The following is a 144,179-nucleotide window of genomic DNA, read 5'->3' on the forward strand; positions in this document are numbered from 1 at the left end:
AAATCCCACATCTAATAAAACACCATTGCCATGCATTCACGGTTTTTTACTTTTCCATATCCACAAAAGCAAAATAAATAAATAAATGTTTGTTTTATTTCACCATTTCCCTTTTAATGCTGGTTAATTATACCAATGTCTCAGACAATATGAACTGCTATTTTATCAAAAGACAAATTTAAATGAGCGTTGTAACATTTGTGGATCGTGGTTGTCTTTCTTCCCCTTTTGTCCTTTGGGCTTGCTGACTCTCAAGCTTAATTACCAGAGGTAATGGAAGATGAAGCTAAATGGCACTGATGGGGTCCAACAGAAGGTCATTAGGTGTCCTCATTAGCGTCCAACTGATGTGAAAAAAGTTTAAGTTGTTACTCCAATCCCGATGGATAATGTTAATTTCAGTTTGTCTTTGCAGGGAAAGATTTTACAGTGCAGACGGCTTGTAGAGGGACAAGTAGGGAGAAACCTAAGCTAAAAACCACATGTGCATGTATGATGGTGGCTTACAATTTTACACATCATGTTAATTATGTTGCATGAGTAAGCTACATTAACATTAGTACACCATTTAATGTTAACATCAAAACTTAATCTCCTGAAAGATTGAAATTTTGACATTTATAGAGTTATTTATCTCTCACGAATCAAAAGAAAGGAGTTTTATGGACTGCCTCTGTGCTTGGATTTCTAACACCTGTCTGAGTGAATTACACAAAGGTTTGGAAACACTTTTGATTCAGCAACTCACAGCCCCAGAGTGATAAAAACAGAGGAAAACTGCAAGTTCTACTTTTATAGAACTACCTTTAAACAGGCAGGGTATCCTGTTCTCTTTTAACATTGGCTTTTGGAGGACTGAAGCTTACTGATTCCAGATAAGATCCTCAAATAAAATTACTAAGTGACATGAGTTTCAGGGTGTTCTAAAAAAAGAAAAGAAAATCTAAGTCTTGCACAAAATTTGACAAATGTCACAAAACATACCAAAAATCCAAATAGAAAATTAGTTCTGTCTGACTCATGCATGCACAGGAGGAACATGCCAACTCCATGCAGAAAGAGCTCAGGTTAGGTCTAGAACCCATAGGCTGTTTTGCTGGAAGGCAACAGTTTTACTAACTGTGTTACTGTGCAGTCCAAAGTGCATTTAATACCACAAAGATTAATTTGTCACCTTCGCTTTATGAAACCTTTTGTTCAATACATTCCTTTGATAATTGGGAAGCGCTATGAAAATTAGTTTTTCAAATGTGACTGAGAAAATGTTAACAAAATCCAGTGTCATAGTCAAGACCACCTAACCTGAGACTGAGACAAAACCAAGTGACTCTTTTTTTCATTGCAAATGCTTACCTTTCTTTGAGCTTCTTTTCTAAGTAACGAAAAAAGTTATAGTCCCCACCGTTTGTGAAAGCAAAGCGCTGATGAAGTGGCTGTCGCCATTGGATTTCTTGTGACTTATGCAGCGCAATTCTATTACTGACAATTAGACAGACATCTTCTGCCACTCAAAGAAAACCACTGCGCATGTCTTGGAGTGGGAGTGAAAGGTGGGGGGAGGGTGGAGAGAGTAACAGAGACACGTAATTGTCAAGTCACCTTATTGCTTGAATTTTAATCTGTGGGTTTTGCATCCATTGAAAACAAACATATTAACAATAAACTGGACAGTAACATAATTTCTGCTTTATTGTACAACTTATGTGCAACCTTAAAGGTGGAAAAATTTCTGAAATTATTTACCTTGGCCTTATTTTCATATCACAAAGTCTGCTATTGTAACTGTGTTTTGTGTGTATAATTTTGTATTCACTGTAAACTGGCTGTAGATTAATTGCAGTCAAACCCTAACCCTAAAAAAATCTTAATCATGTTGTTTATGCTTTTGATTAAAAAAAAAAAAAAACAACTAAAAAATATAACACCCTAAATTTTGCACAGAAAATAAAACTTGGGACAGTGTTACAATCATCAAAGCAATGTTTTATTGTAGTATTCATAGTTGCTCAGACACGTGTATATACAAATACAGATCATTTTCCTGTCAAATTTTCTTTCATTTTATATACTGTAAAAGAGCAGTTTGGAAACAGTCCCCACTTATGGAAAAGCCAGAGTGGGGTTGAAAGGTGAGGGAGAAAGGACAGCAGGTGGAAGTTATACAAGCACAAGAAGAACGGAGGCAGGACATAAAACGAACAAGTGTTTTCATCAGCAAGAGGAGAGCTGAGAAGCTTTACCCTGCGCACAGAGCATAAATCGATGATAGGGTTCACCCTCTAACAATCTAGTTCAGGATTTGTTAGGTGGGGTGCTCTAATCCTTGAACTGTTCCTAAGACCACCATCTACAGTAAGAAAAAGTGATTTAGAGATTGTTAAAAAGACAGAGACAATTGAAGGGCCCCATTGTACTCTCTTCGAAGCCAGCAGCTGCTCTGTGTACAAGCACAATGGCAAAAAGTGTCTTGAACACAGATGGGTTAGAGGCTGAGGGGCTAAGGCATGGGAAACGCTCTTCATTGCCAAACAAAGTTGCTGCTTCGCTTTAACTGTGGCGACAAAAAGAGACACAAAAAACTCAAAAGTGTCACACTGGAAAATGTCTACACAGACGTATCCACTCATAAACCCTCCAACTGGGAGTGAAGGGAAAAAAGGGAACGAGTCGAGGATGAACACCATGGATGCTTACAGAATTAAGTTTAGAAAAATAAAAGTAAGAATTGCTTTTGATCTACAAAATGAAGCACCTCACAAAACCCAATTTTAAATCTCCCAACAATGGCTTGTGGTATGTACATTTGTCACGTGTGAGTACACAATCTGACATCACTCGAATGGGGGATGCAAAAACACAGAACATGGAAATGACCAATTAAATCTAAAACATCAGCATGAAAAAGAAAACAGCAAAAAAACATAGTCTTGAAAACTTCAGATTTTTTTTTTTTTATACATGTTATCAAGTTCATGCGCATGCCACATAATGAAACTGGTGAGATCCTTCCATTAAAAAGCCAACTTTCCACTCAAAAAATGCTTCCAAATCCTGAAGGCAAGAAAAAGTACAAATAGCCATCGATCAAGTCCCAAATGCTTCTTTTCGTAGTAAGGATCTTTCCATGAAGAGATGGTGACTGGTTTAAAACATGTAAGAGGTAAGCCTCTAGTTGGCTAATGTTCCAGCCAACTGCACAGTGTGTGCAGCTCCCACAGGTTTCCCCTTTTTGTTTGAACTCAAGAGTCTCTTTAGGCATTGAGGAATAAAGCACACACAATGCATTGTTTGAGAACAGTACACACTCCGCAAAACCCAGAGATAATACGGTATCTGATTGTTTTTTAGAAAAGACATAAGAACCAAATTAATACTTTAATATCAAACACTATATACATCGAGAAGTTTTCCTAATAATAATAATGATAATAGTCATAATCATTATCATCATAACAATAATAATAATTATACAGTTTTAACAATGGTTTATCTCATTTTGTTTATTTGTCCTCCAGAAAGGTACAAAACAGATACTAACCTAACACTACTATGTTGTATGGTTGTCTACCTCAGGATACACAGTATCCAATATATAAGTTGATTCTCATTTCCCAGGTTTGGGTTATGTGCAGAACAAAAAATCATGGTATTGATAGCAAAAGAAAAAAAAGACAATTAGTGTTGATAATCATAAAACTGAAGCTGGTTTCTGATTATAGCCTGCAGACAAGCGTCCATGTTGAATCTTCTGCAGTGCTCATATCCCCGTGGTGATACTCTGAAAATTAGTACCTCATTAAATGGCCTCGTCTCATATTACCTCTTGTAGCTGAGCTGCTATTCTGCTATAATAGCATTGTTACTGCAGTATATAAAAGGAACAAATGGCTGAAGGCAAACGTTGTTTATCAGAAATGAAATGAAAAATAGATATATGTATATATTATATAAAAAAACGCAGAAAAAAAAAACAGTCACAAAATAAAAACAAAGCAAACCCAAAACAGTGCATGCCTCTGAGGCTGAATGGTGCTAGACAGCATGTTTGTCATTGAATTGAATAGGTTTTTTGGCCTGTAGTGTTGAATGAGTTTTTAGGTTCTTTTGTCTAAGTGTTTTGTTAGGCACTAATCACATTTTTATCGACTATCTTTTCAAACCTGCATGTATTTGAATGTGTAAGCCTCTCCTCATATAATTCTTCTCTGTCTCCTTCACTTGCCAGCTCTCTTGAACTGCAAGGTCATTGGTGCTTTAAAACCCCCCACAGTAAAAATCTACACTTCCGAGACTCCCCCACTAAGCCTTCCATCATCTATTTTTAATACCAGAAAAACTTCCCCCGCGACAACATGGGGTCTGCGTGCCTGTCATTTTGAACCTCATTAAGGGGTCGCTTTAAACAAGTAACAGTAGGAGCAGAAGGTGGGTGCGCAATTGCTCCTGTGTTCCTTTTTTTGCTGTATTTCTCTTATTCTGTCCATCTTTCCAAGCCTTTTACTAACTTGCTGCTTTTATATGATGCTAGATTCAGTAGAGTTAAAGACATAGCTAAAGATTTTTGAAGTGAGGTTCTATTAAAAGGTCATAAGTACTCATAATGTCTTAATTTAGCATAAATACATATAAACTCATTCCAGAGACTAATGGTTTGTCAAAGAAGGGCCAAGATCTTTAAGCCACTGTAACTTTTGCATCTGGCAGTTTTCCACACAGACGACAACAATTATTTACAACTAAAAATGGAGGAGCATTGCAACTGATCATCTTGTGTGAAAAGTATTTCTGGTCAGAGTAACTGATATAAAAACGCATCAGTGGAAAAACATCCAAATTATTATAGCATTAATTCACACTATTTTTATAGATTTTTAACAATGTATTACTACTCTATAAGGTACTTGCTCTGACTGTAAATGGTTGGCAAGTTCCATGTTGTTTCACAAAGAAAGGGGATTGTCTATTATGTCAATTTCGTTTATCATTAGCTGCTATTGTCCAATGCAAAAATAAAGACAATTTAGGCATTCATGAAACACTATACAGATAAACTGCCAAGGACTTGATGTCACTTTAAGAAATTTTATTTAAGTTTAAGGGGTTTTACCCTAAATAGGCTTCAAGGTTACACTAACACTAGTGTGTCTTCCTCAGAGTTTGTCACTGTCTCCTTTGCTGCACGTTCTGGGCCTGGCACAGATAAAATTGTTATTAAACTTTGAACTGAACCACAGGAAAGATCTGCTTTCACCTAGAGCTCTGGCCGTGCCACTAAAAGCTTGTGACCAATAAAAACTTAAAAATAATTTCAAACTGCACAGTTAGTTTCATGTCCAATCTGTTTAATTCAAAACACAGAGCCTCAAAATTACCAAAAAGTTGGAATAGCAGTAGAAAGACGGATGCACTCTACTTTTTAAAACAGCATCAATAAATTAAGATGGTGATATTAGGTAATCTATTTGCAGAAAAATGTAGATGAATAATATTTGTGTAGTTAAATTGTTTCTGTTAACATGGCAGAACCAGACATTCACAGTGTTGCAATGATGTAGCTCTGAGTTGACTCACTGCTTGTGAAAAAAAAAAAAAACAGAACTGGTTGTTATATCAGCTGCTTTTGAGCTACAAAAATCATTTGTGACGAGCCAGATTCTGAAGGCATCTCTTCAGATTCTGGGTTTGATTGATGGGGATTTTTAATCAAATGAAGACACCAAAGAGTTCTCTACTGTGGGAAAAATATTAACCACTTATGATCTTTTAACAGAAAAGTCCTGAGCTATCCCTTTGGGTAAAAGGTTACTTCTTTCAAGGAAGCAAAAACCTTTCTTTAAATCAAACACTGCCAATAAGCAAACTGCCCTTGTGTTTCTGTGGAAGTAAATTACTTTGAATCGAAGTGGTAACATAAACAAACTGAACAGAGCTACCTTACTTTTAATGGATATATATATTTTTCTCTTTACATTCCTCTAATTGGAGCTATGCATTTGTCTTTATAATGCTTCACCAGCTGCATTTAATAAGTATTTAACTGATCTATGATCATGTTGAAGAATAAAAAAAGCGTGGTACTGTAAGGTGTAGAGTATTAAGCATTTTTTATTGTTTTAACAGGATCTAAAAAAAGTTTAAACTATCTGTATAGTTTAAAAGAATGTTTGATGAGTCAAATAACTTGATAGTTTAGCAAAATAAAAAAGAAAAAGAAAACACCACCCAGTTTAAACTGTGAACCTTTTTGAACAATCAATAGCGAGGGAATAAATAGCTTTGGATGCAAATGTTTATGGGAGTGTTAATATTGACTAATGCTCAACTGGAACAGAGAAAACAATTGCGGCCCAGCTCAGTAAACATTGCACAAATGGCTGTGACTGCTGCCGTGAAATTGTGTTATCAAGTTTCAAAAGGTATTGATTCTCGATTTTAACAACGGTTAACGAAGTGTCTGGAGAGAAAGTTTCAATTTAGTTTTGGCTTTGTGAACAGAATGCTTTTTTTAGAAATGTTTTATTGGCCATTTTTATTAGGTTTGTCAGAAAGAAAGAGTTTCTTGGTGATTTGAAAAGGATTTGCTCATCCAGAACATTCAACAACTCATCAGAGTATGGAGAAAGAGGATACCGTGTTTAAAAAACGAGCGATTGTAAGTCACTTTGCTCCATGTCAGATATTTTACATATTTCTAAATTCTGTCTTAGTTAAAAACTGAACTACATCTATCTCTGGTTTAAGCTAAGCTTTAGAAGGCTTCTTGAGAGGTCTCAGGGAAACTATTCATTTCTGTCTGTTGTATATACAATAATTTCTAACACTTAGAATCTACAATGCTCCACTGTGTATACGCCGACTCTCTAAAACTGTAAAACTCTACTGCTGCAATTGGCTTCTGTTTTTGAATGTGCTTTTGCATTGTTGCAATGGTGTGCCGCCTGTGTGTATGCACAATAAACTGCATGAACTTAGTTTTCATAGGTAAACATCAGTGCTGCAATGACATAAATACAATGTTGCGTGATGGTAAATGTCACGGGAAAATAAGAATCACTAAGTGTCAAAAAAATGGGATTTGGCATCTTAGTTGAAGGTATAAGAGGGGGCACTTTCTCTCCCACTTTTAACATCAACTTTTTTAACTCACAGAAGGAGAAAGACCACTTAATTTTTCTTCTGAAAAAAATAGAGTTTTTTCTTTGTTTTGTTTTTTCTTGAGAAGCCTGCTTTTTATGCCCAATCAAGCAAATGCAATCCACCCAAATCCCACCCACTACCCTGCAGCCTAGGGTAGATTCAGGCCACGCTAGGTGTAAATGACCTCCGGCACAGAGGGAGGCGCTATAAAGTAAAGAGTCCCACGAGGGAGACCAGCAGCAAAGCAAGTAGAGAACTTGTCTTCTGCAGACGTTGCGCAGCGTTCGTTTCACTCCGCGAAGGGGCAGCCGTTTCATGGCTGGTTTCATCTAAAGGATAGAGAAAAAAAAAAAATACAGCATGAATTATTAGGGGTCTCTGTTATAATGATGAAACATATATAAAATATGAAATAGTATAACATTAAGCCTTTATTTACATACAGGCACGTCTCAGTAATTCAATATTAATATATTTTACTGATTCAATAAAAAAAAACATAAATAAATAACATAAACACAACATAACATAAATGATATATTTCAAGCATTCATTCATATCGGTTGTGCTGATTATGACTTACAATAAATTAAATCAGTTTTAAGTAAAATTAGTGTAAAAACAGAAAAAACAAAATGGTACATTTTTGTGTACCTTTTTGTAGATAGGCCTCCTCTACTCAAGAGTATTCCCATGTACTGTACACTATTATGAACAGAATAGTATCTGCAGCAAAGTGGTGCTGCAAGGAGGGGATGAGGCTATGGCAATGAGGTCAATAGGTTTCCCGTCAAAATCCTCCCAAGTTATTACTTTTGCTTGGGCAGATTTTACTATCCCACTTTTATGTGCTTCAATAGGTGGAAGCCCGAGTGGCTTTGGTTTGCGAGCAAAGCCAGGTTTGGACATTAGCTTTTCTGCATTGCCGTCCCTGTAATTTATGATGTTTCTCCTGACAATACCCTGCTGACTATCTGAAGGGTTTAAGTCAGGTGAGTTTCTTGGCTTATCAAGAACAACAATATTGTAGCAATTAAACTGGGTAGCGTGGGTGAATACTGTTAAAATTATAATCAGCACATTTTTAAAGTATGTCAAGACAGTGCTTCAAAATTGTTGTGTTTATGTTGTTTTGTGCACGACATTTTTACCACATTTTTTTCCATCCACACAACTTTCCATTAATATAGTCTATAATTAAGATAGTCTTTTTAGTAAAGACCTTTTTGTGGCTTGTGGAGTGTACAACAGCACAATACTCTACAATCATGTAGGTTAATAACATAACTGAATTTTAGATGGTCCTTGTGTATAAGCCATAATCCTCAAAATCAACATAAATAAATAACTTTAAATAACTTTTTGTATAATCTATATAATGTGTGATATATAAATATATATGTTTTGTAATTATGCAATTACAAAACACAATTATTTTATGAGATTCTAATATGCAATGAACATTTACTCAAAAAGCATTTGTTTGTTTCACTAACAATAGTATTTGCAACAATTTTCAGATTCATGTAATGAAGTCTGAGTTGCCATTTGAACTTCAGTTGCTGTATAATGTTTCATCTCCTAGGTGAGCGGCCGCCTGTGTCTGTCTGGCAGTACCATCAGTATCTGTGCGCAGCCATGTGCCCGCTTCACCGTGGGAAAGTAGCTGAACCATGCACAGCACAAGAACAGATCGACAGACCAGACGATCAGACGTTTACAACAACAACGTAACAACAACCGAGGGGTTGAATGTTTAAGTTCAATGGCTTTGGAAATGATGAAAGAGAATTCAGCCAAACGTAAGCTAGATTCTGTTGATTAGCGACAGCCTTTAAAGGATGCAAACAGCCTTTAAAGGATGCAAACAGCACAGCAAAATTAACAAGCAAGCACAAATCAAAGAGGCAAGCATCAGACCTGCATAAGCATTTAGAACTTGTAACATCCTGTATTCAAATATGTATTTTGCTAGCTGCAATTATTTCACACTGTAAAAAGTTTGACTTTAAGCATTTGAAAATTCAATCTGTCACACACTACATCACATCAAATTCCATAAGAGATCACAAATTAGGCATCTTTTAGACCTTTTAATATTACCTAAAAGTTTACATGGGTGGTAATGCCCTATGTAAACACCATGTAAAACTATTGGAAAAAAAAGTTTTTAAAAAGCTACAATACCTTAAGTTAAGTTAGTGGAAATGTTGCCAAGTTTTTTTATATTGAGTTTAGACTTTCCTCTACTTTTCTTCTAAGCCTATTCTTTGTATCATACTTTTATAGTGAGCTCTCTTTATGTTGGCACAGGCCTTAGAGTAAACTTGCGCTGGGAACGAAACAGCAGCATGTGGCTGATGGGGTGTGTTCCTCCCTGGTGACTGACTTGGTCTCATGTAAAACACATAAAATGTTGTGCATTCAGAGCACAACAAATAATCAATGCTGAGCTGCAGAGCCAAACAGTAAGTCAATGAAGACTTAAGCAGACTGTTAGAATGTATACCTATACTCTGCACATAGAGATAAGATAATGATTTTTTTTCTTGTGGTTTTTACAGCTGACATATTAATTACAATGCCGAATTGATATTTCATCAAACATCAGCAGTTTTATGTTCACAAGAAGAAAATATTTTTCATTTACAAATGCATCTAAAAATATTGATAATCAACAACTTCAACAGTTCTTTGTTACTCATTTCAGAAAATAAAACTATACAGATTAGAGCCTTACTTTCTTGCAATTTTGATGATTATGGCTTATTGGTGATGAAAACCCCAAATTCAGTGTTTCAGATGACTATGATCATACTTGTGTAAATTTAATACAAAAAGTGTGCAAACAGCTTATTTGACTACAACCTTTTATGATTTAATCATCTTTTGGACGGTGTCAGTATTGATGTTTCACACATATTTTAGGGCCAGACTCTTCCTGTGATTGTGTAACCTACTGAAGCAGACTGGTCAACCACTTACAACCTTAGGAAACTTTTTCAGGTGTTTTGAGTTAATTCACTGATTAGGTTGTGAAACAGTGAATTTCCAGTAATTGCCTTTTTTATGATATTTATGTTTTTGGAGACTCTGAATTTTGGGTTTCCATTATCTGTAAACAATAATCATAAACATTTCAAGAAATTATAGTTTTCAATTGTGTATGATTTTAGCATATATGATCTCAAATCCATAATCATTTCTTTTTTCAAATAAATCGCAAAGAAATGAAATAATTTGGAATATTTCTAAGTATGATTTAATTGTGGTCTATGTAAAAAAAAAAGATAAGTCTTTAGAAACTTGTGGCATAGAAACTTGTCTAGTCAAAAAGTAATTCTAAATTGGAATCTTGGAAAAACATTTAAATTAAATGAAACAAGCTTGATAAACATGCACTGTAGAGCAACAAAAAAGGATAACATACAAGAGACACATGCAAAAGGTCACAGTGAATAAGACCAAAAGCCATACTAACCTCTTGGTAACGTACTTTCTACTCTGTCATCTATATCAAAAACACGATCTGTTTTCAGACAGCTGTCTACAACAGAAAATAGGGAGAATGGAAAATCATTACAAGTATGCAACAAATATGTTAGTGACATTTGTACCCCCACCTCCACTTTAGCCCAAACACTCAGAGCAACAAAGCTAATGGCAACATTCAGAGGATTTCAGTTGATTTGATAATCTAGCATCTTTTTTCAGGTTTCAAAAAGAATACAATTATTTTCTCAGAAGGCAGGTCTGAGACTAAACAGTAAAACAGGGAAGTGAGGAAACCATACATCCCTAATTTGTTTTGATCTTCAGGCCAAGAGTGTACCTCAGTAAGCTATATTATAAAGCCCTGTGTTGCATGCAAACACGTACTTGATGGTCGGACGAAAACTTTAAGCTTGAGGCATGTTTTCTTCCCATTTGGAGCAACAGTGGAGGCTGAAAGAAATCACAACAGATACAGGTAAACATGGCTGATATTCTTAGTACAACATGCACATTCATCAGCCTGTTACACAGCATTTTTGGACTTGTACTCCACAGTTAAAGATTCCCTGAATAGAAAAGGTCTGGTAAGACATATCAGGTTTAATACAGCAGTTAGCTCTGAAATAATGTAATTCGGGCAACATTAATATTTTAAGATAGTTAATGTGGACTGGTAAAGGAATTAAACAGGGTTAGTCATGGGTTTTTGTGGAAGTGTAGCTTGAAAGTATTTACAGTTTGTCGGAAGACTCCACAGAAAAAAACCATAGAGCTTTTCTTATAGCCGAATTCCCCTAATTTAGATGTAGCAGCAGCTCATCAAGGACCAGGATATTTACATATCAGCATGTACAAAAACAGAAAAAGCTTTGTGCAATTTATAGTTAAAACTACACAGCCTAGCAAAAACATTCAAACCCCTCAACAGTGAAACATTTTGTTATGATACAACTAATTCATTGTGTTTTACTGCAATTTTACATGACAGTCCATAACAAAGTAGCACACAATTGTGAACGAGAGAGGATCTTAAAAGTGTGAAAGTGTATTCTGCACTCCTGCAGAATATATTTTGTAGAACCACCTTTCAAAGCAATTACAGTTTTGTGTCTCTTTCTGTTCAACTCTGATTTAAACTTCTCCACAGCTTTCTCCATGTTGTGTTCTTTTGTCTTCATGAAATTGTTTTCTAACAAATCTCTGAGGCTGTCATATAACTAAGATGGACTCAGTATAAAAAGGGGACTTCAGAAGATATTAGTTTAAACTAAATATGGTTTAGAGGTAGAAACCCGAAAGAGGTTGAACACAGATACATGTGACAGATTTTATGAATCTGTAAATGTAACATTTTCTTTAAACTTGAAAATTTTGTACCATTTTATGTTGGTTTAACACATAGAATCCTGCTAATATAAAGGCTTGTGTTTCTATAATAGGAACAAATTTGAAAACTTCTATACTTTTGCAAGGCAATGTACAAAGAAGGTGCAATGTACAACGGTGTATTTCCTTCCATGAGAACCTCTACATGGTTTCACGCTACCCAGAGTGAGGAAGGATAAACTGTGTGTAGTGCATATGTGGATGGTTTGTGGTTGATGTCGGGAAATAGAACCCTTCCTGCCAGGTCCATGGGGTGTGAATCTCCAGAACGTTAGTTACCGTGGGGGCCGTGTCAAATCCACAAAAAAATATCTCAAGTGTTACAGATGTGGGAGTATGAGTGGTTGACCACTAATAGTGTTGTGGTAGAGCAGCAGGTGCTGTCTCCTGCAGACCAGGACAGGGGTCAAACATATGTCAGTGTAGAACATGGGGGATGACTGCAGCAGTGTACACCATCTTGAAATTATAGGCTGCTGCGTTTGGGTTCAGGATTTCATATCAAGCTGAGAAAAGTGTAGACTCTTTCAGCTGTTGTGATGAATTAATTTTATCTGGCAGCTCCAACTTCCACCCTCTGCTGCTCCCCCAGTTTCACCATGGACCTTTTAGCTGCTTTGCTGATTAATACTTTACTTTGGTAGGTTTGGGGTTGTGTCATACTCTTTACAGATAAATTAAACCATTCACATTTTTATTTATGAGTCAATTTGAAAATCTACCTTCAACTTTACAAATATGTATTGCATTGTTTGAATACAAACTCTCCATGTCAAAGCTATTTAGATTTTAAACTCTGTTAAATCAGCATGGTGAAGGACATTTGCATCATATTAAGGATGCCTCACAGCAGTTTGTCTTTTTAGCTGATCCAATTTAGCATCAGCAGGTGCTTATTCGATTTGCAAATTTGTTAAAAGAATGCCAACACTAACAAATAGCACTTTTGCAATGGGCACTTGCCATATGCCATAGTATATCAGAGAAAAATTCTCTTCTTGTCTAAAGATCTTTGACAAGCAGAGTATAGTGAGAAACTGAGAATATATCGAACTAAAAATGACCATCAATGTATGTTTGTGATACATGTCTAATTGTTTTTTCATCTTACTAACAAAATGTTTGATATTTTCATTTAAATCAATTATTTAACGCTTAGATTTGAGGCAAGACATTATGAAAAAAACAAATGTTCTCTGTAACCAACTATTAAATGTTTGCATTGAGAAAATTATTGATTAGCAAACATGGAAATGGTCAGATGTGTTCCTCAGTTTTAGCAAGACCAGATTGTGCATCCAACTATCTATATTTTATGAAATCCGTCTCTGCCCCATGTTGTCATTTAATTTTTTCACTTCCTCAATTGGTATCTTTCCCTTCCTGACATGTCACCGTACAAGAGAAGTCACCTGAGAACAGACGCTGCTTGTCATGCCTCTGTTTGTCTTTAAAAGATGCGAGAGGGGAGGCCAGGGCCAACAGAAGGGACAGAGGAAAAGTGATCCATATTATTCCTATGGAGGCTGCTGGTGACATGCTAATGAACGTTGGTGACCGTCGCTCACCCAATGAGTCAAACACCCCAACACCTATGCAATTTATGTCACTTTTCGTAGTGCTCCACTTCTTTACTCTTTTCTTTTCAGTGAGTGCCCATAAAGTGCCTAACAGACACACACACACACACACACCCCCACACACACCCCCACACACACACACGCACACACACACACACACACACACACACACACACACACACCCACACACACACACACACACACACACACACCCACACACACACACACACACACACACACACACACAGACCTCGTCTCCACATGTTATATCTTCATCATCGTGGGCTGAGTTGAGTAACAGCCATCGACACCAGCCACTTAGCAAAGGCTGCTGATCATGAAAGAAGTATGGGTGTGATGACAATAGGCAGAGAGCATGTGGGAGTCCCTCCCCTAGCCAGCAAATTGCTGAAGCTGTTGTGATGTTTATAGATTTAGCTATGACACCCTAACTCCAACATAAGAGAAACGCACAGATCTAAGTGAGCAGAGCAACTGCCCATGTTTCTAGAATTTCATCCTAACCACATATCTTTCTTACCTATGAAAAAGCATTCTTAGTTTTTGAAGCCTTTATTTTTCAAAGATCCATAAGAAATCTGCTGACGACTGAAGTAAGCCAATTTATATAATAATTTGGAATATTTGCTAAGGAACTGTGTATATTAATTAACATGAGTAAACATTTTCCCAGCTTCTGGCTTTTTTGAGGTAATATTAACAAATAATTTAGTTTCAGTAATTCTTTGTTTGACTATAGTACAGCTTTGTTTTTCAGCTACTGTGAGATGTTGCCTCTGTTCCTAAATTTTGTAGCAAATGCACTAAATCTTGCAGAATTACTTGGAATGCTGTTTCTATATTTTGTTTTTGCACTACAAATTATTGTTCTCTTAGGTATAAATTTCAACACCTGCTGTTCACTCTACCTTGAGGCTCCACAGCCTTTGAATTTCTGGCCATAGCATGGATGAGTGGTTGTTTTGAAGGACAAATGGCATGAGAAGACGTCCCGAAATGAAAGTTGGATGTGTATGGGGGGTTGGTCTGGCTACTCCTCCGTGCCTTGTCCACTGATTAGTAGTGGCTGCTTCCTTCGGTCCACTGCATTATGCATTAGCATTAAGGCAAATGGAATGAAGCAGAATCCAATTACGGGAGAACAAACAGGTGGGCTCAGTGCAGCTTAGGCAGAGGACTGTTTCAATCACAGCCCAAGCCAAGCTTTATTGCAACTGAAATTTCATGCAGAAAACACATGCTAAAATCCTAGACACAAAACAAGGTATGCGTGAAAAGAATTAAAAATTAAAGTTGGGGCCTGCTACAATCAGAAATTGACAACCAGAGAATAATTTCTGTATTTCTGATGCATGATTTAAGAAACATGGCTCCAAAATTGTGCAAGCCATATATTCAGCAAGACATGATCATCATTGGCAGTCTAGTCAATTTTCAATATTCCACACTGTTCAAATTCCTCATCATATATCATAGGACTAGACTGATGTAACTGGTTGTAGATGATCATAAATCAATTGGAATGAAGATATCAATATCGGTTCAGCCTTTTGAAAAGAAAAAGAGCTCTGATGTTCGCATCTAGAAGTTATTTTTTTTGCACATACCTGGGCATTATTCAAGTAAAAAAACACACATTCTTAAAGAATTATAAGCCTGGAAAAATTATTGAAAAATGGGCATAATTTAGCAAAAATAGAATCCATCTACAATTTTCTGCTTTTTAATCTGTGATTCCAGAAGTGAGACCAAATGAAATGGATTTCCCTTTTATTACTTCTTTATGAAGTTAATCAGTTTCATGTTTGATAAACCTGACCTTCTTTTCAAAATAGCCAGGACAGCAATGAGTTTGAATTTTCTGACTTGCTTTGTTAGACACATTTTGAATTGAACTTGTCCAACAATTAGCTGAGCATTGTATATCCACTTTAACAAATTTTTCAAGACTTCCTTCTTCACAACATGCAAGAAAAAATATTAAGTGAAATAAGATTTTAGTCGTTATAATATTTCTCTTTTGTCTTTGGTAAAAGATCACAAGCACTAGACGTACACTTTTGGTTTAGATGTGTTTGCCCAGAATTCCCTCCTCTACAGAACGGTTTCTGGTCCGCTTATCATTCACTTCAAATGACCCAAGACCAGGGTTTCGTAGGTGGAACACAGTTTGCTTTTTTGGTCCACGTCAGAATTCGATTGTGCATTCCCACCTCCCAAAATGAACCAGTCTTTGTGTGCAAACAAACAACAGTTCAACTAGAGTATACTAACACGGACTGGTGAGAATACAGCTTGAGTCTCAATATGGAAGAAGACTCCAAGTAAGCTATTTTAAGAATAAACTGATACATAAAAACTGAAATTAGATAAAGTATAAAAGGTGTAAGAAGCTATTTATAAAAGAATGGATTTCTGGACATGTCTGTAATTCATTCAACACTGTGGCAAAGCGAGGCTTGATCAGCAGATAACAAAAAGGCTAACCAGAATGCAGCAAAGATCTTTTTTTTTATCCTTTTGATCTTTTGATTTCTGTCTGTCCACCATGGGATATGCTGGATAAGAAAATGTCTGCCTTTTTGAAAACTTAAGGAAAAATTAACAAGAGAAAAGTCTGCCAAAGTCGGTGTGTATAGTGCATCATATTTATGTGCTCATATGACTCACCAATCTGCTAAGATTTGATGACAAAATATTTTAAACCACACTATTTAAGCTAATGTTGAACTTTTCAATCAGATCCAGTTTAAAATGTTCAAGCCTTACTGGGAGTTGCATGCTGTCATGTGAGAATATAATATTAACATCATCATATTATAATGCCTGTAGAGTAAGATCACCCTGATGGTCAGATGGCCTTAATTTTGGGGTTCTAATCCTTATTTCCATTCTTGGGTAATGGAAGAAACCAGTTTAACTGAATATGAAGCAGTGCTGTGTCCAGTACTACTGCATTCTGGGTAAGCCAATCCTGTCAGCTAACAAAAGAAACAGCCCGCTGGCCTTGTCCTTTATTTACCAGCATTACTCATGTGGCTTACACCGAACAAACCAAGTTAGAATGTAGGTCCAGAACTCTGAGCAAACAGAGAACTGTTTCCAAGAACGTTAAAGCCAATACACACAGTGTTTCTTCTCCAAAACTTTATGCCATCTTCATCACACATTTCCATTTGCCCATTTGTGCAGCCTGTGGAAATGTTTTTTCTTTACTTTTGGGCAGGAGCTGAACAGAAACCAAATCCAACTTTCAACCAATTACAGCAATTTTTATAGAGATATAATATTTACAGGATAATATCAAAATAATTAATAAGTATATATATTAGTTAATCAAATAAAAAAAGTAAAACTCACATAGATTTTTATTTCTGTAATTTTGATGATCATGGCTTAGCCAATAAAAACCAGGGATTCAGTTTCTCAGAAAACCAATAGAAAATGACAATGTATAAATACATAAATTTGGTATTATGACCATGTGATGATCTACATAAGCATGGACAACTTTACAGTTCTCCAGGCACTGACAACATCCAGAGGAACAGTAAGCCACAAGCTATCATCACTAAAGAAACTGGCTGTTCACAAAGTCCCAAATCTAATTACATCATTAAAAAATTACGTGGAAGGAAAAAAAATTGCAAAAATGAACAGGCAAAAACTTTGATTCACAAGTATGGTAGAAACCCGTAGCAGACCTGCAGACAATCAGTGCTTCAAAAGTATTCACACACATAAGTATACAGGACATAGATTACATCTAATTGTCACAATGAATGTGTCATATCTCAGCTGAGGAAAAGAAAAATTGTGCTTGTCACTGCCTGTAATCTGTGAAATATTTTCCAGAGAAAGATGAGACACCAGCCCCAACCATTCTGATTTGAAGCAGCTGTTGGTTACTTTAAAATATCAGTAAAGTCACAGACTTGAGGCATCCGTGACATGCTGCACTGATGGAGTAACTTATGCAAGGGAAACTCAGATCAAGTATTGAGAGTATGTACATTAAATACATAGACATACTTTACAGGGGGCTGACACTCCTGAATTAATATCCTTTTCATTAGCTGAAAGCTAGAATCATCCAAAGTAAAAAAAATGATTAGTTGAAATATATTACTGTGTACCTGCAACTACTTGATATGAGTGTTATGAATAATTAGCAAAACATCTTTCAAAGACATTAACTTCACTCTTAAAGAAAATGCATGGTATGTCATAAATGTTTGCATCTGTGTAGAAGAAGATCAGAGAGACATTATCTGTGACCTCCACTCCACTTCTATCCCCTCTGCTGTTGCACACCTTCTGCTCTTTCCTTGCATTTCACAATCCCTGGTAGAAAATGACCGACTCATTTCTTACATCTCCTACGTGGGGGTGAGAAGGTCACAGGCAGTGACAAAGAAAGCGATTACGACTAAGCTGAGAAGCGGGACTGAGTTGCATTAGATAATGGCTTATTATACAATAATTGGACTGGTTTTCTAACACCATTATTTCGTACATGAGTGCAATGGTGAGGAGATATCATTTTTAAATTTTCGGTTTTCTGCCACAGTAGTTAAAGAATCATAATTTTCTCAAAAACTTCATAATGGGACTGTTAGAAATTTCTCTTTGTCTTGTCATTCTTAAGTTGAAAAGGGAGTGATTGAAAGCTCAAGAACTCTTAAAGTCATCATCGCACTCTTGTTCATACACTCAAATTGCATGTGCTCCTTTGTTAATCCATGGGAAAGTTTTTTTTTTTAAACTACCACACAATAATATATAATTGTAAATAATAATGTTTTATTGCTGAATTGAGGGCTTCAAACAGAATCAAAGTACAACTAAATATCCACTCACAAAATAAATGAGAAAAACTGTTCTGTAATAAAAGAGAAAATACGAAGTAAAAAACCCCGCAACAAATTAAATATAAGTAGATAACAAATAAAACTTGCGCAAGTCTGTGATGCATTTTAAATGTGAAAAATTATAACCATAAAGAAAAACAATAAAAAGAATTTCAAAATGAAAAAAAAGATTTACAAAAAAATATGTTTTCACCCTCACAGAGTCCTGATCTCAGAGCAATCATGTCAGAATGAAATGGAAGGATACTCTCCCCATCTTTGTAGTAAAATGTTTACATAAATTGTGTCAAATGTTTAATCAAAAAAGAACATATACACTGCGTTCATATATTTTTTATGCAGAAGTTAATGATAATCAGCTGTACGTTATAAATCTTAACAGCATGAGAGGAGCCTTGGCCTCAGCAGCCCCCGGTTTTCTTCTGATCTGTTGGTTTTTCATAGCTCTTTGGTTCTTTGGCAGGCAGAGTTATTACTACTATGTTGGCAATGAACTTGATTAGAGAGTTTTCTCTTTTGCCTGCCTACAACAGTGCTGTCAACAAGTGCGCCATAACTTATTTTACGGTCTTTTATTGGATTAACCAGCAAAAAACTGTTTTCAATTTATTTTTCAAATAAGATACTTTTAAAACTCCAATTAACTTGTACTGGTCTCAGCTTACTGTTGATTCTTTTCTAGAAGGAATTATTTTAGATCCTCTTGGACTTGAATTCTTAATATATTAACACAATATGCATAAACAGTCTGACATATTTAAGATGGTTTTTGCATAATGCATAAAAGAGCCATAATGATATTTAGTCTTAGCAAACATGAATATAATGACATACTTTTGAAAGTTTACTTTTAATTATGTATTTTTAAGTTGTTTGGCTAAAAAGTCTTCTTAATGTGTTAATTTGGTTTGATTATGGTGTTTGTTCATGTTCAAGGGTGTTAGATATAAGTTTTCTGCCACATATAACATTTTGAATATACATATTTCGAAAGCCAAAGCGTTTAGTTTTGGTCTTTTTTGACCAGAGAACCTTCCTTTGCATGTTTATCATCCTTTTTTCTTGTCACCCTGCAATAAACACCAGGTTTATGCTCAAAATCAATTTACAACTAATAGTAACCCTCACAACATATGTTTTCTCTGAATCTGTGGATCTCTGCAGCTCCTCCAGAGTTTCTCCATGTTACTAGTAAATGGATAACTTGTGAACGCAGTTGGTGGTATTCATTGTATTTAGCTGTATGAGAATAAAATGGGGTAAATATGAATGCATGCCACACTTTTCAGAGTTTTATTGGTAAACATGTTTGAAAAGCAGATATCAAGTTTAAAGGGACAATGCTTTTTTGATGTTTGGTGTAAAGGGAGAATTCAACTTCGGAAGTCTGTAGTACCAATTCTTTCTCAAAAACTCATGATAGTCCCTGGTGGAAATCCATGCTGTTTTGTAAAAGTGCTGGGTATTGTGGAAGCTATTCCTAGATTAATAACATTTGACAGCTTTCAAAAGGTCCTGATGGGCTCTGTGTTGTTGCTAATTCACAATCAACAGTCACCTGCTGCTTTCTGTGCAAAACCAGTTTAGACTTTTAAGGCTTCTGTTTAATGCCTGCTGACTTTTCTCCACCCAAATAAGTTCTGTTTTCTGCACGTATTAAGAGATGAAATATTTAAATTAGTGTTTTGTTGGTTTAATTTATCCATTAATTCACTGCAATGCTCTATTTTCCCAGGACACTGAACGTTATTAGCAAACATTGGTTTCCAAAGTACTAAATGCAACAGTTTAGATTTATTATTTAGAATGTCCTCTCTTCATTCTGTATGCTTCAGTTTGATGTCAAATGTTGTTATATGTTCAGTTCTATTTACAGTCCTTACAGTTGTAAAAGCTGTCCTAACATTCAAAGCGAGATGAGATGAATACACAGGACAAGTAATGGTGTTGTAACCAGCGGCAACAAAGGTGATGGAGAGCCTATCCATCTATTGGGAATAAAACAAGGCTTTCGAGGCAGCCGTGTGCTGATTCCATGTGCCTGCCTAAAATAAAAGGAGTGCATGTGTACCCGTCTGAGTGTGTCCATGTAGTCAGATCATCTCTGAGTGCTGATGACAGGGTAGATTTTTCATCTGAACGGATGAAAGGCCTGAGTTATGATGGTGTCCATATGCAGGTTCCCTCCTCGGACCACAAATGGAGCAGCTCTGACTCTTTATCATTATTAGCTAGCCTCCCAGAGCTCCGACAAAACACAGGGCTGCATACACCATCCCCCCTTGCCTCTATTTCATTTGTCCATTAATGCCATTTTCCTTCTGCTGCTCCCTGCTCCATCCTCTACGTGTTTCTTCCCTTGAGAGCAGCTTCAAGGGGCAAAGAACATTTTAGGATTTATGATCAACAACAGCTTTAGTCTCTGTTTTGAAGAATACATTGAGCTTTATTGTGGAAGCTGAATAAGAGCTTATGAAAAAGTATTAAGATGAAGGTTTTCCAAGATTATAAAAAGTTACAATTTTAGCACTGCCAGAATTATATATCATAACTTCCCTAAAATAAAAAGCGTGACATGAGCATAAATGTGTTCAAAAGAATCTGCTCAAGAGTAGAACTGAAATGTTTACACAATTTAATTAAAACAATCTGTCTGTGCAACTAACAAACACAAAAATATGGCTCTGATACTAAGAAACTTTTAAAGTTTTCAGGGTTGTTATTTTTGTCTGCTTCTCTCTATGACCTCTGTCAGGTAACCATACCTGAGTTTCATCAACATCTTCAGATACTGTTGCATCCGTATCACCCTTAACAACCTCAGCTCATCAATCATTACCTCTAGAATAGACCAGTCCTTCAGTTTTTTACACATCGACGTACACTGTCACTGGTATCAAACTCAGACTCAGATATTAGCTCCAGTTTCCTGCAGAATTTTTTGTCATGTTTTGCAAATTAGCATTCCACAATCCACAATCAAGAAAAACTTACTACAATGTTAAAACAGGCAGATATTTGTGTCTATTTAAATAATTACTGCACTTGAAGCATTTCTTCAGAACAGTGGACTACTATGTCCACTGTTTCAAAAAAAAAATAAGAACAGCCAGTGATGCATGATGGCCACTCAGACAAGGCTAAAATAAAAGCCTTGTCAAACATGTCATACATTTTAGTTTCACATTTTTATTTAAATACTGTAATACAGTGAAACTGTGGTATTTTCCTCAAGGTTATACCATCAGATTCCTGGCATATGCCTCTTCAACAGGGATATTGGCCCACAGTCATCTCCAGAGTGATTTAAACCTCACTGAATGTTTTTTCATTTTATAATCTAAGGTGGGCAGATTCATCACCGCCCTCTGGGTTTTGATGAGCGTTTAGAAGGAGATCATTTGGTATCAGCCTCAGACTATCCCTGGGACTTCATAGGTACACAGAGGTGTTATTGATTGTTCCAGAAGCACCTCCAGTCCACGCGGGCAGGCGAATCAGTCAGTGAGAAAACACGCTTTCAGCTGGCAATCTGCCACCGGAGGATCACAGCAAGTCGTTTCCTGCTTTCCACAAATCTTATATGCCTAAAGACGCCATAACTCCTCTCACTCATCCCTCGCAGTGAGCTGCCACTGATATTGGATTTCTGCCCTTTTCAGATTAAAATCGTTCAAATACAATCTTGTGGATTCTGGCCGTATTAGAAAAATGTGCTCCCGTCAGCGTTCTGCAAGGCGGATTTCACTTAAACCGAGAATGCACTGTGAACTATGACCCAAGTTTTCACACCGTCCTCACATATCACGTCTGTGACTGATATGGACAGACTCTTCAGAGCTGTAACTCACCCACGACTAATGCTGTGATTTGCTGAATTAGTTGCATATGGAACCAGATTACTTTCATCTTTGGATATCCTCAAATCTGTCAAATTTTACCTTCTTTTTGTACTTTTCTGTTAAGTCTTTCCCTTTTGCATTGATCTAATGGGAAGCCAGTGTTGTCCACAAGAAATCCAGGCTCCTATCCAATTCTACTGCTCTTATTATCTCCAATTAGCTGCCTCAGACAAAGACGAAAAGCTGACACATACAAAAAAATATAAAAAATGACCTCCATTTGTGTGAATTTCCTGAGTCCTGCACTCTTTGATTAAGCCATTTTTGTTGTTGCAGCAGATAACAACAAAGCAGCATTAGTGGATATTTTTTTCTGCTGGAAATTGTTTTGACATCTTAATTTCTTGGGGAGGACAAAGTTTTCACTTTTCAGTTTCCCCCTAGTCATTTGGCTACAGAAAGTTAATATAGATGAGGAAAAGATTAATGTCCTAACAGTAAAAATCAGCTCTGGTTTTAAATAATAATTTTGTCCCATTTGTCTCGACAGAATGGGTGTAACGGAGTACTGATTGTTTTCTTTTTTCCTTAGTGGGTTTATCTTTGAATCTTTGGTACCAGGCTTGTTTCATTATTGATGATGACAATGTCTTACAGATTTAAGTTAATGGTCTTTTGTTCTGGGGTAGAAATACACATTTTGCAACAAAACACGTCATCTGGAATAGAGAATCTATCTAATAGCTGAACTACATAATGAATAGACATTCCCATGGTGTTTCTAGTGCATATAATTGTTTGAACAGATTAATATTGCACATTCTGGAAATTATACCCATGATGAAGTAGACTTGTGGATGACCACAATTCTATTTCCGATATGCTGGCTGATTTGTTTTCCTTTTTCCATGACATCCACAATGAAGAAGTGTGCATCCACTTAGTACATCCATAAATGTGACTATAATTGATGTAATATAAATTAATTTAGTAACTTTCTAAACCATCACATTATCTTCACTTTTAAAAGCAACAGAAATTGTCGTTAACAAAAATTTCTGATTTTAAAAAAGAAATAATAAAAAAGAAAAAATGACATCCTCACTTTTGTAGGATTAGTGACAAAAGATAATTGAGTCTGAGTCAGTGTTTTCAGCTTGGTTCTTTGTGTTCTCTAGAACCCTATTATAGTAATACCATGCCAAATATGTAATCCCTGAAAAGATTAGACAGATTAATATTATGCAGTAATCAGGTATTTCCCTTTTGAAAAAAAGTGTTGTAATTGAATTTTGATCATTTTTTGTAATTTAATAATTTGATTTAATTTATCAAAACAATAACAATTTTTTGAGAGAAGCCTGTGGAAAGATACCCAATATGTCTGAGCTCATTCATTCAGTTTAAAAAGCAAGTCTACCAAATACGATGTACTATATGGAAATTCCTAACTTTTAAAACTTTCTGTCTCTGGTTATTCTTGCTTTTAGCAAATAGAAATAATTGCATTTACTTATTACTGGCAGAGCTAAAACAGGAAACCTGTAGCTTGATATATTGACAGCCATTGTATGCAAATATTGGGTTTCGGGTTTATGTAAGGTGATGAAACATTCTCATAAACTACAAGAGTAGGCCTGACAATGAAGGTGGTGGATGATGAAGATAAAACCTGCAGATGAATTGGCGGATACTGTAATGTCATTTCCTTCCAATATTCCTCCTTCAGCTTTACATTTTGTCCTCTAAAGTGATTGTCCAATCCATCAGATTTATCTCCTTAGCTTTTCATGAGGAACCAAGTCTGACAAAAAGGCAGGTGGAATATCACGTCAGATGGCTTCATGGTGGATGACTTTAATATCCGCAACAGTAGCCAGCAAGGCTATACACTAGAATCATTCAATAGCCAATGAAGCCGCAGGCCACTAAACCAATATGGCAGACTATGGCAAAATGGAATGGATGCATTCCATGGAAACCCTGTCGGTCGCAGTGTAATTTAATCTAGCCCTTAGGACAAGCATCTCTCAACAGAAATGGAAAAAAAAATGTTGGAGACTTTGGGGAGGAGAGGAAAAATTTTATAACTGTACACTAACACCTATCCATGCTCCCAAATTGCGAGACTTTCATTTCAACCCCCATCTCATTTGGTGGATTGCAAATTGCCTGTAAAAGCCGAAGAAAATCTGGTTACCTTATAACAGACAAATGGAGCAAACATCAGGTTCTTGAAAGGACAGAGAGGAAAGATACAGACTGGTTTGTAGCCATACACAGGAGACACACCACTGAGAGAGCTGTGGGATTTGATGTACTTAGCACACCTCATCTCGCAACTATGAATTACAGCAGAGTATGGTCAAAGAGCAAAACATGAAATAAATACAGCGCAGAGCTCTTGGCTGGCTGTCAGGTTAACTGCTTCATAAAGAAAGGTGCCAATTTATAAAGCAGATCAGAGTTTTGGCTCAGTTTTCAAAAATAACGAGGGAAAAATGTGAAGGAAGCAGGCAAGGTAATTGAGCTACAGTGCCTTGCAAAAGTCACCATACATCCTGAATGTTTTCACATTGTGTGAAATTGCAACCACAAACGTTAACATACTTGATAGGGATTTAATGTGATAGACCTAGAGAAAGTAGTGCACTGCTGTGAAGCGAAAGTAAAATGATACATGGGTTTCCCTTAGTGTTTTTGTAGAATAAAAATCTGAAAATATTTCTTGCATCTGTATTGTGTTGTATTTACTATGATACTCCTAAATAACCTTTTCCTTTCCTTGTCACTTTCTCCATGTCAGGGCTGTGAAACTAATTTTTATTGAGGTTACATTAAGATCATTAATGTCCTCTTGGGGCCAGTTGTGGTAGAATGTATTTATAAAACTACTGGTACTGATAAACTGTTAAAGTATCAAAGTTTCACTGCTTCTCAAAGTTTAAATAACTATAGGGGCTGGATTTGACCTGTGGGCCTTGAGTTTGACACGTGCGCTCTAAAATCAAGCATTACATCTATTTTGCAATAATCAAGATATTCTTGAGACCAATGTGTTGTAAAGACACAGCAGCAAACACATCACCTGACAGTGGTTCCTCTGGCTAACCGTGGGTGTAGTCTGTGGTGGGGGAAAACAGCTCCATTCCATTCTACTCCATTACCCTGGCTTTGATAAAACCTAATTTCCCAGGAGTTTTAACTTTAGATGAACTCAGTTTGGCTCAGTTCCACTGTCAAAGAAGCAGACGACGTAACATATACCACAGAGCAGAACAGGAGGCAGAGAATGAATGCAGAATATAGACGGACGGACAGGCCCTCCTCTTTGAGATGTGGTTTTGTGCAGCTGGAGAAAGTGAGCTGTAACTTTCAAACTGTCTCAGTTTGGACTCCCCTATGAATTCCACATCCATTTTAGGGAAGAAAAAGAGTTTTCTATGAGCAACAGGAATGGTGTGAAAAGCTTGGCTGAAGCATTTGCTAGGATCGCTGCCATGCCACTTTCAATGCTCTGCATTGAGCACACAGAAATTCGGGCTGAGGAATAGTATGCCTTTGAGAAACCTTAAGTCTGGGAAGAGTGGTGCAACTTTGACAGTCAGGTCAAGTTACGTTATGTCAATTCATATTTTTCACTTCTATAAATGTATGTGAGGGTTGAAATGTTGTTTGTTCATGATGCTGTTTGTTCAAAAAGGCCTTGAAAACAAATGCACACCCCATTTTTCATGATTATTTGTTGTTGCCAAATTAAAGACCATGTATTCTTGTGCTTCAAAGTCAAATTAATGCTCTACTTAGAGTTTCTCTACCAAAGAAATTAAACAAAAAATTAATTATACATCAAAGGTTAATGTGACAAAATGTTATAATTCCTTTGTCAAAGCTCTGTGAGTAAGGATGGCAGGTACTCACAGATGTAATAATATTCTCTGCCTGGTCGAAACTCGAAGCCCAAAGAAAAGGGAGTGAAGAGCTGGAACTTCTCTGAAAACTTTAGCGGCCCGTTGGGGGAGTGCGGCCTGTTGCACTCCCAGCGCTTGAAGCCCTTGGCGGTGTGGTCGCATGTGCTGTAGCCATCATAGTTCACCATGTAGAGAACATAGCGCTCTGTCCGCTCCTCAGGCACGGAGTCCTCATAATGAGGACAGTAGACATCCAGGTAGTCATTTATGCACACATCGATGTGATAATCACCACGGTGGAACCTGGATGAGAAGAAGAACAGAAAGGGTTCATATGTGCTTTAAAAGTTGCCTGAACATTTTCAAACTGCATTTGAATTCAGAATAAACTCAAACTCCTTTTATATCCTTTTGTACGTGAAACATTTATAAGCACATGCACACTCATTCTTGTGGTCCAATAGCTTTAGATGAGTTGGTTTATCTATAAATCTTTGTCCTGCAATACGTATTTACTCACACATACCACCGCATTCCATCTAAATCATAGCAAACGAGGATCTGGCCCAGAGAAAATATCCTAGCAAGTAAACAGATTTTTAGATCTCTGAAGAAAATGAAAACGTTTACTTGAGGTTGCTACTGAAAAAAAAAAGTGAGTGTAAAATAGACCTGGTCAGAAGGATACAGGATTGCAGAATGGTAAGTCCGTAAATGTCACGATAGGAAAAATACGGAGCCAAGCTGTCTCTGAGGGCTGCGCAGTGAAGCATCTTTACAGCAGCAATGATCTAGAACAGGCTGTGCAGGGTTACAGGGTTGCAATATGTACAGGGAGTTTCATCAAAGGCCACACGCTGTCACCGTCAGCACACACACAGAGACTATTTCTTCTCTGTCCCCCATCAAACTGACATCTCATCTGTGGACCGAATTAGAGCTGTTTCAGTGTTGATCATATTCCTGTTTATCAAGGAGGGATTTTCATTTTTTCATGTATTGGTCATTTATTGGTTACTGAGCAAAAATGTTTCACATCTTCCTCATTTCACATTCCTCAGACTGTAATGTTGAAACACGCTATGACTGGTATGTACAGAGTTGTCAAGTGTACAGGTTCATGGCAGTAAATTAAAAGTTCAGATACTATAAAGATTAAGTAACACCATTATGAACATATTGCATCTATTTTTATTCTTGAGGTCATTGCTAATTAAACTGGTGGTTTACACAGTGCTGCATTCTAGCATGTTAATGGAATATTTAGTGGAAGGAAAAATATACAGTAGAAAATTAGCAAAAATAACAAAAACAGCCACAGCCTCACTCCATTGATGCAATAATTTTTCTAAAAGGAACAAAATATTAGAGAAGAAGTACTTAGTGCATATTCTGTTCAGTGTATGGACATACTGTTTTTTATATTAAAAATCTAATTTGAATCAATCTCAAGCAACATTCTTATTTGTTGAAAAATAAATAAGAATTGGAGAGTTTCAATAGCTAATCATGAAAAAAAAACTGAAATATTTTAGATATATAATAATATGTGATGAATATATGGGTTTCACAAAAAAAAAAGCTTTTCCGTCCTATTCTGATCTCAAGAGACATACTAAATATATCTGTTATCTGAGGCTAACTGAAAGCAAGGCAGGAGACATGACTTAATATTTCAGAGCCACCCTTTGACGTTATAAGACAATAAGGTTACAAGAAGTTTAAAAAACTCTGAAGAAACTCTACAAGTGCTCTAATTACATGCAGAGCAAGCAAGAAACATAAATAATTTTATCCTATAAACTCCAAAGCTTCAAGATTTATGGTGTAAAGAACTAAGGCATGCTAATGAGTCCTCACAAGATAGTGAAAATTACACCAGAAGGGAAAATATTTATTGATTTTTCAATAAATATTTCAAACATCCTCAGATGCAGTTGATAAACATATACATTATAATGTCATAATTTCCTTCATCTTTCACTTATTTGCTTTCTGTTTGATTCGACAAATTACTCTTAAAAATGCTGTGGGAGTTTATCCAAAAAAGAAATACGAGATTGGAAAAGTATTTGTATATCAAGATTTTACTTATGATTCTTTTGTGTTATAGTTGCAAACTAAGTCCTTCCTTCCTTGATGAAAGAGGTTCTTGGCAAACTCTGACCCTGAACATGCAGCAGACATGGGAACTCATCGGACCCGTCAATGTCTTTCTATCTGTGATTGTTCAGTTTTGTGGAGCCTAAACTGTAGCTTCAGGTTTCATGTTCTAAGCTTACAGGAGTGGAGTCCTGTGTGGTCTCCTTCTGCTGTCGTCTATCTGCATCAAAGTTTGGCATGTGGTGCACCCAGAAACAGTACCCTGCAAACTTGGCTATAGCAAATAGTTATTTGAGGAAATATTCCCTTTCTATCACATTGAAATAGTCAGTCAATTCTATTCTGATGTCAACAAGGAATTGGATGAGCAACCATGAATGTGGTTTGCACATTCAGAACAACATAAATACCCTTTCGCCCTCATTCTGATGCTCCGCCAGTTGCCTTCACCACATTGAGATGCCTCAATGCTCTGAATTGCTGCCATATGACTGGGTGATTTGTAAATTTTACCTAATTAAGAAGTTGGTGAGTGTACAGAATGTCCTCTTGGTATTCTAAATAAACATTAAGTTCTGCAAAACCACTCTGGATGCAGGCTGCAGATCGGCGGGAGCGTATCCCAGTGCAGAGATCCAGCACGACCCGAATTCACTTGTTCTGAGGATCAAATAGCAATTTGAGCAGAATATGGGCCGGTTGTGCTCACTTGTCACTTCATCTGAATGTTTGTATAATGGAATGCTTAATGCAACAATCAATCTACAAATTGAGCCAAGCCATCTCTCATTATTGTCATTATGCAAGTTCCTCAGGCCCTGCTCTGTATATTAATACACATTTGTGTATATATGAGCATGAGCCATGTTAAGTTTTTTTTGTTCCCCTCTTTCAGTTTACCCGTGTAGGGTAAATACAAGGGTAAGGGTGTTTACAGCCGAGGCAGTGAGGAACTCATCTGTAACATTTCATTTAAAACATGTCTATGGAGGTCCAGGCAGAGCCATGCATCTCTCTTACTGCCTCAAAATGTCACCGACTTGATGTTCACATCCTCCCATCCGCTTGGCCCAGCTTCTGTGTTAGTGCACACACTGTTTGCGTGGATGTGCGTGTGTGAGCAAGAGACAGCATGAGAATTACAGCGAGAATGCATGCATGTATGTTTGTGTGATGTTTTAGCTGGCCTTCTCTGTGTGCCTCAGCAGTCAGAATAATAGCTGGTGGCCCTGACTGCAAATGAGCCAGAGGATGTTTGGGTGAGTGAGCTCATAAAAAGGGACAGGACAGGCATTTGTAACATGCCTCACAAACACACACACAAAGTGACACCTCTGCGGCAAACACACCCACCTTACACCTGATGAGCATTCACAAGCGTGTATCGGGTTTGTGTTATCAGTTGAATGAACTGCCAGGAAAATAAATAAATAAAATTGGCAAAGGAGCAGCAGTGAGACAGCCAAAAGCTGCTAATGGCATAAAGTAAGAAAAAGAGTGAGAGTGGGAAAGTGACATGAGGTGGGGAGAAGTGAAAGAATCTGGTTCCAAAAGACAAGGCAGGTCACAAAGAGGAGACAGCAATACTGCTGATTCTACTGCCAGTCTCTCTGTGAATATGTGTCCAGGATTTCTCTAACCTTACATCCATCTTTTTGGGAGATTCTCCCTAAAACTGCATGTTCATGTCCTGGTAGTGTGAGCGGTCAAGTCCACTTAGAGAAAATCTTGCATGTTATGGATTTGTTTTGTTCATTGTTCCCATAAACATCTTATTATGGTGGTTCTAATGTGGCAGTTTCAGATGCAGCCCATGTCTCATCTGTAGCAATTTGAGACTTAATCGGCTGCTGCAGTTGTACAAACACTCCCCGCTTTTTCAGCAGAGAGAAGAAACAGATTTTCACTCAAAAACAGACAAGTTCCTCAAACATACAACAGCCACTGTGCTGCACATACAAACCACTAAAACTTGGCCTGTTTAATAATCTTCATCTGAAATTTATAAACTTGATACAACTTTATACATTTTCTAATTTATGTGATTTTAAATTTATAAATAACTTACTCAGGTTATACAGAAACCTGAGGAAACCCTATAAAATGTAAATCCAGGAATATAACAAGCATATTTTAGCTGCTTAATCAGTCCCACTACATGGTGATATAACCTGGAGAGGGTCTGTTACTCAGCAGACATGCTCCATGTAGCATTTCAAATATACTTTTACAAAATCAGTTATTTTAAGATTGCAGTGAAATAAAGCCCCAGGAGTCTGACTTTTCACATACATTCACTGGCCTTGACTATGACTCTTTATTGAGCTAAAACAATCTATTATTTTCCACATTATCTCCGTAAGCACTCCAGAACATGCAAGGTTTAAGACCCAAAAGTGTTATGATCAAAAAACTGTTTTGCCAGATGAGACAGCATGGTCGCAAAAAAGGTTTTACGAGTTGTGTTGACTTTCTCTCCCTGAGACTTCAACAAGTGTTTGAAAGATTAGAATAATTCATTTGTGGTTTGAACGAATGAAGTGCCATTAGCATAGTGTATTTTTTTCTGAAAGAGTGAATGAAATGTGAAAATAAAACAAAAAAAGTGGCATTTGGGAGGAAAAAAATGGATTTCATCGGACAAAATTATCATGATGCCCAAATTCATTTTTAGTCCATAAAAGTGTTCAGTTTGATTTATTCTTGTATTCCCTTTTTTTCCAAAAGCAGCTCCTCTGAGTATTGTAAAAGAAAAAAAATCCTTAGACTCAGTCCAGGGAAAAAAAGAGCTTTCCAAATTAGAGACAGGACTAAAGTACGTTCAAGGAGAGAAAAAAAAAAAAAATCCATGTGGAGTTTTTTGCGAAGTTACCCAATTCCCTCCCCCTGAACGCCACACACATGTACACACTCCACCCAAACCACAGTCAGATCTCTGGAGTTTACGGCATACTTCTGGCAGCAATTGTTCGCATTCTTGTGAGAAACTGTAGCAACAAAGATTGACAGCGGACACCCTCAAGCAGTTAAATAGGTAATTAGGGGCAGAACTTGGATGAGAGGCTAATTGTCAAATGGTGATAATTACATGTTTTCGTTATGCCACAGTTGGCCCAATAAGCTGTAGGTCACAACACAAAGATGGAAAAATCAGCCAGACGCAGCGTGTGTGTTTGTCAGTGAGGGGGACATCATTTCTATCGACCAATGGTGGCATTTTCACACCACCGCCAACTCTACAGGGCTTTTTGGGTGAAAACTTAGGAGCTAAGTACTGTCAGCTCCCACACATAAACTTGCTCAGAGTTACAAACAGAGTGAGTCTGGCAGAGCTGGAACAGTGGAGTGAATGCAGCGAAAGGTGGCACACCACTGCAGTCACTGATTGGCTCATTTCCATTTCAATTACACAGCCCAGTGACATTGCAGTGCGTGCACCAGGGGCACACACACTAACCGAGACAAACACACACCGGGGCCTCTGCATTTCACACGCGGTCCCATCAGCTACTTCTCTGAGCCGAGCATCAGTGGCTGGAGACAGAGAGCGAGGGGGACGGGAAAAGACAGATAACCTGAGTGAAAGAGAAAGACTGGGGAGCTCTGTGGCAGGCAGAGCCGTGGAGCAATTCCAGCCTTCTAACCAGCTGAATAAGTGAGATTCAACGGAGGTGAGGAAGAGGAACTTCACAATGTGTTGCCAAGGCACAGTATCACTGTAAATACCACCACTTGATGGAGTCACTCACATATAGACCACCTTCTAACACCAACCATTGATACATTAATCCGATAAATTCTTCTCTTTTTATTTAGCAAAAACATCTCACTGCAAACACATTCAGGGAGTTGGCAAGAAAAGGCTTAAAAGCGGTAAATGAAAATATATTTTTAATGCATGAACATATATTGTTGGGCTGACAAAGTATCTTAAAAGGTCAGTCAATATGAAGGGAGGCTATTTTTAACTTAAAAACTCAAAGCTTTTGAGTAGCTTGGTTTTCAGTGTAGGTATCTCATTGCTTCATAGCAAAAAATAGCAACTCAGTGCATATCTACATTATGATAATGATTGTGGTTCAATACATTTATCGTGCAGCTCAACGACATTGAAGCAGATGAGATGCGGCAGAAGACACTGGATTCTACTCCTGTCAGATACAAACAGAAACTGAACCAAGACAGTTTGGAAATATGTTAACTTACAGTCAGCTTGTCAGAATTTGGCACAAATAGCATAAAATCATGGATCCATCCAGCTTTGCATGAACAAATTAGGCTGCTGCTGTGGTATAATGGTGTGGGGTACATTTTATTTCTAGACTTTCGATCCCTAAAATCAGCTGATCATTGTTTAAATCCTACAATATACCTGACTATTTCTGCTGACCATTTTTATTCCTATCTAGCTACTTCAAGTAGGATAATCCTCTGTGTGACAAAGCTCAAATTATATCAAACTGCCTTCTTGAACAAGACAATGAGTTCTCTGTTCTCCAATGTCATGGCCTTTGCAGTCAACAGATCTCAATATAATAGAGGATCATTGGGATCTGGTGGGATGGAAAATTATCAACATGGAATACCACTTCTCAGACAAATTTGACAAAAACTGTGTGATGCCAAAATTTTTATGGAATCCTTTTGGCATCGTCGCAATTCTCTGCAATAACAAATTTGGGCATTTTTGGAGGCAAATCCAACCAGGTTTGGAATCCAAACTAAATATGAATGATCAGATTATTTTTTCAATGTTGCAAAAGCAAGTTTAATTTAAAAAGACTAAAATATTAGCCTAATGAAGTTGGAACCACTTTTAAAAAGTCCATGTAAACATTTACCTCAATTTCTTTTTTAAGCTGAGCCATATATTTTTCTGTGTTGCAGCAAACGGTTGATGACGTCATATTTAGTCAAAGTGGGCAAATAATGCAGGCACTATGACAAAACTCCTTCATGCTCTTAAGAGATTTTGACAAGAACAAGAGCAAGACATGAGCACTTAAGCACTGCTGACAGATATTTACATTACAAACTCTGCAATGAGTGCTTAAGAAAAGGAGATTGTTTCTGTGAATGCAACTGTTTTTCCTGTTTTCTGTGATGTTTTAGCCCCTGCCCTTTTCTGTTCTATTCTGTATTTTCTTGTTCACTTGTTAATTCAATTCATGACCCCAAATAAGATCCATTACAGAATTTTGTCGTCCTTGTTGAAATTCATACATCCTCAGGCATCGTTTGCTGGCCGATACATAAAATCTCAGTAACCTCAAACTAGAAAATCATTGGAACTTAATTGCGGAAAATTGCTGTTTCACTCCCAGTTTTTGAGTCGGCTTCCCATGCAAGTGTACATGCCGCTAAAATAAAGACTCATTTGTTGATTTTGATCCAGAGGGGAACACAAGATTAGCCGAGGGGAGATGAACTTCAACTGAACCCAAGTCATGCATGCACATGCAAAAGTCTTTTCATTACCCTTCAACACATACGCTACAAACACACATCGCAAACACTTCTCTATATAGTTTGCACAGTTGTCTAATTACAGATGATTGGTCTGGGTCTGAGGATAAAAAAGAGGGGGAGCTGAAAGAAAGAATGCACTGACAGATGGAAAGTGGCAGAGGGAGAGAAGAGAGAACCTGTTGCTCTTTGTCAATCTTTATTTTCCTGATTTCATTACCGAAAAAGGGTCTTAACCTCCCTAACAGATATTTATCTTTTGATTACTGATGCTAAAGGAATGTCTTGGTGAAAAGAGAAGAAAAGTAGAAAAAAAAGAACTGACAACTGCGCCATAAAATTTCCATTCCGCAATCATCCTGATTGCGAAATTACATTTCCACTATCCATCAATTTCAGAATTTTTTGACTGTAGAAAACATTTTCACTGTTTCAGCAGAAAATGCCAGGGAACAGGACAAAACCACTTTCCTGGGATGTGCATAGCATGATAATTACAATAGTTAACTGAATGACGCTTAACACGTTTAGAGGTCTAAACATGTTATTGAATGTGAATCATTTGTAAATAAATACTTGAGAACTTTTGAGGCAACCTTGAATAGTACATTTAGAAATAAAATTTGCAAAATATCTGCAAAAGAAAACAAGAGAAGTTTTTTTTTTCTAGAGTTCTCTAAAAGTTCTAGATCAACAAAAAAACATGTAGATAAGACATACATGAATTCTGAAAATTAACTAAACAATTTACCTATCTAAAAATCTAAGCATGAAAATAGTATGCTTAGATTTTAACTTGTGTTTTTGCAGGTCTGACATCAGACTTGTTTTTCCACCGGGATTGCTTAACATTAACAACTTCCCACAATTTGTTTCATAAAAGTTAAAAACATGTTTTAGCTAAATAAATTTTTATTTTCATCCAAATATCAAATAGCAATTTTTAATCTAATGGAGTAAGAAGGAATTAAAATATTGCCTATATTTATGCATTAATGCGTTGGCTGTGACCCTGAATGAGTCCTTAGCCTTGATGTGTTTGATGTATCAAACTAGACTTGTATTCGTTGCTTGGAGCTGATTATAAAAAAGACCAATTGGTCAACTCAAAGGACTTCTGCAGCTCAAATAATTCAGTTTGTCATTCTATCACAGCTTAATAGTGGCTGACTTTCTTAAAAATAATAGTGTTAGCTCACTTATTTAAAATGATGAATACACAAAGAAATGGAGTAAGCAGTAAATGGAATAACAGGTATATTTATGACAAGTAATTTGCGACTTCTTGTTTCGATTGTGTGAAAATAATATGTGATACAGAGGCCCCTTTTCTCTAACTCTTCAAAACATGTAAATCCATTAAAAATGACAATCAAGTAAAAGAAACACTTATTTTACATCCAAAATAGCTACAGGAAAATAGTTACTAGCCAAAACTTGACTTTTTTGGGAAAACTTTCTAGGAAATTAACAAAATATATTTATGTCAGAAACTATAACTATGAGAACTGGATATGCGGCATAAATTTTGACAAGTACATCATGGAGACAGAGAGAGACAGCTACTGGGAGAAAGAGATCAGACAGGGGAGGAACATGTGAGAATGTCACTGCGTTGTATTAGTTGACAGCTGCATTCCTGACTGGCTAAATGGCCGATAGGCTTACAACGTCAGGAGGAGACTGCGGACAGGACACGGTAACATCAGGGCTATTGAGTATCATGCATCTAACAGCCTGTATGTAAGATGCATATAGGGCATATTTTCACATTTATATGGCTTGTCTGGTGTAATGCACAAACACGGCCACATCTGCCGGTCACGGTCCATTTTATTGTGTCCATCTGTTGTAGCTTTATGGATGGTGTACCTCAAGGCTTAAAACAGGTGGTCACCCTGGTATAATATAGTGTCTGTAGGGAGGAAAATTCTTTCTCAAATCTGTTTCATTCTCCCTCCCATCAAGAGCCTTTCCATCTTTTCAACATCCCCTCCACCCTCTATCCTATCACCATCACCATTGACTCTAAGATCTAACAATATTCATTTCTACCATTTCTGTCTGTCAATGCTCATTTTGCCCCAGGGAGACACTGAATTAAGATCAGTGACAGACAAGTTCTTGTTCTGCTTTTGGTGCTGAATGAAGTGCAGAAATGTAAGTGTTTGATGTAGTGGGCTTCGGCATACTGAAACTTAAGTTCAAAACAGGAGGGGGAGGGGAAAAAAGGGCAGACGGATACTTCCTCTGAGCTCATGAACTCGCTGGTCTGCCAAACACTGATGTGCACTCACTCTGGGAGTGTGAACCACTGCATGTGTGTACATGGTGTATATTTGTGTGTAAAAGGATTTCTTTATGTGTTCCCCTCATCACTAAGGGAGTCGGGGGAAAAATGACACACACACACACCCAACATCCTGTCAGGCCCTGGGGCCATTCCTGTGAATCATGGCTGCCCCAAACCCGCTTCAATCCCTCAGTAAATACCGTTCACTTTGACATGTTTACTGGGACCTGAGTGGAGGCCCACTTTCCTCTGGAAGCATGTGAGTTCTCCATGGTCATACACAGGCAGCAAGCATCAATTAATAGTCATGTATCACTGAGTGGTGAGATGGGACGACCATTAATCATAACTCATTGTTTTATGGTGACAGGGTGTTTGGCAGCTTGGACAGAACAGCAGCAATGAAACAACTCTGAATCGTGTAACATGTCCTCTCAATGTTTCTGGGAAAGAGAGAGAGAATAGGGAGAGAAAATGAGAGAGAAAGAAAAAGAAATAGAAAGAGAAAACAGAAGAGGGCAATATCCCATGTATAGTAATGGAGCTGAAGTTTTGGTCCGAGACATGAATTGGAAGTAGATCATCTTGAACAGATTACAGGAGCTTGGACAAACACACACAAAAATCACAGATCTACTTGATCTTGCCACTGTGATGCAGTCATTAGAGCTGATGTGGTGCGCTGCATGTGTGGAAGCACAAAACAAAACATTCTCAGGTTGAGGTTGTTTGCTTCTCTGAACAGTGAGTGACGTTGCATAAAGTCCTTGGTGCAAAAGCTAAAACAAAATTTTAAAAAAGCAGTGACTGCACCGAAAGAAAAACACAGCAATTGTGATACACACTATGATTACTTCACAGAAATGTAAAACATTTTCAAATGTAGAGTACATACTAAATAAAAAAAAAGGAATAAATCAACTAAAGTAGGTACTTTTCATAAAAATATGTTATTTACATATTTGTTAAAACTGTCACTATATCCTGTTAGTATAAGACAAATAATTTGTGAAAAGATCCAGCTCCTCTGCCTCCTCCCTGTGGTTGAATTGGCAACGGCCTGATTTCAGTACTTCAGTAGAATATACGCTCACATTCCCAATCAGTTCTAAAAAGAGTCTATATATCAAACATGATTAAAATAATAATAATAATAATAATAATAATAATAATAATAATAATAATAATAATAATAATAATAATAATAATATGGTGCCATAAAATTGGGCCTCTATTTCTTTAAGAAGCTCCTTTTCTTTCCAACACTCCACATTTCGGACGTCATCACAGCAATACTCCTCACTATATCCTCAACAATTGCTCTTAGAAGCATTGGACTGAGAAATAAAACGTTCTGAAAACGCATAGGGATGCTCTGCGAGGCAGAAGCTCGACCAGAGACAGCAGCTTCATGGAGGAGCTTTGTAGAAACAGGCAGCACCTTGTGAGAGCAAGTGTTTAAACACCCCAGAAAGACTGTTACAAGAGAGCCAAGGATTCCCCAAAAAGCCATGAAATAATCAAAGCTACTCTCCAGGTATGTTTTTGATGAGCGAATAACATTACAACATGATGTAAAAGTTAAAGAAGTCAATTTTACAAAACACCTCTTTGTTAAGGTAAATGTGCAGAAAACAAGATAAGAGGATGAGCTAGTCTAGAGTCTTCCTTGTTTTATCAAAACCACTGCACATATCTAAAATGTCTTTTTCACTTAATATGTGTACCATAAATACATAAAGGAGTACATAACCTGCACACATTCTGGCCTTCACAGAGGGTTGCCATGGAACTGTAACAAGATGTTATAAAAGCGGTACATTTTTGAAATCCTTGCCCTCTTTTCATAGTTCTCAACCCTTAAGAGTTGTATAATCTACACTACTGTAAATGTGAGCTTCTGCAGAAAGTGTGAGGCCTCCAGTGGATGCAGAAGCTTTAAAAAGAGGTATTTAAGCAGCGCTTTGCAAAGGAACAGTAGGAAGTCAAAAAATCTGTTTTTATCTCACCATCTCTTTATTGTAGAAATTCAGCAAGAAATTGACTGCTGATTGAAAAAAAAAAAAAAAAAAACAATGTTCAAACTTTTTTATTTTAGATTAGCAAGCAAGTAAGCACTGTTAGGCCATAATGTCAAATCCCAATCTGTTTTGTCATTGTGTGAAGAATAGTCAAGCCATTGTCTTCCTATGAAGTTTGCTCAATTCTTTTCTCCCTTCAGTCCTCTTTCTGGGATTTGCATTTCATCCTGAGAAAGCCCTTTAAGACTTTAATCTCTTATTGCAAGGAAACATGTTGGATTTGGAAATGATGGTAATAGTTGGCATAAAAGTTCAATCACTGGTCCTAACGTAAGTCATCGACGACAAATTGAGGAGAGGTATGTGAACTGTAAATATATCACTCTGTTGAAAATGAATTTGCAAAAAATTCATATGCATGTATATTAGAGAAAATTTATTGTCTTGAAATATTGCAATCTTCACTTATTTTGTCACTTTGAACAAAATGGGACTCCTTTAATTGCCTATGGGAGGAATTAAGGCTTATCATAAAGAAAAGCAACAAACAACCTGATGACTGATGGCCTTACCTTCTACAGTAACCAATAAATATTTTTATTATGAACAATAACCTGATTCTTTTTTGAACTTGTGCATTGTCGAAATGCATGCCAAACAAACACATATCATGATTAATGATAATTTGGCTCTGGATACACTCACTGAAGAAAGATGAAAACAGCACAAGACCAAAAGTCCTCAGAAACTCACTTTCAGATCAGCAACGTCATTCTCGTCCATTTATGTGAATCTAAAATGGCAACACATCTTTTTTATGTAGATGCCTCCTCATTTGTAAACCCCATCTTTGTATTTCGCCCTTCACCGGATGCTTTTAGTTCCAGGGACATTGCTTGATCTCTGACTCTATTCCCCTTGAAATTTTCAAATTAGCTTTAAGAGAGTAGTTTGAGAAAATAATGTTTGTAAATGTTTAGCTAGGAACTGAGAACCCTTCACATTAAGTTAAAACTATTTAGGAAAGCTTCCTGGGACTTTTACTACAAACATTTTCTCTAGGTCACTTAATTCACTTAATGAGAGGATACATGAAACATTCATTTTGCAGCAGATGCTGTCTTTAGGCATTACAAGAGTGGAGTAAAGTGCAACATTGAAGGTTGTACATTTGCTAAACAGACAGAAAGATGTTTGAACCCTCCCATGGTTCCTTGATTCTGTTTGTCCCCAAGCATTCTCAAAATAAAAGTGTATTACTCATCTTCACTGAGCAATGTCGTAATTATATATGCTTGTGCAAACGGCCGATTGATATGTGACAGCAAGTTTTCTCATAAAATTTAATCTTGATAATTTTGTCAATAAAGTTTTAAAAAGAAAATTATTCTGTGATAAATATCATATTGGCAAGTACCCAAATAAAACTTTGCAATTACAGTGTAAGGCTTGCTACTGTTGCCAAATAGCATATTAGTGAAAAGAAAAAATATGTCAATGACCCAAATCACATTATCTGGACCACCTCAGCTAATTTTCAGACAGATAAAAGTTAAGGATGACATAAGATGTTTCAAGTTTTCAGATTTTGTAAAGCTTTCACCCTGCAATGCTGATTTTAGCCTACTTTAGCTTCAAGAACTACATACTCTATATGCCCTTCTAGCCATTATCCACCACCTATCCCCTTTGTTAGAGTAGACGAGACATCACATCGCTGATTGAGAAAGCAGTTGCAATGCAAATGTAAAACCAAGACCAATGCAATTAAAGTAGACATTTTGAACTGTTTTTATTATTTTATATTAGGATGATTAATATGACCCGATTGAGGGTCGCATGTATCAAGTACTGGAGTTTGGTACCCCTGTTCTAGAAAAGTACGATTTTAGCATTACCTCTAACGTTTCCAAATGACTAAAAACATTTCCCAACCCACTATGTTTCTCAGCAAAAGGAAATCAGAAACTAAAATGAATAAAACAGAGCAATCCTTTTTTTTCCAGATTCCTCTGTCTTGGTCTCTCACGGCCTTGGGATTTAAATACAATGCAGCTTCCATTTAAATAATTCCTCTTATTTTTGTATTTCTTCTGCAATTCAAGCATATCTTAGTGTTTTTTCCATTTGTTTGTCGAGTCACAGATGCAGCTTCTTCTTTCAAGAGAATACTTTTGCCAGCAGAAAGAAGTCACATGGGCCTCTCATGGCTGGTTAAAGGTTACAAGGTGCTTTAGCTGCTACACAGTGTACACATGCATGCACAGCCACGTCTGCATTTATGCAGCAAGTTGTGTGTGTTTGTAGTTTTAGCATGAACAAAGCAGTTCCAGGACCTTCAGGGTCAGTCTCCCATTGAGAAGCTGTCAAGGTCCCATGCAGGGGGTTAAGTGGTGTGTCGGGCACTTGGACTCTGTTTCTTAAAGTGGGCCATGCTGGCGTTATATATATGGCCAAAAGGTCACTGTGTAATAAAGACATGAGCTTGCACAGAATTCAGTATAAACAGAAACACACATATGGCTGCACATGAAAATACGCACATAAATCTTTAAAAGTAAACTCTGGTTTGCTGACATACTTACACTGCTCTCAAAGCGTATCTTTCTATGGCCTTGGTCTCTGTCTACATATCTTTCAGTTCACTATACTTATGTTAATATGAAGCACTGTACACACTACTGTGAATTATGACTTTTTGTATATTAATCTATTCAAGAAAAATAAAATAAGTGAAGGACGTTTTTGAAAACTGTTTGTAACTTGTAGATTTATATGGGAATTTGTATAGTCACTGTTTATTTTGAGTTTTACCATAAAATTATGTGCAGTACTAAATAATTATTTTATAACAATTCTAAATGTCAGCAGTGAGAGTGAGTTTTTAAGTATTTGGAAAGGGTACTTTCCAAACTAAATAGATTAAAATAAGAAGTGCCAGTACCAGTCCATGTCTATTTTTTGTGAATTGTGGAACTTTTTCCTCAGAAAAAGAAGCAAGCTGCTTTTTTTTTTTCTTTTACAGCTTGCAGGATCAAACAATCCGTAGTGGGAGCAGTCAGTGCTGTCCTTGCCTTTGATCCCAATTCAGCCCTGTTTAAAAAGCCATTTTGACGAAGCAAGAACTCTTTCTGTTTAACAAGCTGAAATATATTTGACATGCCTTTGTTCTGGGCCACAGGCGATAAGTGCTACAAGCACACTGTAAATGTAGGGGGTGACCTTACTGTATGGCACAATGTTTATTCGTATGTAGATCTTTACATAACAGGGGTGACTATTTGATATAGGTTTCCAGTACTGAAATGTCATTTTTTTGATAGTTTTAAATAGAAAAATTAATAAATTAATAGCTTTTTAAGTAGAGTGTCCACTTGTATTTGCTTACCCTTAGCAAAAGCTTTAAGATATATATTTGTTAAGGAAGATGCTGACCTTTCTGACCTTTCATAGTTTGAACTGTGCTTTTATATTTTTGTACTTTCTTTACCATCACTGTCCATGATTGCAGTGCCAATCTGAGCCCCTATTCAAAACTCAACTGTTACTCACAGTTCCAATTGTTTTGGACATTTTAGTTATTGCGCTGATTAAAACATGTGCTGGTTAACCAGTGTCAAATTAAACCAAAGTTTGAAGAAGTAACAACTTCAAATGCACAAAAAGTTTCTAATTGCAATCAAAAATACTTCTGATTGCAGAAAACAAGACTCGTTATGATTGTTCCCATATCAGCCTCACAACACTCAACGCTCTTACTAAGGTAATGTCGTTTTGAAACTGCCATTATCAAGCAAGGTCAGGTTGTGTACCAAGCAGACTGCTAAACTGGTCTCTGGAACAGATAGCTTAACTAACTAACCAGCTAATATTATCTCAATGAACCTCTTTGCATAAGAAGAAGAAGCTAAAAAGGACTACACATTTTTTCTTAAAAATCTTAACCAATCTTTAAAAAGGAGTCAATTTGTAGAACCACATCATTTTTATTCAAGATCACCACACAGAGAGAATCCTTACTCTTACTCTCTCATCAAATAAAAAATCATATTCTGCTTTTTTTTGTTTGTTTGTTTGTTTTTTGTGATGATTATGTCAGAAAACAGTCTAATTTCTAAAGAAAGGTTCAGTTGCTTCAGTTACATTCATTTTATACAACAATTATTTGGGTCACTGGTAATTTTGTTTAGAAAAAATCTTAACCTGCAATTTAAATATAAATAAATAAATATATAAAGTAAAATTCTTCAGTGTTAGATCTTGCACACATACATCTCAAGCTCTCAAAATTAAATTCAGATTGATTTTTTTTTTCAAACCAAATTAGATCTTCATTCAAACTAATTGGCCTATTTTAGTACTCTCCCCCATGGAGCAAGACAGAAGGCTTTGGCTCTGAAACAAGGTCTCTAGGTCACATCTTGTTGGGCACAAGGCTGCGTTCCCTTTAACATTTCCAACTGTGAGTTCATGAACTTTTGAACTTGTCAAACAGAGCAGGAAATTGGAGCAATACGAATGAAATTTAAGCCCCTAAATGGGATTTGTTAAGACTAGGAAATGATTTGTGCTGTTTATCTGTGGGCCATGGCTGGTGTTGGCAAACAGAGAAATACTCACACCTAGAAAAACACACACGCATAAATACACAAAAGGGGTTATATGGAAGCATGTGGTGACACGCCGTGGACAGGTTCACCGACATGTGTGGTCTAAAGTTAGCACAGTTGCAGAATGCTTTCAGTCTTTGCGTCCATCCATCTCTGAAAATGTGCTCCTTCTCCAGCTGTCTCCTTCATTTCATCCTCGGTCCTGAGCTTGCTGTCAGGGTCCTCTGCCTCAGCACGGCATACCGCACGGTCAACACATGCCTCGCCTGGCTACAGCAGCAGCTCGTAAAATAAAACTACTATCAATCCTGATAAATGAGAGTCCAATTATTACTCAACAATAACGAGGACCACATGTTGTACCCCACATGGCTCAATAGGAAAATATTTAAATTATCTATCATATGTTCATGTTAAATCCAGTCCCGTGCAGAAGCATTAATACTTCTTGAACTCTTTTGCATTTTGTCGTATTACAGCCTACAAACACATTGTATTTTATCAGGGGGGGAAAGGTTGTGCAACCCCTATTAATTAATGTGATGTGAGGTGAAAGGGTATTCAAAATGTTTTATAAAAAGGGATGATTCTGGTTACTAAAGTGAGTTTATGACTTAAGCTGAGAGGCTGGGTAAGCACCCCGTTAAGTGGAGAAACACTCAAAAGTCGCCAGGCAACTCTGGAGGAGCTGCAGAAATCCACAGCTCTATTGGGAGAATATGTTTACAGGACTAGTAAAGGACTCTATAAATCTGGCTTTCATGATAGAGGGGCAGAAGATAAGAAATCCCATCAATAGTCAAATGAAAGACGGAGCAAACATATGGTACAAAGGCCTGTGATCAAATGAAAGAAGTTGAACATTTTGGCAACACTTAAAAAGCTTCATGAGGCAAAAACAGAACCTGGTAAGAGCTTCATGACCAGAGCATACTTTTCTTCAAATAAGTTGTTTGGAGTTGATGGGATGATGGATGGAGCTAAATGCTGGACAATCCAAGATGTACATTTTCATCTTGGTAAAGTTAGAAAGAGGTTAATTTTTCAGTTGGAAAACAGCCATAAATGTGCAGCCTGAGAATCTGAACATATTTATGTGTCTGAATGGCCTTATCAAAGTTCAAGCATGAATCTAACAGAGAATCTGTGGCAGCAATTGAAAATTGCCACCTTAATAATATTGCAGAATTAAGGTGAAGATAATCCCTCTGTCCACTACTCTATCCACACCGCCTGTCGCCCATTTTGTGTCTGACTCATTCCACCTGCTGCTTTCTCTCCACACTCTGTCGGTGGCATGTCAAAAGCTTAAACCGCCTAGTATTGATATCCCCATCATGACACAGCAGGGGCCCTTCATCACAGTCGCACAGATGCCTGGGTGAGATGTCCCGGTTGAGGCATTAGTTAAGTGTGTGCACACTGTTTGTGCAAAGAGGTGGTCCACATCAGGTCAGCAATGTCAACTCTGAAGGGTCGAGCAACTTGTCCCACAGGTGCAAGGGATCAATGCAAACACAAATCACCATCTCCCAGTTTAATTCTTCTCCACATACTCACCTGGATCCCTCTGAGGTTTATACATTACACAGTTGTTACATTTTCTCCAATATTTTTCATTCTTTTTGCTGAAATACCAGCTCATCTATCTGGTTCCTAGATAAGAGAACCGGATAAGAGCATGGTTCCCATGAATACTACCAGAAAATTATGTATTTGAAAAGAGAACACAATCCTTATCTAGATAAGAATGAAAAGAAAAAAGATCATGTGATCCACAAAAATCTTTTTATTTCTTTCAGAAAAACCAAAATCCAATAAGAGTGGAAGTGCAAATATTATGCTTTCAAAGGAGGAATAATTTCATAACACCAATAGACAGAGAAAGAAACTGAAAATCGCACATGTTGAGAATTGTATCTAATTGACCATCTCTGCGGTTCAGTATCAGCATGTATGAGCCACACAGAGAGGAGTGGATTTAATATCAGTCTCTGGCTTCATGCCGTTTGACTGAAACAGGCTTGTGAGAAAAAGAGAGAGAAACAGGCAGAGCAAAGATGTGTCAGTGAAACTACAGAGACTGAACTCGGATGTCTCTTTTAAGCAAATGTGACAGACGAAAGTGGATCAAAGTAACACCAGAAACAATCAGTGTTTTACAAAACGACGAGGCAAAAGTCGAGGCTGCAGCTTAACATGCTGGCTGATGTGACAGATGGGGGTTTTTAGACACCAACACACACAAGTATAACACATCAACAAGGTCAGAAATCAACAGCCGTGTTTCTTTATTGAAATATTACATGTGAATATTACATGTAGACTTGTGATTGTAATGAATAAACAGAATACAGTGTGTGGCACACAGTCTCTGTGTGTGAACTGCAGCTACCTAAAGAAGTTGGATAGATATACATTTCTGTTTTGAACATATGCATTTTCTGCAATAATTTTCCTGTGGGAGCTTTATTGTGACTCGTGCATATAGTTAGCTCTGTGCGATAAATGAAATGTGTTATTGTTTTGATTTTAGCTCAAACAATAACTCTGCTTTGAGAGTGTGCTCTTATTTTAAAATGTATGCTGCCCACTAATATCTCCTTTGGTAGCCTAACAGTTGGAGACTGAACCAATTTAGAAATTTTTTTCAAGTCTTATTTCAAATCTACTGGAGACTTATTGTGGGTTTTGTTTGTTCTCTTCTCAACAAGCATAGAGTGCTGACAACAACTGTCCCCACATCACAAAGATCTAACAGGAGGTTAGGACAGTTTCCCCTTCCCAACTGGAGCAGGACCAAGTCCCTCCACCTTGAGACTGCGAACAAATCATCAAGGACCAAATTCACAACACACCCAGAGTGAAATATAGCTAATTTTGGTCTGTTCAGATTGTGTTTATGTCTTCAAAGTCTTAATTGTATGCAAACTTTAAGTTAAACATTTCTTGCAGGTGGAGATAACTGTTTTAAATCACTGTAATTTATATATATAGCTTTCTGTTTGAAATTCAGCAGCCCCTTCCTGCTGGAGTGGACAAGCATATGTATCACATCAATATCTAAGGGCTTCAAGAAAACACTCACTTGGCTGAAAATCCGACCAATCGCCAGTCACAGAAAACAGTCTGCAATGCAAACACTTATGGGACACGGTAATATAGCAGGCGTACTCTCCTGAAGCTGGGCGTGCTGTTGCATAAAACATCAGACATTGAGCATTTTAAGTGCCTCTATTGTAATCATGCCAAAGCCATAACAACTCCCATAAAGGCCTGGCGGGAGTTGTCCAAGGTCCATTTGGGTGTCCAGAACAAAAAGCATCACTTGATCAATAGACGACCCCGTTAGGACAATCTGCTGTGGCGGGCAGAATCTACAGACACATGCAGGTGATGGGAGGAAGAAGACGTGTGGATTTAGGAAGATCTTTCAAGTGTTCATCTGCTTGCATTGGTTTTAGGGGAAATGCAGTAAAAGCAGGACAAAGCAACATGCTTGGGCCATCCTGCAATCAATAATCAAGTGTTTTGTGCTTAAAAAAGGAAGAAAAAAAAGACTAATTATACCTGTGTGCAATTGTGTGTGTGTGCGTGTGTGTGTAAGACTAGGTGTGTGTGTGTGATCTCCAGCCACTAAAAGCTCTTTTGGGGCACCTTTGGGAGCCATTCTTCATTACTTATCAACTAAGCAGACAGACACAAGTATGCGTTTACATACACACAGACACGAACACTTACATGCACTTTTCCACACAAAGTGGATCCCTAATGAACCCTTGTCAGTTTGAAGCAAACAAAGGTTGGGAAGAAAGAGAAGCAGATGAATAGAGAGTGTAAAAAAAAAAGGAATACTTAAGAGTGAAGGAGAAGGGGGGAGTAAAAGGAAAGGGGCGGAGGAGGAAGGAGGTCCTCCCAGGGCTGTTTGGCCTTGAGATCGATGGCTTATCACTGTCACCTAATCTGTCCATCTCTCGAACCCACCCAACCACCCATCCCCTCTCTCCTACTGTTTCCCCCTGCGCTCCCCGTCTTTACTCCGCTACAGAAAGGTAGGGAGAAAATGAAGGGCAGACACAGATATAGGCAGACAGAATGATGGAGTGTGCAGCTTTCATGAATAGAATTAGAGAGGAGAGAGAAGGAGAGGAAGTCGGTGCGGAGATGGAGTTGGAAACAAAGGCGAATAAAGACCAATAGGAGGGGAAGTCGAATGACAGTAAGTAGTAAGTGACAAAGAAGCAGAGATAGAGAGAGTAGAGAAGCCATGCTGCAGCTTACAGACAAATCTACAGTAAATCTTCTCTGGAGCAGAGCAGTGCACTTCAGTTATATGGAAAAAAAGAAAAGACAGTGTCAGGTATCCGGGTAGAAGTACTTAACCATGTTTCCCACCTTTTAAGCCTTTAAACAGAAGGTTTCATGAAAATCTGTTTTATTTGTTGACATAACAGCTTCATATGGAGAAAATCATCGTGATGATCATAATCCAGCAGATCATCACGCTGATCTGCCATCTGGGTGGATGTAAACTCAAAAATGATTTGTTTTTGTTATCTATGAGTGCAGCTCACCTAAACACTAGCAGGTCGCTATTACTGAAGGAGGAATAGTTAAAGTTAGATAGTTTCAGTGTCAGTGAGGTGTTAAAAGCTAATTCAGAATAAGCAGATAATTTCTAAGAAGACTTATCAAAGATGTCAAGACGTTATTGCAATCCATCCAGACTGTAGGAGAGAGAGACTTACACAATTTATTGGTAAGGTTTACCACAGCAAAAGGGACCTGTTCTTTCTGAGTTTTTAACCTCTTTCTTCCAAAGACAATGTGGATTTGTTTTCTTTTAAGAAGACAGTGAGATAGCCATGCAAACGGCTAACATCGGAGCTAAATGGTTTAAGTCCATAATCACGTTGTCTTTACTTTAAAGAATATAATGAAATTCAGCCTGTAGCAATTGATATCTCTCAAACCTTAAAGAACAGAAAAATGATCTTACATTGTCTTTCTCAAAGAGAAATGAAAATCAGTTTGGATAGGTGAAAAAAATAAATCAAAGAAAGAAAATTACTTGCAAAATTTAGATCCATTAATAAAAAAAACAAGGAGTATGGAGTGAGGAGTAATGCTACAAAGGAGAAGGCAGAGGCACATTTAACACAGGTGCCAAATCCAACAATCAGTGTTTGAGAAGAGTTCAACTTTTGTGGATTTTACACGAACAGCAGGAAGAAGTTGGAAGAAATGTAAATACAGAAAAGTATCCATTCAACTATTTTGCAAAGTTAACTTAGAGGCAGAATCATTTTTTTCTCACTATGAAGGTCATACAGAAAATACATTTTCCATTTACATATCAACATAGAGCTTTGCTTTGAATTGCCTTGCTTCAATTAATAAAACCTTGTGAACAGTAGCAATTTTGACCCCAAAGACTGTTGCTATCTCTATAACCTCACATTGGTTAGTATGGTGGTTCCTTAATATGAATAAGATTACATCCAACTGGAACTGGGGTTAGTTGAGTATCTGCTTTAATTTTATTATCCTACAATGTAATTCACAAAAAACAAAAATCTCACCATCTCCCTGCAGCTAATGGTAGCATCTTGTATTTATCAAACCATGTATTTCAAAGTTTTTTTTAAAAAAAACCTACTGTGGCCAATAATAATGGGACTGTATAAATTGTTTTTTGATTCACATGAATAGTTAGAATGATTTTCATTGTTTGCACAACGTTAAAGTTTGTAAATTTGGCAAGTGTGACATTATTTCCATCAAACGTTCCCTGTTAACAAGACAGGTGTAAAGTTATAATCCCCTTAATTTAACTTGAAACATCCTACAAAAAACATTGAGAGCTCTTTTATTGGCCTCCCTCTGACATTTATGAGTCCAGTAATAGCATACATGAACATGTGAATGACACAGAAAGCAATGCGGTGGTGAAACCCCTTTTACAAGACTCCCTGCCACCAGTACCTGCATAAAGTGAAATGATGACACTTGGTTTTACAAGCACAAATCATGAATTGTAAAATTATAGGTCAAAACAATTTTTTTTTCTCTAACGTTTTCCTTTATCTTAATTATATCTGCTTTGTGTTCTTTCTGTTTGAGATCAACACCACCCCCTGTTTTATGTCCTTAAACTGAAGCAGGACAGGCTTTGGAAATGAGAAAAAATAAAACTTCCAGGACAAAATAAACACAAAAATGTTGTTTGGTGTTGTGCCTATAATTTTATCCTGCTATAATAACACTCCTGCTGTTGTGCTCGAGGTCAAAAAGTTCAAATTTCAAGACAAGCCTATTCAAAGAATCTTCTGTCTGATACTAGATTTTGTACTAGCATCACGTTTTGCTGATACATGCGACCAAGTTGATTTGTTTTTTTTTGTTTTTGTTTTTTTAAATTGTATTTTAACTGATTTATGGTAAGTGATGCAGCACCTTTATAACACTTAAACACAGACTCTGATTCTAATTTATATTTGTCCTCTATGGTTGTAAATTAAACTTACAAAAAACTTACAAAAATTACAAAGATAGGATTGATTGGATGAAGGTGGGATTAAAATGCAGCTGTGACCATTATTAGTTATTCTTCTGCTTTCTAGTTAAAAAAAAATACACCAAGAGAAACTTTGTAAGTTTGTCAGATTTTTTTGGGGGGGTCAAAAAATCTGGGAGAGAAAATGTATGTTCTGCTTTAAAAATGCGGAGCAGCACTTGCTGCATGTGTAAATGGAATATACTCCAAATCCCCAGTGTTTATTATCTACTGTGGAGCTTCTTTATAAGTTAAAAAAAATGTGAGACGGGAAGGCAAGAGGTGAGAAGTGCCCTGCTGTAACTCCCTAAAGGTCGCTTTGAAACAATAGTGAACAGATGATGGTGTGAGTGAAATAATAAAGACATTAAGAATAGTGTGAAAATTTCCTCTTTAGCAGCAGCAGGGGCACCACTTAGGGCTGCAATTAACCTGAGTACTTAACCCCCATCAGGGGATCCCAAAGGTGAGATGGAGGCACAGAGAGAGAGGGAGAGAAAGACAGTTAAAAAGTGATGGAAAATGGGGGAATGACCAAGAAAAAAATCCCAGTTTTTTCTGACAAAGGATGAATTCACCAGAGGACAAATTTCATCATCTGTCTCCTCAAATGTCAATGGGAAAGATCAAAATTTATAATTTATAAGAGTGAGGACACCAAAAACAGTAGTAACTGAATTGTATGGTGAGTCTTAAATACTAATTATTGTCATAGTAGGTCTGTAAGGGCTTTTTTTCCCTTTTCTTTGCACCATTTATAACTGTGAATTTGATTCAATACTCATCTAAAAGAGCACTTCAGTCTTTCCTTTTCTGTGGTGACCCTGACTTATTATTGTAGTGACCCTGGCAACCAGTCTCAAACTGGTGTGTTCAAATTTTTTTTATTTTGATTTTTATTGTCATTTATAGCTTTAGAGAGTGTATTTCTTTGAGGTTGCATCAATTGCTGAAACATTACACTAATAATGATAAAAACAAGTGTGCTCTATTTTCTCCTATATAGTCAGTTTTTTTTTCTGTATGATTGAAGTTTTGATAGCATGATTAGTTGTGACAAGTAAAGCTTAAAGGTCTGCCAAAGAAGACTCCAAAACGGCTGAAGAGTTTAATGAACAATTACCATACTGTGATGTTTAACATCAGGAGAACTGGGAACATGAAAGATTTAACCTTGTAGCTCAGCTTTTTTAAAGTGCAAATCAGGCTCAATAGGCATTTTGAATTCACACTCTCCGTTTCTCGCTACAGTTAATATTGGACTTATTTATCACAGTAATACCACTCTCATAATGCAGAGACAAATGTGCATGCATGCAGCAGTGAATATAAATTTAGTCTAGCCCGACTACAAAATTTCTCTTCACCTGCATAAGTGCCTGTAAGATGTCATTGTAATGAGACAGATATGCTCCTGTTTAATTGCCTCCCCATGCACCTGACCTCATCTAGGATAACCCAGTCATTAACAAACAGGCCTGACATTTTCATTCGTGATCTTGTATTGTCAGCAGCAGAATTTGCTGCACTACATATCGGCCGGCATTAAGATGGAGAAATTTATGCTGGGTAAAGTGAAAAGTTCTCCGAGAAAAATACATCTGTCTGTTTACTTCTACTTTAAAACTGAATGGAAGCTAATTGAGTAAGTTTACGATTATATCTCTTTTGTTTATATAAAAAGTAGAGCTATGATAACATATCAGCTGGTAAAATTAAATTGTTTGATTTTCAGCGAAAATCTTACTTTATTTTATTTTTTTTATCAATGAATGTACAATGCCAGGAATTTTTAAGAGTTGACACTCTAAAGTTAGCTCTTTTCAGCATCAGTGAGGTGAAATTAATATCAAACAATGAACAGAGATAAAAGAAGTTATTGGAAGGGAAACTGTACTTTTTATCGAGACTTGCAGGATGTATGCTAATAAAGTTAACTGCTCATTTAAAAAGCTAATGATAGGCTAAAATGTCCACTGTAGTGACTGTTTTGAAATATTTGTGAAATTCTTTGTAACTGCAGAGATGTGTATCATCTATTCTCTATGGATGTCACTGTCCCTTAACCACAATGACTTTCCTGTATTAGCAGATTTTCAAAGAAAATTTAGTAAGTTTGGGGTGTTATTGGAAAATTGTCATGGTCTCAGTCATTTTCTCAATATTAAAGTTCAATTTCAATTTACTAAGAGAATAAGGATGTATTTTATGTATGTGTTAGCAACTCTTAAACACAAATACTGATAGTGTTCACCTTTAAATAGGATTTTAAAAAAAAGATTAGCAAAATCTAGGATTGGTGCAACTCCAAATATTTAAGATTGTTACTTTTGTTTAAGATTACTGGACTTTTGAAAAATCTTGTTCTTGCCCTTTAAGCCTGCTTTGTAATCATAAATATCTCACACAAAGTAGGTTTTCAAAACTAAAAATTATGTTAATTTTTAGGACTTTTGGTGAGAGGATGCTTGTCGTTTTCTCCACTTGAATAATTTATTTCTTCAAGACAACAAAGGCACAAAAATCCCATTAACATTTTACAAGAAATCACTAAGCAATGCATTATTGTCTCTCTAAGACTATGGTGAACCGATTTGGTGGAACTGAATCAACACCAGTGTGAACAACGGGTGCACACATGTTGATAATGTCGAAGTAGGACGTGTTCACCAATAAAACAAAGTATGCAGGGACTATAACTGACTGGCAGCCTCAGGAAAGGCCTGGCCGAGAGCTGCGGCACTTTCTAGCCTGAAATGATTTTTACCATGTAATGAGGTAAAGGGTAAATTGAGAGAGCTCATCTCTGTGATGTATTACCAAATACCATCTGGCAGGGAGGACCACGGTTAAATGTTGACAGTAATGACAATTTAGATCACCGGCCTTATTAAATAAAGAGCTCATTTGTGCAGACATATGGCCGATCGGCTTATTGCCTGGCACTTTATCACGCACACAAACTCTTGCAGTCGTGTGTATATGTACACAAAAAGGCATAGGAGAAGAAAGCAGGTGAGTGTGTTCACACAAAACACCAAGATTGCCACTTCCAAGAATCTAGAATAAGTCTTTTTCCCTTATGATTCCTTCTGATTCTTGAAAATGCAGTTAAACTCTAAGGATATTGTTGTCCAAACTCCATTCCTGCTCAAAACATCCAGACATTCAAGACTTCAGATGTGATTTTCCAATATTCAAGATTGATTCAACAAACGTTCAAATTACACCAGAACCCCAACATTTCTTATATGGGATACCTGTATTTTGTATGTATGAGTGTGTGTGTTTATTTTTTTAAAAATTATATAAGCACTGTGTAATCAAAATTGTTTCAATGCTAAAATTATTATTACTTAAAATGGGATCATTTTCAGCAGAAACTTTGATCAAAATATTTAACCTATGAGAAGAAGAAAACATGGTGTATCCATTCTGTTACTATAGACATTTTTATAATGACATTTGACGACATTTTGTATCCTTAACGCCTGAAGAGGGAACTAATTTTTAAATTAGATGCTACACACACACACACACACACAACAAAATAATGCATGCAAGTCAATATTTTGCCCCATATTTGAGGATGAAAAAACTGTCCACCAAAATCTGCTGTAAAGCAAACAAATTAAATAATTTAATCATTTACTTTTCACAAATAACAGCTGCATATTTATGTGTTTAAACTTATGCTTGAGCGGTTAAAATTCTCATGAATTTTCAACAGGACAGTAAGTATGGAATTGCTTGAGAGTCTTGTGCAGGGAAATAGGCAAAAATTGTTCTGTCAAATTTTATAAAGCACTTAGCACATGTGAACACTTCTGTCCTAAAAAAATTCAAAGGGCAGGAAATAAATTGAATGTTTGAAATAGAAACTGTTGCTGTCACACTAAAACATGCTGTTTCTCATGTATCAAACTAAATGTCCTAAATATAGCTGCTTCTGTCATCTAAGAAGTTGAGTAGTTTTGTTACTAAGACATGCAAGCATGAGGATGTCTTACACTGTGAAAAATGCAAGACAATGTGCAAAGAAAAAAAGGATTTGTGATTGCCAGTGTATGGGGAAAGGCCCCATAGACAGCTGTCCATCTTTACTGGATTCCACATAAACACTCCAAGTGTTTGTGAGAGCCAGAGCCTGCCAGTCTGTCTTCCACATGGCTGTTTTGTGGGGTGTGTGCAGGTGTTGATCTCTGGAACATTCCCATGACGCAGCTCCTATTTTCCACACTTGCAACTGGCACTGAGACCAGATTGAAATTACACACATACACACACATGCTGAACACAGAGGTGAGCGAAGTAGCATGTGGGTGGTGGGAAAGGAGACCGGAGAAGGTCGGAGACAAATGTCCTATGACTGATTTCCCAACGCAACCGTCAGGATCATCCATCTAATCTTGTGCTTTTCTGCTGTTCTATCAATCCTTTGCTTCTCTTTAACCTTCATCAGCCTCTGGGAATGTGGTGTGATAATCTATTTGCTTGTTTTGTCCATGACAGGAAGCATGCAGTAAATACAATATAGAACTCAAGCTTTACACACTCATTCACTCTGAAATATTGAAAATGTTTACCACATGAACTCTTCCACTGTTTTAACTGAATAGTTGCACCAAACTTATTTTGGTTTGAACTTCGTAAACGTTTACCCAGATTTATTAGTAAGAAGACACTATATTAGGAAACCCTTGCTATTGTTTTATTTTGGAAGTGCCTCAGTTCTTTGTTGCATGGATTCAGCATTGTGTTGAATGCCCATTTGTTACAAAAGACATACTTTATTTTTTCATACTTACAATTTGCATTTCTTTAAACTGACGTTCAAGGCAAATCAATCACACCAGTAGCGTGTCAAGTGAGTTCTGTCCCAAATATGTCCAAAGGGAGGCATCCTGGACCACCTCTGCTGGCTCCTTTCAATCCAGAGGAGCAGTGGCTCTACTCCAAACTCCAATCAATTGACAGAGCTGCTCACAGAGGTTTTTCCTTGCAGCAAAGCTAAGTTAATACAACCCAATTACAGATTTTTGTAAATCTAAATTCTGTCCCTCTGACTTAAAGTAATAAATTTGTTAATAAAATATATATCCTCTCCAAATCTTGTAATAAAATGATTGAAAGCCATTTAAGTTTGTGTTTAATTTCTTCCAGCAAATTATGTCTGGCTTAATTTTTACATTCTTAACTTACAAATGGCTTTGGTCAGCCCAGCCAATCAAAACAGCTTCTATAATGCTCACCTAATTACTATCACAAGGCTGCACCAGGAAGCTCAAGGTCTGTTTCATTTGCAGAAAGCGTATTGAGTCCAAAGAATCCCAAATGAATGCATATGGGTTTCTCATCAGTGTGGCCTTACCATACCTAGAAGTAAATTACTGTCCAATAGATCATGCAGTATAATATTTTGCACATTTGTTTATATTTTTTAATGTTCATTTTTTAAAAGTAGTTTATTTTTCTTGGTCACTCATATCTCTCTTTTCTGCATTCATTCCCAAATCTTTTGCCAGTTTTTTTTTCCCTCAGTCTATCTTTTTTTTCTTTCCTCTCATCTTTTCCCCCTCGTCTTTCAAGACTCAGGTATAGTTTAGATAAGACCAGAGATGGGGATTAGCTTGAGCTCTCTCCCATGTTTGCCTGTGGCACAGAGGACAAAAGAACCGGGGCCACTTCTGCCACTCCACCATCTCCATTCACCTGTCTGTGTAAGGAAAGCACCCAGCCAAGGACGCACACAGACATGAGCATATACTCACACTCACCTGCATAATGACGGTGTCACCGTGCCCCAGTTCTGGACTGAATCAGCATAATCCCTTCACACTCCATTAATCAAGAAAAGGCAGGGTGTAGTCTCACTCACAGAAGCAGAGCTACACAGATCCTCGCCCTGTGTGGTCGGCAAATTTTTAGATCTGAGCCGGGCTGATATTACAGGTCTGGTGACATGACTGGCACATTTCTCATGCTACAGGTGTGTATGTCTGTCTGTGAGCATAAAGTCATTTTAGTTCAAAAGAAACATGAGTCAAGCTACTGAAAATACACCGAAGAGTCATTATAACATGATTTTCCTCGTTTCACCTTCCTTGGAAAGCTTCTTATTATCGTAATATTTTATACCTCCTATAGTTTTATTGAAATTCCAGAAAAAATACAATCACCTCATGTCTAAGTTTATAATACATAAATGTAATTTTAATCCTTCTTTATAAACATCCAGAAAATACAGCAGGGATCCTTGTGTAGTTGTAGACTCTCTGAGCTCAAAATAAAAGTATATATTTTAGCACAGGAACTCAGAATTAGAAGGTGTCCTACGGGAATACAGCCTGATCATTTGGCCAGATAGAGAAATTAAATCCTCCTCAAGTTTTCTGATTGTCTCCCTTCCCGTCATGTTCTACTGTGGCTGACTTGGTTTTAATAAGAGAACCTTCATCAAAAAACTTGCTTTACTAAGCGCATCATAAGATGTAGTATCTCAAATAAACATGAAATACAGATCAGAAATATAAATAAAAAAAAGCATTTTAGTTTCAGAAAGTGATTTCTTATTTTGCTGTTAAATTGGAATTGGTAACAACAAAAGGAAACAAGCATTTTTTTTATTCATGCTCCATTTTGTTTTCCTAGATTAATGATTGGAAAAAAGACAAAAGCAAATTGGAAAAATCTGGAAAAGTCTACATTATTCTTGACTAAGGATAATGTAGTCAAGCAAATTGTGTGCAGATATAATTGAGGACTTTGAACCCCTGCTTACGTCTGTGTTAAAGGATTAACCTATTCACCCATGTTTTTGTGCTACAAATTAACTGCTAAAAATCCATCTATACTGAGATTTTTTTTTCAAAAATATTCAAAAGAAAATGCAACTTGGAAAGCTGAAATACAAGGGTGAAATACTACTTGACACAGATTTGCTTGTGTTTGCAAAGCAGCCAATCCAGAAGCACCATTCATTTTCTTTGGTGCTGATTAGCTGAACCCCCATGACCAGAGATAAGGAGGACTGTGGACAGTTTATTTTTGCTAAGAAAGTTTCCAGTGTGTGTAATAATGCATATTAACAAATATTTGGTATTTAAGATAAAATAGGCAGTTAAAACCATTCTTAAATTATTCATAAATATTAGCTATTTGCCGATAGTACATCAGGTCCACTCTATTTACATATCTTTAGTTCAGAGATGTAAATGTATTTTTGAGTAGTTGTTTATAACATCTACAAGTACATGTGCATTTCAATTGCTATGATTCTTCCTTCATGAATCAAGAAAAACTAATAGCAGAGACTTCTGATATGGGTTAGTCAAACTCTAATAACAAAACATCAATATCCTGCTTCTACTTTTTGCTAGACCCTTTTTCCAACTCAGTGATACAACTCATCCTAAAATGTCTAAGGCTTGTCAAGTTATCCATCAACCTTTTATTTCTAGCAAGGCAGTGCTTCAGGAGTGAATTGGTCAGAAAACTGGTGCAAGCAGTAATCTGGAGCTCCCATCATTGTGATCGATTACTTATCATTGCATCAAACTGCTGGATCGCGCTGATACAGTGCCTGGTGGGCAGTGAGTCAGCACAGATGGCCATATACAACTGGACAAAGTGCACACAACCACTTACACACACGCACACACACTTAAAAAATAATTTCTATACATCAAATGAATCAAAAAAAGTGAAGTGGAAAGAGAAAACATTGAAGTGTAGAGATAAAACAAAAACAGAAAAGAAAACAAGCAGGAGGGGGAAGGACAAATATGGGTTGGTGATTTTCTGGGTCTCCAAGACATAGAGACCTTGTATTTTCTTATGTGGTGTGTGTGCGTCTGTGAATGTGCTGTTGTTTTTCTTGCACCCACCTATCAGTCAGGGCCTGCAGGCACAGAGCAGAGCAGTGTGGGTTGGAGAGGTGTCAGCTAATCTGCTGTGATTGATGTGAGTCCAAAACTGATGAAACTTTACTGTACTTCACAAAAGTCTTTGAAAAACCACACGCAAACAGAGAACAGCTTGTGAAGACTCCAAGACATAACACGAGAAGGAAGCAACTGCCACTGTGGAATCACAACAATCAGGGTAAAGTGATAAGAAAACAAAAAATAAACTGCCTACGTCTGCAGCGCTCAGAGGCCAAGCATCTAACAGCTGAGGCTACAGTGAAATGTGATTTTCATTTCACCTAATTGTGCATGAAAAATGGACAACAAACATAAACTGTGGCTGTCATTATAACCGTATGCATGTCCAGAATGCTTGTGTTCCCAAAGCGTGAATAAGACAGAGAGTTTGTTCATGTGTACACTGTGGGTAATGGCATATCTAAACTGAGGGTATTTGTTTTGAGGTTTAATTGACGAAATAACAGTTTACATTGAAACAGTGACCAGATGTGGAGAGACAAGGAGATAATCAGAACAAGCGCTAGGAGAGCATGGAGGAGAGAGAGAGAAAAGTAAATAAATTTTAAAAATGCTTGTGTGCTTTCAGGATTGTTTTTATAACAGAGCATCTTGTATTCCTTTATATTTTTGGATAATTGTATTTTCTCATAATACTTTGATGTCATAAGATTTTGTTCAGACAATTTTTACACCCATTCACATTGCATCTGTGTGACAAGTAAACAACTAAGTCCACAATGAAGTATTTCCTTTTGCAGACTTATCAGTATTAATAATGTGAAAAGTGTAATTTTGCTCCTTTTAATTGTAGATGCAGAGTCCATACTTAAAAAAGAGGTTTAATTTACAACATGAGCTTCCATGCTATATTTACATTTTGTCATGTTTCAAACATAAACTTCAATGTATTTTGAAGGGTCAAAATTTGCAATGCAATTATCTTCTCTGATATACCTACGTTTATTTGGGGATAAAGAGTACATGTGGCTGATTTTTTTAGTCTTATTCGACAAGAGCAGGAGTTTCTATGTAATAATTCAGTGATATCAGAAAACCAGTTGTTCTAATTTATTTAGAGCTTTATGGATGAAGGTGGATGAATGCAAATCCATGCCACACCTGTCAGATTTTACTTGTACAAAACAATTTGAGAAACAGGTTCCTTTCCCTTTAGGCAAGTAATTAAACACTGCTTTTCTTGTTTTTTTGTTTTGTTTTTTTACATAAAACTCCAAGAAAATGACATGGATAAAATTCAAGTTGTAAAAATATATTTGCAAACCACTCTGCATGTGCCTTTGAGAGAAAGTGGTGCTGGAGACAAAAGTTGATTTAAGGATAAATCTATTTTTTGGTCAAGAAGTTGGTTTTACTTAATTTTTTTTTTCACTCCATTTGGAGAACTGCAGTTTTTTGCAGCTGTCTCAATTCTATTTCCCAAAACGTGAAGCCTACTTTTAAAATAAGTAAGAACTTCATTAACTGTGTCTATTGCTCAACATAAAATGACCTATTTCTGGTTTTCCAAAGTCAACTTTTCAAAACTTTTACGGCAGACTCGTACAGCAAGTTCTTTCATATTAAATAGTTTATTTCTTGATGGCTTTGAATCAAGAAAGATCCAAAGCCATTCAAGTGTGTAGAATTATAGTACCGTACTGCACAAATACAGTCAGTAAATATTAACTACACTGAAGTTTTGGGAATAGGTGCCATTACTGAACCCCAGTCTGTAAAGATCAGTAATTTGGGGTTCTGTTTTTAGGATACACACTTAAATTTTATGGTTGAGAAGGTAAGGGGAAAAAAAACTATGTCAGATAAGTGTAAGCTGTAAGCTGTGTTAACATGTTTGAGATCATGAAGCTAAAAAAAATAGCTTTAAAGCAAAGACTGCTAAAAGTATTTTGTACTTTAAATGCATGCTACCCATATTTTCCACAATATTCACAAAAACAAACTATTGCTTTACTGGTAGGAATGAACTGAGGAAGAAGAAACCAATTGAAAATGGATGATTGTGGAAGAGTGTCTGTTTGGTAGTTTGTTATTCTGTTCTTTTTATTTTGGTTTTACATTGAATCTGAAATACAGTTTCTATCGACCTATAAGGAGTTGTGCACACCGGCTCAGAGACCTTTTATTAAAAGCAACTTCACCACTTACCTAAAGCTTGGGAGAGTGTGTTTCAATGTATATATTATGTGCTTGAGAGCAAGAGAAAGAGAGAGAGAGACAGAGAACGGGTGAAGGGCGTTGAACATTATGCAGGAATGTTTTTGTTCACCGTTCGGGCAAATCCAAATTCCCACTGCTGTTTAGAAATACAGTGTCTTCAAGGAACACATGGGACACATGCCTGTACAGACACACTAAAATTGTGCACTTTTTTATTTTTCCTTCCATTAAAACAGAGTATGCAGCGGAATAAATGAAAAATCATGTGTGTTACAAATGACTCCTAAAACTTTCTTCAAAGGCCTCTGGAGAAAACGATCCAGGGTTAGGATTAGAATCAATGGCAAAGCACATTAACGATGTGGAGAGCCTTCCTGGGGTGGAAACTTTGAACAACTTGTTTGGTCATGACAGACTTGGAATTTCTTATGAGTTTTTTTTGTTTATTTAACCTGGGAGACATCCAAGTTATTCAAGTTTTTTGGCTAATTTCAGTAATTTCAGCTGAGGTTTGGAAAGAAAACCAACAAAAATCAGACTGAATAGTTACTGGTACCGGTGCCCTTACCAAAATAAAACAATGTTCCCACTGAGGGAACCTTTTTCCAGGAACCATGGTGGTTTTCTATGGCCCCCCTTTTTTTTTTTTACACCTGTCGTATTAACTTCAGGAAGCAGAGCCACATGAGACTGAAAGGGTAAATAAATAATTTTCTTTTTCACCTTGAGTAAAGTCTACGATTCTGCATTTGGGCCAGAAAAACACCTAAAAACATAACAGAAAATCACAGGCATTTAGATAGGAAGACATTTCTTTTCAGACAAGCATACTCTCAGGACTTGGGATCAGCACATTTCATTCAAAGTTCCTTGTTGTTAAAAGTTTTGATACATATTTTATGTACTTTACCAAACTTTTGAACTGCAACCATTAACAAAAGCCAAAACCCAATGCTCTGTTGGTCTTATTTCATAGTTTTAAAAAGTTTTTTATGACTCTGTTGTTGTGGGCAGAAAGCTGTGTCCTAGGGTCTGTAAGTCAGAAGACTTTCTCAACATCAGTTGATCTAATAAATATGAATAGCCAAGTAATGGAAATAAAACTGTTCTAGTTATTAAGTCAAAATACCCTTATGTATTGAAAATGTTTTTTTTGTTTGTTTCTTTAATCTGATAGAGGGAGAAAAATATTTAGATTTTGCTCTGTATCTCTAGAAAGTCAAAAAGTCCAAAGGGTTTCCTTTTCATCTTCCCTTGTTATTCAATTATTCAAAAATGAAAAACAAAAAAAGCTACATAATCATTTAAAGTAGGCAAATTGAAAAGTTTTCTGTTCAGGAACTTATTTCCATTCATTATGGACTCCATGTTTAAATTTCTAATGAATCTCTGATCAAAGGTCCCCCCCGCCCTTGATTGGTTCTTGTTGGTTTCCTGCCTGCTCTCAACTAGCATTCTTTCCTGGTGCAACAAAAGTAATTACCAGAGACCTCTACCTCGCCCTGGGGAAAGAGAGGAGAGCATATGCTATTAGACACACACACACACATACGCGCACACACACACATAGTATTACCCACCTACATGTTCACCATCCCCAACTCTCTGGCCAGTGAATGACAGCTGAGCTAATTAGAATCTGATTTACCCATTTAATGAAAAAAGGAATAATTAGATAGCTTGATAGCAGCCAAGAGACATTTATTCTGTATGTATTTAGAGTCCCAGAGCTTTTAGTGTATGTGTGAGCTTGGGTGTGTATATCTGTATGTCACCTGGAGGGGAGGGGGGGATTTTGAAATGAGATGCCTGACTGCACCGCCCATCTCACTGATTTCTAAATGAAATTACAGTTCATTAGAGACACATATGTGGAGTATCAAATTTGCTTTCTAACATGCCTAATTCACAAAGCATAGATGAATGCAGGAAATTTGGTTCCACTTCTGAGCCTCCCTGGTCATAGAATAGATAACTTATCATATCTGTATTTTTTTTTCTCTTCTATCACCATAGTTCTCTCTTCAGAACTGGAATGCATTTGGATATCAGATTGCCACAGGCCACAGACTAATTAAGTTTAGGCACAGGGAATTTATTTTGTCTTGCCACAGTTTTCTGAAGAAGCTCATTGCAGATCTAAAAATTGTTGCCTCATAGACTAAAAACTCGCTTTAAGATGCCAACTATGTGTGAGGTCTTTGTTATAATGCCAGCAGGAATTGATTAACATCATAACAAGAAATAGGGAATGAAATATACATTTTTTGTTTTTTGTTTTTTAAGAAAAAACATATGTAGGTGTATCTGAATGGCTTGACTATGGTGTATCATATATAACACAAGTTTATAATAAAATAAAAGTTTTATTGATGGCCAAATTTAGGATTAACTTTCCAGTATCAAGTATCAATATAAATTTTAAATGACTAGAAAAGAAACCAATGTACGAGGATATCCAGTTACAATTTCATCTTAACCAATTTTAGAAGGCAAAAATTTCCTAAGCATAGACATTTTGAATGATCAGCATCAAAGACTATAACTGATATCATATATTGAGTTTACACAATGAATGTGTCATTGAATGTGTTCTGCTATTCTAATGAGTCAATGAGTGATTATAAATTCATTCCTACTTTCTTGTGTGATATTTGAAAAACTGAAGTTAAAAGCAAAGCACTAAGTTTATTAAGTAGCACATTTTAAGGATACTCGTGTTCTTTAACAAACTGCAGCATATTAAAACATTGTCAGCATGAGCTCCATGTAAATATATTGTGGATTGAAACATATAGGTTTAGAGACAGGTGTTGGGACACAATATCTCAAGTACAAAAAATGAGACAGCAGTGTCCAAAGTCCTACTGGTGACTTTTCAACCATACGTCAAATTACTGCGGTATCATATTAGGGCATGACACAGTAAACAAATAAGATGTCAAAAATTAAAAGATGGAAAGGGCAAGCGAATGCTTCAGAAATTGCACTTAAAATGCAAAACAAATATGCAAAATAGTTGGAAGGACCTTTCAAAGTGATGAAAGCTGGGACTAATTTATAATATTCAGACAAACAAATGAATGCAAAAATCTACATTCAAAAATCTACTAACAGATGGAGTGAGCGACTTCTGCCCTGTGTCCTTAAGTAAGCACTTAGGTAAATACTCCAAATGGGTAACTTCCAGGTGTGACTGTAGGCCAATGACCAACCTGTTTCTTTCAATATCCACCCACCTCACCCCCCATGCCCATTTGCACATACTAATGTGCTTTTAAAGTATCCACCAGCAGTAATAAGAGGTAGGACTCTGACAAGGTCAAAACCATTTGGGACGCAAAATGAATCAAAACCTTCTTTTACCCTTCTGGCTCAAAACTCCCCATATGGTGTAAACAAACAGAATGAAGGGCATTTATTAATGTGATGGCATTGTTACAGTTTCTCAAGTTGATTGAAAGACTCCTTCAGGCCCACACACACAGATTACCAGATGAAAATGTTAGTCATGTGTGAACATGTGTGGATGGAAAAACAAACTGTCTCACAGACAGCTTTTGAAAACATAGTTGCACCGTACACAGTCCAAGTCTGGCAGTTCACGACAGAGATTCTTTGTTTCACAAGGTATAATTCAGGTCTGTTTGTCAGATAAATTACCTCTTGTGAAACTTCGTCAGATAAAGATCAGTGTCTCAAAGTACGAGCTGGCTTATGTTACTTTATTCCTGTATTTTGTCTCGGTTTTAAATAGCTGAGAAAATCTGAATTTACAAAAGTGTGCATTTCTAACTCAATATGTTTGTAAAGATTCTTTTCACATTTAAAGGTGAAAACGCCTCTACCAGCGCCACACCTTTAAAGACTTAATTTCATGACAAATTCTTCTTCTAAAGAGGATCTAAATACTTCATATCCATCTGCAAACTTGAAAAGGAGGGCTCTCTCTTCTGGAAGTTTTAGCAAGCTGTTCCTGAAGCTGAAAACTCTTCCGTCCTCAGAGAGTTGATGGAGCATTCACCTTATGCCTCATTGAGCTGACTCACTGTAGCATTGCAGAGGATACAACATATGGGAGGAAATAAATAAACAAGTGCACCAAGTGTCCTCTTTCCATCTTGGCTCTATGTCAGCTCACAGCCGGAGGATGTTTCCCCCTCCTCCCTTTGCTCGGCTATGAGTGCGAGCAGCCCCCAAGCGGCTACCGGACTACTGTGTTGATGCATCACGGTTCATCATTATTCTGGATCAACCACCAAGCTGATGCCTGAAGAGCAGCATGCAGCACAAACAAATGTGTCACATTTGTCTTGTTGCTTGTGCACCTTCCTCTGTTTTCCCTTTGCTTTCTTTTTAGCTTCTCTGACTCACTATTCCATGCGCACCTGGTCAAACAATGCCTACCTTCTTTGCCATGCCCTACAGCGTGCTGGATCTACCTGTCAAAAAGCTGCCTTGCACTTCCAAGACCACACAGCAACACCATGAACAAACCCAAACACACAATGAACCTGAATTGTGGATAAGTTGAAACCTTGTTGCATGGTGGAACAGGTAGATAGACGTTTATATCCTGAGGGTCACAAATTAGGTGGCTTACTACAGAAAAAGACGGATATGCTGTACAAAAAATGGCACACTTCATATAACACCTTATTAGGATCCAAGTACAAGAAATTGGATGTTCACCTTAGGGTTAACAGCAAAATGAAAAATTGTATGTGATGCTGTTTGTGTAAATGCAATTCAGACTGACGTGTGTGTGCGTGTGCGTGGGTGTGTGTGTGTGTGGGTGTGTGTGTGCGGGTGTGTGTGTGTGTGGGGGGTGTGTGTGTGTGTGGGGGGTGTGTGTGTGTGTGTGTGTGTGTGTGTGTGTGTGTGTGTGTGTGTGTGTGTGTGTGTGTGTGTGTGTGTGTGTGTGCGCAGCAACCCATGTTCCTACATGTGGGTACAGGCTTCAACACCAAATATGAAACTGGCCTTAGGCAACATGCTGTCATAGAGTCACACCACAGAGAGGGAAGCAGGAAATAGAATGATTGACATGAGGGTGTTTACAGTAAACAACGATGAAGGCTGACAGGATGGTGATTATATAGGAATGCACACCACTCTCATCTTCAAACCTATGTTAGCGTGCTTGGGCCATGCTCTACTTGTTCAGTGAAAAGACAACACTGCAACACACTGTTACTCTCGTATGTTTACAGTGCACACACATGCATTGTTACTGCGTGTGTGCGCATGTGTGTGTGTGGGTGTCACTGATTATTACACGTGAACAAGATGGCCAAAACAGCGTCTGAGGTGGTGCGACAGGTTATGTTTAATTAAGAAGTGGAGTCTATGAGGAAAGATCTGAGATCTGGAATTAGTTTCATTCGAGATATATTCTACCACTTAAAATTTCTTTACAGTTGAATACATGGTATGTACAATATATAAGATTGTGCAAAAGTTTTAAAATCTTGACTAGAGGTCTTCTTAATCAGATACAAAGGCAGTCATATATTGACTTTACTCTGAATTTAAAATTAGCAGCAACATAGAGGTGATGTTTGTTGTTACTGTTGCCTTGCAGCAAAAAGGTCCTTTCTGCATGTTTGGATGTAATTTATTAAGCTATTAATAAGTTATTTTGTCACTGGAAGTGGGGATGTAGCAGGTTTTTAGTAAATGTTTGTGTGGCTTTGTTTACACCCCAACAAAGCCAAACACTTGATGGCAAAAGGTTTTTCAGACTGTTGTAAACTTACATCTTTATGCCTTTTGTAACCCCCACCCTCTTTTTTCTCAACTCTTATCGACTTTGTAAATACAAAATATAGCTGAAGGTACCTGTTTAAAAATCAGGAGGGAGACTGCAGTGGTTCTCCTTGTGTTTCTAAGAAAATGCAACTGGATAAAAAAAAAATTGGGGAAAAGGGCTCTGGATTGGAACATTTTAATATTGGCAGACATTAAATGTAACTAGAACCATTTTTATTTCCAATTCCTTTTACTTTGCTTCTGTAATCTTTTTAAGTGGCCTGGATAAATAGTTCTCCAGTCTTAACTATTGTCTGTCCAGTCCTTGTTCTGTGACCATGGCAGTAGATTTTACAAGGATTGTGTAAGTAAATCAGAATGTGAATAAGAAGAAGTCAACAGAATTATTAGGTCTAAAAAGGCTAAATCAGGGGAGTGTATGAAAGCTTTGTCTTTGAGAACTCAGCCTGACATTCTGAAATAGCCTAATTTACAGCTAACAGTTGTCTTGGGATTAATTTGTTGGAGATGTAAAACTATTTTATTTCTATCTTTCTGGTATTTCTCAGAGATTTCACACAAGATATGATAAGAATTTATGCCTTTATGACAAGGTGGCTGTAAAAAAACAAATACTCATTTATAAATGTCAGTCTGTAATGTGTAGACAAAACACTGATTCATCTCTGGAGTTTTACGAGCCTTTTTATGCCTGAGTGACTCATAAGTCAAAGAGATGTAGCTTCATAGACAAAATAAAAAATAAAAAATCCCTTCAAATTTTCAGGTACTGGAGTAAAACAACAGATAACATTAAAAAGACCTTCTGGACACGAAGACATGTTTTATTAAGCTTATTTAAAAGGTAACTAGAAACTATTGCTGCTTTTAAGTGAATTTTCACTTTATGCTACATTATCAATTTGCCAATAAGCTCTGACCAGCTTCTCTGTCTAAGGCATTTCTATAGCAAGATGTTACCCCCGCCATGTTTCATCTAGAGGGTGGAGTACTTGGGATTTGCGCAGGGTTGAGTTTCCACCCACATAAGGAACAAAATTTTTGTCACATCCAATCAAGTAATATCCAATAATTAGGTGATTTCCCAAGGAAGTTGGTTGCACTGAATTTTATTTTGGTTTATTCGTAGAAAATGACTTGCTAGGACTTGATACGTGGGCTTAAGTTGAAAGAGGCTAATCTCAGCCTCTTTCATCCATTTCTCATTTCCTTGTCTATGTCTAGGCCAACAGCTCTCTCCAGTTTCATCAACATATTTTCTGAAAGGTTGTTAAATGATGGTGTGAGCGTTATTTTTGAATGTTGTTTATATTGGGCTGTATTTGCCATGGAACTTTTGACCGTATGTCTCCAAGCTGCCCTATGAACTGATTAACCACTCTTTACTGTACATTTCTGATCTTATTATCTATTGTTCTTCCAGGAAACAGCTTTCCACTTATCTAAACTACTCCCCTGTGCTGGATGAGATGAACTCTTAAACACAGAGTGATTACGCCTAAGCTTAATCATATATACAGATGGTTTTTGCTCTGATCTTCTTGCTCGCGGTGTCCCAGATGAGCTCCTCATTCACAGTTTGCGGCGCACAAGCTGCTGTAGTAACAAAAGCCAAAACACACTGCAAAAGATTCACGTGTAAAAGCTTGCAACTTAAGCGGAACTGGAGACTGCACTGATGCATATGCAGCCATTCGTCTTTATTTTCCTCTCTGGACAGGCTGCGGCTCTGATAACATGGCAAGAGTAAACTTTTTTAGCGGGTAACAGATTGATAATAGTTGTGTTGGAGACATGCCATGGCAGCAGAACAAATTTTTCTTTTTTTTTCTCACTCTACAAATGTGTGGCATGAAGAAAAACTGCAGAAGTAACAGTGATATCTACCCTTTGAATTTTTTTAAGTAAATACCTCATTTTGTTTTTGGTTATCAATTTTTCATTTGGTCTTTCTCTTCCTTCCGAGCTTACCCACAATTTGACCCCTCCAGGTTTTGGTTTGTTTTGCTTTGGGAAGTGTCACCACATCACACAAAGACAACTGAGATCACAAATTATTCTAATTCTCCGTCTTATCTCCACCCTTTGCTCATTGGCTCGGTGTTCCAAGACGTCTCCTGTGGTTAATTGTTATGTTCGCATTCCTTTGTTCTGCCTGAGGCCTCACATCACCCAATGACAGGTCGAACTCCTCTCTCACTAAAGGGTGTGTGCTGGTTTCGGTCAAGCCTTCTCTTTAACTTTCATGATTGGTATATCATTAGTCATTTTCCAATAAACAATCAGTCCTATTTTGCTTTTTATTGCTCACACCTCTTTTGTCTTGCTAAATTTTATTCTAAGATTACATTCTTTGTTGTTGACCTTTTCCAGGGCCAGGCAGATCAACACTGCAGTGGACATCTCTCAATCAAAGTGTTTCTTTTGCTATTTTGAGTCTTTTAAAGAAAATCAAACTGAGGGAAAAATGCATGTCTGGTTTTGGTTGCTAGGAGACCATGTGTCCATGCATTTGAGCAGCTATTCAACAAGCTTTTATTTATTCCTCTCTCCCATTTACTCTCTCTCTCTCTCCTTGCTCTTTGAGTATCACTCTGATTCACTTCATTTATGTATCATACAAATACCATATTTAACACTTTTAGGCAACCTGAGAAAAAGACAGGAGAAGAGAAAAAGTTCTACTCTTCTTTTGGAAGACTCAGAAAAAGCGATGGGAGACGTGCGAGAAAAATGGAAAAGAAAATCAAATCTCTTTTCATCTGATTTTATCACACAACTGGGAACCACAAAATCAAAAGACTCCACTGGTTTTTTTCTTTAATATATTTTTTTTACTTTTTTGTCCCACAGTTTTCTCTCTTAGACTATTTGATTCACACAATGTGATAACCTTGAATAAAATGCCACTATATTCCTGAAACAATTTTCTACAAAAACAATAAATTGCACATATTTAATTAAGTGGCACTCCTCTGGTGGGCTCACAGTTGAATCTGTCTGATTTGTAAGCAAGAGAAAAGATGTAGCTGACCTTCTGTGTACATCAAAAGGCTTGGGACGGGGAATTGTTGCATTAGTCTGGCATGTTCTCTGGGCTCCCGTTAACATGACTTTAAAAGATAAGAACTGTATGTCATAGAATATTTAAGAATTTTGAACCCATTGTTTTTTAGAAATCATACCTTAATACTAGTGGCTGGCCACATTCTCTACTTTACCTACCAGTTGCTGCACTGCCTACAAGGCTTGGGCTGATATAAGACTTTTACAGCATGGCAACCTTGAGCAAAAGTATAGGCTTTTTTGTTCTCACAAGTTCTCATTCCATTCATTTTAAAAAGAAAAAGTTTACAGGCCTTAAATTTTGAAAAACTTTGCACAACTAACTGGACCGTGCCCACCTCCTACATATTCATTTTTCAATTTGAGACCAGCCTTGGGGGGCTGTTGGAGGAGATGTAATGGGTCTCAGCCCAACACCTTGATTTCGCCACAAGCTAGGAATATAAAGGAGATGGAGGAGGGATCCAGTGCAGCTGATCCAAGATGAGTTTAGTTGCATGTTTCCTCCCATGTTCTGTTCCACTTCGTTTTCTCCTTCCCCCTGAATTCTTCTAATGGCTTCCTAATGACAGCTTGCAGGCACCACACAACCAGCCATCTATAACCATTCAGACAGACAGACTGCATGCGTGCGTGAGTGTGCATGTGTATGTATGAGACTGGAGTCTTTAGAAGACAGACATAGACATTATAAAGATGCACCTTTTCCACACTTTGCACTCAAAAACACACATGCTGTTAGCCATCAGCCTACACAGTCCCTGTGTAAACACCAGTAGCCTAAGGCGGCTGTGTGTGAACCCAGAGGTGACATAAAGAGTTTTAACGTCTTGCAGGGAGTCATTCTTGCCACATGTTGTGTGAGAAGCCATTAGCAGTAGGGAGTTTGTCTGAAATGTTCCACATAGGGTAGTTTTTCATGCATTTCACAATCTGGCTCTGCTATTTTTCCCCTCTGCATATAGCTCTCAAAGAAATGTTTTCAAACCACCAAAGTGACACTTTACTGTCAGATTGTTTCACTGGTTGTTGTTAAAATAAACAGTGACCTGTGACTAATGAAAAGCTGAGATGGAAAGAGTGAACTATCTGTAAAGTTACCTTGTCTCTGCACACAAGATGACATTCAGATACTAAACAAGGAGCTGTGGCAGGTACCGCTGTTGGAGAAATGCCTGCATTAATTGGGTGTTGTGCAGCAGAGTTACCCTGGCACTCAGCAGTAAAAGAAGACAAAATAGGAAACACTCAGTATTGACATTCGGATTACTCAAGTTCCCCATTTGCTTCCTTCACGATACAGAGTCCTTTAAGAACAAGAGATGGCTTAGGTGATGGGGAGATCTATAAGAATGCCACGAAGAGCTACAATCTCTGCAGGGTCCAAACAATAAGAATCAATTTAGATTTAAACCACCTGATTTTAACAGCACATACACTAAGCTGGCATTTATGATTTCAACATCGAATTTTTACAATTCAATATAATTGTAATAACAGGTGACCACCCTTAAAAGAATGTTAGAAATATATTAATGACTTGCCAACCAAGTCAGCCAGAGTTATATGAATACTATTGTTTAATATTATAAACTTAATACAGCAGAGCCAGAATGCAGTCTCAACATCACTGTAAAAATCTGAAATTCAACATCCATCAATTGCAAATAGGCTTCTATACTAGAAAAGCATTCTATATTTTGAAAGCAACTGCTTAATTTTTCAGTATAGGTATCTATATTAGCACAATTCTGTTTGTGAAAATGTGAATTAAATTGATAAACACAGGCTGATTCAGGATTAGGAACTTTTAACAGCACATAGAACCTGTTTTACCTAAGATAATTGTTTAACTTAAGGGACTATTAAGTTTCAGACACACAATGCTCAGTTGCAATGAAATGCAATTGAGCAATGAAATGCAATTGAGCATTTCATTGCTCAATTGCAATAGTCAATCTTACCATAAAAATAGAACAATCATATTTGTATTTTATTTTAAATATATTTTAAAATAATCTATTCTATATATGATGTATATGTATATATGTATATGATGTTTATCATTGTGGCTTTGATCTACCATAAATTGTCAGTTTTCCCCATCTGATTACATTTTTATATACTCTCTGTGAACAAAAGAATGAAACAGGAAAATAGAAACAAATGTCATGCAAATATTACAAAGAATTATTTTTCTTAACCTCTTACCTGCAAAACAATTAGCAACAAGATTCAATCACACATTTGCAAAGAAACATCTGCATTGGGGGATGCAGGTCTTCAGAAAATAATTAAATACATGAAATGTGCCAAAGTATGATCTATGTAAGGAACAGATAAGCTCTGTGTTGCAACAGGCAGAGCAATGTTACCTGTCAATGGACATAATCTTATGGCTGTGCTGTGTATCTGCGCCAACGGAAATACTATCTGTGCTTAAAAATCATCTACTGCATTCCTTCTGAGCTGAAGGGAAACTCCCGTTCCCTCTGAGTGTCTATGACTCTCTATGTGTGTAAAGGGAGGGTGTCAGTGTTGAATCAAATCAACACCTTCTCACATGAGCTCTCTGATGTCTCAGCATGTGCTGAAAGCCACTCTGACAATAACAAAAAGACCAAGAAGAAAACTGACCACACACAAAAGCAGACGCAGCAGTAATCGGAGCACAGATCAGGGAGGGTTTTTTTTTTTTTTATCTCAGCTTAATTAAGTTTTGAGACCTCAAGGTTTCAATTATGCTTTGTTGTTGTTTCATCCAATAATATTAGCTTGCTTAATACAGAGCAGCTGATTGTCTCATTTTACATCCCTCTGTATGTCTGCACTTGTTTGGAATAAATTAATTTCCTAATCTCATCCTAAGCTTGTGACTCTCATGAGAATGGGAAACACAAAGTTGCCTTTGGAAAAGCATCCTCTACCATCAGCGTAGCCAGTAGCAGTCATATGATCACAGTGTTGACAGCTCCCCATGACCTCATCCATTTAAGTCCCTTTTTCCTTTCAGAGGCAGAAAGGAGGAAAAAAGCAGTAGTGAATAGATGAATTGGGGGATAAAAATGGATGACAGGGAAGGAAGATAAATAGAAGGACTAAAAAAGAAAGAAAGTCGCTAACATGGCACCTTGCCAAAATATACCTCAAACTTTTTCCAAGTTAAAGGGTGGGCTTCAAATGTACTCATAACCATGTGATATAAAACTCATTAATTAAATCAAATTGAACCAGACTTTCAAAAGTCACCAAATTAGAGAGTCTAATTTGATATATATATATATATATATATATATATATAATATATATATATATATATATATATATATATATATATAATTACTAAAGTGTCACCTAATAATTGGGCAACTAGCTGGAGAAGTAGATTCAATACATAACTCCCACATGAAAGTGACAGCATCATGCTGTGGGATGCAACACAGGGAAGCTGACTAGAGTTCATGGGAAGATAGTCAGAGCTAAATACATGGCAAGTTGTGGAAGAAACTGTGTTAGAAGCTGTAATAGATTTGAGGTGGAGATGGAGGTTCTCCTTTCAACATGAACAGAACCCCAAATACGTAACATAACAATTATTCATGTGACTAGAATAACAGGAATAATTTAAATCAAGTAATTTTAATGGACTACCGAGGCCTATTCAAACACCACGCTAAAGTACAACAGAGAATTGAAAGACATGAAAGTCGGGGTTTATAGACACTCTTCATCTAATCCAAATGATCTTGAGTAATTTTGCAAAGAAGAATGGGACAAATGTTTTCGTCTCTAGACATGTAAAACTAGTAGAGTCCAAATGACTTTCAGTTGTCATTGTCACCAATGGTTAAATGAAGGAGCTGAATATATAGGCATGCTCAATCTCTCAGATTTTTGTGTGTAACCTAGTGTCATTGCTTTACCACTTTCTAGTCATGCATACATTTCTGTTAATTAATCAGCGAAACTATCAATATAATATATTGAAGCTTGTATTTGTTATAGTACATTCAAAATGTGTTCAAGTGACACAATTCTGAGGCCCTGTTAAAGAAAAAGAACAAAGAAAAAATAAAGACAAGGAAAGTTTGAAATAGTGCCAAATCACAATGCAAGTAGTCAAAAGTAATACAGAAAAAAACTGTAGCATGTTTTTGGAGGAGACTTGGAAGCTTAACCTGCATTTAAGAAACATGCATAGGCTGCTGAACACTCAAACAACTTGCATGGACACGTGAAGTAAAAGAAAGCGGAAAATGCATTCTGAAATTCAAGGAGAAAGAAAGCAAATGTGCACATGCTGCACGTGTATGATGAATTTGCTGGAGAGCGAGCAGGGTAATCACATTGGACACACGGATCAAGCGTATTATTGTTTCAATTTTGCAAACATTCGATATACATCACAGTAATGCCTCTTTTACAGTTGTGTCAGCTTCTCACGCCGGCTGTCTAATCAGCCTCTCTTCTCTTTCAGGTCTAATTCACTTAACATTGCAGGATGAGAGAAAAAAAAAAGCTGATGGGTGAGATAATGGAGCTGACTCACAACCTGTCTAAACCAACTAGTGAGTACAAGAAGACTTCACGCACCAACATTAGCATGCCCAGTCATTCAACATGATGGTGCTCTGATGCTTGCAGTTGCATGTATGTACATAGATTCAGCGATCATGATGGAGTGGATAATGAAACTGCCTCTGACCCTGCTCACTTATGATCCGCTGTCCATTATCAAAATGGACACCACTCTCTTCTATTGATCACAGCCTGCTTCTCTTTCACTTCTTTGTTGCTCTTGTCATTTCTCATCTCGTTACTCCTCCACTCATCTGCATCACTTCTGCTGATGGTTTCCGCGGCCGCTGATGGGACTATAAATCAGCGGCCGCACCTAGCGATTATCACCGCTGAGGCCAGCTAAGCACGCTCCTCGACCCTGAAAACCTCAAACGTCCTCATTGGGAATGATGCACGCCTCCTCAGACATGCACGGAAGACGTCCCCCAGAGCTGGTCCACGGTTTGTGAGGTAGACTTCAGTTTCTCTGAGTTATGACTTACAGAAGCAGTAATGGAATTCCTCCGTCATCATGAGGTGCTTGCCCTATTCTGAGCTCCTTCAGCCATGAAAATGTCAACTATGATCTAGATGCCTTGGAGCATGTTTATGACATCATCAGTGTGCTGCCACCGCTAAGATATGACATCTGGGAGCGCTGACAGTTTGATCAATCCATGAGGCCTCGGTTTGTGCTTCATTTGGAGAGTGGTTTTGGCTCAATCAGCTATCTGGCTGAACAGACAAGTTTGAGAAAAACTGCAAGTTTGTTGTGTGTGAGAAAGATGGACACTGGACACTGGCCCTGTTATCAAGGCTTTTAGCCTGTGGTAAGGGCTTTGCTCCATCTCTGTGTCAACTCACACATCTTAAGTGCCAGTCCAAGCAAATTTAAAGGAGGACAAACCTAGGGAATTAATGCGGTATTCTTCACTTGAATACATCCTTGAAAATATGTAAACATGTACACAAAAAAATGAGTATGCTAATAATGTGTTCACAATTTTTAAACAAAAAATTTTCTCTGTCATGCTCATAACAAAGTCAAGAGGCGGGAAGTTATGCTTTACTTACTGTCAGCGGACGAATGTCAACAAACCATCTAACAACACACACCCTCACTCAAAAAGCAATGCTAAATTTAACAAGTGGAGACAGCATCACTTCTTGGCTTGTTTTGGACAGACTAATGGAGTTGGTTTGCTTTCAAGGCCTCCACCCCAGTCGCTGTTTACCACATTCCATGGTAACACTGGGTGCAGGGTTCATTCACAGCTTAGATAAGTACAGAATCAGAAAAGTATAGAAAACCAATTGTGTTTCAAGACGTTATTATTTGCATTGTCAAAATGTTAGAACTATTCATCCATCCAGATTCTATTTTCAAATTATATAGATATTTGTAGTCAATTCATGGGTAACTTTAGTACTTATAACTTAAAAATGATTTATGTAGGATTAAACTTTGGAAATTTGAATCCAAAAATCTAAGAAAACCTTTGAAGTGAAAGATGTGGAGGAGTCCTACAATACAAATTCTGGCCAGACATTTCTTTCAACTCGATTCTCTGAAAAGAAACGTGTCAGTTTGCATGTATTCTGGCAGATTTTTCAGTTTTTCCATGAGCACATTAGTTGTAGTCTTAACCAATAAAAGGTACACAAGCATCCAAGAACACTGGCAAAAGCACAGCTGAATACTCAAAGCCTCAGAAGAAGAGCAGGTGTAGGCATAAGTGAAAATATCTCCAAAAAAGAGCAAATTTATCAAGAAAAGACAGAGGAGAGAGCAAGAAGGAGCAGGAGTAGAGAGGAGGAGCAAAAAGATGTGGAAAGTGGGAAATGAATGGGTACAGCTAAATGATGGTATGTAATTTGGGGTGTTTAGTAATTATACATGGTTTGACAGACCCATGTTGAACCATTCCTTTCTTGATCCCCTCGCTACTTGTCTTCATGCTTTTTTTTTCCCCCAGCGTCTTCACGTTTTCCACATTTAGTCCCCATAACTTTCTCTCCCTCTGTGTAGCTTTAACTTTAAAAGCTCCACAGAAGTCAGCAACATCCATCAGAAAGTTTTACCAGCTATATGTCCTCATTCTAGAAGTTTGAAATATAGAGGAAAGTCTTAATATATATTTTCAAGTCAGGGGCTGGGTGTGTGAAATTTATTTATATTGCTGAATGGTGTGCCAAGCATTTGATGGTGGGTGTATGTGATTCTATAGTGATTTATTTTATCCCAAAGGCATAATATTCAGAAGTTTGAGTGTGAAGAACGGGTGTGTTGCAGAAAGCAACTGTATTTGTAAGTGATTTAGAACTCATGTCTATGCATTGCCTTGCAAAAATATTCATACCCCATTTTGTCATGTGACAGCTGCAACTGAACGTGTTTATATTATTAAAAAAATGCTCGAATTAATAGTCTGTTTTAATCTCATCTTTAAATAGTATTTCCACAACAGAGACCGACTAATAGTGAAAAGAATTTTTGACATTTTCCATAAAAAATAAATGTTATTTAGAAGAAAATATACTTAATAAATTTCTGTAAATGTTTGAAAATTCCTAAATAAAATGTAAACAATAGTTGCTATATGTAAATATAAAGAAGATTCCTACATAAAATACATATAGACTATTACAGATGTTTCTTGAACTGTTATGTAGCTTGTGTTTCTAGTCCCTATTACAGACCATCGCAAAGTGCTGCATAATTGTGGAATAACTTAATTCCACAATTATACGATTATTATGGAATTGTCCCTTTTAAAGATCACCCTTTCCCAATCATGATGCCATATTCAATGGTGTTTTGGCCTAAGCCTTTCAACAGTCTCCCCCACAGGAGCTCAGGAGCTGTGCAGCGTCTCCAGAGCTTCTGTGAGGCTCTAAGCTGCTTCTTTGATTTTTGCTATTCAGTGCCTTTATAGCTTTGCAGTGGATGGACTTAAGACCACACAAGATCACACCACACTTTTAAGTATTTGTCTATCACTTAAAATCATGCAAAGGGTTTAAAATGCCAAATCTGGAAAAAGCCAATACTTTTCAAAGGCATTGCATGTTTCTCTGAATGTTCTTCTAAAACTGCACCTTAGTGAGTTTAGCAAGAAATATTTCTTTTACAGAAAAGGGGAAAAAAGTCTTTTTTTTTCCTCAAACATCAATACACACACGCAGAGTTGATAAAATTCACATTAGTGTGGCAGGAAACCAGTAATAAAACCAAACATATGGAAACAGTCAGGCTCCTGTGATTTTTGCAGTAGTATTGGGGCTATCCAATGAATATAAACAATGATATGCCAATGATGAAAGACTAAACGGAAAATAAAGTAGGGTCGAGAGGGATAAAGAAATAAAGAAGGAGAAACGGTCTGCAAATGTGCATGTGAATATATGGACCAGAGTAATAGCTGATATTACGGAGCAGCGAGGTCATGAAAACACAAAACTACAAGTCTTTTTTTTCCAGATTTGAATCAGCTTGGTTGCTGCACACTAATGTACAAATCCCAATAAGTCGCTGCAGCAACCACACACACAGAAAAGGATTAAGAGGGTGTTGAAATGATCGTAAAAGACGGCATTAGTTGAACAACTCTAAAAACTGCAGCTCCAATCCACTACCTTATTGCACAACACGGCCGCATATTTTTTAATAAACTCCATTGAAAGCATATAAAAACATATGCAGGGAGGCAATGCAGAGCCGCACCACCCCTTTATAAGCATATGCAGTACGTCGCTTCCCAGTTCTACTTGACTGCCCTAGGCCCCTGACAGTGTCTGAACCCTGACCTTGTCACATTCGAATGGCTCTGAAGGGGAAGGGGAGGGTCCTGAAGGGTTCGATTTTACACGGAGGAGGTCGCAGAGAGTTCCATCCTTAAACAAAAGCCCCAGTTGTGGCGGGTGTCTATAGGTCTGTGCAGGTCATAGGTCAACCCTCCCCCCTCCACCACCCTAAACCTCTTTCTGTCTCATTTCTTCTTTTCCTACACTCTTCCATCCATCTCTCTTTTTTTAATAAAAAAGAAGAACCGTGAGGAACAATGGCGTTCTTTTGCCCCCAATATCATCCCAACTGTGGGGCTGCATACTGAGCAGGGGCCACAGCAAGCCAAGGGGTTTCTCTCACCGCTGAGCCTATTTTCTCCTCATCATCATGCATTCACTTCACTGTGATACTCTCAGTGATCCATCTCCTAAGACCAAATGCCCTGCATCTTCTCCACCACAGCCTTTTATTATCAAGCAAAAGTTCAATGTGATATGACAATATATAAATATATATATAGAGTTGTCAAATTTGTGTATAAGAAATTTAGTTTTAGTGTGGCAACCTAATATTTTACAAAATATAAAATAAATAAGACCTTTTGTAACAGAAAATGTATGTTTTCTTTTTAACAAATATTGGAATAATTGTTGGTATCCTCACTGGCCACCAACAGACTCCTGGGTTGTTGTTCTGCTCACTCCACAGTATATGATCTAAGTGGGAGGACATTGATGGTCATATAACAAGGCAGCATTTGTGTTGACCGTATCATATTTTTTCAGCTGTAATCCTTTTGACAGACCCAATAGTGAACCAGTTTTAGTTTAGTATTAGTCTGCTGGATTTTTATTAAATGTTATTTCAGTGAACAATACCATGCACTATAACAAGGTTGACAGCACAAATTAAAAGGGCCCACAGAATTAAAGATTTGTCAGTCCGCCTACATAACAGTAGGCGTAAGGATCTTTTCCTCATATTCTTTTTATTTTATGCCAGACTGGCACACTGCAGGCATGTAATCTTAGTCCCATCTCACCAAAGCACATGCTTCCACTTAAAGTCCCACTTTAATTTATGTTCTTGATAGTGGGTGTGCGTGTGTGTGTGCAGAAGGGAGAGAAGAGAAAGGGGAGGACGGGTTCTGGCATCACTCTCAAATAATTAGTTTGAATTTTGATGGTGTTTAATGGTTGTTATGGAGACTAGGCGACCCAAAGATGCCGCTCGTCATTGCAATAGTGAGGTTTGGGAATTGTTTTTGTTTTTACCTAATTTTCCCTCCCACTCAATGTTCATGTTGGCATATCTACATGTGAATTAATCACTTCTCGGCTTGTATGTCCAAGTTTACCTAAGTAATTTTTTGCTTAATTTAAATGTACACATCTCGCTTACTTGAATCTCGTGGTCTTGTGTCTTTCTTATTGCTCCTGTGTCAGACTGTATGTAAAGGAAACACTCGATTCTTCATTAGAAGTTCCTAGAAACTTTTATGAGAAAAAAATATATATGCAGTTATGACCATGGGTCCTGACAAATTTGTCTGTGACAGTAAAAACATCTTTTAACTCAACCAAACAGTAACAGATGTAGGTCTCCTCTACATACTCAAATAATCATTACCAGCTTTCATTCTCTGGTTCTTTTTGTACGCCTGTCTATAACCAAAGGACCTCAGAGGCCTCTCTCCAGCTGGCACTACAAGCTGACCTTTGCCAGAACAAAACATCTAGAATACTCTACGTCTCAGCCCACATTCAGAATCACGCACATCCAAGCTCACAAAGACTCACAGCTCTACAACTACAAATGCTGCAGGACTGCCAGCAAGAGCGAAAGCAGTTAGTCGAGAATACAAAATGACAGCCTTGTTCCTCTTTCATCCAGAAGTAAAACTAAAGAGATCCCCCCCCTCACCCCACCGCCTCCCCACCCCCGTTCTCTCTGTCTTCCATTTTGTGCTTGTCTGACCCCACTAGTCCTTCTGGTTGCACCTTTCCAAGGGGGTTCATATTGAAAAGTGGCAGCCAATCCAGGTCCAAATGTGATTAATTTGCTGCATTCACCAGGGTTGTTCTCAGCATACAATAGAAATGGACTGTCAAGGAGTCCATTAAAAGGCCCCACAAGCCAGAGGGACCTCTTCCCAGGCACTTGGCAACGAACAGGGGGTCACTTACCACAGTCAAGAAGTTTAAAAAAGGTGTTTGAGAGAGAAAATGTACATGTCAATCCCTGTGTGCGTGTGCAGTCTTAGGTTTGCTTAACAAGAAAAATATTTTGATAGCTTAGCGCATAATGTGTGATGATAATTCAGCGTAACAAGAGGTGCTTCGACTGTGTGATTGGAAGTCATTAAAAAAAAATTCCTGAGGAAATCAGTCATGAAAGGCATTTATTACAACAGCTTTTAAAATGATCTTACATCTTTACAACACATTCTAAACCAGTTTTAATCTTTCTACAGTGCAATTTCCATTGTCAGCTTAAATCTTATTGAACCTCCTACTTGCTCTGAAAATACTGCTTTAAACTACTTTCCATCATAAATTGAAAGTAAAAAGTTCCTTTAAAATATGATCAGCAAAATTACTTATAACAGTGCAGTAGCAGTGCAATAGGGTCTCACAATATTTCTTGTCAAAATGTCTGTCTTTCTACATGTTGGAACTAATATGTCTTTCTAAGTGCCATACATATGTCTTTCTAAGTGCAATTTCTGGTAATGTTAATGTCAGGTACTGTAATTGAGAAGTAGACAAGCTAGCTAACAACACTGTGTTACATTGGCGAAGAAGACCTTACCACTATGTGGTTGAATGTATTCAGAAAAGAATAAAATAGTCACATACTGAGAGTAATTAGTAAACAAAACCAAAGTAGCAAATTGTTAGGTAATAATGACACTAAGACTGAAATACAAAAACATAAAACCAAAATATTTGGAGTCTTTACTCTCGATGTGAAAACCAAATAATAAGAATTTGTAGTTTTCCTAAAATTTATAACTCTGCTTGTTCCCATAAACATAATAGGTCTTTCCCACACTCATCATTTTGCAAGCTTTATATTCAGAAATGTATCAGTCATAAAAGCATCCATAAGGCCTCAAGCACTTTAAGTTGGTGTCATGGCAGCATTTCGTGTACTAAGAGGAACACAGTGAAAGTAATGGGCAAGATTCAAACTTGTAAGAAAACAAGTTGTTCAAAAACTTCCCACAGCTTTGGAAGCTTTCAATGCTTTATGGGTCTTTGGTTTTATTTGAAATATATGGTCATGTACTAGGAATAGAATGTTCAATTCTAGCTCTTTAAATTTGTGTACATTTTAGCAAATAATTGATAAATTCAAAAAAAAAATTTTTTTTTTAAAATCTTGCCTTGTTTTGAACTTAACATTTATTGTCTTCTTTTCTGAAATGGATGTATTGTTACTCCCTCTACCTTTTTTATGCAGCGCACATTAGCACCTGCATTTGTATTTGTATTTTGTATTGCAGCGTCTCATCATTTTGGTTTTCCATCTGTCTCCCTCTCTCACTCACTAAGTCTCATTTGGTGCAACAAAGCTGAGTGCTGAAACAGTGTCATAATTAGTCTTGATTGATGTAGCATATTAAGCAGCAAACAATTAGCGAACTGTATATTCCGTCTCTGACCATCTGAAAATGAGTGATGTGACTGACCTGCATTATGCACAAGCACAAGAACAACGTGAGGCGCACACACAAACACGCACACACCCACACACACACACACCGCATATGCACAAAGGTTCATCCAGCTTTATCAACAGTGCCAAAAAAAATCCAAGCACAACCTAGAGTACATTTTTGTTATTTTTTTGCATGAGCAATCCAAATTGTGAGATGAAAGGCTGACAAACTTTAATAAGTACTTTATAAAATGCTCAGTCTCTGATCTGATGATCTCTCAATACTGATGGGAGTTGTTTATAAATAGGAGGTGTCATTATACTGATCCCAAAAAAAATAGTAACTGAATTTAACTGAATGATCAAGCGATAAGCTACATTTAAGATTTAAACAATTTGGTTTATAGTATATATTTGTTAACAGTTAAGACAAGTCTATCATTAAGCCCCAGGAACATTAGAGTCATACAGGGGAAAAAAAGCAAATAATAAAAATTGATGTGGCTTCTCTCAGTGCAATACAGAGACTGAGAACAAGACTTTTAACAAATAGAATGAAGGTAAACTGGTTTATATTTTGGAGTTTTCCACTTGAACCTTTTAAATTAAGGAAGAATCCCCATTCACTAGGGTACACATGGAAAGTCCTTTTTTGGTCATGATTTACACTAGCCACTAAGACATCAAAGCCCATCTTTATGACATTGCATCTGATTTTAGATGCAAACAATAAATGTCCACTCATGAAGGAAAGCCTCAAAAAATAGTTTTATTTCTAGCATTTTCTTGTTTCTTCTTGTATTATAGCTTATAAGGAGAAATCACTGTAAAGAAAAAACTGGTAATTATACAAAAAATGGGAATCATTATACAAAAAATGGGAATCAGAAACTGGCCTAGAAAATCTGATTGATGTCTCTCTTCTCATTTTGCAAAATTACAGTTAAGTACGATCTATCATTTGCCATCAACAGTTACAGATTCAAAACTGAGAAGCAGAAAAAAAAACTCGACTTATTTTAGACTTTTCACCAAATCTGCAAAACAAAGGAGAATAAATTACAGGGTGAGTGTGATCAGTTGCTGAATGCCACTCAGTGGATCACTGAAAACACACCAGGCACACAATAGGATATAAATTATGCCCAGCTTCCATTAGCTGACAAACAGTTTCATCTATCAAAGGGTACCAAGCAGTTTGAGACGTTTGTTTGCATTTCTGCCTGTTTTAATGCCTCTGTTTGAGAACGATTATGCTCGTCAGTGAATTAACGTCTACACATTTTTTGTGTCCAACAGGCAGCAGGAGCAGGGGGGCTTGATTATCCGGTTCTGTTCTTAGCATGGAACATTGTCCAACCTTCACAGACCAGAGACTGAGATGAAGGCCTCTGAAACCACCGTAACCAATAATTGCTCTCCCTCCGTTAGACAAATGGGTGGCAATGGTTCACATGTGGGAGGGCTTTCCTTCTAAAATATACAACAGTTTTATTTTTTTATTTCTTTGCCTCAAAAAAGGAGTTTTTACCTGGTTTCATTCATCCCCTTGGTACAGAACAAGACCTTGTGCTAATAGTGCAGCGTCTCTAGAGTTTTGAAATCCCTGTGTGCCTTCCCAGAGCAGCTTTAAGCTCTGCCTGGGGCTCCCTACCTGGGGCTCTGGGCTTAGGAGCTCTCCTTTGGGGCTTGAAGACATGGGTAGAGCTGGCTGGAAGGATAAATACAAATTTAATTCTACTGGGAGTATATAAGGAGTTAGGATGAAAAGAAACACGAGATGTTATGAAAGCAAAAATAAAGCATCAATGAGTCAGCGCAGGTAAAAAGGGCTGTGAATGAGATGGGTGAAGTCATTACTAACTTAGTAGTCATGATATCAAAGTATGCAGTTGCTCTCTGGGCTTGGCAGGTATGACTAGGCTCATTTCCCAAAATGCAAATCAAACAACAGGTGTATGAGGTGTTGTTCTTTAACAGGATAGAGCAGCGAGTTCATATCAACATTTTTCCTTTCTCAGCTTGAATGTAAAGAGTTGTCCAGCCAGTTTCTAACGCAGAGACTGTCTCACAGGTTCCAACATTTACCTATCAAAGCAACTATTATCATCTGTTTGCCATGTAAATGAAGACAAATACATGTACAGAACAAATACCTACAAGCATTCTCTATTTCTCTCTATTTCTGCCATAGTTATGAGAGCAAAACCCAGTCAGTCTACTCTACTCCAAGCATATGAGAGTGAGTCTTTGAAGCACAATGGTGCTGAGAAAACTGCTAACCCGAAGCCACAGGGAAAGCACTCCCGATCTCCCGCCAACAGAAAAGGTCAAACTCTTCAATATTAACTCTGGCTTAGGTCACCACACTGATTACGCTTACAATAACCATTTTACGCACTGCATCCATGGAACCCCCTATCACTGCTACGGAGACATGCTTTTCCCCCCCTCTGCCAGTCCTCACACGTCCATTTGGAATTAGAACCCGATCTGAGACAGTCATGTCGGCGCCCCATGCAGACGTTCATAAACACATTCTCACACAAGCGCCCACAATCGCAACTGTTTACAAGGGTCTTAGCAGAAACCCTGAGCCTCTGCAGAAAATGACATGCAGGGGAAATTTAAGTAGATCTGGTAGAGGTGTGAAAAAGGGCATATTCGTGCATAGACTGTGGGAGTCACAAACGTCATACAACCTTAGGTCTGGAAGAATGTTGTGGTTTCAGACTCGGGAACCAATCTCAACATAAAGTTCAATCTCAGGACACAAAATCAAAAGTTTTGTACTCATGTGGACAAGAAAACAAGGAATGAACTGAGGAGAACTGAGGTACTGTTGCTTCTTGTCGTGTGTGTACATGTAAACAAACTACTTCCATTTCAAGAAAGCCCCTTCTTAGTGCATTAAGGAGGGCTGTTTGAGCCAACAGAAAATGGGTTCAGTTTTCAAACTAAAGACTGTTGAATTAAATTACATTTGCAACAAATCATGGTTCATGGGTGGGCATGAGCTGACTAACAGCATCAAGATATTTCTAGGTTTCAAAAGGTTACAGCTTCACAAATGTAAAAAATTATTTATAATAAGTCCATCCGCATGCTAATGTGCTTTCATAAGAGCCTTGGAACCATATGTATATTCATCTCAGTTAAAGGTGGTTCTTAAGTGAACAACATCTTTGAGAAAAATAAATTGACTTAGTTGTGGCTAATTTTACTAGATTTTCAACTTCTCAGAATCTTAAATTCACAACGTTGAAAAAGTACCTGCTCTATAACAGATCAGGCTCCTTGACTTTATTAGTAAATCATTTTACATAGTTTCTTGGCAAACCTGTTGACAGTTTGAGTCTCTGCAGGCCTCAAAGATGTCGTAATGAGCATGTGTGAGCGTTTCAAACACTCCTCCTCCCACCCTCCGTGTCAACAATTACAGACTGAATGGAGTAATTTTCTTGCAAGTCAGTTTTATTCTGATTGCTGTCACATTAAAAAAAATTATAAGACCAGAGTGAAATACAACCATTTAAACTGTGATGAAGGCAAGTAAGATTGAAAGGGAGTGAAAGAAAGACAGACAGGGGGTCAATCATAATGGAAAATATATAAATAAAGAATATGGAAGGAGCAGAAGCCATCATGAATGAATTAATTTCGTCTCAGCAGTGTAACCATATTAAATGACACCTAGTGAAACGTGTGGCTAAAGCTGTCATCTCCAGCACTTCTTTTCTGTACTGAATCATCTTAATCCCATTTAATACTGTACTGCTGAAAGTCTGTCTACGTTGCCCACAATGTCATACAGCAGCCTAGTGTTGCGTTTAATTACACTGTGAAGCTTTTGCTTCCGCTGAAGTATTAAAGAAAAGGAATGCAATGGGGTAAAGTTCAATATAATATTATATTTAATGCGATTATACTATTATTGATATAATTGATACTGGTGTGCAATAGAAATAGAAGGTTTTTAAATGTTGTTTTTTTTCCTCTTCCTTTTTAATTCCATATGTGCAAAACTCAAACTGAGGCCCCAGCCAAGCCTTCTTTATATTGTATTTTTATTTGCATTTTTTAAATAGTCTGTACTAGATGCAACTTTAAAAACTTTGTAACTGATGTGTAGTAATACCCTCTATTACCCATCCTTTATCTGTTGCTGCACACTGCCAGACAGCTAGCTGAAAGAGGAATTCTAGTCTAATTTTAGCAAAGACAGGTTTGCAGGTTTGGCTGCAATTAAATATTTCCTGTTGTGAAAAACAGAGTCAATAAAATGGTATAGCTAACATTAAAACTATTTTATATTACTTTATAAGCAGTAGGAGTGACTATTACTTTTCTGTTTGAAATTAACACAATTTTGGTCTTTTTAATGTTTTGTGTAAAAAGTTTATCTTGGGTGAGTGGTATTTTTACATATGGGCCCTGAAAACCTCATACCAACCCATTTCTAATCAGCTTCCTACAATCAATCATCTTCTCAAAGCACTGAAACTTTACTCAGGTTGTATAAAAAACACCAGTTTAATAATTGCTCCTTCTTTGGGGTTTGGTAATTGATAAATCAGTCGAAATTGTGAATCTGATGGCTCCCAAAGTTAAGTTGGCCAGCACCTAAGTAACGATTTCACTGAATAATTACATTTACCTCTAAGAAATGCCATAAACTTGCTGATCCCGAGAGAGACCGGAACAGAGGGGTTGTGACAGAAGAGCTCTCACCAGTTTCATATCTATTCCTGCTGAGATCTGGGCCCATCCGTGGGTGAGAGATGAGGCTCCAGGAGTGCAGCTCTAACACTTTGTCACCACAGACAATGAGAGGGAGAAACTGTCAGGTAGAATCAGCGGGGGTGACGCATAAAAGTAGAGAAGGGCACAATTTGAGGATGGATTAAGAGGCAGATTTTCCTCTTGTTAACACAAATTACGAATCCTTCCCTGTTGGCTTCCCTGTTGGCTTATGTTTTTTTTAGAAAAAAAAACCCATAAGCAATCATTTATCTGTGAAATGCAATCATTTATCTGTCATATTTCTGTGGTGGCGAATGCAAACAAGTTCCCACTGGCAGCAACAACAATACCTGTCATAATTGTTTCTTTATGCTGGGATGAATGGTGGTTCTTCATTGTGTCTTTTCCAGTAGAAGATCGCATTAAGCAAATACATCCTGAAGCCCTTTCACAATCAGTTGCATAAATAACACATTATACAAAGTAGTGGATCAAACTCTACACTTATAGAGAGCAAGGTAGACACACCTTCTACTTTACATTTCAAATTTCCTGATATGTAATTAATCATTAAAAGCAAAGCAAGTTAGATTTGCAAAATCTCAGAACTTTCAGCTCTCGATTGTTTGAATCGAGAGCTGATTAAATGTTTTAACTGAGAGCTGATTAAATTAATTAACTGAAAGAACATGCCAGCATATGTCTAATATTGTTGCCAAATCCTTGTCCTTTTTTTCAATTGAATGATGGTTACCAGTATATTCTTCAAGATAACAGTTCATAAACAATCTATGGCAATATAGAGTCTATACTACAAACACTGTAAAGTGAAGAAGCTGAAGGAAAACGATAATTTAAAGAAATCAATGATTTCATTTGATTTTCTCACTTTAGAAGAGATAATGTGAGACGGAAAAAGCCTAAGGCACACAACAGTGTGATTCACAACACCACAAAGAAAATGAGGAAAACAGAAGACAAATGGAAAAAACAGGATGTTTGAGCAATCCAAGATCATCCAACATGAAGAAGATCACATAAAACCCACCTGGATAAAGAATTTTTATCACATAACGTTTGACAGACTCAAGTCAGTCCATCATTCCTTCACCAGTTCACAATCCCATTTCATAGCAATGTGTTACCATTTAATCTCAACTGAAGTTTGGTTTTGTATCCTTGTGCTTAACCATTGAATTCCCATTTAATTCTTTTGGGAGTTAAATATTTGATCAAATAAATATTTAAAAAGTTTATCCATCATATATCATTTTGTCTCAACTTTATTTCACTCACTATTCATAAAAAAATATGAGTTCTGATCTCTTATGCCAGCTGAGTCTTAAAAAAAAAACAAAAAAAAAAAAAAAAACGCAATTATGACCCCCAATAAAACCTAAAGAACAGCTTAAGTGACCTCTGGCTTCAAAATATTTTTACTCCAAATTCATTACTATATTATTTTACACAGGAGACTGTAAGTAGACTATAGAAGATGCAAAGATTGATTTTAGTATCATTGAGACAACTATGCTTTGAAAAGAAAGCCAAGTACTGCTGTATTAAGTTGAGCAAGACTTTGTGATGGAAAGCCAAACTTGTCTAGCCTGAAGGGAAAAGACATACTTATTAACAAAATGAAAGAACTCTTAAATATGAGTACAAACGCTCATAAACTCCTGCATTTAATTTGCTCACGTCTGTATGACCTGCCATGAACCCCAAAAGATCCAGAATAAATGTGCTCATTAACACAAGCATGTTAAAAGTGTGGCACTGAGTTTTAAGTAATTATATAAAGTTTTTTTTGTTGTCGAATTTGAACAGACTGAAGCTTATTTTGATTTTCTCAAGGATTTCTTCATTTCTATTTAGTAAAGAAATTATATAAAACGTATGGGCTTCATGTTTTTACTATTTTGTTTTAGCTTGTAGTCTTTAAGATACTCCAGCATTTACAATAGGTAAGAGGAAATATTGAGCTTCTTTTATCTCTTCTCTGCTCTCTCTTCCAGATGGAATCAGGAAGCTGTCTTGGTATACACTGTCCACCAAAAAAGGGCACAAGTTCTTGGGCCACCTTTTCACCACAAGGACCCAACAACCGGAGTCCTCCTGTGGGAATGAAAGAGAGGAGACAGATGAAAGCAGGAAAGAGGGGATGACTCCCCTGATCCTTTCCTCTCTTCTCCGTCACCCACCCGGAGGAAAATTTAATAAAGTCCACATACCAAGAGTCACACAAGAGAGAGATGAGAACACATGAAAGGAAAGATGGAGAGAAGGAAAAATGGAAAGAGGGGGGAAACGGAGGGGTGGCGGTGATGAGTGACGCCTCTCCCACGGTGTCATCTGTGACCTTCAGGATAGCCAAAAAGCTCTGAACCTCGGGAGGTACGATGAAACGGGGATGCCACACACAAACACAAGGGAAAAAAGAGAAACAATACTGTCGTCAAAACAGAGCTTTGGACATTAGGCATGGGTCGGTCTAAAGGTACTTTCAAGTGTAGTTTTTATTTATTGATAGCTTCTTTTCTCTCCTGTTACTTCAAGATTTTGAACAGTTGTAGTTTAGGTGGTCTGACAAAATTTACATCATAGCATTCCTAGAGGTTAACAACCAGACAAAAAACATGTTGGGATGACTGGAGTTTTCTTTGACTGTAAGAAGAATAAACCAAAACATTGCTTTTAGTTTGATTTGAACTTATTTCGAAAAGTAAGTCAGCAAAAGTTTATTTAAATTACATGTTTTAACAGACAGAGATCACAAAGTGCTTCTCTAGAAGAGTAACCAAGGAAAATGCAGACAGCAATATACCATAAAAAAACAAAACACAATCATTCATGCATAGCACCTTATGCTTATTTCAATAGTATTTAGTTGAATATTCAAATACAAAAGTCAAAAGTGTGATTTGAAAAATATATGCAGTACAGTAGAAAATTAGTCATGCCGATAATGGCACATGCGTAATAAGATGTGAAACAAACTGACAAGCACACCCACACACACACCTACACACACCCACACACCTACACACACACACACGCATGAGTTGACGGAAGTAATGTTGCCTGAGCAGTTGTGACCTTGAAAGAGGATTTGGTGGGGGCCATATTGGCATCTTAGACCATTCACCCAACAACACAAGTACAACGACACAAGTACACAATTATTGTGGTTCAATAATTGTCCTCTTTCATAGATAATTAAACACAGCAGGAGACGAGGGGCATCTCCTTAATGAAAGGCTTTCACACCCAAGGTCTACACCAAACCAAAGAGGAGGCGGGAGGATTTCCAGGAGGACAGGAAGCAAAAGTTGGAGACAAAGGACACAAAGAGAAAGAGAGAGATGGCATTAAGAAGATCAGGCGAGCAATACAGTGCAAAAAAAAAAAGGGGGGGGATGGTGAATGAGAGTAAAACAGGAGAAAGATGGGAGACATAAATCATAGTTACAGTGAAGAAAAACAGGTCAGGACAGATAAAAGAAAAAGAGCGTGAAAGGATGAAGGTGAATGTCAGAGGAGTCACGAGGAAAGCAACGGAGTAAATAATGTTGAAATTGTAGATCAGCACCATAGATGTGAAGGGTATGTGTTTCTGTGGATGCTGGAGGCCAATGTTCTTTCTGAGTGCCAGCCAACAGATGGTGCCTAATCTATAGAAGCCCACCCCAGCCTGTCATGGCACAAGAGCTAAGACCCCAAGTTATGTTTGCATACTTACCAATCAGCGGACTAACGCTCTCCAATAGAACACATGCAAACCACATGTGAAACATGCTCCCAAACATGTAGAAAGACCGAGGCACACCTCCAAGAGAAAGTTAAGACTCCAACTCAGCATAGCGCCACCATGAAAGCATCTCATCAGTTCCAAATTCATTCAGAAACTTGACAACAACCCCAAACATAGCAATAAAAAGCTGTTTTAGTTAGGAAAACAACTAAAATTTCTAACAGATGGCACGGCCCTACAGCGTCCTCATCTCAACATTGTTAAGGCAGCATGGGATTACAGGGACAGACAGAAGACACTGAAGCAACCCACATCATAGAATACACTGTGTGAAAGTCCTGAGTCACCCCTAACATCTTCATACTTTGCTCTTCTTCTCCAGGCTCTCTAAATGTTGCCACCAGTTCAACTTAGGAAGCTTGGACAATGGCAGAGAGGAAGCTTGGACAATGGCAGAGAGGTTTTGCACTTTGTATTAAGTTGCTTGAGTATACTGTACAAATCTCTGAATATTATAGACACATTTTAAAAAATTTGAAGGAACCACCCATTTCAGATATTCTGTTTAAATCTGAATGGGTTTGCAGACATGCAAACATTCAAATGTGCATTATAAAATTCAAGTATTAACATCAGTTGACAGAATGAGCTTTGCATTCCTTGGAATCAACCACGATCTTACAAATGAACATGTAAAATATTGTAAACTAATCACCCAACAGGAGCAGTTAGGAGCAAATAGATCCAAACCTAAAAAAATTGGTTTAATTTTCTGGTAAGTTCATTTTAAAAGTGAGCCTTCTTGAGAATCAAGTCAATGATAAAATAGTTACCAAATCAGGTTTGTCAAAAAAAATTAAATTTTTCCATAGTAAATTACAGTAAATGAGACAAACATCAGGAGCACAATATAAAAATCAGGAACATTTGGACACCACTGCTTCACAAGCTTCAATGTCTATGCATTGCTAAGAAATGTGATTCCCATAAGGGCTATGAGTGAAGGTGTCTGTGTTCTTCTAACCTTGTGAAAGTGTGTTTGTTCATGCACACGAGGACTGCAAGTGTTTGTGCAGATGTAATTTCTGATACGTGGATGTCAAAATGGAAAAGCAAAAAGAAAAGCAGGAAAGCCGGAGAAAGCTTACAGAATCATGTGGGATGAATTAGACATTATGTTTTAAAAGCGGAGATCTCGAAGGCTTGATGAAAACCTCGGTGTGAACAAAGAAGAACTGTTAGTCACACCGACCCCCTCATGCTGCCCCGTCCTGTGATACGCGGTGAATCAGAGGCTATTTACTGGGTATTTCACAGAAATAAAAGCGTATCCAATCACTAGCTATTCTAACAGAGTGAAATTACTCAGCAATACCACTCTGTCAATCTTGATTTTCCTGTACCACTGCTTTTGCAAAGGTCACTGTACAATGGTGCTCTCACGCAGCTGTATATTCCCCAAGCATGGAGCTGTGTTTTCTTGTTTGATGGGGGAATATTTTTAAGCAGCACATAGATAGAGTTGTGTGTATCGCAAAAAACATTGTCCCTCATTTAATATTTTGTGTTTTTATAAAATGCATCATCAATAAGTGATTTTGTGGCCAATCTCCGATCACCAATTTTGCAGAGCTCCGACAGGTCAATGCCAAACTCGGTTTTATTTTACAAATTCATACACAGATATCCATTAATACAACTCATTTTACATATGACAATAAATGACCTATTCAAAGCAGATTACAGTTTACAGTTTACAAACACCTGAAATACAATGAGCTCCGTATCCCAGAATTCTCTGACTTAATCTTTGAGATTTTAAAGCTCTGGCTCGATCAATAGTATTTATAGACAGGAGGAATCTTTCTTTTACAATAAATTAATAACTATATGATGGTATCTCTGAGAGCAGATAATGTTGCACAATAAAAAAAATATTACTAACAATTCCAAATGAAGCATTTGAATAAAAGTCTACCTTTCAATATGTATTTTAAACATGTTAAATGGTACAATTCAACATTTGAATTTGATTGTTTTTTGTTGCAAAAAAAAACAATCAACAACTGGGACAAACCCAGGCAAAAGCATTGTGTTTTGAGCTTATGTCCAATTAATCACAATAACGACTGGTCAAGTCTAAAATAAGACAATTTCAGTAACAAGTTGATTTCTTGGTACATCTAAAAAAAATAAAAAATGTTCTGTGAAACACAAAGGTGATGTTAATATGCAACTCATAGTATCACTCTGAGTTCCTTTTATTTCTTCATAGTCTTCTTTCAATTCAGCTCATATAACTGGGCATTTTACACTATTAAGCCCTCCCTAACCCCGCCCCCACCGCAGCTCCCAGTGTCGGCTCCAGAGACACAGGTCATTTGTCATCAGCGAGGGGAGCATGGGGAAACAGCAAGGCCAGCACGGGAAGCTCCATGCTGGGCATGACAGCTCTTGCCGTCGCTCTGCAGATCTGCTGAACGTGGTCAAACATTCAGATAGTGGTCAGGGACAGAGACGGAGAAGAGATGTCAGTCTCTGACAAGCATTTATGCCTTGGCAGTTCTATTTATTACATGACAAAGCTTGAATGAGGGGAAAAAGACAAACTTACAAGGACTTATGGATAAAACCAAGCAATAATTAATGCATGTTCGCATAATAACTGCACAGGGCAAGGGACTCTAAAGTGGAGTGTTATTCCAAGTTCTTTCTCGCTGACCCCATAAGAACCTACATGATTCATTACTCACACACAACACACCTACATACATGCACTCAGACTTTCATTACAAGCCATCCATCTGAGGAGGAGGAGGAGGAGGAGGAGGAGGAAGAAGAGCATAGGTCAACGAGGGCACAGAAAATGCATTCCCAATCTCTTAACTTTTTCACCTCTTTGCATAGATGTTCATCACAGTAAGAGAAAGAGGAAGAAGCACATAAACTGAACAATCTAAAAAGTAATGTGGAATGGGCAGTTTCAGGGCAAAAAACATTGGATAAACAAAGAAAACAGGGGAAAGGGTCACTGAGCCCACTGTGACATTGTTACAGTTGGTGCTTCGGTTTTAACCCGGCGAACATGCAGATACTGTATCGATCTGTGCTCTAAAGGGTACGTGACGACGGTGGGGTTTTAAATAAAAGAAAAGGGGGGTGGAAGAAGGGACAAGAAAATCAATTTTCTTTGCTCAAATGGAAGACGGACCTCTGGAAAAAAAAAGAGAAAAGGAAAAGAAATGACGTTGAAGAGGAAGGAGGTCAGATGGGATGGAAGAGGGAGGAGGGCTGGTCAGCAAGCCAGGCTCCTTCATTTGAGCCATGCAGTTTATGGTGGCTATATCCCCACCTCCACCAGCCCTCCCCCTTGTGCCCCTGCCTTAGCCCACACTCCTGGCTTGCTTTTGTCCCTGGATGCTCCGGTCAGCACATTCTGCCTCTTTGTCTGCAGCAACCCTACCTTTCCTTCTGCTGTCAATAACTGTATTGAAAGTAGGGGTGGGAGGGAACTGAGCCTTAAACGCAGTCATGCATCCAGTCAGAAAATACATCACAAGTGTAGGTAAGTGGCACAGCTCTCGTATTGGGGAGGAGAAACAAAACATGTTTTTCCATCTCACCAAATGTCAAAGGTGTGACAGTGTGCACCCATAATAAATGCACTGGGTGTTTATGAAGAAGAAGAAGTCAAGACTTTGCATGAAAAGGATCACTCATATGTATCTTCTTTGTGAACCCATCATGTTGCCTAACAGACATGGGCAGTCTGAGCCAGACATCAACCACTTATCTTTCAGTAACCATCACTGCCGCCCCTCAATTTCTAACACGTTTTCCACCAGAAATCCCACCAATGATACCAGACCAGGCAAGCGTGAAACAAAGCCTGGCAACAGACATTGCATGTGGCACGAAATAACAAAACAAACTCTCACAGAATCACAAAGGCGCAACAAAGAGATGTCTTATGCCTTCCAGTCAAGGCGAGGCTGCAGTTGACTACGAGCAGGTCATGTGAGGCTAAAACCAGAACCAACTGGGGGCATCTGCTCTCAAAAGGGACAATATCACCTGAAGGACAAACATCAGATAACAAAAACCAAACTGAAAATTTGGCAAAACACAAAACATCACTGCCTGAATTTCAAAAGCTGGTCTCCCTTGCATTTTCTGACAATAATAAAGCAATAAGGTAAAGAAAAAATAATAGTTATTTGTATCAGCTGTAAAAATCTAAAAATTTGCTGTAAACCTACCACAGCATTTCAGATAATGAAAATCATACTCAGTCAAGCATGGTGATGATAGAAGCATGAGTTCTGGTAGAGAAGGTTGGTCCACGATCTTACGCTGACATGCACTGGCGCTACGCAGTTGGACAACATTCCAAACAAATCCACCTTTAAAGTGGCTTAAAAAAATAAAACATTTGATGGGAATGGCATAATCAAATTTTGTACATTTAATTGAGATTTTTCGCAAGACTTTAAACAAAAACATTCTAGTCTGGCTGAATTAAGACAATTGTAAATACATAAACGGGGTACATGAATGTAAAAGACTTTCTCCCAGTTTATTGCAAACAATTCATTAAAGCCAAATCATCCAAGGCTGAAACAATCAGTTATAAGGCTCAGGGAATAACTACTTATTTACATTTGCCGAATTGGTCTTTTTTTTTCTCTAAATAAATTATATGCTTGTTTGAAAACTTCTTTTTGCATTAGGTCATGGTAACCTTTGATTTAAAAAGATGTATCTGTTTATTGAACTTTTAAGTGTGACAAAAAAAAGCAATAGAAGTGATCCATAAGACCAAAACTTTTGCACAATACTGTTCACTGAGAACTTGAAAGAAATCCTGACTTGATTTAAATATATGTTTGTGTGTCCGTAGGTGGGTTTGGATAACCTTTAAATCCGCAGTATCCAGGTGATGTCCCGCTAGTCTGAAGCGTGTCCTCCTGACCTTCCAATTAGAGCTCACTACCCAGCAGCAGCAGTGCTCTAAATCTTCCCCAGGCTGCTTGGTTTGGACTTGGGTATAAAACAGCCCTCTGTGAAATCATTACTGGGCTGTAAAACACTGGAAGAAATTCACAATTAAAAGACCAGAAGAGATGCAGAGAAAACAAGGCCAGAAGGCGAGGAGTTATTTCCATGTCCAGATATGTGAAAGTAAAACATTTGCACAACCGACAAAACAGCAAGTGACTCCAACGGGGGATGAAGATGTACGAAGGTGCGGCTTTTTTCTTTCTTTTTCAGGGATGTGAACAAAGAAAGAAACCCAGAAGAAGTCCCATTCTAGGCACACAGACAACTCAAATAACTTTTACACTACTTTGTTTACAGAAATCCATGAGCTTTACTGTCTTCATTTAGGCATAGGTCATTAAGAAGACCTACAATTAAAATTTGTAAGTCTTTTTATAATACTCTGTTTAAAAAAAATAAACATAGTATCCATCTGAACGCACCGCTCACACAATAAAACATGATGGTAGTAATATAATGTGGGGACAAAATACTAACAGAAGACAGAAATTTGGTGTTGTGACAAAATGTGAAAGAGGTCAAGATGTAGGGACGGGTTTGTGATACGCTGTAAATATTTATGAGATCATAATAAGCACAAGCCACAGAAGTAAAACAAATGGATTTACTTACATTCTTGTACATTACAATATAATCTGCAATCAAAGTTGAAAAATCGAATATTCACTGCCAAATCTCCTCAATTAGAACATGAAAAGCACATGTTGAAACAAGTTTACCAAACGGAAAAACAACTCAAAATAAAATGAGGAGCACATCACACAATAGAAGAAAGTGAATTAATGAAAAATATGGACGATCAAAGCATAAAAATAGCTGCGCCAGTGAGGAATAATAGCCCATCAACATATAAATAAACAAAAACAAACGCATCAGTAAATAAAGATTCAGCTGGATGATTCAGACTCTAAATGCTGTACAATCTAATTAGTGACAGCATAATAAGCCATTATATCATAATACTGGCATTACATTAATGGTGATGGGGAGGTGCTGGGGGTCTGATGGGGAGGGAGAGCGTGAAAGGTCACAGAAAAATGATTTATTGGATGCCTTCTCATTAGAGTGAAGGTAGGAATTGTCATCTGAAATTAAAAAGCAAAAGCGCTATGCTTTGTAAACCCACGTCTGCATGCATTTTTGAAATGGTCCCAGTCCACTGTGGGAGGAAGATTCCCTCAATTAACTTCACAGTGAGACATAAAGAAGCCTAATCCATACCTGCCAGTGCCAGTACCAGGCCCCTTGCTGGCACACTGAGCCTGGAAATAAATAAGCATTAGAGCTTAGCTACAAACAGGCATGTTTACATTCTGCAGTCTATTATTGGATGACCGCAACGTATTTAACAGCAGGCTGCAACTTTTGTGTTCACACACCAGGGGCCTCAAGCAGAAAAGAGTGTGCAGTTTTCACACTGAAAGTTTGAGGAGGCACTGGTGGCACACAAAAAAATTCAGATGTATAAAACTGTGCATAGATGTGTCTCTGCACATGCTGGACTTTTGGATTTTTAAATACAAATTTCAGGTGAATTAGTTGCAGCCGCATGTGACATTTCTCCGGCCCTACATACTTACGAAAATTAGTACAAATACCTGGATGGCTCCAACCACATGTCTGAATAACCATGACAAAGGCTTCTGTTTGAGTCTGTTTCCAAATACTACAACTACTTAATATATAATAAATTGCATTTAAAAGGGCTCCTTTCAGGGCACATAAGATCTCTTATATATGCAGCTTTTTATAGGCAAATGTGATTGTTTACATTTTGTCCACCTTAAGAATCATAAAATTTGACCTGTTTGGAGCTAAGCTGCATGTTCTGCAGAGGTGGACATGTGCTCTGCTGTTCATGTGTGATTATCAAAGCCATAAACAGTAACATGCAGTAAATTGTAAATTTTGTGTAAGATTTTAAGCTGTCCTCATATGCCCCTTCTTTTGTATTTACATCATGCATGTAAGTGATTTAATGTGTGAATGAAATATCACGGACATGGTTTTAGATTATGCAGCAGCCAAGTTTTGTACCCAACAAAATTTCCTTTGGGACAATAAAGTTCATCATATCCCATCTTACCTGACTGAGTTTTCTTTTGAAGTGAGAATGAAAATTATCTGCAGATAATTTATGTCTTTCATGGGTATCGAAGCACAGACCACTGCACTTTAACACCTGCAAATTTAGTAGATAAGTCCATTGAAGTTTTCACATAATTTTCTAAAGCATGTTACAATATTGGATGAGGCTGAAAGAGGCTTTCACAGCAGGTAAGAAGTTTGCATGGATTACAGCACACTTTTAAGAAGCATTCATTTTTGAACATGTGCAGAAAATCTTTTCCCCAATATTTATAAATGAGGCCCCAGAACAGCAGCATGCAGTGTTGGTTCTTGAAGCTTCCTTTAATAACATCCTTCCCTAACTGGGAGTATCTAAAAATTTGTTACTCACAGATAAAAAGAATAATTCCAGCAAAAAGAATTTCTGCTTTTTGCAATTCCTCTCAGGACAGAAGAAGAGATAGGAGCTTTAACTCAGAAAAAAAAAAATGGCTCAATGCATTTAGCCCGTAGGAAGAAAACAATAAAACAAATCGATGGAGCGCTTGTAAACACTGCAATTTTAGTTTGAAAAGAAGTGCCTGAATTAGAAATAACTAAGCTTAAGCCAGAGCTTAACCTCCCGCTATCACTTATCGATCCATGTTTATTACTTTTAAAATGTGGGTAATTGGGAAGAGTTTGGTGCAATCTCTGTCTGCATCTTTATAGGACGGCGCAGGTCGTAAGTGCACCCATAAATTGGTTTTATGAGTTTCTGAGACATATCACTGGTAATGTTTCCGTTCGACTGCTTTATGGCCACACCACAGTGACTCCGGTGAAAGATACTTTCAGGCATTTTAAAATAGTGATGCTGACAAAAAAATATAAATATGCAGCATATTGCAGAAGTATTGACACCCCCTGAGCCTATCCAGATTTTTTTATGAAGGTGTAGCAACAAACTTCAATGTATTTCACTGGGATTTTATGTGACAAGCCAGCATCAAGCAGGGAATATCTGACGAGTGGCAAAAGAATGCAGAATTTTCACAATTTAAAAAGAAAACAGATTTCTGAAGAAAATAAAAGTGCTGGTTGTTTGTATTCATCCCAATTTGATATACTTCTTAAATACATCCAGCACAAACAAGAGGTTTATTGTTCACTATTGCTTTCTAGAAACTTCCCTTCCCCTGGTAAAGAAAGCTTCCCATGGCATGATGCTGCCACCACTATGTTGCAGGGTACAAATGGTGTGTTCAGTATTTTATTGCTTCCCCAAACACAGCCTTTTGCATGTTGGCTGCAACTTTTGGTCTCACTTGGCAAGAGCACAACGAATGAGGCTTGTGACAAACTGCAAGAATGACCTCTTTTGGCTTTCATTTCACCTCTGTATTATACAGGCCAGTAGAGCAATCTTGGGACATTGTTTTAGTCCTTTGCATATTCAATCAATAACAGAAGTAACTAGTCAAGTAATAGATATAAGCGAGGCAAGTTTGAAAAGATCAGCAGCATTTTAAACAACAAATCATGAAGGCGACAATAGATAACAATGCTTTGACATTAATATTCTGTATGATACATGTATGTCTGGATGACAGAGCACACACCCTGTATTGTGCTCCAGATGTTCTCTTTCACAACGTTGCAAAAGAGTACCAGCATTCAGCTGTATTTTTATATTCCATCATCGTTGTGCCTCCTACTTGCACCATTCAATCCCTCCATCAAAGCAGCCCACTTTGCCAAACATGATCCCTGCCTGTTGTGTGATGGTTTGGTTTCAAGAGGAGGATTAAACAGTTCCCACACCAACTCTCTGATCTGGACCTTATCTCAGGTTTCTCTTGACACCACCAGTGCTACAGAGTTATTAGGAGCTAAAGGGGCTTTGTTATGGAACACAAAAGGCAAAGCTAGGCAGCGGTTAGCATGTCTTTGTCAAAGGTTAGAGAGGTGTTAAATAGACTACACCTGAGGCCATGTTAACACCCTCACCTGGGACGCATTCAGACTTCAGTGGAGCAGTTTCATTCCGCTAAGACAATTAAGGAATACTATTAATGTGGGGAAAAGCTGAAAATAAATTATTAATGGATCCACCAGTGAAATTACAATTTTACTATAATCGACTATGATTGGCAGGTCAGGTATCTGAATTATCAAAATCTAAATGTATCAAATGCGTTAGAGCTAAAAATGGCCCACTTTCAGTAAAATAGCTTTAATTTAGCTATTTTCAATCATTTTCAAGAATAAATGGCTCATTACATGTCATGTCAGACTTAAGTGACGAAATTGACTGGGCTACAGCAAAACATTTATTTTGTTTGTTGTGTGAATGCCACCAGAGCCATTCACACAACAAACCATCAAAGTGTTTTTTAGTATACACATTGAATTTGTTATGTCTTAATTATACAGATCTGGTAGTAATCAGGTCTGGGGTAGTTTGGCTAGTTAAATTCAACTCAGCTTTCTAAATAATGTGGATAATAGAGCTTAAATTATGCGTTAGCGAGGTGGGAGATTATTTTTCATGTAGAGTTTGGATAGCTATTTTTCCTTTAATAAACGAAGTAATCATTACAAACTTTTCCTTAATATGTGCTCCAGTTATTAACATTTGAAAAGAAAAAAAAATTATTTGATTATATACATGATATAATGCATGCAACACTTTAATCAATGTGTAGTCCTTAAAGAAAACCAGAAATCAATGTCAACCAGGAAAAATCAAATTAGTGCATCTCTATTAAATTTGTATTTTTTCTATTTTTGGTAGAAAGTCTTTAAAAATTTGAAACGTTTAAGTGTTTGGTTATTTTTCAACTGATTTCTCCCTTTAACTCCTGGAACAAAGCCAGTCTCAGTTCTTCTCTGGAGGCTGCTGTTTATTGATCATAGTATCGCATTGTTGTAATGTGATGTCAGTGCCTTCCTAACCTGCCTCAGCATGTAGCAGGGAAAACAAAAAAGAAATTTGGACTAGACCCAGACAACAAAAAGCAAACAGCAGCAACTGTGATTTACGTTCCTTAACAACATCAAAATCATCTTCTTTTCATTTTTTATGTTTTCCCATGGTCCACATCCAGGATAACTTTAGGGAAAGAAAAAGATCGTATTCTGGGCCAGCTCAACGTCAGACCTTGTTACTCTGGATCCCCATCTCTTCTCCCTCCCTTCCTCATCCTTTCATCCCCCTCTTATCCCACTGCCCCCCTCTTCTCCATTCAAGTCTGGCTGGCCTACACACGCGATCCTCACGCAGGCTGAGCCTAAGCCCCGTAAAGGCTAACACAAGCATGGTGTAAAAACTCCTATTGGGGTCTGCCTCCCTCCCTTTCGCTTCGCATTACTTCTGCTATTCTAACTTTTCCACTTCTGAGCACTATCAATTATGCACTAGAATAACAGTGGGGCCAGGCCTGGCAGCAGGACATAAAGGCCGATTATGAGTGTGAATAATTCAACCATCTTCGTGCCATGTTCCTCTTACCAGTGATACAGGCAGAAAGGCTCTGTAGCTAATGTACAGCAGCAGACAAGATCTGACCTAGACTTAATGTACAGATGGCTCCTTACATCCCAGAAAAAGGAATTTTAAAAAGTCTGCCTTTGCTGAATTATTAAAACTGCTGTCATCCTAGCGTCATTCAAGGACTGACAAGCCTCAACACCTTTCCAGACCTACCTGTCAGGTGGCACATGTCTTAGAGTTAACATGCAAACCCTTATTTCATTACAATGTGAACAACAGCAAGTCATCTTTAAATTTAAAGAGGTCACTGAAACTGACATGCACGTACAGTCATGGTGGTCATTATGAAACTTGTTTGCTTTAAGTCATCAAGCAGATTTTGTTTTATCATCAACAAGCCATGAATATTTCTGCCTTGACTGGATTTTACAATTAGCGGCTCTTCTAAGAGATATCAAACACCAAAGCCAAGCACGCACTATGTTCTAGTGTCAAAAAAATGACACATTTTGCCCTAGGCTTTTGGCTTACCTCATCCGTGTACCTCATTAAAAATACCTGGAAAAACAAGTACACTGTCAAGATTTATAATGAGAATTCTGAAATGTCAAATATAAATTTACACAAACTTCCCAACTTTACCACAAACTTCCCAAAACCTGGAATTTTACCATAAGTTTTAATAATACCTCTATAAGACCCTAGTAATACCTAAAAATATTGTCATTAAAAAAGATACTTAAAAGAAAATTAAAGAAGCCAAAATTCTGGTTTCAAATATAAAAAAAATTGTATAATATTATAAATCATATTAGCATTTTTGTGTTGAAACTAAATTCTCATTTTTTTATATAATTAAAATATGCCCGATGTAAAAGAGCAAGTCATAAATATAATTTTTTTTATAGAAATGTATAAACCCAGGTGCTTCCTTAAACTTCTATTTTACATCTAAAAAATATTTGACTACTCTACGAACAGCAGTAGGGAAAAAATTATTTCAACTTGCGACAAAAAAGAAAAGGAGAAAAAAAAAAGGCACATTGCTTGCCCCCTAAATTTGCGTTTCCGTTTGACATGCATGCTCTAATCCTGGCTGGAATGTCTTCGGTCTTGGAGTCCTGAGGCCCTGAGGAACAGAACCGCAGGTGAAACTGAACTCTCTGGAGTCTCGTCCTGCGTCTCCACCACAACAACAAGCACACCAGCGCAACAGGAAACTTCCTGCACAGTGTGCAATGTGCAACAGCCTCAAAGTATATATTTTTATTATTATTATTGCGGAGTACATTCACTTGTAGTACTCAAAAACTTTATAATCTTGTATAGTTAGTTTTTGAATAACTAACCTAAAACTTCTACTTCTACTTCGTCAAAAGTTTTAAAAAACGAAGAACTCAGACTGCTGTTGTGAAAATGAAAAACATGGTAAGGAAGAAAAAAAAAGTCAAAATTTATAAATAAGCAGGGCTTGAAAACTGGGATGTAATCAGTTGTCTATCAACCTCTGCAGCAATAACTCTGAGTATAATGCCGATGCTGTGAGCTTGGTCAACTCAGCAACATCCCCAAGTCTTGAGGACAACACAGTTACAGATCTGGCAACAGAAAGAGCAATATGCCGCAAAGAGGGAAGCTGAAGAAAGAAACCCACTGACCTATATATTCTATGAATACTTAGCAGGGTGAGGAGCAAATGGAGAGAGTGTTTGGGTTAAGACAAAGAAATGTACTGACTGATCTGAAAAATATATCCTTTTGGAAATAGACTGACTTCTCTGTAACTTTAAAAAAGGAAGAAATGAATCAACAATACTATTTCCATCGTTTTCACAAGGCAAGGTGATGAATGTCCCCTCCATAAACCTGGTTTAGTCATGTTTTGGTTATCAAAGCCCCACTGAGAGATTAAGGGCTTTAAAACTTTTATATGCGTGACTATCCTGGAGAAAAACACACACACTCCTGAGGATGTGGCTATAGGCAGCGCTCATCACCTCTGTTTATCTGGTGGACTTAGCCCACTTTGGGGACTCCCCTTAAGTCTCACTTATCTCATTAGAACCTTAAAACTGATTAATATGAATGCCAGCAGAGGCCAGCTCAAGACATTCTTAAGAAAAGAGGGAAGAAGGAAAGGAGGAGAGAGGGATGGGGGAGAGATTTTTGAGGAAGGGGGTTTTTGTGTCTCCGGACAATGAGCTGATGGCTTTTTAAGTCTCTCAGAGGCTCTGGGTTAATACCCCGGCCTGCAGTCATGGGATAGGCCATGGTTCAAAGGCTGCTGCACTCCAAAGCTCACTGCTCACTGATTTAAGAGAAGAAAATAAACAAGATGAATAAATACCACATCTGCTGCAACTCGAACCTTACTAAAGAAATAATGAACTGCCTCTCCAAAGCAGAGGTGTACTGTATTCATTTTTATTAGGGATCTACCAATACATCTGGCTCAAAAGGACAAGGCGATATTGCATTATTTTTTGGGAAAATCACAAACTGTGTTCACCAAATATGTAATCATTGTAGAACACTTAGAGGTGTAACTCGCCCAGATACTGTTTTTCTCAAGAGCTCCTAATTTCAACCTCTCACTCCCAAATAAAATAGGGCCTTTATCTGTGCTTTAATAGCTTTCTGATGAAGACATTTTCAGCTCAGGTTTGTAGAGACTAAGATTAAAACTATTAAAAACTGTGAAAGGTTTTAGCACTGAAGCTGCAATAAAGTGCAAAGTAAAGCAAAACAGTAGTATATTGCAGTCATGTTGTGGTTATCAAAGTCCCACTGAGCTTTACTAATCAAAGCTTCATGGTCAATAAGTTCATGTTTGACCAATCTAGTCTTTTTTTTTATTTTGAGCAACAGATAATTAAATTCAACCTGCACTAAAAGAAAAAACAAAAGTTTAATGACCATTAAAAAACATACAATGCTCAAAATAACAATTTAGATAGTGCAACAAGATAGTGCTTCAGTTTTACAAAAAAAAAGTTTATTACCACAAAAAAGACAACAGAAGGGTATCATTTGCCTTAGGGCACATAAGGAAGCCGTAAAGCATAATTAATAAATAGCCAGTATTCTTACAGTGCTTACAAACACACACATACACAGTTTAGGTGCTGGTGTGTGCGTGTATGTGTGTGTGTGCGTGTGTGAGAGAGAGAGAGAAGAACAGAGAGAGAGAGAGAGAGAGAAAACTTCATAGTTTTCTCACAAAATGAGAAAACTATGAAGCAGCTCTCAGAGGAGCAGGTTTGGAGAAATGGGTCAAAAATAGTGCTGTGCTCTGCTATTGTAGTGACTTTGTGTTTCTGCTGCTTCATTAAAGAGGAGGTTGGTTCAGGACAACTCAAATAACTATGAGTGAGCAGGCACGCAAAAACACAAATACAGTTGATGAACGAACTCCAATTCATTTGAGCATCAAAGACAATTTTCACTGGGGATGATGGACTCTAAGCAGTGTTACACATTTTTAAATGGTATGTTTCAACTGTTTGATTCCACACTCCTCTTGGAGGTATCAGAGATGACCGTGAGTCATCAGAATAGTCAAGACCTTTTACTTAATGTATTAGTAGCTCAAGTTAATAGTAATTCATTTAAAATTCTAAAATATTTTTCAAATATAGTTTGACAGTTTTTTTTTCTTGTACTAATTTGTAAAAACTATATACACTGATTAAACTAGAACACAAGTAAGACAGGAAAGATTTGTTTTATTTGAATTATGATTATGCATAATGACCCAAATTATGCATCACAATGAAACAAACAGATAATTTTATGATCTTCTCTTGTAAATTATGTCTGAGGACAAAACTAGCTAAGGTTTTATTGCTTTAGTTTGTCCCTGCAGCTGATAATGTGGCATTGTGGAAAGAAACCCTCCATTATGCTGCTACATTGCACACGCCTCAGCTTTCTGACTTTGATACAACGGAAAATACACTTTCAAGGGCACAGCGTGCGATGTATCACAATAGGTGAAGAGTAAGATGCAACTTTGTGTTGACCAGCACAACACTAGCCCCCACCACCACCACCACCAAGTAAACACAACCCTGTGTGTGGTGGTCCAAGCTGTCTGAGGAAACAAAACAAGGGTTTAAAACCTGTGGGCTTAATCCTATCTCTGCGGAAAACAGCCACGGGGTCACTAAACCCACACCATGAAAACCACATCTCATTGGGGTGAAGATGCAGAGTACGGCCATTGGAGAAATGCCACCAACCAACCAACAAACCAACCGTTGTCACCTCCAGGGAGGAAGGCAGCCAGCAAACTGCATGCATCTTTAAGCCTCAACAAGGACGGACAAGGAGGAGGGTAGGAATTGGATGGTTTAAAGCAAAGGGGAAGCAGGTTACTTGGAAGTGAGCGGAAAAAGCCACTTTTTTTCACATACGCTGACAGGAGGAAGCTGGACTCGGACCAGCATCTTTAAGATTGGAAGACGACTGCTCTTCCCACTGAGCTACAGTTGGCCCCATGCATCTATCCTCATATTTGCCCTCCTCTACTCTTGGTCCGTAAACCAAGCTACAAATTTAGCTGTCTGTTCTCCCGTTTTCTTTCCCTTTTGCTACCCAGAAGTGGTAAGACAGCAAAACCTTTACTAAAAAAAAAACAAAAACAAAAAACAACAATTATCCCGAATGCTGATAAAATACTACAGCATATTTATAATTACAGTTATTTATATGAAGATATAAAATAACAGCAAATTTTGTTATAGCTAAATAAAAGTACCTGTAATGTGCATATCATCAATTTTTACTCTTTAGTTCTTTATGGAGTAACACTCTGAGTACAACAAGTAAGTGTTTAGACAGGGTATCTGCTCTGGTATCCTTCACTTCTTACAAGATTTACATCATAGTTCCTTGAAACCTACTGCGATAGACTGAATGCATCTTTGAGTTTCACAAAACTGGAGAAGGAAATTCTGGTATTTTTCTAATGCATCCTTGAAAGGATTTTACTCCATGAGAACAGTATGACAGAAATTTCCAGCAATTTTTAAAACATTAAAAACACCTTTTTAAAACACTGGTGTATCTTATCAATGCAAAACTGGTCCATGCCAATTCCTGTCATCTGTCCTTTTTTGTCTCTTTCCCTTCACCTAAAATCCACATATTACCTGGAGATCAGGCTTTTTTAGAGTGGGAAGAGAAACCAGGACAATGGTCGCCTTTCAGGCTCGCAACCCAGCACTGGGGTGGGAAGATGAGAGGTAGGTGGTGGTGGTGGTGATGGGGAGTGTTATTGGCTGCTTGTATTTTTATTTACTGTCTTTTCAGTGGAACACAGCAAGATTATTATTGGCAGGTCTTGCAGCCATGGCTCCAGAATGAACAATGAGAAGGTGACTTTGCTTGACTCTTTGTTTATATTCAGGTCAATGGATCAGCATCACAACAGTGACTTTAAGAAAAAGGTGAACATTTTCCCCTTTCTGTCAATATATGTATGAGAAGCTTTTATACATACAGACTTGAAAAGTGATCTCTGGCTAAAACAGCGTATATTACTGGATAAAAAGTGTTTTTTCAGGGCATATAAAATCTGAAAGTCTGAAAGTGCATCAATTCTGACGGAACAGTGGCCCACACAACCATACATGCGTGCTTCCCAGTCTGTCCTGGGAAGACGAATTACCTCATGAGTCATTTACAACTGGCTACAACCGTCAATTAGGTCTTTATTCACAAGCTGGAGATGTGTTCTCTTCTGGGATCTATTCTCCACACTGCTGCCCAGCTAGAAAAACATCCATTCACTACCCCACCAGCCTCCCTCAAGTTAAATAAGGAAAAACGCAGTGTACGGCCTGAAGTCAGCCTACCATGAAAGGAGTTATCTGTGGAAAATGTGGCTGTCAAAAAACGAGCGGTCTGAACCGTCCACGTCAAAAATTCCAGTCAAACAGAGCAGTGACGAAAGAAAATATAAAGAATTGAATCCCAACGGCTCTTTTGGCCCCAACACATGGAGATCTAATGTCTGCAACACAATGGAAATTTGACCATGAATAAGATCAACAGAAGTTCTAGTTTGTGCTTAGAAACGGCTTTCATATCATATGTAGATCTTAAATGGTTTTCTTCAAAAGCAGAGCAGGCACTGTAGGCAATCAGATGTCTCTCAGTAGTGCCCCTCTCTGGTTAAGGGAGGAAGATCTATGCCGAAACAGCTGCTGGAAACCCTCCATCTTATAGTAGAAAGCAGACAAGATAAAGATGGGCGTGGTAGCGGCATTTTTTTCTAACCATGAAAGAGCATCACTGGTGGATAATGGTGCAATCAATCCTTCTCCAGTGTCTTACAATAAAATATGAGCTTCTATGTGTAGATTTTTGCTTTCAAGCAAAAAAAAAAAAACTTGTAAAAGTACTTTTGCAATGACGTGAGCAAAGAATTGAAAATGATTTTGTCTTAAATCTTGAATATTTTAAGAACAAAGAAATTTAATAAATGCCCATAAACAAGGACATGCATCTGCAAAAACAGAGTACATTATTTTTTTTGTTTACATACCAACAAATAAGTTTTCAATAAAGATTTGCGCAAATGTACATATGCGCTGATGGTTAATATTTCATTGTTTCTGAGAAGAGCAGTATAGAATGTTCCCCCACAGACTGAGGGCCGTGGGCTGGAAAAGGGGGCAAAAAGACAGATCGCTCGGCTGATAGCAGCATTTCAGCACTTGATCTGACCTTGGAGTGATTACTCTGAAAACAAAAACCTAGACAGTAATGTGTGGGGGGAAAAGTGAGTGAAACATGTAGCTTGAAACGAAGCTGCTATTCAATAGTTTTTCCATTTGTCAGTGCAGAAAAAGAACAACTTCTGCCAAGATTGGAAGGGTAAATAAACTTTTTTATGATTCCATCTTAATTAATGCTGTTACTTTGTTAATTCATTGTGAAAACATATTTTATTTTATCATTTAAAGTAAAGAGCTGAAGAGTTCTATAAATTACTCATGCAAGGTCACGGAAAAGCTTTAGGTCATTAAACGCTTTAATTTTTCAGTCTGCACACACAGACGCCTAGAAGGAATCTCCTTTCTGTCCAGTTGCAGGCTGCCTTCTACAGGATTAGCATATCCACGACTGCAGCCCAGCCACCAAGCACCCCAGGCGACAGGGCTGCTTCTGTCCGCCGCATAGCACCTCCACAAGGGTCATGGCCAAGAGTCCTCCCCCCTTCCTCCACTGCACACCGAAGAACAGCTGCTCTGCTAAAACACATTGACTGAGCATTGACTACTGCCTGCTGGACTCATTTTCAACCTAATTGTGACAAAAAGAAATTAAAATGTAAACAGAAATGCATTTACAGGTCTAGTGAGAAAATATAAAGTGGCATTTAGAGCCTAGTAAACAGTTACTTTTGCAACATTGCCGTTACAGTTGTTGCTTGGTTTTTTTCCTTCTATCGTGTCTTGTTTGAATTTTCTACAGCCCGACTCACATATTGTGACCCCCTCCGCTCTCTGTTTGGCTGCCGTTTTCATGCCGTGTTCGCCAATGTCACAGACATAAAAAAGGCGGTAATTAATGAGAACTTTTAGAAAAATTGAGGAGAGAATGAGAGAGCAAGGAAATGAAAACAATGACCTCATTAATAGTGATCATTTTTGTTAATTAATTTGAAACACTTTCAAATTTTGCTGCATTCATAACTTGACACACAAATATCTTATTGTCTTTTTATGGGTAAGGGCCAATATGGACTTCTCAGCAAAAAAAAAAAAAAAAAAAAAAAATATATATATATATATATATATATATTATATATATATATATATATATATATATATATATATATATATATATATATATATATATATTGCTACTTGCTACCAAAAACACTATGTAATGTTTTTTTTTTTTTTCTTAGTCTTTCTGCTCTTTACGGCGTTACAGAAGTAAAGCAAGCTGATACTGGCTACTATATTGGGTAGACCCTACATTTATAGAGCTGTACAATATATTGAACTGCAGTTGTTATCTCAAAAGTCGTAGTTGCAAAAGGCACAATATTTGGGGGATAATATATTGCAAGAGCATATTTTACATAAAAACCTTAGCTGGAATAAAAAAAGGCCATGCTCCTTTTGTTTCCAATTTTTTGAGAACATATATTTCCACACAGTACAACTGCCCGTTATTTGTAACTTAAGGAAAAGTTAAACAACGGTGGGTAGCAACCAATGGGGTAGGAACAGTACTGTGCTCCTGTTCTCTTCAAACTGCTAAAGAAAACTCTGGAAACTCCAGCACTTTCTCTGCGCTCTCAGAAAAAACATCAAGAAAAATGTATGCCTGAACATTTTGGTAACCATAACTTTCAGAAACGATTTTATTCTTGACACCAGAAACTGAATCCTGCCTAATTTCTAAACTAAATTTGAATGTTTAGTTACACATTTAGCGAACCACATCCACATAACCCTTCCAGGCAACCACATTTTGTAAAAGAGAGAAAGAAGATCGGAAAATCTTCTTTCTGATATCTCTGATACAAGATATCAGATTCTCAGATATCTTGTATCTGAGAATCTGAATGCAACAAAAAAAAACAGCTCTGTTAGGAGCATGATTACTTTAAATGCACAGACACATTTAACCCCCCGAAAAACAAGCACAAAAGACAAAGCAGACGTGACTCCAGGAAGAGCACAAAAACACCACAACCACAGCTACTGAGTGGATATCTCCATTTACATTCACAGATGTGAAAACTTCATCACAAGGCGGTAATTTTTACAGTTGTTTTCTGCCGCAAAATATAAATCACCTTGAAAAATATCCATGGACAAGACCTCCATCTGCTTGTTGTGCTAATAACACCTTACGTTTCAAGGAGATTATTAGTTGCTAGTTTCACATTCACTGGCCAACTTTCTGCTTCGTTACTTCTCAACGTATGCGTGTGACCTCTCTCACTCAGAGTGAGTCTGACCTCTGAGGCTCTTTCCTCACCATCTAACCGTGGAGGGACCCTGAAAATATCTAATTGTATTATTTTATTCTCTCTGCCTGGCGAGAAGAGACGGAGGCAGGCGAGGGATAAGAAGGGAGAGAACGACAGAGCTGAGAGTTTAGAGGCGACACGGGAGAAAAGGGAGGAGGTATAGAGGGGAAAAGAGGAAAACAGAATTGCTGTATTTTGGAAATCACAATCGAGAAACTACCAGATCCTGACACATTCTTTTCTAATAGTATTAATACATGCAATAACAGTCAAAAAAAATGTCATTTTTACATCGGAAGATGTCAGAAGTTCTTTTATGCGTCTTAAACAACAATTAGAGTAAGTTTTTGATCTTGAACCCCTTGTAATAAATTAGAAAATCTCCACACAAAAAGGAAATGTGTACCAAAACGTGGAAAATTAGGGTGTTACTCAGAGTAAAACAACTAGCAACTTCTTGATCTCAAGCTGCAGTTGTGAAACACAATGTTGGAGAAAAGCGAGCGAAACCACAAGGAACCCCACAGTCCCAAACCTACCTCACAAACACAGCTACTGGGGCACGGCCAGCACGAATAGCAACACTACAAACTGACACCGCAATACAATAAATCTGACCATTCAAAAAACTATTTTAAAAATCCACTAAAGATTTTATGTACGATTCCTTGTTTGGTACTGATTAAAATGTGAGCTATTGTGTGTTTTGTCAACCAACAAAGAGAACAAAAGTAAAACTAACTTGTACATTAACTTCCCCCCCCATTTTTTTTTTTTTTTTTGTCTTTATCCAGAATAATCTTCCTACAACTTTTTTAATTTAGCATATTACAACCAGAAAGTTTCAGGGAGACTTTCTTTTGGCTACTACATAATGTTTTGAACGCCTAATAACACATTAAGCAGCAGAGATGGCAAAGTTTTTCATGCTATTAAGATGCACATGAAAGTGTCCATTTTTAGATTTCTTTCTGTGCATTTCAGATGAATAAGTTCACAGCCAAAGATCCACCTTGATTGGCTATTCATTTTTAATCTATCTGAACTTGGCACCATTTGCAGTCAATAAACTTATCAGATGTACTTTTTTGAGTTGCAAATAAATTAATTATGATAAGTGTTGGAGTCAAAAGGTTTGACTCACATGTGGGGTTACCTATAATTTTGTTTAATTCACTAAATCTATCAGAGTTCAACTCCTCTTCTTCTCTTTTATGTAATAGTAAAATTTTTTTACAACAGAACTAGCCGGGTCTGATCACAGATGAGAAAATCTGTTTTTTGCAAGCCACACTTTGGATACTTTTTTAGACATCTAAAATAATAACCCAAAACATACTTTTTCTTCAAATAGTAAAATCTAACTGCATATGTTACAATGGAAAAAAAACACTGAAATTATTCATTAAAATACATTTTTTTAAATCATCCAAGCAAGTCCCATGATTTGATATTTTCTGCCGTCATATGAACCTTGAGTTTTTGGCTCAGTGTGCCTGTTTGTGTGCTTGAATGCTCTCCAAAGTAGCCGTGCTCTCGGTGAGACCGTTCAGCCTCAGTCGAAGAAAAAAAAAGAAAACAGACACAGCCAAGTTCCAGGTCCACACCAATTTTCTACAGTAATGCAGCTGGAAGGGGACTCGATATTTATTAACTGACTCATCAATACTATAAGTTTTCTAACTCTCTCCCTCTGTGCTTTAAAAAAGTTACCTCTCTGGCTTCTCAACCCCTGCAAGGCTCAGAGGCAAACAAACTCCACTCAGAGTAAAGTAGAGCGGACCGACTGTTTCAGAGCTGCAGCCTCCGTGAAAACCTGTTTCCTTCCCTCAGGCGAATTTCAATCTGAGAAACAGATGAGGCTCAGGAAACTATCTATTACTCAGGTTTTACTGGAGTTCAAAGAGAGCGGAGCATATAGATCAGAGCAATATCAGAATATTCTCTGCGCCTGTTTCTGGTAATGGCTCACATCTGAGATTAACAGTGGATTTATTTCAATCTCAATTTTTTCCCCCTTCATAGAAAGCAGGATACTTGTCAGCACATCTGGAAGGTATCAAGTTAACTAAGCAGCCTGTCAACTCAAAACTTTTCTCTTTTTTTCTAAAAAAAATAGCACAACCCAGTGAATGTGTGTCTATCAATGGTAGGCATCAAGATCTAACTCAAGATTGCGTTTACCTTCATTAAAGACAGTGCTCCATTAACAAACAGTCAGAGTAAGTCTGGCTATGGGCACCCAGACCACACCAGTCATGCTCCATGGTTTATCAAGCTGGGAATCTACACACCCGGCTAGGACTGGCCCCCCGACTCCAACCGGGAGCCTATACAGTCGCCCCTCCGTTTTTACACCCTGGCCGCTAATGGTTTCAAGCAATAAGTCATGTTTTCACAAACTTCAAACTCAACGTAAATAGTTGCTCAACAAATTCGTCGTGTGCTATTAATGACTTTGCTCACTAGGAGGGTTTTTTTTTTTTGGTCGACAAATAAAACACTAAGTGCTGGTGGCAGTTGAGTGAAAGGTCTCGGTAAACTCTGCCAGGCGGCGATCAGACTTAATAAGCCGGGGACAAGGCTGTACAGTGTGCTCCATGAGGGACTTTCGGAAGGAAATGCTGTCTGGACAAACAGTTTACAAGAGCTTGGACTATATGGAGCAACAAGGCTTCACGTCTGAGAAACTTTTTTGAAAGGTGCTTGATCTTATTCAACAACCTTTACAATTCTATTTTCTTATTATCAGCACACAGATGTTTTTTGTTTTGTTTTGTTTCTTTCTTTACTTTTTAGTGAAAGGTTGTTTTTTTCTGTCACTGTGCATCATCTTTAGATCAATGTTTTAAGAGTTTGTTTTAGAGCAACACATCAGGACATTTGGGCTTTAAGACAGCGGTCTAGTCTCTTCCTCTAATACATAAAGCATACATTATGACACAATTACACTAATTGCTTTGCAGATTTTTCAATAGGTCTAAAAACTAAGCTAAAACAAAAAAGTGCATTTTAACCTACAGCCTTTTTAATTATTCTTTAAAAAAAAAAACTATTTAAGCTTCAAAATAACACATCCAATAATTCTGTTTAATTTTCAACAGCACGTTGAACAGCAAGAGTTGTTCAACGTAATTACAAGGCACATTATTATGCATAGTTTCAAACAAAACAAAACAAAAAATAGAAACTGTATGTAATAATCTGAAAAACAATTACTCTAATCTGATTTGGCTTTTTCTTCTTAAAAGATCTTTTTACCACAATTCTCATAAACTATTTCAGGATAATGACCTAAATGTAGAAACAAAAGTTGAAAAGTTTGAACTTTATCAATTTAATACTACATAACATTTGACCTTTAGTTTGCTGATATTTTTGGTTTAAAAATTCAATTCAACTCTTAACAAAATTCAATTCAACTCTTATCACTGAGGGGACTAAAGTTTTAAATATTAAGGGATGAATTAAAATAGACTTTCTGGTTGTACAAGCACAAGTTTTGTAGAATGTGAAGAAGACTTTTACTAAATATTTCAAATCTACATGTAGAGTGCACCTCTGACCCGTGTGTTTCCACGACGGTCGAAAGTTTTAAGCATGATCATCAGACTGCGTCAGGACGCGAGGAAATACATGGTCTGCATCTATGGTTTAATCTGATATTGCTGCTCGAAACAGACGAAACAGAAACACCGGGAATAAAAGTAGAAAACATAAAAAGAATAGAATTTGTTTCTCCAGAACTACAGCTGACAAGTAGTAGAAATGTGCGTAGGTCTGGGGACCACTGGCAGTAGGGAAATAGGCCTTACTTTTCGGGTTATATCTCGAAAAACTCACGGCACAACTAAATGTATCCAAATATCTCTGAGGTGTACTTTCCTATCCTCAGCAGAAGTCGGTCTGTACCTACAGAATCTGGCTGCGCGGAATAAAGAGCGACGGTTCATTCAGAGCGGGGAGAGAGAGGGAGAGAGAGAAGGAGGGAAACATATCCCACTGTCAGCGGGGAAGCCTGCTCGACGCGCGGCTACAGCACTTACTTGGTGTTGGTCCGGTTCCAGAAGACGGCGTAGCGGTCGGCCACCACTTTGGATCCGGGCTCCTGGCTTAGAACACACATCAGCAGCACCAGGCAGACGAAGAGGACCATTTCCACTTGCAGCATCACTACAGCAAAACTTCGTTAGTCTATTCCGTCTCAGTGTCGATCGCTCGGTCGGATCAGATACGTGGAGCGGGTGGAGGGTGCAGGCAGGAGAAGCGGGGCGCCTGAACCGGGACAGGTGACCTGATCTAAGTCACATGTGGACCGGTGTTTCTGCTTCAGAGCTATCAACGTAATGCGAACAGCAAGAGAACCGAGCGAAAGAAAAGAGGCAAACGTGATCATTCAACGGGGAGGACGGATGAGGTGACACTTGTTCAGGATGACGGAAATATGAAGTTACAAAAAATTAAGGCGTCAACAGTCCCGATGAAAATATGTGCCTTTTTTTTTCCCTGCCGGTTTGTCAGGACGGAGGAATCCAGACAGAATGGGTCCCCCCCCACCCTCCCTCTGATGCACAAACAAGTGAGACCAGCGCAGAAAGCCACCAATGCGCAGCAGAACACTCGGTGTCTCCCGTGGCGCTGTACAGTGTCAACCCCCCCACTGCGCTTGCTGGGTGTAGCCTGTGTCAGGGCCAAAGTGACAACTGCTCAGCCCTTCACTCCAAAAGCAAAAGGCGCAGATTAGTCCGAGACGTGATGGAAAGAGGGGGGCTCAGTGTGGTCCAATGACGCTGTGAGGGCGCAAGTCAGATGTCCGTGTTATTATCCCGGCAACTTTCTGAAGCCATGCAGTCAGTCAGTGCGTGCCGGAGGAAAATGATGACTGACAGCGTTAGATCGCCGTGTAAAACAAACCCAAAACAAACAAAAAATGAAACACTGTCATCCTCTTCGCTGTGATCCGCCGGAGGTGTCACGGCCGAGGCGGGGAGGAGTCCGTCTCTGTGGCCGTGTTGTGTTTTTTGTCTCTCTCCCTCTCCCTCTCTCTCTTCTTCTTCTCGCTCTTTCTCTCTCTCTCCCTTCTGGAGACGCTTGTTTTTATCTCCGCATTCCAAAGTGTCCTCCTCATATAAAAGCCATCGCGCAACGTACAGGAGTGGAATAATCGCAGCGCTCTCCCATGTGCATGCTCTGCTGTCGTCCCTCCCGTTCTTTTTGTTTTGTTGGTTTTGATATATATTTTTTTCTTTTTTTGTTTGGTTGTTGATTTTTTTTTCTTGTGTTTTTTAGGGAGTTGGGGAAAACTCCGGGACACGAAGAGACTGGGTAAGAAGAAGGACAGAGGTTGCAGCTCCACGCAAGCTCCAGACTCAGACTGAGAGAGTGGGTTTGGTTACGGCGGAGCGGGGCATAGTCCCATTGGTTTGCGACGATCTGAACGGGCGTGACTCCAGCAGACCTAAGCCCAGCCCACTTCTAAAAACCGAGGTAATTCAATTATAGAAAGGTGGAGCTGGAAGGGGGCAGAGTAGCGAGGTGCCCAGGACAGGGAGCGCTTTTTACATTCTCCACTGACAGATCCGGCAGATAAGCTGCGCTCGGTGCTATTTAATTACATGCAAACGGCCGCAGTGTTAAAAAAAAAAAGAACAGAAAAGAAATAAAAGAAAGTGAATAAAGACAAAGAGCAAGTATCTTCTACTATTTCATAAAAAACGGCACATCTAAAGAAAAAGAAATGAAAAATTAGCAAATATTACACATTTTAACTATTTCAAACTGAAGTTAAATGTAACTAAAAATCCTCTGACTTCACATTTTTATCCCCTTTTCTGCTCGTTCAAAATAGTTTTTAATTTCTTGACATAAAGATCTCACTAAAACTGTTCATATACCATTTATTATTTTTTTTCTTTTTGAATTAAACAACCTTTATTCTTCATTTTGTTCTACCATTTGTTTTACTAAATCATATAAGATTGTGCAGTTTTCTATTATTATTTCCATCTCATATTTTTCTATATATTACATGCGTATTGAGACAAAACAAGCATAAAAACAAAATTCCCCACACTTACTCAAGTGTTCTCTCTGTTAAAAGCAAGAAAAGAAAGTTAAGGTATTTATAATTACTAAACATACATTATTTTAAGTATAACTTCATCTATAATTTTTTTTATGTGTTTTTGTCATTTATGTTTATAGTTTTTGCTCCAGTGGTGTTTACACATTTAAAGTTTCATACACAACCTTTCCTTGTTTCTTCTTTTTTTTCTGTGGGCAAAACTAAATAAATATGATCATTAATTTTTAATCTCAAAAGAGTATGTAAGCCTGGTCTTAACTCTCTGCATAAAGGAAATGCCAGAATGTGCATCAAGTCCATCTGTGCAAAACAAAGAAAAAAAAGATGAGTGGTTGTTTACGAAAGCTCCATGCACATGTATCAGAACAGCTCCCTGTTCTGATTCAAGGAGAATGACGAGTTCCAGTGCCCTGAAAGCCCCGTGGCTCTGAATCACCGATTCAGCCTAGGAAAAAAAAGCAAGCTGTAGATGCCCGTGGTTGAAATACTCACAGAAAACTGTACAGCAGGGGCAGAGACATTATAATGTTTGCCGAGGCCAAAAGCAGAATTTGGTGTTGGGGCCCGTTTTTTAACTAAGGCTGGCTATTAGACTTGTGGTTGAAGAAGTTAATTGTGGAAGTAAAAATTTTAATCCGAGTCCAGATTTAACCAGTTTAGCATCAGACATGTTCATTTTGCTTTAAACTGTGCTTGTACAAGGCTGGTGCAGGCAGTGCAACAGTTGTCCAGCTAAATATTTACATACCACATTTTGTAATACATTTTTAAAGGTTTTGTGATCTTGATAAATGCTTTAGAAGTATTCAATTCTAACTGTATAAAAAACCAAGAGCTATTAATATTATTTTTTTGTAAGACCAATCAGTTTAATTATTTTTAAAAAATGTAATGAAGTTGTGTATAAAACTAAAAACATGTTCAAAGTTGTGTGCTCAGACATGTCAGGAGGGAATTTGGAAATAGGCTTAATCTTAGTAAACTTGACTATAATTTCAAACTATTTTCAGTGTAAAAATGTAGGTATTGTAATGGTTCTCATTTTAATGCAAGTTCCAAAGAAAAAAAAAGTAAACTCTCATATTTATGTAAACAAACTGAAGTTAGTCAGTCACTAAAAGTAGGCCATATATTCACATTTTCCATCAGAAATGTCAACATTTATCTTCTAACTGAGAAAGAAACCATGATTGAATTCAGTTAATTTGTGTAGTGCTAAATTATAACCAATCTTCTTCATCTTAGGATATTTCACAAATAAGTCAGATTCTTATGCAGTTATGTAAAAAAAAACAAGCTTATTTCAATTTCAGTTTACTCCATTCCACTCAAACAATTTGTGTAAATTGAATATGATATAAATTTATGTCAGTCACATCGTTTTAGTTTATTTTTACACCAGGTAATAACAGAAGATATATAGAACTCACAAGAGAGTCCTGTAAATTGTTTTTTGCATCATTGCATTCCTTCTTGTAATATCTAGGAAATTAGAGACTGCTGCATCTAAATGTCGGCTGTGTCTTCAGTGCGACAGGTGCTGTTGGCCATCAAGGGAGCAGAAAAGGAGAAAAAAACAAGAGAAGGAGGAGGAGGAGGCTAACAGGGCAGTTAATATTTTAAGATAATCCTCTTGACCTGTTCTCTTCCTCTTATGTAAACTCACTGCTGTTCGCTTGTAACTATTGCCGCACACACTGACAGAAGGGGCACTCTTCTGCAACCAGACATAAATATAATCATCGCACCACACAAACTCCCAGAAGTGTCCCTTTTTTTCCTCTGTTTTTGCAGAAAATATATTTAAGAGAAAACTACATCAGCTACCAGACGAGAAGGGATGGGAAGGTCAGCCCAGAGGTCAGTGGACATGGTTGTTTTCACACCCACTTTACAGCCGTGTCTGCATTCCTGTTCTGGTGAGTCTCATCTCTGTCTCACATGCAATAAGTTGATAACAGACATGTTTAACTCACTAAACCCTCAGAAAACACCCCCAGCTGCTTTCATTTTCTCCAAATCATCCTCATCCTTTTCTTCATCTACTGTCAAAGTGAGCGACGGTAATAACATTGTTTCTCTTTTTCCACTTATTCCAGCAGAGTGATGCAAAGATCTTTTTAATATTTAAAAAATAAAAATTCTGTTTGACTATTGAGAAGAAGGACAGAATGACGATACCTTTATTATAACAGTTCCCAAATAAATTTGTTTTTCATCACTTTTTCCTCTTCTGTTACTGTGTGCTTTTTTATTAGTCTCAATAAATAGTTAAAGTAACACTTGATGGGCACAATCACTTCTTATTCCCTATGGAAGACATTTACCTAGGAGGATTTATATCCCAATTCAATTTGAGTCAAGATTTTTGGTAATGTCTTTTTGATAAAGGATAACAGTGTCATATTGGGAGGATTTGATTCTAGCCCATATGCAGAACACAACACTAGGATACGGTGGGTGAAAATATAGTGAATTTATTTGAGAAAGAAACGGAACACAGTGGCAGGGAATGAAAACTCTGGTCTGGTCCACGGGAAGGGAAGGATCAGGAAGCGATCGGCTCACTAGGAGTACAGAGCAGGAAAGGTGAGTTCGAAGGCTGTGGGAAAGTGGAGTGTCGATAACACTGGACAGATCTTACTTGAGCAGCGCAGTGAAAAGCTAGCGGCGGGTGGCTGCTGGGTCCAGGGTCCGGTCTCTCTGGGGGTTTGGGTGGGGCGTGTGCGCGCTGGAGGGCAGACAGGTAGGCTCGGGATCCGCGAGGAGCGAGAAACGGCGCGTCTTCCAGTCGAGGAAATCCAAGGGGAGACTGCGGAGAGGTGAGTAGACAAAGGAATCACTGACGGCTCAGACAGCGAGAAAAACACAGAGTACAAACTCGAGGTAGCTAGGAGGTACCAAAACTGGGCAACACTCAGGCGCCGAAGGACTGGTAGACCGCTCCTCAAAACCTGTCGCTGATGAGCTAATCCGAGGCCGGTGTGGGAGATGACGTCATCCACGCCCTCCGTCAAACTGATGGTGCCATCTGGTGAGGAAACAAAGGTGGTGCATGCACCCAAAACCCCTACAGCGAGAACCTAACAACCCTGGATCCTGACAGTACCCCCCCCCTAATGGCCGCCACCTGGCGGCCTAGACGAGCTGGAAGGAAGCGACGCACGATAATTCGAGACAAGTGACGGGTCCAATATAAATGAACCCGGAACCCAAGAACGGTCCTCTGGACTGTAGCCCTCCCAGTCAACAAGATATTGCCAACCCCGACCTCGTCGACGGGAGTCCACGATCCGGCGGACGGAATAGGCGGGATGACCAGCAATGTCACGGGGAGGCGGAGGGGGTTCGGCTGGAGGGCAGAGCGGGCTGGTCCGGACGGGCTTTATCCGAGAGACGTGGAAGGTGGGATGACGCGGAGGGAAGTGGGTAGACGGAGGCGAACAGCGGATGGGTTGATTATCGTTTCAATTTCAAAAGGGCCAATGTAACGGGGAGAGAGCTTCTTAGACACAGATTTGAGCGGGATGTCCTGGGACGACAACCAGACTTGTTGACCGGGTGAGTAAACAGGGGCAGGACGCCTCTTACGATCCGCCTGCCGCTTGATTTGTTCTGTGGTGAGGTTAAGATTGTGGATGGTGGAATTCCAAACCTTGTGGCAGCGACGGATGTGGTGACGGACAGAAGTGACTGAGATGTCTTCCTCATCGGACGGCAACAGGGGTGGTTGGTAGCCAATGGATGCTTCGAATGGCGATAAGCCTGTGGAGGATGAGACGTGATAATTGTGAGCATACTCTACCCAAGGAAGATACTGGAACCAGTCGGAAGGATTGGAGGATGTGAAACAGCGGAGAGTGGCTTCAAGGTCCTGATTGAGGCGTTCAGTCTGCCCATTGGACTGGGGATGAAAACCTGAAGTTAGTGAAACCTTAGCATTTAATGCTGAACAAAAATTGCGCCAAACCTGAGAGGTGAATTGTGGACCTCTGTCTGACAGTATGTCCACCGGGATGCCATGAAGCCGGAATACATGTTTCACTAGAAGTTGAGCCGTTTGGAAGGCAGAAGGAAGTTTGCGAAGAGGAACGAGATGGCAGGCCTTGGAGAACCGGTCGACTATGGAGAGGATGGCTGTCATGCCCTTAGATGGAGGTAACCCAGTAACAAAGTCTATGGCGATGTGGGACCAGGGGCGTTTAGGAATGGGAAGAGGTTGGAGGAGACCAGGCGGAGGTTGATGGGAGGACTTGTTGCGTGAGCAGGTAGTGCAGGCCAGGACATACTCACGGACATCCTTGTGGACTGACGGCCACCAGAACCTTCTGTTGACTAAGGCGATAGTCCGGCTCACCCCAGGGTGTCCTGAAAATTTGGAGGCGTGGATCCATTGAAGAAAGCGGGTGCGTACGGAGGACGGAACAAATATTTTGTTGGGTGGACAGGAGTCTGGTGTCAGTTCGTTTTGTGTGCTTGCTTGATGATATCCTCAATCTCCCAAGTTACAGTTCCCACGGTACAGCTGGGTGGCAGAATGGGGGCAGGAAGGTTGTCGGAATCATCGGAAGAATAGAGACGTGACAGGGCATCTGGTTTTATATTTCGGGAACCAGGACGATAGGATATGGACAGGTTGAAACGAGAGAAGAAAAGTGACCAGCGTGACTGTCGGGCATTTAACCTTTTGGCTGACTGCAGATAGGAAAGGTTCTTGTGATCGGACCAGACCAGCACGGGGAGTTCCGCCCCCTCCAGCCAATGTCTCCATTCCTCCAAGGCCAGCTTTATGGCGAGCAGCTCTCGGTCCCCCACATCGTAGTTTCTCTCGGGGGGAGTTAACCTACGTGAAAAAAAGGCACAGGGGTGAGTTTTATTGTCGAGAGGTGAAATCTGAGACAAGACTGCTCCTACTCCCATATCTGATGCGTCGACCTCCACGATGAATTGTCTGGCTGGATCTGGCTGAATGAGAACTGGTGCATTGCAAAGAGGTGCTTCAGACGAGTAAACGCAGCCTCTGCGTCAGAGGTCCAACGAAACGAGATCTTAGAAGAGGTCAGGGCTGTAAGGGGTGCAGCAGTCTGACTATAATTTCGAATGAATCTCCGGTAAAAGTTGGCAAAACCAAGAAAGCGCTGTAACTGCTTGCGGGTCTCAGGAGTCGGCCATTCCAGAACCGCCGGATCTTCTCCTCCGTAGGCCTCACCTGTCCGCCCCCTAATATGAATCCGAGAAATGACACAGAGGTCTGATGAAAAGCACATTTCTCAGCCTTAACATATAATCTGTTCTCGAGCAGCCGCTGCAGCACTTGCCGGACATGATGTCTGTGTTCTTCTAAGGACTTGGAAAAAATCAAAATGTCATCGAGGTAAACAAACACAAACACATTCAAGAAATCTCGGAGAACATCATTGACCAGGGCCTGAAAAAAAGCGGGGGCGTTAGACAGTCCGAATGGCATCACCAGATATTCAAAAATGGCCAATAGGCGTTTTGAAAGCAGTCTTCCACTCATCTCCCTCACGGATGCGAAGCAGATGGTAGGCATTCCTTAAGTCCAACTTAGAAAAGATGGTGGCCTCATGAACGGGTTCGAACGCTGATGATAGTAAGGGCAACGGGTATTTGTTTTTCACAGTGATGTGTTTAAGCCTCGGTAATCAATACAGGGCCTAAGGGACCCGTCCTTCTTTCCAACAAAGAAAAAAACCCGCTCCTAAGGGTGATGAAGACGGGCGAATTATTCCAGCAGCCAAGGATTCTTTAATATATTTCCATGGCCTCTCTCTCCGGACGGGAAATGTTGTAAAGGCGACTGGACGGCAAGGAGCTCCGGGGAGCAGATCGATGGAGCAATCGTAGGGACGGTGCGGTGGTAAAGAGAGCGCCTTAGACTTACTGAAAACGGCCGAAAGGTCATGGTAATCGGTAGGTAGGTATGGTAGACAGGTCTACGGGGTCAACCTCCTGCGCTGAACGGGTGGTGGTCCTGGAGGTAGCGCTGAATGGAGACAAGAAGAGTGGCAACGGACCACCAGGAGGTGATGCGCTTAGCTGACCAATCAATCTGAGGGTTGTGTTGCTGAAGCCACTGAAAACCGAGAACCATTGGAGAGTTGGAGGTGGGGAACACAAAAAATGAAAAAAATTCAGTGTGATTGCCGAATATTATTAGGTGGATAGGTTTGGTCTGGTGAGTTATGGATTGTAAGGTTTTCCCATCCAAGGCGGTGACCTTGAACGGAACCGGCAACGGCACGGTTTCCACCCCCATTTGTTTGATTAAGGCCTCGTCCAATAAATTTTGTTCGCAACCTGAGTCAACTAGGGCAGATACGGAGAAAGACTGAGTCGCATATCTTAAAGTGGCAGGCAGTAAAAGCTGAGGAAGATTCTCACTATTCTGGTGGTCCGCCAGCTTCCTCACTTCTGCTGGCGGACCTGGGAGTTTAAACGGAGGGGACACGACGCACGGAAATGACCGGGGGAACCACAGTAAATGCAGAGTCGAGCAGAGAAACGGCGTTGTCGCTCCTCCGGTGAGAGCCGCGTTCCCCCTAACTGCATGGGCTCCGGTGCCGGAGGAGCACGAAGAGGAGGGGCGACCCGGGCGATGCTAGCTCCACCATTGTCTCTCTCCGGTGAGCTGCGTCGATCTCTGATTCTGGCTCGGGAGCGGAGACGGTTGTCGAGTCTGATCGCCAGGTTAATTAGCTCTTCTAGAGTCCCTGGTTCGTCCCGGGTGGCTAGTTCGTCTTTTAGCGACTCATTAAGTGCATGGTAGAATGCGCTTTTTAACGCTGCTGTATTCCACTCTGTAGCAGCCGCTTTAATACGGAACTCTATGGCAAAGTCTGCCGCTGTCTGCTTGCCTTGCTTTAAGTCCCATATCTCTCGTGAGTTATGAGCCTTGTCGGAGTCAAGGCTAAAAACCAGCTTAAACTCCTTGATGAAACTCTCGAAGGAACAACCATAATCAGTGGGATTAGGAAAACGAGTCTCTGCCCATAATAAGGCCTGACCAGATAACTGAGACAGGACGTAAGCTATTTTAGCGCCATCGTGTGTAAAACTTTGCGGGGAATGATTGAATATTATTGAACATTGCAGGAGGAAACCATTGCATTTATTCCGGTCACCTGAAAATCTCTCCGGCCCAGGAAGTCGGACGTCGGAAAACACGGGCTGAACTGAGGGTGCCGGAGCCGGAGCGGGAGAGGGAGCAGGAGCTGTAGCCGGGATCTGCGGTAGAGAGTTTTGAAGGAAAGTTGTTAGATCTGCCAGACGCTGGTTGGTTTCTGTTTGTAGGGTGTGGAGTTGTCGTATTGCAGACTCGTGTGTTTGGATTACAGACTGCTGCTCTGTCAGCGTTTTCCGTATTGCGTCTGCGGGGCTGAGTGTTGGCCTGAGTGTTCTGTCATATTGGGGGATTTGATTCTAGCCCATATGCAGAACACAACACTAGGATACGGTGGGTGAAAATATAGTGAATTTATTTGAGAAAGAAACGGAACACAGTGGCAGGGAATGAAAACTCTGGTCTGGTCCACGGGAAGGGAAGGATCAGGAAGCGATCGGCTCACTAGGAGTACAGAGCAGGAAAGGTGAGTTCGAAGGCTGTGGGAAAGTGGAGTGTCGATAACACTGGACAGATCTTACTTGAGCAGCGCAGTGAAAAGCTAGCGGCGGGTGGCTGCTGGGTCCAGGGTCCGGTCTCTCTGGGGGTTTGGGTGGGGGCGTGTGCGCGCTGGAGGGCAGACAGGTAGGCTCGGGATCCGCGAGGAGCGAGAAACGGCGCGTCTTCCAGTCGAGGAAATCCAAGGGGAGACTGCGGAGAGGTGAGTAGACAAAGGAATCACTGACGGCTCAGACAGCGAGAAAAACACAGAGTACAAACTCGAGGTAGCTAGGAGGTACCAAAACTGGGCAACACTCAGGGCCGAAGGACTGGTAGACCGCTCCTCAAAACCTGTCGCTGATGAGCTAATCCGAGGCCGGTGTGGGAGATGACGTCATCCACGCCCTCCGTCAAACTGATGGTGCCATCTGGTGAGGAAACAAAGGTGGTGCATGCACCCAAAACCCCTACAGCGAGAACCTAACAACCCTGGATCCTGACAAACAGGCTTCATCAAGAGCTTTACTTTGATATATTGTAGTCATTCTGGCCAAAAATGACAAGGATTTGGCTTTGAGCCTGAGGTTTTCCTCTTCTCAGATTCAGTGATCAGCATGCACACACAGCCAGGGTCGGGAGGAGGATGGGTTGGAGAAAATGAGTGTCTGGCTGGGTGGTGGGATGATTTATAACTTTTATTAAAGTTACTGTTCTTTTGTGATCAGGGCAATTAGCAAAGAAATCATGACAATGACTCATTAATAGAGGTGAAAATGCAGCTCTGTTTTCCTGGTGTCAGAATGGAGGGTCGGGCACACCAACAAGCAATTACAGACATGAAAGGGATCCTTTGAACAGGTCCTTTTGAAAATGTCTGTCAATTAACGGTCTATAACCTGCATGAAAAAAGAAAGTCAAATTGTCAAAGAATAAATTAAAATGATGCTTCCACCTTTTTGAATAGAGATTTCCAGCATCTTCCAATAGATGTGAATTTCAGTAATCATGTATGACAAAGTAAACTCTAAATAAATTAATGGATATAATTCAATGGACTGTGATAGCTTGTTTTTCATACTATAACCACAACAAGTTGAATTTAAAGGCATGTTCAAGACCTTCAGAATATAAAGTGTCATCACATGAAACATAGATGCAGTCATAATGTGTAGGTGCAATTTGTGTTCATGTGTTGAGTGTAGGAGCCTTCTAATGTCTGAAAAGACAAATCAAACTGGTTCTATACCAGACTAAAATTAAGTGGGAAAAGCAGTATTCAGATAGACTGAAAAGTTTTGCTGAAACCTATTCATATGTGCATAAAAAGATTTGACTCTATATATAAAGGAACCAGGGTTATCAGTCAGGGATCTTGCATCACGCACTACTGCAGTATGATATCCAGTATCTGGCACAAGTATTTAAACCCATTTAACTTTTTCACAATTTGTTACAACCACAATCTTCTTGGTATGTCATTTGGATTTTGCCAAGATGGTCATGCTTACTCTGGAAAAATGTTCGTTTCAACCTGCAGGTGGGAAAATCATTCGACAGGATGACTATACATTTTGCACTGGATAAATGTATCTGTTATGGTGGAGTTGCAAAAAGAAGGTCACTGTTGAAATAAAGTTACAACAGAAGGGGTAGAGAGGGCAGAGCATGCATGTGAAACATGGCACTCTGGTCAGTTGCAACCAAAGTTGAACATTTTATAAAATTTGTTGCAGAAATGTAGCATCACCTTTAGCACACCATCTTGCCATAACATGGTGGTAGCAGCATCACGTCATGGCACCAACGCCTTTCTTCAGTAGGCATGGAGAAGCTGGTTGGAGTTGATGAATAAAGCAACGTAGGGCAATTCTGGAAGAAAACTTGCTGCAAAAGACTGGAGTAGAGCTTATCCTTCCAGCCAATACTAAAATGACTGGTTCAGATAAAAGCATCTTCTTAAGTTAGAATGGCCCATATGTTGAAATAAAATGCTTAAATACACTATTAATCAAGTTTAACTGAGCTGTACATATTTCTGAAAGAATAATTAGCTGAAATTGTGACTGTTGAATTGAACCCCAAATTACTTAAGCCTCTAACTGCTGTGAAAGGTGATTTTTCCATGTATTGACTTAGTAGTTAAGAACATGCCAGACATCTCTGGTTTTGACTTGGAAAAAAAAGAAAACTTATGTATTATTTTCCTTTCACTGTCAGTTCCTTTGTTTTTATCTAACACATAAAATCCTGATAAAACATTCTAAAATTCACAGTGGTGTCAAAAAAATTGAGCCACTGTAGGACATTATATTCATCAGACACACAAAACAGATTTCTGGTTGTTCAAGCTAAGAATGTTACAGGTATCAGTGTAAAGAGATACTCTGACAGTTTGACAACTATGATGCTGTATCACACTAGCCCAATGTGACGGAGTTAGTATCGACTACACTTACAGAAAATCCTCTGTGCACTTTGGTATGTAACCCCATTCATAACATCAAGCAGCAGAGGCAGATTAGATTGGGCTACATAGGCGGATAAAAAAGAATTTTACATTTTATGATCACATATAAAAAATTGTCCTGTCTATTTGAGAAGATGGTAATCACAAGCACGTGATAGCATCAGTAAAGAGCCAGAAATAAAAATGTGGTATAAAGTACATTTTAAAAACTGACAAATTTGACAAATTACTTCATACCACACGTTGCTCACAAATTTATCAGTCTAGATCAAAAAGCCAGTGTTGCATTTAAAACTCTGAGCTACCTACATTAATAAACCTGACACAAACCTTTCTCGTTACATCTGAATTCATGGAGAATATTACCCACCCCCACTCTCTCCATATTCCTCACTACCTCCCTCCTTAGGATGCATATTAGATTAAAGATTTTATTGTCACACTCAATGCACTTAGAGTGTTGGCAAACTTAATCACAAGGAGACAGCATGTCATAGAAGAGACACCTTGGGTTGACTAAGTCATGACGAGCCAGCACAAATCGATGAGAAGGACTAATCAGATGTATCTGCTGGGACAAGCTCTGCCCTGAATCCAAATGATGGACACCAGATGGGGACTGATGTTGGCATTAGTACACAATCAGTGTAGTAGATGGAGAAATGTAAGAACAAGGGCCCCCTATTCATTGAGGCATCAGCTTTTAAGCAGGCACAGCCAAGGTCTCTCCTTTCAGAGAGAAAAAGCAGGAGCGTATTAAAGAGGATGGATCGTCTTTGTTAGTGCAGGTGCAAAAATATGGAGACAGAGTTGAGATAAAGAAATAGAGAAAAAGAAAACAAATGAGCACTTATTTGAAATTTGCGAGGGCATAAAATATTTCATGTTCTAATCAGGGTACATTTCTTTTGACTAAAAAATTAGCTGTGTTGAAAAGCTTGTAATACCTTAGACAGCAACGACTGTAAGTGTTTTCTGACCAACCAGGTTGTGATTTTGAGATATTTTTATCACTCAGATACTTTTTATAACAGTTTAGATCAGTAGCATAATGGTGTGGGGGATCTATTGGTCCTTGCACAGTCCCTGACCAGACCTTCCCTGTAGATGACCACCATGTCACAAAACCATTTTTGAACTGGTCAAATTTGATCATTACAACGAGTTGACTGTATGCCGGTGGAATCCAAATTCAGCAGATTCACAGATCCAACAGTGAACACCCTTGGGTGTGGTTGAAAAGGAGATATGCAACACTGATGTACAGCCAACTAAACTGCAGCAACCAAATTGGGACAAAAAACACACAAAATATTTCAGAAGTCTTGTGAAATGTATGTCATGAAGAAATAAGGCAGTCATAAAATCAAAAAAACAGACATACTGTTGCTGGTTCAACCCAGCAACAGTAAAGTGTATCTGACAAAGAAGCTGGTGAGATTGAGTCCCTACCTTTACTCTGTCATAAAGCTGACTTTTCTCTTTGCAATGAAAGTTAAGGTCAGCTGAAGTCAAATATGCCCAATTTATTGAATAAGTTGCACAGGAGATCACTTAGTTTAAATTTACCATATAAGTGATTGATTTTCCAACCTTTCCCAAAGGAGGCAACAAGCTTAAGGTGGGAAAACATGACATAATCCTCTTCAGTAAAGCTGTCCAAGATTTTCTCTAGCCAGAACAGAAATACAGTGCCTTCAGAGAATCCCGGGTCTCGCCCAGGGTTTCCTCCCTGCCAGAGGGAGGGGACAAGGAGGCACCCTGATCAGAAGCCTTGAATTACCTCAGCAGACTCTTTTCAAAGTTCCTCCCAGATGACGGGACTCCTGACTCTATGTCGAAGGCTGAGGTATGGAGGAAGCTCATTTTGTGCCTGGTTACAAAGTCCTTACGAATTCAGTACATGAACAAATGACACAAAACTCAGTAGAGTTTTGTTTTGAAAGCCCTGTTTCTCACTCTTAGTGTTGTGAAAGAGCCTTTTGTTTTCCCAGATAAATTAAGTTGTTTTTGCTGTTTGCGTCTTCATAGCATCAGCTGTTGAAGAATTAAAAACTATTTATTTCAATCTGGATGTTAGTATCCGTCACTGGTGCAAAATGTTTGACTTACAGCCAGTTTTTTTATGTAACCATTCAGCAGTCCTCTTCTTCTTTCTTTCCACATTAAGGCGAACAAATGTTCCCTCTCACACACACACAGAGGGAAACCACAACCAGCTTTCTGCCTGTGCAGTATAAATGTCCTGAAACTAAGTGGTTTCTCTCTTTATGTTCTTTGATCCATATTCTATCAAATCAAGCTCCAACGACGCAGCTCCAGCTGCTTCACTAGGAAATGCTCGCAGGCTATTAGCTACAACAATATTGAGCTACTTTTTTTTTGTTAATTTACACCAAAGTTTTTCCATTTAGAGGATTTCTACCACCGGGCAAACAGAGGGTTAATGATAAAGAATACACAGCATGGCTGCATTTTATCCCCTAAATTTGATTCAGAGAAGTCTTAACTTCTCCTCATTACCAGGACCTGTAGAGTAGCAAATGACAAATCACAGTATGTGATAATAAAGGTGACACTGTGAAAATCCCCTGGCTGGGATCCATCTCATCATTATGAGAGCATTATGAATGGATGTAATAAAAGTGAATTAAGACAGGACATGGCTGATATAGATATTATGAGCACATTGTCCCTTGCCTAATGTGAATGGTTCTTCAGCCGGCTCTTGCAATATGGGTCCCAATTTGAAGAGGCTATCCTTGACTCAGAGTAATACTTACATACAATCATGACCAAAAAGCAGGGAGGAAAGAGGGTGGGGAGCCATTGAGTCCTCTTTTGTACTCTCTGCTATTTCATTACAGCAATGAATGTGGAAAAAAAGAAAAAGTCTTTGATATGTCATGCTGTAGTGTACAACACAGCAGTGGTTTGGCCATTTGGGGGTCTTGTGCTTCTCTTTGAAGTCTCTGGGAAAAATATGAAACATAGATATTTCATTGTCACTTTATGACTCTTCTATCATATGGAAATAGAGATTCATAGGTTCAGGACAAAGCTAATAGGTAGGCTTGTCTAAATTTAAGCAGTGATATGATAATCATGCCCTTCAGTTCAAGCCAAAGAACATTAGTCTCCTTATAATACCAGTTGATTCCCTTTTCAAACAATACTCTCGCTGCTTCTGTCCCTGGCGGGTGTTGGCCTTCAGAAAAGGCCACCAGTGAAGAGCTCGCCTATACATCATTGATGATGGTACAATAGCACTAATGTATGCTTAGCCTGCTAATTCCCCCTGTCATTGTGGAAAGTTTTATAATCGGGCCATTTGTAATTCTGCTCATAAAGGGATAAGCTGCGATCCAAGCTTCTGAGGCTGATCAAATTAAGATGGTTTTCTCCCAACAGGAACACCTGATAATGGGGAATACTATTGCTCCGGACAGTGTCACTGATAAGCTATTGACAAAGAGATTTGCCCTGTGCATGTATTAGTAGGTGCACATTTGAAAACAGTTCCTTATTGGACGTCCCTTATCATATTCAGAGCAAATCAGAGGTTTTCCAGACATTAAACTTCAACCAGAAAAAAAATTAATTTCTTATGGGTTTATCATCTTGACCCCATTTTATAAGCCATGCATTCCTCACTGTAAGAACGTGAGAATGTTCCGCATCCCTCTGACTCTGCAGTAATCCTCGCTCTCCAGATATCACTCAGTCACTTAGATAAAGCCTTTCCTTCTCAAGTTCCTCATCTGCCTCTTTCAACTGGAAGGAATGAAGGATGTACAAGAGCTAAGCGCACTGGCATCTGTTTCCTTACAGTTACAGTTCCGGGTATTTACATGCATTCCCATGAGACAGGAATATCATATCATTTTCTTTCCTTAATGGTGCAATTGAGCTCTTCTTTGTTTTTCTTTGAACTTCACAAGCAAGAACTGGGTGCACAAGTTTAAATTTTTGGCAGACTTTCTCTGTCCACATAGGATTAAAACTAAACATACACACTCAAATTTATACTCAATTATGTTCTTCAAAATTACACTGCCACCCCTAACAGTTCCTTTAGAAGCATTTTCTGATCTACATTCTTCTTAAGTAGATCATAGAGGCAAAGAACTTTTAATTAGTGAGCCATTGCTTTCTTTTACTTTGGGGTAAAACATTTGTAACGGAGGTCCTCTTCTTTTAGTCACTCTTTGAAATGGACCAGACTAGAAAACATATAATCAAAATAAAGCAGACTGAAAGGAAATGGCTTCAATATCTTGGTTATTGACCTAAAATTGTCATATGAAATCAGATGGAAAGTGAAACATCTATTTTCATTTGCCCTGTAAATTTACAGGGCACTGTAAAGAAATAAGCATCTCAAAACCACACTCTGCCTCTGTGGTTCACTATGCATGTTGAACCGTTCTCACCAGACATCAAGAAACCTGCAGGCCAGTGGAACGTGGACACGCCCTCTGAACCACCACATTTGACTAACGCCAAGTTGTCAGCACCACGCATCCCTGCAGTTCAGGATATTGGAGCAATTACCTTCATACAGCACCCCCTAGCAGAAAAGGGGTCATTGGAGCCCAATTCATCAGTAGAAACCAGTCAGAGCTAACAACGCCAACACTGACTTGTTAGGGAACAAAGAGGCCATCATAATTAGCAGTGACATTTGCTGACAGAGAAGCCAAGCGGGCCTGGCCTCCACTGAGATGTTTCAGCACAGAGGAAGAGAGAGAGGGAGAGATCTAGCTGATAGAAAGGGGTCTTTCACCACCATCTGAAATGGATGTTGCAGCCTAAGGGTCCAACGTGCCAATCAGCAACTTTCTGAACCGAATCATTTGCATCATAAACAGTCTCTCATGATGTGCTCTGAATTAATTTGCTGTTCGCTTACCACTGGAATGAATAAAAGCTTGACTCAAAAATTTTGAAAATCAGACACTCACATCACCAACATGGACAAAAAAACATGCAGGACATGGAACACGTTAAACCACTGCAACAATTATTGGTTATATTATTGTAAATAAAGCAGCATTATTTAAAAAAAATAAACTCAGTCTCATAAGTTATATTTAGAATAAATTACTCCATATGATTAATTGTAATCACAAAACACATTTGTTTTCTAATCACTTTTATGATTACTAATTCTTAAAATAAACCTAGATAACTCTTAAACAAAGCAAACCAGAGAAACATCTAAAGTGCTGTTATTCTTTTTCTCCTACACTCATTGACAAAATTTTAATAGCAAATAATTGCTGCTTTTAGACCTGAATAACCTGCTGTATCTGAAAGAACCATCAATTTTACTCTTCACCAAAGAATCTTGTAGAAAAATGTCCAACCACGTGCTTGTGAGTCAAAAGACACTGGCAAGCCACATCTAACTGACAAAATTAAGAGTTTTGAATAATCTAGTCCAAGTAAAGACATGCTGTGGCAGGTCTATAAGGCTTTCATTCTCAAAATTCCTCCAGTGTGGCTGAATAAAACTATTTCACAATGAAGAGTGCGTTAGTCCTCATCAGTAATGTTAAAGATTAACTGTCAGTTATCACTTGAAGCAGTTGTTGCCGCCAAAGGTGTCAAAACCAGAGAAAGTCGAGGTGGTGATTGTTTTTTTTCATTCATTTTGCCTTGTGCAAAATGAATGAAATAATTATTTAAATATGGCATTTTGTATTTTCTCAGGTGATATTTGCTGTTTGATGACCTGAAACATTTAAGTGTGACCCAAAAAACAGAAAAAAGAAGAAATCTATGACAGTTATAGTTTGTCTGAATTAAGGGTCCATTTTGACTAAATCATTTTTTTTTCCAGTTGGTTAACTGAAAAATGCAGAGTCTTTGCAGCTGCTGTCCAAAGGTTGACTTGTGCTGAAGAAGTTATTTTCTTCTTCCTTAGTTTCTTAAGCAATAAGTAATGATTTAGGTATTGTTTCAGCTGGGAACTACAACCACAGTTCCAGTGGTTTTGCTAATGACCAACCCCTGGGGAAGAAGGATGATCATGTGGTTCTGTTTATATGCGTTTTAAATCTCTCTCTTTTTCTTCCGCCTTATCGAATGCTATCATCGCAATGGGTGGACCACAGAACCAGTATGAGAGCAGTTCAGGAGTGTGACTGAAAAATTGCCAAGATGAGCCTGCGCTTCTGGATTCTTCATGGGGCCTTTACGTATCACCACCACAGGAGATGAGTGATGAAAATGGAAGGTAAGTGTGGACGATGGCCAAATAAAACAGGAGGAAATGAAGAAACTTTGATTTTCACATGTATCACAATTTGTGCTGTAAAATGCTGCACGTGTCTGAGGGTGAACATGCTTCCATAAAAATACATCTGGTGTCCATCAGACACTTTATTTTTCCTGAGGTCAGGGTCCGCAGGATATTTAATATTTCCACCAAAGAATCCAGATGACAAGGTAATGTCTTGGACTGAGACAAAGGCTCATAAAATTACTCGTATTATGCATGTCTCCTGGGGTCCAGAAGAAAAATGACAGTAATAATTTCAAACAGCATGAAACATGACATAGTCGCAGTCCCGATAATACATTTCTTTACCATTTTTTTCACATTGTTCCTGCCTGAAGGAACACTACTCATTTTATTTTATCCAGCCATATTTGCTCTACAGAAGATTTGTAACCTGCATGGGACTAAATACATTTTGTGTAGAGGGGACTTATTAAAAGGTCTCCCTTCACATCACTCAGGGTCACATTTGCTAACAATAGTTTTTTAACAGATAAATAGTATTAAAAGATATATGAGCATAAACGTGACTTGATTTGCTCAGTTCTGCTACACTGCAAGTTCATTCTCCATTTTTAAAATATAATTCTGGCATGTATACAAACAGGTTTTTAGCACTACATGTCAATGGTTTCGGGATTAAGAAACAATTTAAACCAGGAACTTTCACCACATTCTGTGTGTGGAAACCTTTTAGGATTTGGGTTTGAGGGTTCTTTTTCCAACTTCTCGGGATACTTCTGACAGGGTAGTTGAAATATATGATTTGAGCATACAAAGAGAGAGTTTCATTAGTCTCTTCTACTTAGACCACAGGTAAAACTGAGCATGGACATGGAGGGATCAGTCCACTTCTTATGTTGAAGAATCACGGCATCTTATTGAATCTTTACTCAAGTGTTGTATTGCACAAACAACTTGGTTTCTTTCTAGACTGGATTCTTTTTTTTCATTATGTTACCTCTACAATGAGAACTTGCCTTGTGCAAAATAAATATCAGTTATAGCTTTTAAAGTATTTCCAGCTACAATGTGAGTTCTTTTTGTCAAAAGGTTTTCTTTCATGTATATTAATTCAGTTCTTTTCTATTTTCCATCCATGTAGAAAGATTGCATGCTGACAGACCTGAGGACGAGAAATCTGCTGCTGAATCCAGACATTGACAAAGGAGAGATTTCAGACAGTCTCCCTGAGCCTGTAAAACAATGGCACATCAGACAAGCCATGTCAAGTCATGTTTCTTCTGTTATTAAGCAGAATCAGCTGTGGCTTCCCCTCCTAAAGACTCTGTGGGTCCTGTAAATCTTGTGTGACAGTTCAGTTCAAAAGTCTTTGCCCTAAAAGGAGTGTATATTTGTGGAAGTGTGTGGGTTTTCTCCCATTCAAGGGTCTGCAATGGCAAACCAGCATTAGCAAGATGAAGGAGATGAGAAAATGGAGAGGGACAGAGAATGAGGCAATATATATGGAAGATGTGGACACAGTTTGATTCTGAGAGGACAGATCCTCTTTGATAGTCTCACATCATAAATTAAACATGTGCATCTTAATAACACTGGATGGGAAAAAGAACTGCATCCTGAGTGGGGTCTCTGGTGCTTTCTGAAGTCATGGTGACTCACAAGGTCCACCCGTCACAAGGACAGAGCTCATGACTGCAACGAGACCTGCTTCCGCATACCACGGCTGGTGGCTGAATAACAGAAGACAGATTTAAGAGGGATTGAGAAGTCATTGTTTTGGTCAAGCTCAAAAACAACACCTTAAGGTTATACAAAGAGGAAGGGCGAGTAAAGGAACAAAAATATGTCAAAAGCAAGAATGTGCCTATAAAAATCAGTGCAAGTTCTTATTTTGCACAAATTCTAACTCACAGTGAAAAGTTATTTTGGGTTAAAAAAACAAATTTATTCATGCAAACTGTCAACCTTCCCCACTTAAAAACCACATTTAATGTTTTCATTCCAACAAATATGTTGTTTTTGTTTGTGAAATTATCTTTTGTTGTGCGCATGCATGTATTACAATAGCAGGTTTTTAGTGTTTTGGGGTGTCTCCACAACCTTCTGATATCTATATACAAAAATTTTGACAATTGTTTTGTAAAATTGCTTTGCAATTACAACAGAGTATTTGTAAACCTCAGTTTCAAAGTCTTGTCACGTTATTATATTTTGATACTGCCCTGCCTGAAGTTGAATTTCAGTTTTAATTAGACATTTTTTGCAACTAAGTTTTTTTTTTTCTTTCAAAATTGATTTCTATTGAGTTCCATCCATCTTCTAATCTGGTCATCTCCGAGCCGTTCACTGCTGAACAAAATGATCCCAAAAACATGTCACTGGCACCTCAATGACAATGCTCTGTTTTTTCCATGTAGGGCAGTGTTTGCATGTAGAACATACATATTCTGTGCTGAGGATCTTCTTCAACAAATGCAAATAAAACTTCCCGTGACTTTCTTTCAGTGATTGCTTTCGCTTTTTCAAGCTTCCATTAGGATCGCATTGGTGGAGTTTCTGACTAAAAATTGTCCTTTTAAAAGTCTCTCACCACAGCTGTAAACTTCAGCAGATCCACCAAAGTTACCATGGGCCAATTTCTCTGATTATTGTTTGCCTTTGCCTGAATCGGATGGACAGCTACGTCTTAGTGGGTTTGCAGCTGTGGCATAATTTTTCCATATTCAGTTGATGGACTGAACAGTGATCTGAAATATGTTCAAAACTTTAAATATTTTTATATTCTAAAACTGCTTGAAACCGCCACATAATTTTAAGTCTCAGGTATGTTTGTTAATATTTATGATTCTGCTTGTTTACTAATGTTCTCTTCTCAGAGGCATTCACAAAACAACTGCATTAATAAAGACATTAGATTACTCATAGGTGGACCATGTTGACTACGTTCTCTAAATTTTATTAACTAGAACCAGAGTAATGTGGATAGCAAATATTTCAGATTTATGTAATTCCCAAAATATTTGAAAACCATGTATCTTTGTTTTCTACTTCACTTGACGATTTACATTGAAGATTGTTGTTGAGAACTGTCAAAATGCAGAACAAGTTCAGTGGGTACAACTATTCTTTAAAGTTAGTTTTATGTGAGTTGTTTTACCCAGATTCTGTACACCTGTTGGAGTAGGCGTGCCTGTCAGAGGGGTATCGTGTTTGTGTGCACACATTGCAGCTAGAGCATAAACACGCAGGAGCAAACAGAGCAACACTCTTTGCACTATTGTGCCACAGGCAAACCATTAATTAAGCAAAGAGAGTGAAATTGACCCAGCGGGTGGTACAATTTATATGCATGGAAAACTCCGAACACACAAGCAGAAGGAGTCAACGCTGACATATGTTTACCTCTGCAGGCAGCCTCCAGAAAACACACTTGCATTCACTAAAGAAAAACTTACACAGAGTAACTAACTCTAAGTTAAAAGAAAAATACTTTCTGGATGTGTTCATGTGTGTGTAAGTGGTTTTGCTGTCTCACCACACCCTTTGTGCAATTGAACCTGCTCCTAAAATATACGTTCGTAGCTGGAAACACAGGTCGGCATGTGAGCTAACGATTGGTTGTGAAAACAGAAGAGGCTTTTATAGCTTGGCTGCGGAGCTTCCATGGGAATAACAAAGGTTATGGTTTATCTCTAACTTTACATCTTTGAGCCATTTGTCACGTCTAAGACTGATAGTGGAAAGGTTTGCTTGCACACAAAAATATAGGGATGCCTTGCCATATTTTCAACATCTTACCTCACTTTTTTAACCTTTTTTTAAACTGTCTCTCAGACAGCAATGCCGCAGGAATAGAAGTTGAATCTATGTGTTTAGATCTGCTGCCTTCGGATAAATCCTCAGTCCTGGACCCTGCGGGATGAGGTCATCAAATGGAGTCAGTATGGATTAAGGTAAAATGGTGGATTTTTCAATTCGAGGAGAGGAGAAAAGCTGCCTAATTCGTAGTGATACAGTAAGAAAAAGAAACTAAGTGTCTCAAACAGAAAATCATTAACTCCATGATGCAAAATGTAACAGCATGACCAAGTAACCAAGGATATTAGACCGGTGAGGAGTGGAGAATGACATAAAAAAATGGTTTGTCTGCAATGCATAGTAACTTTGCGAAAGAGGATAACACAGGGAAACACAAAGGGAGCTGAACTAAATACAAATATTCTATAAATCAAAAGAGAAAAGGCGTAAGATAAGCATTGAGATCAGAGGTGTCAAACTCCATTCCTCAAGGTCTGTTTTTCTACAACTACTAGATGATTCCCTAATACGATATAAAACATCTGAATCAAATGGCTAAATTACATCCTCAGCATGCAGTCAAGTTCTACACAGACCTGTTAATTAACTAGGTATGTAATTCTGGTGTGCTGAAGCAGAGACACAGCTAAAGTTTGCTAGATACTGACCCTTGAGGACAAAAATATGAACCATGTAGACCCCGTGGGTCACCTGAGACCTGCTCTCTCAGTGTTTCCAGGACCAAAACTAAAAAAGGTTGGGAGAAACAAGAGGATATTCTATGCTCTGCAGCTCTGGAACAAAACCTGTGAAAACATGAGATGTTCAGAAACTCTTGGCAACTTCAAACCAGGAATGAAAACACTGAGTAAGAGTAAATGTTTGCTCATATCTCTTGCCATAAAGTGTCATTTGGTAAATCATGACACTTTTAATGCAAAGTTGACATTATTCAAAATGTCTTTGTTATGACAACTTGATATTAACCAAGAACTCATGATCTGACATAAATGTGTTATAACAGTATTACTGATAAAAGTTTAGCTTTAACAATATAAAGCTACATAATTTTTAAAGTTTCATCAGTGATCATAATTTCTTGGTTAATGACATCTTGTCATTTTGAATAATGTCAACTTTGAATTAAAAGTGTCATGATTTATCAAATGACACTTTATGACAACAGTCATAAATATTTACGAAGACTTACTGATGTTCGTGGCAGGTGTTATGTCATGTTTATGACGGTGTAATGACAGTCTTATTCACAACCCATCAAAAGTTTGAATGAATTATCATACATTCAAACTTTTTTTCATCAGTTTTATTTTATTGAAAAATAACTTATGTATCATTCACCCACATTCTCTCATTCAAGAAGTTGTACTTTGGTAAATAGCAAACTTTGTGGAGTTGTGAACAAAAGGCGTTAAAGTGGCTGATAGTTGCCCAAATATTTTTAATCACATTTGTTGTTTTAGCCTTTCGTTTACCCTATCACATATGTAGGGTACAAATCATCATCTATACACATTATGCACATAAAAAAAATGAGCACAGCACATACTGTATAACTCATCCCTCTGCAACATCAAGCCTCCATGAAGTCACCATCTCTGCCTCATACACACAAGCAGAAACGCTCACAGATTCCTTCTGTTTCCCATTATGTGGGCATCATGAGAAATTTTTCTGCTGACATTTCCAAAGATCTGTCACTCTTAACTCTTTCAACTGTCCCTCTGGAATGTGAGGCATTATGAAAAATTGTGCCCTTGCTGTCTTTCCTTCACACATTAACAAAGCTCCATGATGGTAATTACTCTTCACATTATGATTAGAACCAGTCAATGGCCAACAGATGGGGCCTGATAATCCCTTTTTTAGGGGTGAAGATTGTTCTAACACATTGCTGAATGTACAATCACCCTCCTTCTGAGGATTTCTGGGGTTTTGTTTTTCAGTCCTGTTGTCTCATTCTGAGGAGGAATTATGGGTTCAGTTTACCAAGTATAAATCTGTTCTCTTCTGGTCCTCTAAAACAATTTTTAACTTTTATTAGAAGGATGTGTCATAATCTGATCCCACATACAGAAATTCTAAAGAAACAAGATAATAAAATCTGTGTGATCTTATTTGTCTGCATTTGTTTGCAAAATTTTGCAATTTAAGTATCTTGGAGTGCTGCTCTTGCTTATTTGTCTTGGACAGTGCTGCCATGTACACCAACTCCCTTATGTTTCCTGTTATTGTTGCAGTTTTCCCATCCCACCAATACAAATTTAACCCTGCAAATATTCACCGCACAACCAAAAGGGTGAAAAGATCAGAGGTTTTCCTATACAATACTCATTCAGGAAATGGCAACATGTATTTATTATTTTGTATTAATTTCTTTCTGGACAACAACCTAGAAATTAGACCAGCGAGTGTTTTGTGTTGTTGCTGAACAATAAGTAAGACAGGACAAAAATGAATTGACAACATAATCTCTGACCGCTATGGGAAAGCTGCAGTAAACATTAATGTTTTCAGTCCTGATTTAATGGGTTGACACAGTTTTTGCTTGGGTTTTTAAGAAACTTGGTTTCAATGTTAAGGAGTATAAAAAATTTAATCTTGTTTAGTTCTGGGATTGGGAGTATTGGGTAAACAGAGCTCCAATGGCCTAAGGGATCTTGCTAATTCATACCCAGAGAGCAACTCTGAAATATATTTAGGCCCAAGACAATTCACACAAACTAGTGAGAAGATTTATAATCTGAAAATCCTATCTGATTCTATCATATCACTGTAGATGTCATGAGGACAGCAGTGTTCTCATGAAGCCATTGATTAACCTGTAAGGATTTGGAGGGTGACAGTGACAGGTAAGTGGTAAAATTAAGTGAATCAAATCAGCATTCGCTGCTCATGTATCATTACAAATCTGATAGTTGGCAGTGTATCAAGGTCTGTATGATATTAGCTACAAAGCAACAACACCTAACCCTAGTTGGCCCGTATTAGTGGAGAGTCTGAAAGTCAGACTGATTCTTAAGCAAGTCCTCTGACTTTCTGGGTAGTACTTCTCACCCAAACAGAGGGGAGACATTCTTACATCTGAACACTCTGCTGCATCAGTAAAACCTAGAAAGAATAATAATTATCAATTTAGATATATATTTTAAATATGTACAAAGATTACAAATACATTACAAGCAAAGAAGAATCAAGCGACTACAACAAAATCCCTATGACAATATAGGAAATATGAAAGCAGTCCTCACTAAGCATGGGATTTTTATTTTTTATTTTTTGCCTCAATTTCCTGGAAAGGCTCTAGGGAGTAATGTCTATTACCCATCAAAGACCGTAGCAGGTCTGGGCTGCCCATCACAAATGAAACCATCTGCCTACTCCATCTGCACCCATTTAGTTTACTGTCTTTTTGCCTGAACCTATTCTTCCACCTTTGCTTGCATGTGCCACAACTTTAAGCTGCTTTTCATTTAAATGTGAGTTGCATATTCAAACGTAACTTTTTCTGCTTTCTAATTAGTTACACTGCCACATCACCCACAGCATTGAAATGCTTCAATTTTTTCTCCTCCAGCCAATATTTGCGTGTGGTCATTTTCATAGAAAACTCCCAGCTTCAGGTGGGTGACTGCAAGAGTGTGTGGCTTTTACATCTTTCAACATCTTAATAAAAAGGAAGATTGGATCGCATCCCAACTTATTAATCAGTCAAGCCTTGTGCGTCACTCAGCAGGTTCACATGTGAATGCGAGTATGCGTATATTAAACTTCATAAAGCACAGTCCCTTATCTGATTAAGTGATTAACATCGGTTTAAGCTGTGTGTGTTCTAAGGCGGTTTTACATTTGATTAAATGAGAATTCTGCAAATATTATTCAGTTGCTGTGTCTTGGCTTATTTTAAATCTTACCTTCAAGCTTTTTGTCCAGTAATGTTCCTGTCAGAAGCCTTAGGAATGTTGTGGCTGTACAATTTTAAGAAGTTCTGATGAGATGCTTCCAGTCCTGACAAAGCATCAATATTCTTTGATTAGTTACACTTCAGATGCCAACATCAGTAATATTTGTGCTAGCAATGTAATAAGATTTACAAGTATCACAACACAGTGACAGCTTCACGATTAATCTGTTAAGTCTCATTAAAAGAACAGCTTTTTTTTCTGTTTTGATTTGCCAGGACTGGAAGATGAGAGGACCCATGGATGTAGTGGTGAAAAAGAAATCAGCTTCTGGGAGATGGTCTGTCATTTTAAAAGCATTTTAATCACTTACAACTTGATGATAGGCTTAATAAGTGTGGTGGATGATCGGCAGGTTTGTTCCTCAGAATGGGGAAGAAAGGAGAAGTGGGCATAGCCTTCAGTGGCAAATGGGATAGTTTGATTACTTTGGAACCTGTCGACCTAAAGGTATTTGAACACAACCATTTCTCAGACAGAAAATAGTCAAAAGAAAAGAAAACACTCATTGAATGGCAGGTATACAGATGAAAATGCCTTATTGAATTTCAGAATGTACAACATCATAAAGTTTGAAGTAGGAGGGAACAGTGGCAGGAGTTTGTCCTGCATCCTGCAAGTTGCCGGTTTGATTCCCGCGCTGTCTACCTCTAACGTAATAATGAAATACATTTGGAGGGAACTGGAAACAAAAACAAGTCAAGAAAGTAGAATGCAAAAATCTCAAACAGAATCATATCCACTTGTACCAGTTTAATCTACACCCTCATTTTTCTTTCTAGCTTCTCCTCATGATTCATCCTCTTTGTCTTCCTAGTTCTTTCCTAATTTTTTATTTCCTGTGCTTTTTCTCCTTTTGTTTAACCAGATTTTATTCAGCATAACGATTTTGATATTTAATTCATTTCAGTTTTTGATCTGTGCCGAAAATATCACTCAGCCTGGTTTAATTTCTCACATCCTCACATGCAGTTATTACTCTTAAGCATAAACTTGCCTCAGGGATTCACCCAGACTTACAAAGAACAAGCTGAATTTAGTGCTGGAAGGGTGGAACACCAGGATTTATATGAATAACTTTAGTGTAAAAGTGTTGCAGATATATGCAGTTATACTGGAGCTGGAAAGTATGAGATGAGGATGTTTTACTGCCTCGGGCATCGACTGGAGGAGTGTTTTATTAAAGTTAATGAGAGAGGGCCGCGCCCCTTACAGTGGCCATGCCCAAGCCTAAGTGCTTGATACCCCATTACTCGGCAAATGTGTAAATCTGCCTTAGTCTCTTCTAAGTTCTTCTGTGACACACTGAGATGCAAGAAGGATAAAGAAGAATTAAATACAAAATGAGCACAATTCACAAGGTTATGTGTGTGTGCTGCTTTATTTGTTACACCACAAGTACCCTTAAACACACTTTAGGAAATAGAATGACTGTGAATGACTCCTCTCACCTCTTTTGTCAGAACCTGCCATCCAATTTGTGACCATGTAAAGAGGAAAAACAAACAAAGACAAATCCCAGAAACTGGCTGTAAAAATAGATCTTAAACATGTCAAACTGGGTGTGATTCCTGCCTCCACCTCAGATTTTACAAGTGGTCCAAGTTTTCTGAGATTCTGTGCTGTGGGAGTGATGGAGGAAGAAACTGAAGCTGTGAGAGACGGCGCACGAGGAGGAACCAATAAGGCATAAAATTAGATCATAAAAAATGATATGGGACAAAGAGCAATGTGTCTCTTGCCGTTGATGCATATTGCCTTTTCTCATTAATATCACCATATTAACTTGTTGATGAATAATGACAGCCGTGGGATTTGGGAGGATTATAGATGTTAGACATCTCAGGATTTTCAGCTGTCAGCTTATCCAAGATTTACAGTGATCTAACTCTGAAGTGTCTTTAAATACGTCAACGAACCACATGCAGTGTGGCTCTATGGAATATACAGTCGACTAATAAACAAACACATGATCAGCCTGTGCGACTTCACAAAGAAGATACAAGAGCTTCAGGTGTTTCAGAGGATCCCTCATCACTTAAAATTAGTGTTAATATTCCATGAGTTGCAAACAACACAATGCTACTGCAGCACTTTTTATGTTTTCATGTGGTTTTATAGCTACTTTTAAAGTAAGAAATTAGGTATCAACCTGAAGGTACTAGTTAAACTACTGTTTAATTGAGTAAGGACTGGATAGGAGCCATAAAAACTAATTGTAGTTCATTCACTGTAACACCAAAATTATACTGAAGGCTATGTTGTAATCCAGGCGGGTATTTTGTGAGAGGTAAAGGCAGTGCATTGTTGAATGAAAATGTTCTACTAGCCACCTGGATTCAGTCCTTCATGGCTGGAGTTTCCACATCTGAATTTTGCAAGATGTGGTCTCATCAGAGCATCTCCTTTCACATATTTGCTGAGTCTCCTACTCGAACTGTCAACCAGACTGCTTTGTCTAGTCACTCTTTCATAAATGTCAGATTTGAGTGATGCACACGGATATCAGTTGTTCTCTGAAAAACCTCTGAGTCTTTCATGGCGCACCTGGATTAATTCTGAGGTTTTCTAATTTGCATTTTTCAAAACTAGTCGTGAAATCTTGTACCCTTTTCTTAGTTTGTATTAGTCACATAAAATCAAAATGAAATACTTTGAAGTCTGTGATTCCAAGACATCATGGGTGGGAATTACAGTATTTTTGTTGTTTGGAAAAAGGTTCCTTTTCTGTTTCCCACAAGTTCCTTTTGTAGTTCGAAAAGGTTTGAGAAAGATCCACATGAAAAACTAACTCACCGGGCTTTTTTCATCCCCTCAGACAGTCTGGGACTCCCTGCTTGCTCCACAGGACACATTCTCCCCTCCAGTCTAGCTTTGTTCTAACGATGCTGAAAACACATAGACATGCCATGATATGCTGTGCTGTAGGGCACAACCAGTCACAAAATAAATAATGGTTATTTGAAATGTAAATTTGAAAATTTGATACAGTAAGAAAAAAGGTCATGTTTAAAAAGAAATCCCCTGATTTTAAGTGAAACTTAGTTTTGCGACTAGGCTGCTGCCCACTGAGAATTTAAGGTTAGAGAATGAAGGGAAAAAAGAGGCAAAGAATTTTTTACGAAACAAGGAATAGGAGGAGATGGAAAAATATGAGCGGAGAAAGTCAAAAGGCTATCCTGATGAAACAAGGCTTAAAAAAACAGGAGGAGGGTTAGGTTCTGAAGCCAGATAATATCTGCTGTGTGTACATAGGAGACGGGCAACGAGAAATTTTAACGAAATGGAAAGAAGACGGGAAGCAGAGGACTGGGAAGTGGAGAAGTCAGTAGGGTGCAGTGTAAATACAGCAGGGATTATAAAGTCACTCTGTTCTGCTCTCTGCTCCCCATCTCCTGTGACAGAACCCAGAAAGAGGCTTACTACTGAGTTATGCATTGCAAACATGCTGGGTATTAGTGTGTGTGTGTGCAACCATTACTTTAATCACATCTTTAAATGATTTGGTTAAAGCGTACACTGTCCTCAGTGCTGTATCTGAGACAACAGACCTCGTGTTGCGGCCTCTCACTCTGTTTTTATTAATAGGGCCTAATTTTTTCCCTCCCTTTCACAGTAACACTCGCAATAATGTACCTACACAAACTTGTGTGAGTACACTTTCCCCTCTCTGCTTTAGCTTTTAATGGCAGCATGGCCAGCATCCAGAATTGGATTTCACTTATCAAAATAAATGATAAAACACCATAACAGTCAATAACAAGCTATCGAGGCTCTATTTCATGTCAGTAAGTTGGTGGCTGTCTGAACGTGTGGATGAATGACTCTCCAGCAGACCTTTTAAATACGCACCAGACCGGCAGAACAACACCGTTACAAATCCGCGCCACAGCCGAGACGCCACTCAGGTTTATTTAGAAGATATTGATTTTATGCCAGTGTAGAGAGAAATATCACAGCCTTACAGTGAATATCATAACTGTGCATTTAGATGTAAACGAACCAACAATAAATATTGTTGAAATTCAGCCTGTCTGCTGAGCGATCCCAACCAAGCCAAGCTCCATGCTCGTGTTTGATTGATTTAAAAGCAGGTTATAACATCACTATGAAATGCCCAGAGAAACTGTATTTATTTATATTTGTCAACGCAATAGTATGTTTACATCTTTGTAACAGAGTACGAATAATAGAAACTGCAGAAATAAATTAATCCTCTTATGAAGAAACACCCACAATTAGTCAATTAATCTAAGGTGTTTACTAATGCAGCTTGTTCACTTTTGTTCAGTCACACAGGTTACAAATGACTTAATTTCTAAATTGAACAAGTTAGCTTTCTTATTATCTTGAAGTTTAAAGTCTTCTTAAAACAAATAAAATAAAACTATATTACCATTTACTTAAGTTTCAGTCATGTCTTGTAGAGATTCACTGAACAAAATAAAACCTATGTACCTTTTGTCATATCAAAACCAGACTTCAGTTTATTTTATCCGAATTTTGTTGATATTTATTGGGGTGAAAGGTAAAGACATGGACGGGTCTATAACACTTTGATAGATACAAGTTGCAAGTGTTGTATCCATTTACAAACAACTAAGTCAACAAAGTACTACATTCGGCTGTCCTGTGAAGGTTAAAGAAGAGCATCATAAAGTCCAATGAACAAGTCAAGTCAGAGAGACAGTTGTGAAGTTCAAAGTTTAAATCAGGGTTAAAACAAGATTCTGAAATGTTGGACTACTTGCCCCACGGTATGTGTGGCCCAAAACTAACACTGTAGTGGGACAATGTTAGTTTGGTTGAATAACCCATAAGTCCCACTCAGAAAGGTGTGTGCAGTTGATTATTATCACGCAGGGAAACAAAAATTGGTCTGACTTCAAAGGAAGATCACAAGAGCAAAATACAAGATAATCTTAGAAGAAAATCTCTAATAAGCAAACTGGAGACTAGAGAAGAGGTTAAGCTGCCCGCAGGAAAATAACTCTAAACATCCGACCAGAACTACAATGGTGTGAGTTAGACCAAAGTATCAAAGGTTGTTGGTTGCTCTCACATAATCCTGTCCTTGGCATTTCCTTCCCGATTTTAAAGGCTTAAACTGAAAAAAAAAACTAAATATATACATGTCTTGTGGTCTCACGTTTGGCCTCAATGTGTGACTCCCAGGAGTTAAGGATTAAAATCCCAGACATCTCCTCTCTTTTATGACCATTGTGGCAATGCTGCTAGTCAATAGCCCATACTATCAGTGATGAGGTCGGTTAATCAAGTAAAGTGCATTGATAGTGCTGCTTTCCTTGGTCGGTAAAAATATAATTGATCGGCATAAGAAGCAGAACTCCCTATCCCATCTTAAATCATGCTGTATTAAAGAAAGAGTGATCCATGCGGCAGAGGTTTCAGACTCAAGGTACTGACTGTATTGTTTTCCTACAGAGCTGCTTCCCTCTTCCCTTCAGATCTGTATCAGTATCTGAACATCCTCTCTTGTGACTATCTTGTGAGCCAAATGTAATGAATGAAAGAATGTGTGTGAGCTATGCCAAAAAAATAATGATTGTAACCTTTTAACCCCTGAAACTAAACCTCAGCCATAACCTCAGCCATAACCTCTGACCTCGA

General features: G+C 38.2%; 1 protein-coding gene across 2 annotated transcripts; it reads right to left on the minus strand.

Annotated features, from left to right (window-relative positions):
- Positions 1–1,962: 1,962 nt before the first annotated feature.
- On the minus strand, positions 1,963–113,460 carry efna5b (ephrin-A5b). 2 transcript variants are annotated; one of them, XM_055039122.1, is made up of 5 exons: positions 112,391–113,460; positions 26,254–26,546; positions 11,017–11,082; positions 10,619–10,684; positions 1,963–7,466 (listed from the first exon to the last, which is right to left on the minus strand). In XM_055039122.1, the coding sequence occupies exons 1-5, from the start codon at positions 112,513–112,515 to the stop codon at positions 7,342–7,344; spliced, it is 675 nt and encodes a 224-aa protein (XP_054895097.1). In that variant the 5' UTR covers positions 112,516–113,460; the 3' UTR covers positions 1,963–7,341. The 2 variants fall into 2 exon arrangements, with proteins under 2 accessions (XP_054895097.1, XP_054895098.1); XM_055039123.1 differs by lacking the exon at positions 10,619–10,684.
- Between the last annotated feature and the right edge of the window lie 30,719 nt (positions 113,461–144,179).

This window comes from Poeciliopsis prolifica, unplaced genomic scaffold (assembly GCF_027474105.1).
Source record: "Poeciliopsis prolifica strain line A6 unplaced genomic scaffold, Auburn_PproV2 SCAFFOLD014, whole genome shotgun sequence".
In the NCBI taxonomy this organism is placed as follows: domain Eukaryota; kingdom Metazoa; phylum Chordata; class Actinopteri; order Cyprinodontiformes; family Poeciliidae; genus Poeciliopsis; species Poeciliopsis prolifica.

Bases quoted from the DNA above. Each gene is read 5' to 3' on its own strand.
- efna5b (XM_055039122.1), bottom strand. From the start codon at position 112,515: ATGCTGCAAGTGGAAATGGTCCTCTTCGTCTGCCTGGTGCTGCTGATG. The intron at 10,685-11,016 runs GTACGTGTTTGC...TTTCTGTTGTAG, and splicing joins AGTTTTCGTCCGACCATCAA to ACAGCTGTCTGAAAACAGAT. The intron at 7,467-10,618 runs GTTAGTATGGCT...TCTATCCTTTAG, and splicing joins AGAAAGTACGTTACCAAGAG to ATGAAACCAGCCATGAAACG.